The sequence below is a fragment of the Myxocyprinus asiaticus genome, chromosome 33, assembly GCF_019703515.2.
Source record: "Myxocyprinus asiaticus isolate MX2 ecotype Aquarium Trade chromosome 33, UBuf_Myxa_2, whole genome shotgun sequence".
NCBI classification, from domain to species: Eukaryota; Metazoa; Chordata; class Actinopteri; order Cypriniformes; family Catostomidae; genus Myxocyprinus; species Myxocyprinus asiaticus.
The window spans coordinates 3558284-3702462 of record NC_059376.1 but is presented as its reverse complement, the minus strand read 5'-3'; the positions used below and the strand labels follow the sequence as shown (position 1 = coordinate 3702462).

Sequence of the window (144179 nt, the reverse complement as noted above, 5' to 3'; positions counted from 1 at the left end):
CTTCGAAGGCTGCTCAGCAGAGCAAAGATGGCGACGCCGTTGATGATGGCCTCTCCACAATTACCTTTAACACTATACTCACAGCTATCAAAATGCAAGCTGAAGATTTGAAGCAGCTGATGGTGGATACAAAGCTCTCTATCAACAGTCCTCTGGATGCGATGGACACCATACTGGTGACTCTACCGTCCGAGCAGTCGGGTGTTAAAAAAAAGATAGAGCAGTTAGAACAAGCTGTGACTAGTTGTGATTCACGCTTGGAAGAAGTGGAGAGAGTGTGTGATGAGCTACGCTCTGCCAATATCTTTCTTCGTGCAAAAGTAAATGTCCTGGAAGGCTGCTCTCGTCGGCTTAACTTGAAATTCATGGGGATAAAAGGAGTGGAGCAGGGTCAACCCACTGCATTCATTATGGAACTGATCTCTGCACTGTTTGGCCAAGGCAAGTTGCCAAACCCATCAAAGTTGATCATGCTCATAGATCGCTCCAACTGAAGCCTACAAAAGAGGAGAGACCACAGGCTATTATTGCGAAGCTACATCATGACTGAGACAAGGAATTGATTCTCTGCCTGAGCCGTGAAAATGCTCCACTATACTAGAAGGGGAGGAAGGTGCATATCTTTCCAGATTACACGGCTGAGGCTGAGGTGTCTTCCATGGCATGCATTCGGTACAGTGCTTAAAACTTTAAGAGATGCTGGAGTTTCCTTCTCTCTGTTTTCCAGCAAAGTTGTGGGTCAAACACAAGGACTCCATCGTGATCTTCGACACACCTGAAGAAGCACAAATGTTTGCTGACTTTTTGTCTGATTCATTTTCATTGCATTCAGGTAATTTGAATCTTTGGACTGTCATTTTGGTCTGATTTTGGGAGGAACATAAGGACTCAGTTGATTTATTCTTTGATTGTTTTCTGATGTGAGAAGTATTTTTGTTTACATTCTGTGATGGGTGAGCATCTGGGGCATGTGATGGAGGCTAGGTTTGTATTTTCTTTGTGAAAAAGTCCTTGTGTTTTTTTTTTTTCTCCTTTTGCTCTACTATCTCCTTGGTGATGTGCATATTTTACCATTTCAGTTGGGGAGATGGTACAGGGTGGGGGGGTTTGCTCTATATGTTGTTGCCAGACTATTTTTTTTGAAGAGTTAATAGCCTATATTAACCCAAGATCGCTGTTATTTGATGTAGATGACAAGGGTTGATGTACGTATTTTTGATGGCGGAAAAAATGTCACATTCGTGAGCTGGAATGTAACGGGTATGGGCCTGGCACCAGATTAAGAGAGGCAAGGTATTTGCACATTTGAAGTCCCTCTCCACTGATATAATTTTCTTTCCAAATTTTGATGATCCCAATTTTTTCAGAAAGATTTTTTTTTTTTTTTTTTTTTATCTGCTTCCTTACCCCAGCTCTACTAACGTAATAATCAGAGGCGATTTTAATTGTTATTTTGATGCTTATCTGGATTGTTCCTCCTCTCATGAACCCCATATTCTACACTCGGTCAGTACTTCGTGGATGTTTGGAGATTACAGCACCCAGCTGGCAGAGACTATTCTTTCTTTTCGCATGTGCACTAGTCTTATACTAGAATTTATTATTTTCTTGTTGATGCCAAACTTATCCCAAATGTAATTCAGACTATGTATCACAATATAATTGTTTCGGATCATTGCTCTGTTACAATGGTGTTTAAGCTTTCCCTATATAAATTTCAATACAGCTGGTGTTTTAATCCCTATTTATTATCGAAGACTCTGTTTCATTCATATATTTCTTCTCATATTAAGCAGTTCATAGAAACTAATTATAGAGGTGATGTTTCGGATTCCATTCTTTGGGAGACTTTTAAGGTAGTGCAGCATGGAAACAGAATTGCCAATGAATAGAGTATGAGGAGGGAGAAGCACAAACGTTTAGCTGAAATTGAAGCTTTGCTTCCATCTTTGGAACAGGCCTACATAGTATCTAAATAGCAGGCTGAAATACAAATATAATAATATTTTGAGTGACAAGGTTAGGACTATGCTCCTCAAGGTAAAACGTAAGCATTTGGGTGATAAATCTGATAGGTTATTCTCTCATCAGCTGAGGGGCATGCAGGCCAACATGGCTATTCTCCAAAATTAAATCAAGTTCTGGTACACTGTTATCTAATCCAAAGTAAATTAATGGCAGGTTTATGGAATTTTATACTTATACTTTTTACTTCAAGATGTCACACACCTGATTCAGATATTACAAATTTTCTTGATGCGATTGATGTCCCAAAGCTTAGCGATGCTGCCAGAGAAGATCTGGATAAAGAGTTCACTTTAGACTAAATTTTAGAAGCGATGAAGTCCTTTCCAAATGGTAAGACATCTGGCCCTGATGGGTTTTGTATTGAATTTTACAAAACATTCCCAGATATAGTTGCCCCACTATTACTGAGAGCAATATAACCTTTCATTGAAAATAGATTATTCCCTCTCTCTTTTTATGAGATTAATATGAGTTTGTTATTGAAAAAGGATAGGGATGGTTCTGACCCATCTAGTTATAGACCATTGAGTTTGCTTAACTGCGACCAGAAGATTGTTGCCAAAGTGTTGGCCACTCGCCTGGGCAGACACATTACAACGTTGATTCATCCAGGTCAGACTGGCTTCGTATTTGGTAGATTTTCTTTTTCAAATATCTGACGCTTGATAAATGTTATTATAGTACACACACTAGGGGCTCTAAGGTGGGTATTATTTCACTGGATGCTGAAAAGGCCTTCAATTAGATCAAATGGCAATATTTGCACTTAGTCCTGGAAAAGGTTTGGTTCGGCAATCATTTTTGTCATTAAGATGCTTTATGCTAAACCAAACTCTGCAATCTTTACTAATCAGGATAAATTGGATTGTGTTCCATTTCAAGGGGGCACAAGGTATGGCAGTCCCCTAATATTTAATCTAGTGCTGGAGCCATTGGTTATAAGCATTCGGCATCATTCAGCCATTGGTGGCATTGCAATTGGGAATGTGGAAAACAGACGTTCATTATATGCAGATGATTTGCTTTTATTTTTAAAAGATCCTGTCAGTTCTGTGCCCCCACTGGTGGATTTAATCAAACATTTTGGTTCTCTCTCTAAGTATTCCATTAATTGGGATAAAAGTATCTTTTTTTCCCCATGGTAGTAATTTTTGCATCTGATTTTTTGGATTCTCTCCCTTTTAAAATCTCTTGTGATCATTTTACTTATTTAGGACTGGTTCTTCCAACAGATCCAAAAGACATATTTAAGCTTAGTTTTTTGGCTGCGATAAAGAGCCTTAAATCTACTATTGAAAAATGGAGGTCTTTATTTGGCCGTATTAATGCTATAGAAATTGTGTACCTTCCAAGATATTGATAATTGTTTCAGAATTTACCCATACATCTTCCTCAATCATTTTTTAAAACTCTAGATTCTGTTATCTTTCCTTTGATGTGACTTGGACACCCCACCTCTCCAGGCTAACTTGAAAGACCTACCTGAAAAATAAGACTTGAACCAGCCAGGCACAGTTCCTGTGATGCCAAGAGTAGAGAGGGTGGACAGGAGGATCTGATGGTTGCAGATAAGTCCAGCAGAATGAGGATGGATGATCTGGATCCAGTTCTCGCCTGTCTCAGGGATTTGGTGACAGACAGAAGGGCAGTCTCCGTGGAATGCCCACTTTTGAAGCCTGACTGATTGTCATCTAGCTGCTTGTTCTGTGAGAGAAAGGCAGAGATCTGACTGAAAACAACCCTTTAGCGTGTTTTCACCATGAATGGGAGATATACTGCAAATTCTTTATTCATAAGAACAAATTCCTTGATACTTTGCCAAAATTTGAAATATTCCAAATGATAAAATCTCTTAAACTCATAAATAATAACAAGAATCACACATTTCGTTTATTACCTTTTTCTTTCGGATTGAGTTTATTTTCATTTGAAATGTTATACTTTTATATTTATTTTCACTAATATACAGACAGCCATCGGCCATCACTCCATTATGTCTTTACTGCCAAACAAACTACATATTTAAGCAGAAATTACTTGTATTATTTTAATTGTTATCACTGTATATTTTCTTGTTTAATAAAGTATATTGCATTCCCATCATTATTTAATCCTCACTGTTTGTGTTTTTTACTTTACAACTTTATTGTAGCCAGCTATTTTACCAAAGATTTCTTGCATTGTCCAATGAGGCCAAAATTTTTTATATTTAAGGATCTTCCATTAAACTGATATCAGCCATATCATGTGTCTCACCTTTTAAATTTAGGCTATTTTATGGATACAACCTGCCTGGAGACTGCTTTTTATGTGGTGTATAAAACAAATTGGCATTCCAATGCCTGTAAAGTCCATTCTCAATTCATTACAAGATTCATAATATATGCTATTGGACCCCAAGCAGAATGGCTAGAACAAAATTAAGAGATAATACATTATGCTGATGGTGTTATAAAGATATATTCATGGACATGTTAAAAAACTGAAGAAAAAAACAAGCAAAAAAATAAATAAATAAATAAATAAATAAAGTAAATTAAAGGAATAGCTCACCCAAAAATGACAAATTTCTCATTTACTCACCTCATGCCATCCCAGATGTGTATGGCTTTCTTTCTTCTGCAAAACACGAATGAGGATTTTTGGAAGAATATTTCAGCTCTGTAGGTCCATAAAATGCAAGGGAATGGGTGGCAAATCTTTGAAGCACCAAAAAGCACATATAGCCATCATAAAAGTAATCCATACGACTCCAGTGGATTAATTAATGTCTTCTGAAGCGAAACGCTAGGTGTAAGAAATAGATCAATATTTTAAAAAAATGTTTTTACTAAAATGTTTGCTTCCGGCTAGCTGTGGTTTGCACGTTGACGAGGGTGGAGTTCAAACTGCCTCTTGCGTGAATATTTCAGCCCTGTTGGTCCTCAGTCACAATGCAAGTCAATTGTGGCCAGACATTTGAAGGTCCAAAAGGGACCGTTTAGTTGGTTTCAGGGGTAAGAATGCACAAAGTCTTGTAGTCCAGATCACTGATAAGTCATTTTTATTTGTATAGCGCCTTCCATAACACACATCGTTTCAAAGCAGCTTTACAGAAATTCATGAAAATGAAACTGTAATATCTATTATGGCTTAGAGTCATCATTGTGTAGTTTGATAAAATACGATTGTGAATTGTGTTTAAAAATAAGTAATTAAATAATAATTGTATTTAGAAACCCAGTGAGCAAGCCGAAGGCGACTGTGGCAAGGAACACAAAACTGCATAAGATGTTGGTTAATGGAGAAAAATAACCTTGGGAGAAACCAGGCTCACTGTGGGGCCAGTTCCCCTCTGGCTGACATCATGAATATAATGCCAATATTACTTAATTATGTATAGTGCAAGTCATGGTTTAAAATTATTAAACTAAGTAAATGTTAAGGGTCAGTATTTAAACAAAAATTTTGTAAGAACTGTAAAATTAATGACTAACGTCTTTGAAGTTCATCCTGGATTAACTGCAGAAGTTCACATTGATGATTGTCCTTTGTTAGCTGGCTGATGAAGGGTTTTGTTGGCAATTAATTGATAGTCTGTGTATTCCATTATAAGAGTGTAATCCATCATTAGACCAAGGTGATGTAGGCAGAGATCAATGAGGTGCATTGCAGTTCAACCGGCCGGTAATTTCGGTGAGGTCTATCCTAAAACCAAGGTTCAGGCAATGGCATATGATGTATCCCATGTCTTATGGTTGGAGTTCATCAGTTCATCCTCTGAAGTCCATTGTAATAGACTGAAGTGATGTTTGGCTGGCACCGGCTGCATTTAGTCATCATCACTCAGAGACACGTACCAGTGGAGTCCAACCCGAAGCAGGAATGGAGATGGATCCAGCCAGTTCTGGTGACCTCAGTATAGGAGTCCAGGGATACAAATAGAATAATATTAGCATAGATGCCATTCAATTTATTGCAGAGTTATAGATCATGATCAATGTTTCTGGTTTCTGGTTCCGGCAGACCTAACTAAAGCAGCCTAAATTAGGTGTATGCCTGGCGAAATAGATGAGTCTTTGTAGAATATTTTTATAAAGTTGAATATAAATTAATCAAGTATAATCAATGTAAATATAGCCATTTTATTCTACAATTATTTCTGATGGTCAAGCATGTATCTTATGTTGTGGAATGTTGAAGATTCTTTCCCTCTATGCAAGAAAATTCTCAGAGCCAGGGGTTCCAGATGTCAGAGTTTAAAGTTTATTGAGTAAACCAACAAACTTGAGAAGGCCAGCTGTCCGGTCTGTCTTTCCAGTTCCAAACTCTCATTCTTATACATTTCTGTTATCTCTTTTTGAGCCACTAATCATACATTCTTGTTATCTTAATGAATGGGCTTGCTTCCCCACCTGTCTCTGCTCACCACTATTATTTATCAGATCATCTGACTTCTTTTTAATTGTGGAATCTCAACACTTTATTTATTTTTAAATAACTTTTAAGCTCATTTATTATGAAAGTATACATTCTAAGTATATGGAATATAGCAAACTAAACATACTAGAATATCTTGGCTGTGTCTTCCAGTGTCTAAGGAATGTTTTTTATCTACAGTGTACCATTCTAAATATAATATTGCTGAGTGTACATTAACCTTGCTGAGTATGCTTTACCTAAGTCAAAAACAACATATGTGTATTTCCCATAGCATAGCCATGTAGTCACACAGTCACATGAACAGGTTTATGGCCTACACAATGCCCAAACTTTTTCTACATTAGTACCTTTGTTTCTATATTTGATATTAAAAATATACTATATATTCCCCCCTGTGAGACTTTTTACAGTCTCACCTCTATAGCCCTTACCCAGAGTGCAATCTCACAAGTCAGTCTTCTTCATTCCTGCCAAGTGACCAATATAAGTCACACATTCCTCTAACAATGACTGCTCTTATGGGACTGCACTCCAGAGGAGAAATAAGACCTAACATCTCCCTCCACATTTGGCTAGGAAGGAGTAAAAGATATCATCTCCCTAACTAAGTTCTTTCTTGGGGGTGACAATAATCAAAAACAAATCAACTTCTTGTATAAAGCATGAGCTTGCAATCTTAGCCTTGCGTTATGTAGAATACATCAGTGATTAGACTTATTTTAGTAGGTTAATATACTTCAGTGATTAAACAATATTAGTGGATTACTTAGAATAATGATATGTCCCACGGTGCCAGAGAAACTCACAGACATTTCCGGTAGCCTGGAGTACTATCTGGTGGAGTTGGTGCAGACAGCAGGTTTTTAACCCACCAGTAGAGTCTTGCTCTTGCAGCTTAGCACTGAGGTGCTTGTCGATCCTTTCTTCATGTCATATCCTCTGGTTCTTCAGTGGTACTTTTCAGTGTTTTTGCAAAGTTTATACATGCATATATTTCTTTTAAAAGTAATTTACTTGGTCACAGTACCTTCAGAGATGATTTAAACAGTAAAAAGAGTACCTGACTGGATTAAAACAAACATTATAAATTGAATTATTAAAAGAAAATGATATATGAACTCTGATATATGATATATTCAAACAGTAAAAGAGCAATAACTTCAGGAAGGGGCAAATTCCAAAATAATAAACATAACACCCTCTATCTTCCTGCCTACGCTATCCAATCTAAAATACTACTAAATTTTATGATAAAAGAAAATACAATGAGTATACTATATATATTCTAGAGTATACTCTCTCTCTCTCTCTCTCTCTCTCTCTCTCTTTCTATATATATATATATATATATTGCTATCCAAAAACAATAGAAAATGGAAAAGAAAGAGTCAAAAATAAAAGGCTCCCCTTCCCTATGTAGGGCTTTACTGGTTGTTTAGATCAGTGTTACTATCAGAAATAATTGGTAATTATTTCTTTAGTTATTAATTAAAATTTAAATTAATTAATTGAATCTAACTCATTAAAACCTCATATGGGGCTCCAGGAAATATAGTGTGCTACGTTTAGGAGTGGGTTTGGTTATTAGCAATAATTAATAATTATCAAAGACAATTATTAATGATTAAAATCAATAGAACATTGATGAAAATCAATGTTAGCTTTTTTTAATCCTTTAAATCAACAATTATCAAAGATAATCTCTAATCATTAACATTGATGAAACATAAATTAAAATTAACACTAGCTCATTGATCATTCAAATTCAACAATCATCAAAGATAATTATCAATTATCAAAAATCAATAGAATATTAATAAGGATTAATATTGATGGGGCACCACCCTGGAATCAGGGACTAATAACCAGATAGTATAACAGTCTCAATATTAGATTGTTTTCTTAGGAAAATCGACATCTGAAGAATATCGATTTTTGGGACAAAAACAATGAATGAAAGTTTGAATCTGAGCACTGACATCCCATCAGCATAACACAGGTGTATGCAAAACAAACCAAAACACTTCTCTTTATAATATAACAAAGTTTATTTATGCAGTAATATCAATTAATAATTAATACAATGCAGTCAATAAACTTCCGACTTACAACTAAAAACTAAACAGTGATATGATTAGATATGGAAATCAAAAGTTTCCTATAACACATGAGGGTGTGTGTGTGTGTGAGAGAGAGAGTGTGTGTGTGTGTGTTAGTACGAGAGAGAGAGAGAATTAAGTGATGGCCCCAAACTGATTTCATGATCGTGGGAGAGAAAGCATCTGTTAGTTAATCACTCAGAGGCTCGTAAACCATCCCGCGGTCTTTGATTCTTTAATGGATAAACTCAGTTTGCCGGTCTCACCCGCGATGGTGGAAATGCACAACAGTCCAATGTGGTTGGACTGCAATACAGCATATCAAATTCGTGATAATTAATACCCTGAGTATTAATAATGAGCGGACATGGCGGTCCGTAAACTGTAAAAGCAATAACCTTGATACACAAGAAAAACACACTATAATATTCTATCTCTGCCCAAACGTAAACCACTTACTTGAATCGCATGAGGATGCAGAATGTATGTTCATCCATCCTTTAACTCCGACTCAGTTCCTCGAGGCTCGGGTGATGACGGGCGGTACGGCTGCTGATTCTCGGCAGGCTGGCGGAGAAATCAGCGAAGTCGACTTGATTGAAGATGGAAGAGAAATCTTTTATCTCTTCACTTCTGCAGGCAAACGGATGAAGATGCGGATTGCTCGGCAGTCTCCTTCGGATCCGTTAGAGTGTTCGGTGGAACACAGAGTAATCTCAACTCGTCCAGCGAGATGGAGATTGTATGGCCACAGTTTCAAGTCGGATGTTACTTCCTTGTGCCACAAGGCTGCACCTGAGAGCAGCGATGAGCTGCGTCTATGCACGGTGAGCAAAGTTGCTGGAAGCAAATCCCGGAAGCATTTCAGAGGTATTTCTACTCCTGATGATGTCATGGTTGAGGTGCGTTCTGTCGTGTGCCTCATCCAATAGGAGTTGAGTGTTCGATCCTTTAGTGAGCAAGGCTTCATGGGATTTGTAGTCTGTTTTGGACTCCCTTTGTTTGATTTTGGCGTGGTTTTTATCAGTAAGATTTATGACTTGATATGGGGGCCTCAGTTAGGCCCAACATTCCCCCCTTTGGTCTGAAGAGTTGGTTGTTGTCCAGCATCTTTAGAGCAACTGAAGGGCCGAACAGTTCTTGTCGGTTCACAGTAACCTGTGGGTTACGCCATCCATGTATTCCTGATAGGAAAGAAAATGGTTGCACAGTCCATACAGTTCCTTAGAGTTCACAGAGGCTTTATTGTCTGGACAGAGATTGAGGCACATCTGGGCATAGAACTTCTAGCTAAATCTATAACTACATTCATCACACAAACATTTCAAGTTATTGGAAGGCACAGCATTAACCGTAACACAATCCTTTGTTGTTCTTTGGTCATAACACAAAATCAAAGTAGAACCTGACATTGGTTACTAGGAACAAAATGTTTGAGGAAAGGAGGGTTAAAGGTTAAAAAGGCTTATCCTTGGAAATGATTGGGGTTAACCTGTGGGATGGGCTCAGACTGGTGTGTAAAATGCTGCTGTACGAGGAGTGAGTCCAGTCTGGCCTGTAGTTGTTGAATGTACCTGTACATGGCATGTGCAATAATTGCAATGATGATCCAGCCACTAAGGAGGAGCCAGAGGGCAACCAAACTGATAGGGTGTTCTTGGTAAGATAACGATCTGCTTATGTGACTAGGAAATATAGTGGTCAAGCCAGTCGGTTTGAGACTGAACTTCACTAATTTCGTCCCTTCAGCCTGAAGCTGCTGTTGAAGGGTATCATCAACGGTGAGGCTGTGACCTCTAAATGCATCCATGATCTCAATTTCTGCATCATGTTTGTCGATGTTGAGATGATGGAGAACGATATCGTCAATGTGCACGGTGGCTCCATGGGGAACCGTTAAGAACACCGTTTGGTTTAGTAGTGTTAATTTAATGGCTGTATCATGGCGGTTGTATGATATTAGGACTTCGGTGGCTGGTGTGTTAACGAGCCATTGCCTGCTCACTCTACCCTTGTCTCTGTTCCTTCATCTTTGATGGACATGCTACCATGACACTTGTTCAGGGAATTTGGCTCTTAGACTGCAGAGGTAGTTAGTCACCTCTCTAACAAAGGGGTTGCGTTTGGACAAACCCAATGAATGTACTTTGTCTTGGTACACATGTTTAGGTTAGGGATAAGGTAGAGCGAGGGGTCCTCATCATGGTAGACAAGTGTTGGTGGTGTTTTGAGGTGAATGTGTGCATCACCTCTCTGAAAACCAACATTAAATACGGACTTTAGTCTAAATATATTCTGCCTTTCTATGATGGTAGATTGAGGATAAATCCTATTTTGAGGTTCTGAGGATTTACATGGATTGGAATTTCAATGCCAAAACTATATGCCAGGTGTATCTGTGAAGGTTGCACCATGGAGCTAGTAGTAGATCTAAGGATTTGTTCGACAAGGTCTAGGGAGACCAGGTAAGCTGGAATCCTTCCACCACTCAGACTGTTGATTGAGGTGCTAATTTCCCTGAGGTCCTGCATTAGATCTCTAACGATACACACATAAGTTGTCTTCTCTGACAAAGTCCCTAAAGCGTACAAAGTGTTATTGATAAGAACGGAGTGCAAATTTACAGTGACTATAGTACCCTGAAGGGTTTTATTCAGGCCCTGTAATTGTTCTTATTGGAGTCGTCGTCTCTGCTGGATTTTTGGACGATGGCAACTTGTCCATCTGAAGCTGGCAAACTGTTTTCTGGACCAAGTGGTCTCGGTATGTCAACCCGAGCCCACGTGTCCACGACGGCAGTCAATGAGCGGAGTCAATCGGTTCAGTAGGTCCTGGCCAACTAACAGTGGTTCTGTATTAATGGGACATATGTAAACAGGGTCTCTTAGCATCATCCCTTGAAAGTTAATGTCGATCCACACCCGTTTGTGATAGACGACTTATCTTGTGTGTAGCTTGTGATGCTTACGTTGCAGGTCTCTGTCTATAACGGTTTGCCAAGGGAGAGCTTTGCTCTAGCCACCTCTGCGAAGGTGTTGGAACCCATTAGACTTATTTCGGAACCGGTGTCGAGTAGTGCATGGGAGCTGAATGACCCATGTGTCAGGCATTGCCCTTACGGTATAGATAGCCCAAGAAGGTCAGAAAAGGAGGGTGTGGCATGTTAGGAGTGACTGTTTTGGGAAGGAACTTGGACCCTGTTCCCCTTTTCCCGACCTACAAAGTAAACTTTGGCATTAATAGGAGGGGGTACATCGTCTAGTCATACATTTCAGTGCCATGTTCCTTTGAGGAGGTCGGCGGACCTGGTGAACAATGGAAAACATCAAGCTTAGTTATTAACTCAGTCAAGCATCTCCTTATATCCTACATTTCATTTCTCAAATCTTGTTCTCTGAGGGGATTTGAAACCTTTTCTACCCACCCACCTTCTTGTTTGGGTTTTCGTTCGAAACACGCCTTTCCTTTCGGCCAGTGAACATTTTGTCGTTTAGGCCTGCCATGACCCTGGGGGTGTGTCTGGTTACCACCCACCTGGTTCTGTTGCCTACCCTGCAGGCGGGGTGATCGGCGCCTCTGGGGTCCTGTTCTAGCATTCACCTTAACGCAAGGCATTTCGTTGCCTTCAAGCGCTAGGTCTGCATATTCTGAGGCTTGGATCCCCAGGGCTCTGGCGTCGCCTTCATGCCCTCGGGCAGGGCGCACACGTGTCTCCCATGCCAGTTGCGTGTACCTTCTGATTTCCTGCATGGTGGGGTTGCCCGTTCTGCAGTGCATCGTGACGTCATATCGCATGCACTCGTGAAGGTTGTGAAGGAAAAGAGACTTGAAAGCTCGTTCCTCCTCCAGACCTGGTGCGTTACTTCCTTGGAAGTACGTGGGTCTCAGGCATCTGTAATACTCACGCGGAGGCTCGTGCCTCTTCTGGGTGATGGCGAGAGCAGCTATGGTAGTGGAGGCTTTGTTATATACAGCGAATACTCCTCGCGTAGGGCTTTACAAAGAGCTGAGTAGCGGTTTCGGGTACCAGTCAGTAGCGTTTCCATGAACGCATGGACACTCCTTATTGTGGTCTTCCATATGAGCTTGAGTTTTTCACGCGACGAAGCATAAGGTAAGTAAACCAGGCAGTGCTCAATTTCCCTAAGATAACTGTCAATGTTTGAATCTCGATTACTTGGGTCAAATGCGTTCTATGTCCCCTGCGAGGGACTCGAGTTGTCGGATGCGCAAGCGTTGGTAGCGGTATGACCACAGGTCGTCCGAGTCATCCGAAACACCCTAGTCACTCAGATCACTATAGCGATAAGGATGACTTCCTCCCCTTCGTGGTTGGGAAGGAGTCCAGTCCACATGTGGAGGTGGACCCCGGGTTGCGTACAGCTCCCTGGCTAATGGGATCTGGCTGCTGGAGGAGCTTGAAAGGTGCCTTGGAGGATGAAGTCAGAGACTGTACCACTAGGGGCAGCTCGGCTCCTAGCGTGTGTCCCTGGGTTTCTCAGGGGCACATTTCTATGCATTGTGCTAAAGAGGGGGCCCTCTTCTATGTTAGATGTTGTGCTGCGTGTTTCAGCTGCACTTACCTGATCTGACTCTACGCTTAGCTGAGCAGCTTGAAGCTGCCTGCGCAGGGTTTCGTTTTCCTCCTGCATCCAGGCATTATCTTCCTGTGCCTGGACTTTCTCAGCTTGGGTGCACCTAATTTCTTGGTGCAGGCTGAGATTTTCCTTCTGCACCACTTGGTAGCTGCTCTGCAGCTGGGCGAGCTGGGCCAGGTGCTCTGCGGTTTGCAGTAGGGTTCTGCAGTGATGAAGGAGGAACATTTGGCCCACTAGGTCCAGGATTGTGCTCTTTGGCTTCCCGACTGGGTTGTTGACATAATCAACTAGTTCCTGCAATGCTTCAACACAACGACTAATATTGTAGCCGTTAAGGTTATCTCTCTCCTCTACGGAGAGATGGAGGACAGCAACGACTATATCTTGCAGTGCTGGGTCGACTAACCTCTGTGGAGCTTCAGCTCCAGTCACGCAGGGCGATTGGTGACTCATTTTACTGGGGCAGTAAAAATTATTGTGACACAGTGGCTCTGATAGCTTGTTGTTTTACAGTTTCTATAATGCTGACACGAACGCACAGGTGAGAGGCTTCAACCTGTGGCTTACGGGCTACTGTTATGTAATGTGCAAATTTCACTGCATTCTCTCTTTGGTGGATGTCAATGAGGTGACTTGGCACCTCTCTGTAACATCTAGATGAAAGCGTTAGGAGTTAAATAACAACAACAGCAGGCTTTGAGCAGACTATCGTAAACTTATCAACCCCTAATTCACTCTAAAGAGCGCTTTCATACCACACTGGCTTATGTTTGGCAAGTTGTGAGAAGTCAAACAGAACCAAACTTTGAAGTAATGATTCAAGTTATTACTTTGGATTCTTATGCATACACACTGTGACAGAACTGGCACGTAGGATGCCTCACAAGGGGCACCAATTATTATGTAGGGCTTTACTGGTTGTTTAGATCAGTGATACTATCAGAAATAATTGGTAATTATTTCTTCAGTTATTCATTAATATTTACATTAATTAATTGAATCTAACTCATTAAAACCTCATATGGGGCTCCAGTAAATGTAGTGCGCTACGTTTAGGAGCGGGTTTGGTTATTAGCAATAATTAATAATTATCAAAGACAATTATTAATTATTAAAATCAATAGAACATTGATGAAAATCAATGTTAGCTTTTTTTAATCCTTTAAATCAACAATTATCAAAGATAATCACTAATCATTAACATCGATGAAACATTAGGTTAATGTTATTAAAATGAATTGTATTCCAAAATTCAACTACATGCTACAGTCTCTCCCTACAGATGTCCCCCTCTCTTATTTCAAGCAATATGATAGCATAGCGAAGTCCTTCATTTGGAATGGTAAACGTCCCAGATTACATTTCAGTAAGTTGCATAGGGCAATTGACAAAGGTGGGCTAGGCCTACCCAAGATTTTGTTTTATTATTATGCATTCGGTCTCAGACATTTGCCGCATTGGTCGCTTCCACCTGAGAGAGCCCCTCCCTGGTTTTGTATTGAACAGGAAGTTCTTGCCCCCATTTCACCACTGCAAAGCCTATCACACTAATCAGAGAAGTGAAGTTACACCCCATTATATGGAGTTAATTAATAGAGGTTTTTGGGAGGAGCATATTAATTTTAATCTGACAAATCACAGCCCACAAGCAGGAGTATATAAGCAGCTGCTTCCTGTGACAACTCTCCTGACATGAGAGTCTTTCCGGCATTCAGCCTCACCCATTTCCCCACGAATCTGTTCCCTGTTTTTAACAGTATTGACGGCTACCATGTTAAGTGTTTTATATATATATATATATATATATATATATATATATATATATATATATATAATATATTTTATCCTGTCTGTCTTTCTATACTCCATTCGATGAAGCAGTTTATAGCACGAAGTTGCTACCACAAACTGGCTGCTCCTGCACTTTAAAAAAAAAAGTGAAACAGCTCTCTGTGACTGCTCATATGTTCTCTTATCTAAACTTTCCACCCGGAAAGCAGTGCCAGCTGCCTCTGCAAACCGCGCTGTTCTGGCTTCATGCCATTGGAATTCAATTTTATTTGAAAGCAAAAGAAACAAAGATTAACTATTCAATCCAACCACCATTTCAACCCCCAGTATTTTTAATCAGTTTCTGCCGCTCAGGTGATTCAGCCTCATTACCATGCCACAGCTTTTTTAGGGGGCGTGTTTTTTTTTCAGCGATTGTTCCTCATCTTCTAACATGAATATCACGATTGTTTCTCCCTCCAAAATGCCCTTCGGAGCGTGATTTATTTAATTCTGAACACAGGGGCATCATACAACACAAAACTCCATTCAATTGACCGATAATCTAATGACAAATTATTTTCAAACCAACGCATTTTAACACAAGCTCGCTGCCATGCAGCACTGGCTCTGACCATTCCACAGCACACTGCAGTCATACACAACCTCTGTCCGAACAGACACGAGCCGAATTCGGCTCCGCAAGAGGCGGATCATGCGCCGAATTCCAACTCATTTTGCAATGTGACTCGCTTCCTCTCAGCATTTTTGACATATATAGACGTATATTGTACAGCAGGGGGCAGTCATACTCCTAAAGAGCGAATGACCACAACTGTATCCTTCAGTACTGATTGCAAGTCCATTTCTCCTGCATATCTGCATGCAGTACAGAGCAAAAGATCTTATTTCTCAGATAATTTTATGCTGTTTTTCACATTGTTTATTAAGATGTACTGTATTTCCCAGCACATATCTCCTGCATTTCTGTATGCAGTGCAACTCAATGCATTCCTAGATAACATACCTACTGCTATGCGATGCATTTCCTATGCAAGAAGTATATTGTACTACAGGTGATATTTATACTCCTAAAGAGCGAATGGCCTAAAGTGAATCATTCAATGATGATTGCAAGTCCATGCATATCTGTAAGCAGTACAGAGCCAAAGCTCTTATTTCTCAGATCATTTTATGCTATTTTTTCACATTGTTTATGAAGATGTACTGTATTTTTCACATTGAATACAGATGTACTGTATTCCCTAGCACATTTTTTCTAAAGTTTCACCTAAATATGTTTATTTTGTCTTTTTTACAGTAACGCCTGAAATTGTGCCTTCCGCAGGGTCTCACCAATATTACTTCCAGCAGGTCTCTACAAGAGCCCATTTAAATTCGTCACTGGATTGTATGCAGGTTTACCTCTCACTTTCTCTATCTAGGTGTCTTTCCAAGACTTCACCATTACCTACCGAGGAGCCAAAGTTGGCAACCATTTTAGTTAAGAAAGCACAACTGCGGTGCTTCTGCCTTCGGCTCAAAACATCTCTAAGCAGCACAAATGTGCTGTCTACATGCCACAACTGCAGCATCTTTTTGGTCATGCAACAAACCCCCACAACACCACAAAGCAACACAAACATGCTGTACAGGTGCCGCAACTGCGGTGTCCTTCAACCATGCAAAAAAACTCCCAACACACCACAAAGTAGCACAAACGGGAGGGTCACGTGACACCATGCAAGAGGCAGACGTGTGAGCAACGAGCTCTGCACACTTTGCTAAGTTTTTAATTATTTTCATGTTATAATCTGGTGAATTTTTATACACCCAGTTACACATTTGCTCTTTGATGCAAAACATGGCAAAGATGTCAAAATCCTCAGGCTCTGGAGACATTATAAGACACTTACGTGTTCAGGATGAAAGCCCCGACAGACCTAAAGACCGGGGACTCGATTTGGATGGCGCGGCGGGAGAAGGAATCCAGCGTCAGTTGTTCAACATGTTAGTGATGTTGATGAAGATTCTTGCTGACTTGGAGGATCTCGCTGTAATACGTCAATCGATTAAGGTGATGGAAACAAAATTCTCTGAGTTAGCTACAAGAGTGACTGATGTTGAAAAACAAATCGATTTTCTGGAAACTACGGAGAGGGAATTAACCGCTAATTCACCCACGACCAAAGTTGATTTGGAACATCTCCTTGAAAAGCTTGAAGATCTTGAGAATAGAAGCCGCAGGAATAACATTTGAATTGTTGGAATTCCTGAGCATGAGGAGGGCAGAGATATGGTGAAATTCCTAGATGAGCTTTTCCCGAGTCTGCTCGACATAACAGGCCACAAGCTGGAAATCGAGTCCCTGCTCACAGATCTGCTGAGGGAGACAGGCCTGACCAATTCTGGCCAGATTTCTGAGATCATCCGATAAAGATCTTGTGTTGCGCCAAGCGAGGAGCAAAGGGAAGCTTTCTTGGAAGAACCATAATGTTTTCTTGTTCGGTTCAAGGAATGTAAGAAACTCTTACATCAGAAAAATATCTCGTTTGCTCTGATGTTTCCGGCCAAACTGAGAATAGAAACGGAAAACGGTCGCAAAGTATTTACATGTCCAAATCAGGCAATGTCTTTACTGAATCAATGTCTGAGTAAACCATAGGATGTTTCTCATGTGAGTGGGTCGACTCGCTATACTTACTCTTGAGGAAGCTGGTCGTCATTTTGGTTTCTTTTTTCTTTTTGCGTTGGCTCCGCCTAGCGGCCGGAGCTTGTTTTGTGAATAAGGAAAAATGTTAAAGAAATTTTGCATGGAAGTTCCCGGCCAGTTTGAGAGTGGACACTACGGATGACCGCAAAATATCTACATGCTCACACAAAGGATGTCTTTTATGAAGTTGACGGATTGTGTAAGTCATGGTATATACTTTTATGTGGCCTCCGAGTGAATTGACTCGACCACCCGGGGAACCGGGATGCCGGTTTTGTTTCTTTTTGTATTGGTTCTGCCTAGCGGCTGGAGCTTGTTCTATTGAATAACACTCCTTTGGAACAGCTGTGGATTAATCTGTTCGTTCTTTGTGCTTATTCCTCCTACTGGCTGTAGTTTGTTTTGAGTTTTTTAACGGGACATTGGAATGATTACGACACCCATTTAACTTATAACAGCTGGCTCACTGAACATTCGTTAGTCTGTCCGAGGATTCTGAATGGTTTTATATCGGCTGGAATTTGTTTTGTGGAAGACCACACCTTTGAGACAGTTCTGTGAATGAATCTACACATTCTTTGTGTTCATTCTTCATATTTGCTGGGTTTATTTTACAAAGTATTTTCTGTTATGTAATTTTGCCTCACAAATTTGTGAGGCAAAATTGAGCAATCCGATGGCAAAGTTGTTGTGGGGACTCGTGGGCGTTCATGGACCTTTTGAGTTTAGAGGGATTGTCGCCGGTTGGCGCTGTCGTGCGTGGGGTTAATGCGCACATGTTTCTTTTTTCTGTTTGTTTTGTTCGGGGGGATGTTTGGGGGTTGATTGTTTCACTAATGGGGAATGTGGTCTTCATAATTTTGTTTTTGGAACACAATAAATTTTTTCTATTATATCAATATGTCAGTTGTTAATATAAGTGTACTATCTCTCTCCACATGGAATGTAAATTGGTTGGGGCACCCCATAAAAAGAAGGAAGGTTATTTCTCTTCTTAAACGTAAGAAATATGATATAGTGTTTCTTCAAGAAACACATCTCTCCCTGCAGGAAGCTGAAAAATTTGGGAAGATATGGGGTGGACATGTTTTCTTTAGTGCTGGCTCATGTAAGAGCAAGGGAGTCATTATATTGGTAAATAAACATCTACAATTCAAATGTCTCAAACAGATTAAAGATAAATTAGGAAGAGTAATTATTGTTTTAGCTGAAATTCAAGGGCAAAGGTTGATTTTGGCTAATATTTATGCACCTAACGCTGATGATCAGGGCTTTTTTATAGATCTTGAAGGGATGTTGCAAACAGCCGGCACCCCTCATGATATAATATTGGGAGGAGACTTTAATCTTTTGATGGATTCAGTCATTGATCATAGTGAAGCAAAAGTGTGTAAGCCCCCTAGAGCAACACTGATGCTTCACAGGATGTGTAAAAATCTTGGTCTTTCGGATATTTGGAGACTTTTGAACCCATCTGGTAGGGACTATAAATTTTTTTCATCAGTCCATAAGATTTATTCTAGAATAGATGTTTTTTTATATATATATATATATATATATATATATATATATATATATATATATATATATATCCAAATCCCCAATTTCATTTGTTGTTGATTGCTCAATTGGAAACATTTTAGTCTCAGATCACGCCCTGGTGAGTTTAGAAGTGATGCCACATATAGAGAAAAAGAAATCATAAAGTTGGAGCTTTAATGTATCCCTTCTGCAAAATCCTGATTTCCAACAAATGTTAAAGACTGAAATCAATGTTTATATGGAGACCAACTGGTCTTCAGTATCCTCTGTGGGCGTGGCTTGGGAGGCACTTAAAGCAGTTCTTAGGGGCCGGATCATACAGTATGCCTCATTCATCAAAAAATCCAAAGCACAAGAACTTATGGAGTTGGAAGGGAATATTAAAAGTGCAGAGGCCTCAGTCATATGTCAGCTGATGGCCTCAGAGAATTGACCCGATTGAAATATAGATATAATACTATTTTGTCGCGGAAAGTGGAGTTTTGGTTATTCAGGGCAAGACAGTCATACTTTGAGTTGGGTGACAAAGCAGGGAAGCTTTTGGCTAGATATATAAAGCAGAGAGAGTCTTTATCTACCATTCCCTCAGTGAAATCTGCTGGTGGTGATTTATCACTTTGCCATTGATATTAATAATGACTTCAAAGAGTTCTATATTGATATTTATAGTTCCACGTCTTCGTCTACTGATGAAGATATTAGAAACTTTGTGGAACCATTAGATCTTCCTAAACTGACGATTGAGCAAAAAAACTCTCTTGATTCTGAGATAACCTTGGAGGAACTTGACGAGGTAATTAAGTCCCTACTTACAGGCAAGGCTCCAGGGCCAGATGGTTTTTCCGCAGAATTTTTTTAGATCCTCTGCTACAGAACTGGCTCCACTTTTGTTAGAAGTTTATACTGAATCATTAAAGAATGGAAAGCTTCCTGCAACCATGACACAAGCCCGGATCAGTCTGATTCTTAAAAAGGACAAAGATCCAAGTGAGTGTAAAAGTAACGTCCAATTTCCCTGATCCAACTAGATGTAAAAATATTGTCAAAAATTTTGGCTAATCGATTAAGTAAAGTTATGACATCTCTTATACATATAGATCAGGTGGGGTTTATTCGGGGCCGCAGCTCTTTTGATAACATCAGGCGTCTCATCAATATCATGTGGTCAGTTGCGAATGATCAATCTCCAGTCGCTGCCATCTCACTTGATGCCGAAAAGGTGTTTGATATGGTAGAATGGGATTATCTTTTTAAGATTTTGGAAATGTACGGGTTCGGGAGTACATTTATTGGTTGGATTAAGTTACTTTATAGACACCCTGTAGCAGCGGTACAAACAAATGGATTAATCTCTAATTATTTTACTTTGAATAGGGGCACTCGGCAGGGTTGCCCTCTTTCCCCATTATTGTTCTGTCTTGCCCTGGAACCATTAGCAGCTGCGATCAGAAAGGAGGATGATTTTCCAGGGGTGGTGGGGGGAGGTGTGCCGCATAAGCTTCTGCTTTACGCAGATGATATTTTATTATTTGTCTCTGAACCTACTAGATCTTTGCCTTGCCTCCACAGAATTATTAATTCCTTTTCCAAGTTCTCAGGATACAACTGGGCTAAATCCGAAGCTTTGGCTTTGACAGCGTACTGCCCAGTAACGGCTTTTCAGTCGGGCGTCTGCCAGTGGCCCAAACAGGGCATTAAGTATTTGGGGATTTTATTCCCAGCGAATTTGTCTGATTTAGTTAGTGTTAATTTTGACCCTTTAATAAGAAGCTTTTCGAGTGATGTCAGCAGGTGGGCTTCATTACATTTATCAATGATTGGGAAGGTTAATGTTATTAAAATGAATTGTATTCCAAAATTTAACTACCTGCTGCAATCTCTCCCTCTAGATGTCCCCCTCTCTTATTTCAAGGAATTTGATAGCATAGCGAAGTCCTTCATTTGGAATGGTAAATGTCCCAGATTGCATTTTAATAAGTTACATAGGCTGATAGACAAAGGAGGGCTAGGCCTACCCAAGATTTTGTTTCATTACTATGCATTCAGTCTCGGACATTTGGCTCATTGGTCACTTCCACCTGAGAGAGCCCCTCCCTGGTTTGTTATTGAACAGGCAGTTCTTGCCCCTATTTCACCATTACAAAGCATCTCTATTAAACTAATCGGAAAAGTTAAGTTACACCCCGTTATTTCGCATTTATACTTGGTATGGTCTAAAGTGTCCAGATTGTTTAAATTGGACACTTATTTAAATGCTGCCTCGAGCATATGGCAGAACCCAAGACTACGTATTGGCAAGTCTCCTTTCTGCTGGCCGGAGTGGATTGTGAAGGGGGTTGCTACACTCTGTGACCTATATGAAGGTGGTGTGTTGAGATCATTTGAAAACTTGGTACAACATTTTTGGATCCCCAGACCTCAGTTTTATAGGTATTTACAACTGCGCCACCTGCTTTGCACTATTTTTGAGAGTAGCACACATCCCTCTAAGAAGGCAGATGCTTTGGGAGAGGTGATTGCGGCTTTTGGAAAAGGTCATGAGGCATCAGTGTACCACTCCCTGTTAATTCAGAGTATGGGGGACGGAGCCTTAAATTCTCTCAAGAGAGTATGGGAGAAAGATTTCAACTTGGCATTGGAGGAAGGAGTGTGGGCTAAGATTCTTAAAAACATTAAGTCTGCATCTAGTGATGCAAGGGTGCGTCTTATACAATTCAAAATTTTGCATAGATTTTATTGGACCCCCCTCTAGACTGTATAGGCTTGGTCTTAAAGACACACCCACCTGCTGGAGATGCCATTCGGAGGATGAAGACATGGCCCATGTTTTTTGGTGGTGTGTCGAGATCCAAAAATTCTGGTCAAAGGTTCAGAATTTTGTGTGCGACGTGGTGGGCACTCGGGTTTCATTTTGCCCCAGACTTTGTGTTCTGGGCGATGGGGCGGTCATCGATGTGGGGGATGGCCATATAGGGAACTGGGTTCTGACATGTGTGATGATCACCAGGCAGGTTATTTTGAGGGGTTGGAGGTCAGCTGGTGCGCCCCCATATCCGGAGTGGTGCACGGAGGTGGGAAGGGTGGCAGCTTATGAGGAGGTGTCATCTGGAAGACGGGGTGGCTTGGACAAGTTTGTTCGGAAATGGGGCAGGTATTTGGAGTTTTTGGAGGGCTCTCGGGTGGGGTGTGGAGAGAGTAGTGTATAATAGTTTGTATGGTTATTATGTGTGTGTATGTATGTATGTATGTGTATATATATATATATATATATATATATATATATATATATATATATATATATATGTATTTATGTTTGTATATGTAGGTATGTATATTGACCACAGGGTTGTTTCTTTTGGGGGGGGGGGGGTCGGGGAGAGGAGGTTGTGGGGTTTAAATGTTGATTTTTATATATATATATATATATATATATATATATATATATATATATATATATATATATGTGTGTGTGTATATATGTTTACAATTCATTGTAAAAAATTGTAAATAAAAAATAAATAAATAAATAAATGTTGCCTCGAGCATATGGCAGAACCCAAGACTGTGTATTGGCAAGTCTTCTTTCTGCTGGCCGGAATGGATTGTGAGGGGGGTTACTACACTCGGTGACCTATATGAAAGTGGTGTGTTGAGATCGTTTGAAAACTTGGTCCAACATTTTGGGATCCCCGGACCTCAATTTTAAAGGTATTTACAACTGCACCACCTGCTTTGTACTATTTTGAGAGTAGCACACATCCCCCTAAGGAGGCAGATGCTTTGGGAGAGGTGATTGCGACTTTTGGAAAAGGTCATGAGGCATCAGTGTACTACTCCCTGTTAATTCAGTATATGTATTTTATATATATATATATATATATATATATATATATATGTGTGTGTGTATATATATATATATATATATATATATATATATGTTTACATTTCATTGCACATGTATGATTTAATAAAAATTTTAATTACAAAGTAGTGCAAATGTGCTGTACAGGTGCCGCAACTGCGGTGTCCTTCGGATCGTGCGACAAACTCCCACCGCACTGCAAAGCAGCGCAAATGTGTTGTACAGATGCCGCAACTACAGTGTCCTTCGGACCATGCGACAAACTCTTACCACACCACAAAGCAGCGCAAATGTGCTGTACAGGTGCGGCAACTGCGGTGCCCTTCGGACCATGTGACAAACTTCCACCACATCACAAAGCAGCGCAAATGTGTTTTTCCAGGTGCCGCAACTGCAGAACCTTTCAGGCCCTGCCACTAAATCTCCCACAACACCGCAATCATGTTTCCTGTTTCCTCTTATGTTTCTTCTTAAGACTCGAGGGGCACAGCTCATAAATGTATACCCATCAAACCGCTATTCAGCAAGGTTCTTTACTCTGCGCCACCCACCATTCAAATGCTTTGTGGGCCCTCCCTTTGGAAAGCTATGCAGGCTTTCCCATCGAATTGCAGTGTGGGCTCTCCCGTCCGAAACGCAGTATAAGCTCTCCTGTTCGAGTGTAGTGGTGGTGCAGTAATCTTAAGAGCCTTTTAGCTTTTCCCATTAAACGTGGCATTGGCATTTCCTTTGCTCATGGTCTAAATGAGCCCGACACACAATAAGGTGTGCCTAAATGTGATAAACTATGAGTGCCCTATTTGATACTGCAGCCACAGTGCCCCACCAGATAATGTGCTGCAGCGCCCGCCCATGCTCGATACTGCCGCAGCATTGCCCTCATACTCTCAATTTATGCCACAGCATCACCCCTTTTTGCATTTTGATACTGCTGCAGCACCCTGCCATGACAAATGTAATAAAGTTGTATTCTTAACTAAACTTTCACTTCCCTCAAAGCTGCATATAAACGTAATTGACACGTTTTTCATAACTAACCTTCTGCTTCCCTTACAGACGAATATAAAGGTACATATTCCTAACTAATATTTGCTCCCCCCTACAGGTAAGTACAAACTAACTTTTGCTTACCTTACAGGTGTTGATGATTCTAATTAAGTCTTTTGTGCCCTATTTAATACTGCAGCAACGGTGCCCCGCCATGACAAGTGTAATAAAGTTGTATTCTTAACTAAATTTTTGCTTTCCTCAAAGCTGCATATGAACGTAATTTACATGTTTTCCATAACTAACCTTTGCTTCCATTACAGGTGTTAATAAATCTAATGAAGTCTTTTGTGCCCTACTCGATACCACAGTAACAGTGCCCCACCCATACCAATTGTGTGTACACAGTTGTTAATATTTTCTCCACAGGCACTTTCAATGTCTAAGTTCCATACTTTCATAGAAGTGCATCTACAGCAATGGAAACACAGCAGCGCTCCCACAGGAGCTCCTTCACTATGCCCCCAAATACTCAATCCACTGCCGCCGCAGTGCTTTAAACTCCGCTCCCACAGAAGGCCCACTTTACTCTACTGCTGCAGCAGCTTTTTTACCACGCTTCCGACGAAGCCTTTTTTTCTTCGCTTCTCAGCAGCTGCAGCTAGCATTACAGGAGATAGCGGTCACCACCTCCTCTTCTCAAAGCACCATATTTCCCTACCTTATGGGTAGTATTGAGTGAGGCTACCCCCGCAAACAAGCCCCGTTCCTCTCATTCTCATTTCCCCGTTCGATTGCTTGCTGGGCTTACCCGTTCTAATGCCGTGAGTGCTTTCTCTCTCTATGGAGCAGTCTCCCGTTCGAATCGCGGTGTGAGCCCTCCCTTTCGAACAGAGTGTGAGACAACTCTCATTCTCACCTTCCCCGTTTGACTGCTTGCTATGCTTACCCGTTCAAACGCCGTGAGCTAAACCTCTCTCTCTTAGAACAGTTTCCCATTTGAATCGCAGTGTGAGCCCTCCCTTTCGAACGCAGCACGAGCCAACTCTCATTTTCACCTTCCCTGTTCACATACCATGAGCCCACCCACTTCTACGATGAGTGGTGGTCTCATTCGAATCACAGTGTAGCCCTCTCGACCAGCAATTGTACAAGAACGCACCTTCAAACAAATGCTTAAAGCACTCCCTCTGTACAAATTTTTTGGGGTAAAACAATTCAGAAGCATCCGCCAAGCCAATTTACCAAATAGAATTGTTGCTGGCTTGCTGCCCTAAATACTTCCTGACATAGTCATGGTACTGTTCTTTCATCTTAACACCTTTTTTGGTGGTAATCAGGACTCGAATCTAGTCTCGAGCCCTCCAGTATACAGACAGCAAGCCAAATACGTTTACTGCTTCAACATAAGATTACATTAACATACGAACTACTGAAATGGAGTTAATTAACAGAGGTTCGGGAGGAGCATGTTAATTTTAATCTGACAAATCACAGCCCACTAGCAGGAGTGTATAAGCCGCTGCTTCCTATGACAACTCTCCTGACATCCCACCTCCACCTATTCTCTAGATTCATTATCTAAATAAGTAAAGTCCGGGGGGGTAATCAGGACTTGAGTTGAGTCTCGAGCTCCGAGCCCTCCAGTATACGGACAGCAAGTCAAATACATTTACTGCTTCAACATAAGATTACATTAACATACGAACTACTGAACTCGCATTTGCACTCAGTATGGACAGAGGGTTTAATTCGGACATTTATTTAAATGTTGCCTCGAGCATATGGCTGAACCCAAAATTATGTATTAATAAATCCCCTTTCTGTTGGTCAGAGTGGATTGTGAGGGAGGTTAATACACTCGGTGACCTATATGAGAGTGGAATGTTGAGATCCTTTGAAAATTTGGTTCAACATTTTGGGATTCCCAGATCTAAGTTCTTTATTTATTTACAGCTGCGCCACCTGCTCTGTACTATTTTTGGGAGTAGCATACACCCACCTAAAGTGGCAGATACTCTGGGAGTAGTGATTACTGCTTTTGGAAAAGGTCATGAGGCATCAGTGTATTACTTCCTGCTAATTTAGAGTCTGGGGAATGGAGATTTAACTTCTGTCAAGAGATTATGGGAGAAAGATTTAAACTTGGTATTGGAGGAGGGAGTGTGGGCTAGGATTCTAAAAAACGTCAAGTCTGCATCTAGAGATGCAATCGATTCTAATGGACTCCCTCTAGATTGTATAGGCTTGGTCTTAAAGGCATACCCACCTGCTGGCGATGCCAATCAGAATATTGAGACACAACTGTTTGTTTTTTGGTGGTGTGTTAAGATCCAAGAATTTTGGTTGAAGGTTCAGAGTTTTATGTGTGATATATTGGGCACTCAAATTTCATTGTGCTCCAGACTCTGTAGGTGATGCAACAGTCATCAATATAGGGAATAAACACATAAAAAATTGGGTCCTAACCAGTGTTATGATCGCCAGAAATATTGTTTAAATGGTGTGGAAGTCAGCTGGAGCTTCCCCATTTCAGGAGTGGTGCTCGGAGATGGGGAGGGTGGCGGCTTTCGAAGAAATGTCATCTAGAAGACTGGGGAATTTGGATTTGTTTGTTGGGAAATGGGGCAAATATTTGGCATTCTTGGAGGGCACTCTGGGCGGGGCAGTGGAGAGAGAGGTGTAGTTATTAATGTGTAAAATACTTTACAACCTTTTAAATTAACTAACACGTGACTATTTGAATTATCTCAACTGTTAGACTGCACACGTGACATCCATTAGGTAATAGTTTATAACCACCGACCACAATAGCGGCACGCAGCTATATATATATATATATATATATATATATATATATATATATATATCTGAGTAACAGGAGGGTCCCACCAACTATTAACTTAACGCTGCTAAAAAATATCTTATTAAATTTCCCAGTGTGTTGTCACAAACAATAAAGACAAGAATGAAATTTTATGAATCAAATGTTCTGAGTAAACCAGAAGAAATAAACAGAACAATGCATGTACATGAAAATGAGAATGAATTGAAACCAGTACGGTAAATCAAAGCAATATACCCAAAGATGGCCTGTAAAGTAATGTGAACCAATAGTAAAAGAATAAAAATAAAAAAGTCTTATCTGATCAGTTCAAGCTGTAGATGAGTGATTTTTGGGTAAGTATGGAATCACTACAATGAAAGTTGAAATAGTCAATGTTTAGGATGATGTCCAAGTCCCTTTGATGATGAAAAAATAGAAAATAGCCCTTCAAGTGCTCTTCAAATAATTCAACAAAAACAAGATAGTCCACAGAGTCAAATCCTTGTACTCGGGATATTTGATAATCCACAAGGCAATGCAGTGAGAACAATCCATTGGGGAGAAACCACTTGATATCCATATAAGTAGAGCCTTTGCAACTACTTATACAGTTTCAAGATGACAAAATATAAAGCAACATTTAAAGAGTCCATCTACAAAAAGAAAAGGAATCTAGCATTAGCTAGAGAGCCCACAGATAAATTATATACATCAAATGAAAACAAATACACAACATAAGGAGAAACAAATCTTACATGATTGAACTGGAAACAAAGTTTCTCAATCAGGACTCCAATGAGTTTTGCTGGAGGTGCCAGGATAATACCATGCATCCCTCTTCCAAACAAACTGACTTCTTCTATGATACTACCAGTTTAAATACCAGGGGTTTAACGCTCAAGCTAAAAAAAGTGGTGAGTATGATGAAAAATAAATAAATACAAGGGTAAGAGCTAAGACTGTTACAAGTTAATTGCTATTCACAAATATCTCATGTAATATGTAATATGTAATCATCAACAATCTTCTTAAAATATGGATAAGTCATGTTTACATTTGTAAAGACATGAAACCCACATGTAGAAATATGGTAAACAATCAAACAGTGCACTCTAATCTGTAAATTAAGACACGTGCTGGATTACAAAACTCAGTTTCTCATGCGTCATTACACTTAGCATAGTCTGAATGCTAATATTAATAAACTGTCAACATATGAAAATACAGAACTAATATCAACAGCAACATGATTACAGATTGCAGATGCATGTAAATAAAACATACTTTGTCATTTACGCACATACTTCTGCTTGAAAGAAAACAAATTCTTCACAGCATTTCAGAATAAACTGACCACCCACAATGAAGTTGGGGGTGGGACTAAGCTATAACTGTCAATCATTCATTTAACAACCAATCAAATGTTAGAAACATTACCAAGCCTTTTCAACAGCTGCCCCAATTTACAAAGTAAATTCTATTACAGAAAAGTATTATGAGTCCTTGTCATCTTCCGGTAAGGGCAGTAAGCAGATAAGCTTACTCCCTGGTCAGATGTATTTCTGACCTTGAACTTGCACTTCAGCAGTTTGAATCCTCCCATCAGCTCCTGGTATTGTGGTTGAGACCTTACCCACTAACCAGAGGGCTCGAGGCAATTTGTGATCGACAATCATTACAACTGTCTCAGTCTCCAGGTCTTTTCCACCCTCAGTCATCCACTTATAACGGGTCTGCAGCTCAGTCAAGTATCTTTTAATATAGTGGGCCCAGAAATGGTCAGCAAGGATTTGGTTATGTCTCCAACGTTTCCTGCTTAGCAATTCTGACTCAGGATATACAACCTATGGCAAATCAGAGTCTAGTCGCCCCATTAAAAGATTGTTTGGGTGACAGGATCCACATCTGCTATGTCTGATGACACATAGCCAAGGGGTTTGAAGTTTAAAATACCTTTGATCTCTGTAAGCACTATACTCAGTACTTCTTCAGTCACATGTTGGGCCCCCAGAGTAACATTAAGTGCAGATTTCAAAGAACTGATTTCCCTTTCCCATATTCCATCAAAGTGAGTTAAGAGTAAAGTAGAGCTGCAAATGCTTCTGATAGTTCTCTTTCTCCTCCCTTAAAGTTTATCCCTTGGTCAGAATAGAGCTTGTGGAGAGTTCCTCTGCATGCAGTGAATCTGTGCAGGGCCATGAGAAATTAATCTCTATCAATGTTAGTGAGTAAATCTATGTATACTCCCCTGGCGGTCATACATTTAAAGATTACTCCCCACCGTTTTTCATTGCGCTGGCCTACTTTGATTGTGAAAGGCCAAAAGCAGTCCACACCTGTTGAAAAGAAGGCTGGGTGATAGAGACAAAGGTGAGCAGGTGGTAGATCGGCCATTCTTGGCACTTCAGGCTTCCCTTGCCATTTCTTGCATTCACTGCACTGATGTTGGTGGAGGCGTACTGCTTCCCGGCCTCTAAGGATCCAGTATTTATGGCGCAGCTCAGCAAATACTATTTCTGGCCCAGGCCCTCTAGATCAAGCAGATCATTATGGCGTAAACGGCCTCCAACTCTTATCAACCCAGTAGACTGGTCAAAGTCTGGTGCAAGAGACAAGGCATGGATTAACCTGCTGTTAATGAGTCAACCTCAACCGGGAAACATGTTGCTTGAGCTTGCTTCAAGAGTGAGATCTCAGCTGCTGCATAGTCTTGGGCAGATAAATCTCCAGTCTGATTTGCTTGTCTCTGATGCTCTTTTGCTTTGTGTTCCACTCGTTGACTGAAGGTGTGATATGGAGAGAATTCATACATTTTATTAAAGAAGTCTGTTGTGAGGCTGCAGAAGTTTACCTTCTTTTCTTCATCTGTGTTGTCAGGGACCAGTTCCTCTGGGTCATAAGGCCACGTATCTGGATCTTGCCACAGAAAGTGTGGTCCTTGGTTCCATTGGCTTGGCTCTGAGAGTTGCCAGAAAGTTTTACCATGAGTAATGTCATCTGCAGGATTGTCTTGAGACTTTACATACACCATGCTTGAGGAGTGGTCAGTTCCTGAACTTCCGCAACTCTCGTCCCCACAAATACCTTGTAACTACATAAATCTGACTGGATCAAGGTCAGGATTGTTTTTGAATCACTCCATAAAGTCACCTGCCAAATGTTCACGGTGAGTTCCTTTTCCAAAAGCCTTGCCAGCTGGGCCCCAGTGAGTGCTGCACAAGAGTTCTAGCCTCGGTATAGACAACTGCCATTTTGGTGACACTCTTGATCTTGCTGCAAAAACTGCGACTTCAGTTTGACCTTCAGGACTTTGCTTTCTAAGGTATGCCATTGACACATATGCATGATTTGAAGCATCACAGAATATGTCAATGTTTCTTTTGCAGGCTTCAGAATCCAGTTTTGGGCTGCTATAGCACCGTGGTATGGCTATCCTGTTTATGTTATGCAATCCCTCTTCCCACGTGTGCAATGGATCATCCCAGTCACGTTTTTTCCCCCACAGCCTTTGTATCAGTACTTTGGCTCTTGTTGTGTATGGAATAATGTATCCCAGTGGGTCGTACTGACTAGCCAAGACCTGAAAAACATACCTCATTGTGGGCACTTGTGGTTCCAGCTGATGAACATTATAACTGATTGTGTCTGTTTGGCAAAGCCAACGTATACCCAGGGTGGACTCAGAGACATCCCACTGCTTTTCAGAGAGCCAAAGCTCATTTTTCTGAGACCTGGCTTCTACAGAAAGGTGGGCAACGACAGAAAGAATGTTACTAGCCCATTGTCTTAGCTCAAACCTACCAGCTGCTAGAAGAGCTTGCAGTTTGTTCACCACTTCAGTTGCTTTGACTGTGGAGGTTACACTCTGCAGATTGCTATCAACATTGTTGGGCCTCATGTATTCAGATAGAAGACAAAGGCAGGCCTAACACAGTCATAAAACCTAACTCAGGGCCCCACATAAGTCATAAATCTTACTGATAAAAACCGTGCCAAAATCAAACAAAGGGAGTCCAAAACAGACTACAAATCCCAGAAGTTTATTGACTGCATTGTATTAATTATTAATTGATATTACTGCATAAATAAACTTTGTTATGTTACAAAAAAAAGCAATGAATGTAGGCTTGAATCCGAGCACTGACATCCCGTCAGCATGACACAGGTGTATGCAAACCAAACCAAAACACTTCTCTTTGTAATATAACAAAGTTTATTTATGCAGTAATATCAATTAATAATTAATACAATGCAGTCAATAAACTTCCGACTTACAACTACAAACTAAACAGTGATATGATTAGATATGGAAATCAAAATAATCCTATAACACATGAGGGTGTGTGTGTGAGAGTGTGTGTGTGTGTGTGTGTAAGGAGGGATGCGCACAAAATGGCGGACATGACTCTCGTGGAGAGTATGTCACGCGAGACTTCCGGCCAGGGAATATGGCCGCAAATGTGGGCGGAGAGAAACCAGTCAATGGTAGCTTAGGGACAAAGCTGAGCTTTATCACGAAGCTATCTACTAGCCAAAAATGTGTGCCAGAATGTGTGTGAGGGGTCGCACGTGTGTGTGTGTGTGTGTGGTTAGTACGAGAGAGAGAGAGAGAATTAAATGACGGCCCCAAAGCCAATTTCGCGATCGTGGGAGAGAAAGCAGCTGTTAGTTTATCACTCAGAGACGCGGTGGACGGCTCGTAAACCGTCCCGCGGTCTTTGATTCTTTAATGGATAAACTCAGTTTGCCGGTCTCACCCGCGATGGTGGAAATGCACAACAGTCCAATGTGGTTGGACTACGACACAGCAAATCAAATTCGTGATAATTAATACCCTGAGTATTAATAATGAGCGGACATAGTGGTCTGTAAACTGTACAAGCCTTGATACACAAGAATAACACACAATAATATTCTATCTCTGCCCAGACGTAAACCTCTTACTTGAATTGCATGAGGACGCAGAATGTGTTTTCATCCATCCCTTAACTCCGACTCGGTTCCTTGAGGCTCGGGTGATGACGGGAGGCCATTTCCTCACTCTGTCGGCGGGTGGTACGGCTGCTGATTCTCGGCGGGCTGGTGGAGAAATCAGTAACGTCGACTTGATTGAAGATGGAAGAGAAATCTTTTCTCTCTTCACTTCTGCAGGCAAACGGATGAAGATGCGGATTGCTCGGCGGTCTCCTTCGGATCCGTTATAGTGTTCGGTGGAACACAGAGTTATCTCAACTCATCCAGCGAGATGGAGATTGTATGGCCACAGTTTCAAGTCGTACGTTACTTCCTTGTGCCACGAAGCTGCACCTCAGAGCAGCGATGAGCTGCGTCTGCGCACAGCAAGCAAAGTTGCTGGAAGCAAATCCCGGAAGCATTTCAGAGCTATTTCTACTCCTGATGATGTCATGGTTGAGGTGTGTTCTGTCGTGTGCCTCATCCAATAGGAGTTGAGAGTTCGATCCTTTTAGTGAGCAAGGCTTCATGGGATTTGTAGTCTGTTTTAGACTCCCTTTGTTTGATTTTGACGCGTTTATTATCAGTAAGATTTATAACTTATGTGGGGCTCTGAGTTAGGTTTTACGACTGTGTTAGGCCTGCCTTTGTCTTCTATTTGAATACATGAGGCCCAACATTCCCCCCTTTGGTCTGAAGAGTTGGTTGTTGTCCAGCATCTTTAGAGCAACTGAAGGGCCGAACAGTTCTTGTCGGTTCACAGTAACCTGTGGGTTACGCCATCCATGTATTCCTGATAGGAAAGAAAACGGTTGCACAGTCCATACAGTTCATTAGAGATCACAGAGGCTTTATCGTCTGGACAGAGATTGAGGCACATCTGGGCATAGAACTTCTAGCTAAATCTAAAACTACATTCATCACACATAAACATTTCAAGTTATTGGAAGGCACAGCATTAACCGTAACACAATCCTTTGTTGTTCTTTGGTCATAACACAAAATCAAAGTAGAACCTGTCATTGGTTACTAGGAACAAAATGTTAGAGGAAAGGAGGGTTAAAGGTTAAAAGGCTTATCCTTGGAAATGATTGGGGTTAACCTGTGGGATGGGCTCAGACTGGTGTGTAAAACGTGGCTGTACGAGGAGGGAGTCCAGTCTGGCCTGTAGGTGTTAAATGTACCTGTACATGGCATGTGCAATAATTGTGATGTGCCAACCACTAAGGAGGAGCCAGAGGCCAACCAAACTGATAGGGTGTTCTTGGTAAGATGACGATCTGCTTATGTGACTAGGAAATATAGTGGTCAAGCCAGTCGGTTTGAGACAGAACTTCACTAATTCCGTCCCTTCAGCCTGAAGCTGCTGTTGAAGGGTGTCATCAATGGTGAGGTTGTGACCTCTAAATGCGTCCATGATCTCAATTTCTGCGTCATGTTTGTCGACGTTGAGATGATGGAGGACAATATCGTCAATGTGCATGGTGGCTCATTTGGGGAACCATTAAGAACACCATTTGGTTTGTTAGCCTTAGTTTAGTGGCTGTATCATGGCGGCTGTATGACATTGGGACTTCGGTGGCTGGTGTGTTAACGAGCCAGCGATTGCCTGCTCGCTCTACCCTTGTCTCAGTTCCTTCATCTTTGATGGATATGATACCTTGACACTTGTTCAGGGAAGTAGTTAGTCACCTCTCTAACAAAGGGGTTGCGTTTGGACAAACCCAATGAATGTCCTTTGTCTTAGTATACATGTTTAGGTTAGAGATAAGGTAGAGCGAGGGGTTCTCATCATGGTAGGCGAGTGTTGGTGGTGTTTTGAGGTGAATGTGTGCATTACCTCTCTGAAAACCAACATTAAATACGGACTTTAGTCTATATATATTCTGCCATTCTATGATGGTAGATTGAGGATAAATCCTATTTTGAGGTTCTGATGATTTACATGAATTGGAATTTCAATGCCAAAACTATATGCTAGGTGTATCTGTGAAGGTTGCACCATGGAGATAGTAGCAGATCTAAGGATTTGTTCGACAAGGTCTAGGGAGACCAGGTAAGCTGGAATCCTTCCACCACTCAGACTCTTGACTGAGGAGCTCATTTCCCTGAGGTCCTGCATTAGATCTCTAACGATACATGCATAAGTTGTTTTCTCTGACTAAGTCCCAAAAGCGTGCAAAGTGTTATTGATAAGAACTGAGTGCAAATTTACAGTGACTATAGTACCCTGAAGGGTTTTACCTAGGTCCTGTAATTGTTCTTGTTGGAGACGTCGTCTCTGCTGGATTTTTGGACGATGGCGACTTGTCCATCTGAAGCTGGCAAACTGTTTTCTGGACCAAGTGATCTCGGTATGCCAACCTGAGCCCACATGTGTCCACGATGGCAGTCAATGAGCAGAGCCAATCGGTTCAGCTGGTCCTGGCTAATTAACAGTGGTTCCGTATTAATGGGACATATAAACAGGGTGTACTAGCGTCATCCCTTGAAAGGTGTCAATCCAGGCCCGTTTTGTGATAGACGACCTATCTTGTGTGTAGCTTGTGATGCTTACGTTGCAGGTCTCTGTCTATAACGGTTTGCCAAGGGAGAGCTTTGCTCTAGCCACCTCTGCGAAGGTGTTGGAACCCTTTAAACTTATTTCGGAACCAGTGTCGAGTAGTGCATTGGAGCTGAATGACCCATGTGTCAGGCGTTGCCCTTACAGTACAGATCGCCCAAGAAGGTCAGAAAAAGAGGGTGTGGCATGATAGGAGTGACTGTTTTGGGGAGCAACTTGGACCCTGTTCCCCTTTTCCTGACCTACAAAGTAAACTTTGGCATTAACGGGAAGGGGTACGTCATCTAGTCATACTGACGAGGTTTCAGCGCCGTATTCCTTTGAGGAGTTTGGCGGACCTGGTGAACAACAGAGCACGTCAAGCTTAGTTATTAACTCAGTCAAGCATCTCCTTATATCCTCCGTTTCTTTTCTCAAATCTTGTTCCCTGAGGGGATTTGAAACCTTTTCTACCCACCCACCTTCTTGTTTGGGTTTTCATTCGAAACGCGCCTTTCCTTTCGGCCGGCGAACGTTTTGTTGTTTAGGCCTGCTGTGACCCTGGGGGTGTGTCTGGTTACCACCCCCCCTGGTTCTGTTGCCTACCCTGCTGGTGGAGTGATCGGCACCTCTGCGGTCCTGTTCTAGCATTCACCTTAACACGAGGCATTTCTTTGCCTTCAAGCGCTAGGTCTGCATATTCTGAGGCTTGGATCCCCAGGGCTCTGGCGTCGCCTTCGTGCCCTCAGGCAGGGTGCACGCATGTCCCCCATGCCAGTTGCGCGTACCTTCTGATTTCCTGCATGGTGGGGTTGCCCATTCTGTAGTGCATCATGACATCATATCGCACGAACTCATGGAGGTTGTGAAGGAAAAGAGACTTGAAAGCTCGTTCCTCCTCCAGACCTGGTTTGTTACTTCCTTGGAAGTACGTGGGTCTCAGGCGTCTGTAATACTCATGCGGAGGCTCGTGCCTCTTCTGGGTGATGGCGAAAGCAGCTATGGTATCGGAGTCTTCATCGATATACAGCGAATACTCCTCGCATACGGCTTTACACAGAGCTGAGTAGCGGTTTTGTGTACCAGTCGGTAGCGTTTCCATGAACGTATGGACACTCCTTACCGTGGTCTTCCATATAAGCTTGAGTTTTTCACGCGACGAAGCGTAAGGCAAGTCAACCAGGCAGTGCTCAATTTCTCTGAGATAATTGTCAATGTTTGAATCTCGATTACTTGGGTCAAAGCATTCTATGTCCCCTGCGAGGGACTTGAGTTGTCGGATGCGCAAGCGTTGGTGGCGGTATGACCACGGGTCATCCGAGTCATCCGAAACACCATAGTCACTCGGATTGCTATAGTGATGAGGACGACTTCCTCCCCTTCGTGGTGGGAAAGGAGTCCAGTCGACGCGTGGGGGTGGACCCCGGGTTGCGTACAGCTCCCTGGCTAATGGGATCTTCGAGCTGCTTACACCACTCTGGGCTTGACAATAATTTTCCCCCCTCAGTGGTGTGGAATCAGTCAGTTTGAAATGCAAGGTGGCGTGACTGAAAACTGACTGGGGGGGGCATCTATAAGGAGGGGCACCTGCATCCAACCAGTGGGCCACTGGAGGAGTTTGAAAGGTGTCTTGGAGGACAAAGTCAGAGACTGTACCACTAGGGGCAGCTCGGCTCCTAGCATGTGTCCCTGGGTTTCTCAGGGGCACATTTCTACGTGTAGCGCTAAAGAGGGAGCCCTCTTCTATGTCAGATGTTGTGCTGTGCATTTCAGCTGCACTTACCTGATCTGACTCTACTCTTAGCTAGGCAGCTAAGCTGCCTGTGCAGAGTTTCGTTTTCCTCCTGCATCTGGGCATTATCTTCCTGTGCCTGAACTTTCTCAGCTTGGGTACACCTAACGTCTTGGTGATTTTCCCTGTGCACCGCTTGGTAGCTGCTCTGCAGCTGGGTGAGCTGGGCCTGGTGCTCTGTGGTTTGCAGTTGGGTTCTGCTGTGATGAAGGAGGAACATTTGGCCCACTAGGTCCGGGATTGTGCTCTTTGGCTTCCCGACCGGGTTGTTGACATAATCAACTAGTTCCTGCAATGCTTCATCACAATGACTAATATTGTAGCCGTTAAGGTTATCTCTCTCCTTTACGGAGAGACGGAGGACAGCAGCGACCACATCTTGCAGTGCTGGGTCAACTGACCTCTGTGGAACTCCAGCTCCAGTCACGCAGGGCGATTGGTGACTCATTTTACTGGGGCAGTAAAAATTCTTGCGACACAGTGGCTCTGATAGCTTGTTGTTTTACAGTTTCTATAATGCTGACACGAACGCACAGGTGAGAGGCTTCGACCTGTGGCTTACGGGCTACTGTTATGTAATGTGCAAATTTCACTGCGTTCTCTCTTTGGTGGACGTCAATGAAGTGACTTGGCACCTCTCTGTAACATCTAGGTGAAAGCGTTAGGAGATAAATATCAACAACAGCAGATTTTAAGCAGACTATAGTACATATAGTACATTTACCAACCCCTAATACACTCTTAAGAGCACTTTCACACCACACTGGCAAGTTGTGAGAAGTCAATTGTCAAACAGAACCAAACTTTGAAGTAATGATTCAAGTTATTACTTTGGATTCCTGTGCATACACACTGTGACAAAGTAGGATGCCTCACACAGGGCACCAATTATTATGTACTGGTTGTTTAGATCAGTGTTACTATCAGAAATAATTGGTAATTATTTATTTAGTTATTAATTAATATTTACATTAATTAATTGAATCTAACTCATTAAATATATATGGGTTCCAGTAAATGTAGTGTGCTACGTTTAGGAGCGGGTTTGGTTATTAGCAATAATTAATAATTATCAAAGATAATTATTAATTATTAAAATCAATAGAACATTGATGAAAATCAATGTTAGCTTTTTTTAATCCTTTAAATCAACAATTATCAAAGATAATCACTAATCATTAACATCGATGAAACATTAATTAAAATTAACACTAGCTTATTGATCATTCAAATTCAACAATCATCAAAGATAATTATCAATTATCAAAAATCAACAGAATATTAATAAGGATTAATATTGACGGGGCACCACCGTGGAATCAGGGACTAATAACCAGAGAGTATAACAGTCTCAATATTAGATTGTTTTCTTAGGAAAATCGACATCCGAAGAATATCGATTTTCTGGAAAAAAAGCAATGAATGAAGGCTTGAATCCGAGCACTGACATCCCGTCAGCATGACACAGGTGTATGCAAAACAAACCAAAACACTTCTTTTTGTAATATAACAAAGTTTATTTATGCAGTTGTATCAATTAATAATTAATACAATGCAGTCAATAAACTTCTGACTTACAACTACAAACTAAACAGTGATATGATTAGATATGGAAATCAAAATAATCCTATAACACATGAGGGTGTGTGTGTGAGAGTGTGTGTGTGTGTAAGGAGGGATGCACACAAAATGGTGGACGTGACTCTCCTGGAGAGTATGTCACGCGAGACGTCCGGCCAGGGAATATGGCCGCGAATGTGGGTGGAGAGAAACCAGTCAATGGTAGCTTAGGGACAAAGCTGAGCTTTATCACGAAGCTATCAACTAGCAAAAAATGTGTGCCAGAATGTTTGTGAGGGGTCGTGTCTGTGTGTGTGTGGTTAGTACGAGAGAGAGAGAGAATTAAGTGATGGCCCCAAAGCCGATTTCACGATCGTGGGAGAGAAAGCAGCTGTTAGTTTATCACTCAGAGACGCGGTGGACGGCTCGTAAACTGTCCCGCGTTCTTTGATTCCTTTAATGGATAAACTCAGTTTGCCGGTCTCACCCGCGATGGCGGAAATGCACAACAGTCCAATGTGGCTGGACTACAACACAGCAAATCAAATTCATGATAATTAATACCCTGAATATTAATAATGAGCGGACATGGCGGTCCGTAAACTGTACAAGCTATAACCTTGATACACAAGAATAACACACTATAATATTCTATCTCTGCCCAGACGTAAACCTCTTACTTGAATCGCATGAGGACGCAGAATGTGTGTTCATCCATCTTTTAACTCCGACTCGGTTCCGCGAGGCTCGGGTGATGACGGGAGGCCGTTTCCCTACTCTGTCGGCGGGCAGTATGGTTGCTGATTCTTGGCGGGCTGGCGGAGAAATCAGCAACGTCGACTTGATTGAAGATGGAAGAGAAATCTTTTCTCTCTTCACTTCTGCAGGCAAATGGATGAAGATGAGGATTGCTCGGCGGTCTCCTTCGAATCCGTTAGAGTGTTCGGTGGAACACAGAGTAATCTCAACTCATCCAGCGAGATGGAGATTGTATTGCCACAGTTTCAAGTCGGACGTTACTTCCTTGTGCCACGAAGCTGCATCTCAGAGCAGCGATGAGCTGCGTCTACGCACGGTGAGCAAAGTTGCTGGAAGCAAATCCTGGAAGCATTTCAGAGGTATTTCTACTCCTTATGATGTCATGGTTGAGGTGCATTCTGTTGTGTCCCTCATCCAATAGGAGTTGAGAGTTCGATCCTTTAGTGAGCAAGGCTTCGTGGGATTTGTAGTCTGTTTTGGACTCCCTTTGTTTGATTTTGGCATGGTTTTTATTAGTAAGATTTATGACTTATGTGGGGCACTGAGTTAGATTTTACGACTGTGTTAGGTATGCCTTTGTCTTCTATCTGAATACGTGAGGCCCAACAACAAAGACATGTTTCTCTGCTGCAACACATGTATCTTCTCTTGATCATGGACATGTTTCAGGACAGCAAATGTTGCACAGCATGGAATGCATGTGGTCCCAAATACAGTTGTGGCCAAAAATATTGGCACCCTTGGTAAATATGAGCAAAGAAGACTGAAAAAAAATCTGCATTGTTTATCCTTTTGATCTTTCATTCAAAACATTTACAAAAATCTAGCCTTTAATTGGAGTAAAACAATTGAAAGAGGGGAAATATCTCATTAAAGAAATATTTTTCTTCAAAACATGTTGGCCACAATTATTGGCACCCCTAGAAATTCTTATGAGTAAAATATATCTGAAGTATATTCCTATTCATATTTTACATTTTGTAGTGCACCTGGGTGACTAGGAACATGTAATTGTTCATCCATGACTTCCTGTTTCACAGGAGTATAAATAGGTATAAATATGAGGTAACACACAGGCCAAATTCCCTTAATCATCAATCACAGTGGGTTAGACTAATGAATATAGTTCTGATGTGTGGGAAAAGGTTGTTGAGCTTCATAAAATGGGAAGTGGCTATAAGAAAATAGCCAAAGCATTGAAAATGCCCATTTCCACCATCAGGGCAATAATTAACAAGTTCTAATCAACTGGAGATCTTAAGAATCGGCCTGGAAAGGGACTTGTGTCTATATTGTCTCCACGCACAGTGAGGAGGATGGTTCAAGTGGCCAAAGAATCTCCAAGGATTACAGCTGGAAATTGCAGAAATTTGTTGGGTCTTGGGGTCAGACATCACCTACATCACCACAAGTTGTTTGGGAGGGTTTCAAGAAAAAAAGCCTGTGCTCTCATCCAACAACAAACTCAAGCGTCTTCAGTTTGCCAGACACTACTGGGACTTCAAATGCGACCGGGTTCTGTGGTAAGATGAAACAAAAAATAGCTTTTTGCCAGCTAACACCAGAGATGGGTTTGGCGCACAGAGATGAAGAAGTACCCAGTGCCCACGGTTAAATGTGGTGCTGGATCTTTAATGTTGTGTGGCTGTTTTTCTACCAGAGGTCCTGTACATCTTGTTCCGATACATGGCATCATGGACTCTTTCAAAAAAATAAAAACCTGGCTGCCTCTGCCAGAAAGCTTACAACGGGCCCTGGTTGGATCTTCCAGCAGGACAATGATCCAAAACAAATATCAAAATCAACACAAAAATGGTTCACTGACCACAAAATCAAGGTTCTGCCATGGCCATCCCAGTCCCCTGACCTGAACCCCATAGAAAATTTGTGAGGTAAACTGAAGAGAGTCCACCAACATGGACCTCTGAATTTGAAGGATCTGTAAAGATTCTTTATGGAGGAATGGTCTCAGATCCCTTGCCAGGTGTTCTCCAACCTCATTAAGCATTATAAGAGAAGACTCAGGGCTGTTATCTTGGCAAAGGGAGACTGCAAAAAGTATTTAATAAAAAGGTGCCAATAACTATGGCCAATGCATTTTTGAGAGAAATATTTATTTAATAATGAGATATTTCCCCTGTTTCAATTGTTTTCAATGAAAGGTTAGATGTTCGTGTTTTTTTGAATGAAAGATCAAAAGGATAAACAATGCAGATTTTTTTTCACAGCCTTCTTTGCTTATATTTAAAAGGGTGCCAATATTTTTGGCCATAATTGTAGACATTGACTGGTGTTTCACGTTGCATGTTTCTCCACGGGAACCTGAGAAGTGGCCTATCCTCTCGAAGCAGATGAATCTGATGAAACATACCCTTAATATCAGTTGTAATGGCAACAGCATGCTCTTTAAAGTGAAGTAGTACTCCTAGCAAGGTGGAAGTGAGAGAAGACCCAGGTTAGAGGTACTCATTGAGGTTGAGGCCCTGGTACTGAAAGGATAAATTGTACACTACTCTGTGCTTTCCATTATGGTGTACCGTATGGTGCGGTAGGTACCAGGATTCAGGGGTCTGGTTAACTGCTTCTGTAACTAACTTGACAACATAACCAGATTGCTCCAACCTCTCAAAATTCATATTATATGTTTTGCCAGTTCTGGGCTTTTGCTGAGGCACCTTTCTAATCCTCTGAGGTGGGGGAGAACAGCCTCTTTAGGCACTAGCAACTTTTTTCAGCAAAAGGGGCATGGCATAGCGGAGAACTCCATTCACATTTACCCTTTCTGTCTTAGTCTCAAGCAGAGTTATGGCCTCCTGTTCAAACTGTGAACGTGTCACCACCTTCTCATTGCAGTACAATAATACTTCTAGATGCCATAGTCTTTCTAAGTGTTGTAACAGCTCTGATAAAGGGGATGATACCAATTAGGAAAGGCATTGTTACGCTTGGATTTGGTGCTGAACTACATTTGCCGTTCTTGAAGTGTCCAGACTAATCGGGTCCTTATAGCAGCTGGACTGCCTGGTTGTCCAAACCGCACTGGCTCCATGGGGGTGATCAAGTGGTGGTGATCAGAGCCTATGAGCAGCAATGGCTGAACTTGAGAAAAGGCATGAAGAGATAAGCCTTTAAGATGCTTGTATTTATTTTGCAGAAGGCAACTGGATGCGATTATTTAGCCAAATGTAAATAATCTGCAGTGAAAGCACCCCTTATCTTAAACCTTGTATTTGGCTGAAATGCAGGGGAGAGAGTGAAAGATACTCTGGCATCATGAATGACTTGTGTGTCATGTTTGACTGTGCGCAAGGAGAGGTTTTCAGCCTGCCCATTAAGCTCAAGCTGCTGTGCAGCATCATTAAGTAGGATGGTATGTTCCGAACCATTGTACAGAATAGCCTATGTCATCAAAGCATGTTTGCCATTGTGCAACAGTACTTTACTAATTTTTAGAAGGACTTGGCTGCCATCTATTGGGCGGTCCAGGTGTAGCGTTTGGCTCTCCTGTGGTGCTCCAGAGTCCTTCATCTGTGTTGACTTGCTATTAATGTTGTGCAAGACAGTCAAGTGTTTGCCCTTGCAAGTCTTACATGTGGCTTTCAATCTGCACTGGGCAGCCTGATGTTTTCATCCACACCTCCAACACCTCTTATTTGATTTAATCCAGTTAGTTTTTAGCTCACTGGTTAATAGTGCAAAATTAGTGCACTGGTTAAGATAGTGCTGGTTATTGTCACAATAATGACAGTACACAGTCTTTACAGGGGTTTGAATCGCTGAGGTTATGGCATCTGGAATGTTTGTAAACTGATCTACACCATGCACAATGGCTGCTGTCTGAGGTGTGTGCTTATGCTGATGTTGGGCCTCTATCTGCTGGCCAACACGTCCCATAATCTCACTTGTATTGACTTTACAGTCAGTAGGCTGTACCTGTAGCTCGAACTTGAGCTAGTGTGTGAAGTCTAGCAGGTGTGGAATGAGGTTTCTGAGGGGGTGAACATATCTTTTGAAGTTAGTCTTGAGATCATGAGTGAGTTTGGACATAAGTCTTGACACATGTGAGCCACACTGTAATTCAATAGCTCCATTCTCACCCAGCTGATCGAGCATAACCTGCAATTCCTGGACTCTGAGGGCAAACTTCCGAAAGGCCTGAGTGTCCCCACTGCAAATATTTGGCCCATCCATCAGTTCTGCGATTCTCTGTAATGCCAATTGATGGGGCTGCCCATAATGTCAACAATGTCAGTCAGTAATTGCATGGTTTGGATGTATGGATAACGGGAGTTGCTATATGAATCTGCAATTAAAAGGGCCTCCTCAAACTTCAGGTCCAATAGCAGAATTTGGTATTTAAAATGTGGCATCATGTGGCAGCAAACTGTGGGTTCTCCATAGTAAAAACTGGTATTGAAGGGGTAGGACCTCTGTAAGTTATTTCTCTGGTGGAGGGTGAAGGAGAGCAGGGAACAAAGTATCTGATAGTAAAGCCTTGAATAATATTCAGGTTGTTCTCTGAATCTAGAATCAAGTGCAGGGGAGCGTTGGCGTGTACATGGCTCTGATGGGATGTGCCTCTGGTCTTGGTGTGACATATACTGTGAGTGGCTTGGGCCATGTTCAGTGTGTACACTGGTCATTCCCTGAGGCTGGGGTGGACATGGAGAACTAGTATGATAATGCACATTAGTGATGGGTCGTTCATGAACGATTCGTTCATTGAACTAATCTTTTATTTGACTCAGAAGAAGTCTCAGAGAGTGTTGTGGAATAATGAAGTCTTTTCTCTCTTTGCAAGAAAACTCTCGAAGTCAAGGAGTTCCAGATGTCAAAGATTAGACTTTATTGAACAAAGCAGCAAAGCCAAGATGCCAGTTGATCATCTGACTATCCTGTTCCAAACTCTCAATTTTATAAATTTTTGTTCTCTTCTTTTAGCCAATAAGCATACATTTATGTTATCTTAGCCAATAGGCATGCATCCCCACCTTATCTGCTTGCCACAATTAGTTATCAGACCTTCTGGCTTCTTTTTAATAGTGGAATCCTGGCAACTAGTCTATTTAAAAAAAGAAATTAAAAAAAAAAAACATTTAATCCCATTTATCAAGAAAGTGTACATTTCATGTGAACAGAATAGAGTAGTTTGACTAATGATTGTACCAACCAGTGATTGAGGAATGCTTTCTCCACTGTGTGCCATTCTGTATAATATTGCTGAGGTAAGATAAGACAGCATATGTGCAACCTTCAGGGTTTCCATAGCATAGTCACATAGGCAATGCAGCCTTCAGAGTTTTCCTGGTTTACACAATGCCCAGGCTACTCTACAAATAAATTATATATGTTTAATAAAAATATACTAGATATTCCCCCCTTTGGAACTTTTCCAAGTCCCACCTCCATTACCCTTACCCAGAGTGCAACTCCACAAGTCAGTCTCCTTCATTCCTATCAAGTGACCAAAGTCACACATTCCTCTAACAATAACTTCTCTTATGGAGCCGCACTCCGAAGAGAAACAAGACCAAACGTCTCCCCCCACATTTGGCTATGGGGAAGTAAAAGATCTCGTCTCCCTAACTAAGTCTTTCTTGGGGGTAACACAAATCAGAAACAAATCACATTCTTGTATAAAAGCATGTGTGTGCAAGTTCAGCCTTGCCTATGGTTGTCATGGTTATGTAGAATATATCAGTGATTAAACGCTATCAGCAGATTATCCAGCATATTGATACATCCCACGGTGCCAGAAGAACTCACAGACATTTCTGGTAGCCTGGTGGTGTTGGAGCAGACAGCAGGTTTTTAAACCACCAGTAGAGTCTGCCCTTGCTGCTAAGCACTGAGGTGCTTGTTGATCCTTTCTTCATTTCAGCAGTTTTCCCTTCATTTTATGATATCTTAGTCTCTGGCCTTCCAGTGGTGCTTTCAGTGTTTTTCAGAGATTATAAATGCATACTATACTTAATTCAAAAGTGATTTACCTGGTTAATAGTAACTTCGAAAATGATTAAAACAATAAGTGATACTTTTAAAATATTCAAAAAGTACAGATAATTCTTATCGTTCCCTTTTAATTCTGGTCGCATTACCTCATGACACGGATAATGACCTGCTTCATACCTTTATTGTCCCCTTTCATTTACATGACTTGATTAAACAACAAACATCTTCTTTTTTAAGAGATAAATGACATCAGGAAGGGGCATATGCCAAAATAATAAACATAATACCCTCTGTCTTCCTGCCTACTCTACCCAAGATCTAAAGTACTACCTAGTTTTGTATCAAAGAAAATACAATGAGTATGCTGACTCCCTTGCTATTCAAAAACAATAGAAAATTGAAAAATAAAGAGTCAAAAATATAAAGGCTCCCCTTCCCTACCACTCTTTGTGTAGTGAGGTTTTACACTATTTTGTGCAGTTCATCCAGTCCAGGACCTATGGGGTACGCGCTGGTGCCCCCAGTGTCAATTCCAGATTGTTTCACAGACACATTGATCATCTGTTTGACTGCTATTGCCATTATTATTCCTACTTTAGTAAGCCATTCTCCCCAGGATCCAAATATCTTGTCAAACCAGCTCCCAATATGCTTGTCTCTTCCTGCATTTTCAGTGACCTCTTCCCTGAGACTTTTCAGCTTCTTCATGGCCTCAGTAAAGGATCCATCAGGAGCTGTATTATTTGGGATATAAGTGCAACAGTCAGCTCCAAACACTACACAAACTCCTCTTTCCGCCTATAATCAATTTAGTGCCTGTCTATTTGTCATGTGATTGTGCTTGTAGGTTCTAGCTGTTCTCCTAAGGCCTTCAATGCATCATCAGTGTAATTAATGAATCTCTGCTGATTATAGTAAATGTAATTAATCCATTCTGTATTCTTATTGAGTGTTATCCATATGAATATAGACTCAAAGCCTGATTTTATTTCATCTCTAGCTTTAAATTCATGTGGTATTCCTCTTCATTGACCAATCGCATCTAAGTATACATTAGGGTCTTTCTGAATGGCTCTATTTATGTTTTTTCTGTACAGTTTCTCTAGATTCATTCTGGTTTTCAGATTCCTTTAGGTCCCAGTCTAACATCATTATTTCTTGCACTAGTCTTACTCTGGCACATATTCCTTTCCACCCTTTGAGTAATGTAGCCTGCAATCGTTTTCCTTCACAAATCCAAAAGTAGTCTGCTATGGCTGCTGTTTGTTCCTCATATATTCTTATCACAGGAGGAACTAAAATTTGGTTTTCACAATCTAAAAGGCATCCTTCCCAAGTTTTATCCAAACATCTTGGGGCTTCTATTACTGTAAAATTTCCTTCATTGTGGCTGTTGCAAATATTACTCTGCTAAACTTAAAAACTCCTTCCTGATCATAAATTTTTTCATCCAGATACCAAATTACTGCACAGTTGCCTCAAAATGTTCCCATATCAACCTCTCCATTGGATTTATTAAAACACTCATATTCAAGCGTGCGGTTTATGACATATGTTAAAGAGTTTTCTCTTTTTTTCTCATCTATTCGAACATCTAAACATTTACATTCATCTCCCCAAACTCCCTGTCCAAATTTTGGATCTCCTAAAAATGCCAGACACTCCCTGGGTCCCCTGCTCTGTACCTGTGAATAAATGGCTTCATGTATAGTAGTAAATTGTCTCATGTAAGCCCTTAATTCCATCTGCAACTGTTCTAGAGGTGGTCCTTTGTAAGGACCTCTTAAGTATGGTACTGGCATGGGTCTGCCTGTTAGCATTTCATGCAGTGTTAAATTGGTAATTCTATTGGTTTGCATGCAGTAACTCATTAGTGCAAGAGGTAAAGCATCATCCCAACTGAGTTTAGTGTCAGCACAAATTTTACTAAGCTTAGCTTTGAGGGTTCCATTCACTCTTTCTACCATTCCCTGTGATTGTGGATGATAGACACACCCTAGTCTTTGTTTTATTCTCAGTTGCTGTAACACTGTTTTCACTGTTCTTTGAACGAATGTTGAGCCATTGTCAGAACTGATTTGAGATGGTATGCCAAATCTCCATTTGGCATGACCTCTCTGGTCAAGAATTTGATCACAGTTTGGGCTCTCTGATCTGCTGATGGTACTGCTTCTACCCATCTGCTGAATCTGTCTATTATCACCAACATGTATCTTTTCCCTCTTACTGATTTTATCATGTCCACATAGTCTATTACCAGGTGTTTAAATGGTCCTTCTGGAACTAGTATGTGACCTATTGGTGCAGATGTACCTTTTCTGACATTGTTTTGTTCGCAAATTTCACATTCAGCCAAACATTTATCTACCATTGCCTGTAGGTATGGCGAGCAATATCCCTGTTATTTTATTTTTCTAATCACTTCTCCCCTTGCGCAATGGTCAAAACCATGAGCATCTGAGATTAGAATAGTAAGAAGTGGTGTTGGGGCAATCATGTGGCCTTCATGTGAGCACTATATGCCATTTGCATCTCTGCTTGCGCCTCTTTGTTGCCATATACTAAGTTCATAAGGGCTAGCCTGATGCTGCATACGAGAAATATCATCCAAATTGGGGTTGAGGTTTAATCAAAATTGAAGGTGCCATTACTGCTAATTGGCATCCTGAGGTCCTTTTGGCATGTAAATCTGCAGCATTGTTGCCTTGAATGACAAAGTCATTGCATTTTTTGTGTGCTTGACATTTAATGGGTGCATCATACAGTTGCAATAGAAATTATTCAACCCCCCCCCCCCATACCCAGCATGATTTACAAAGGTAAGCTTTTCTGATGACCTAGAATTTTTAAACTTTACATCTACAGGTGCATCTCAATAAATTAGAATGTCGTGGAAAAGTTTATTTATTTCAGTAATTCAACTCAAATTGTGAAACTCGTGTATTAAATAAATTCAATGCACACAGACTGAAGTAGTTTAAGTCTTTGGTTCTTTTAATTGTGATGATTTTGGCTCACATTTAACAAAAACCCACCAATTCACTATCTCAAAAAATTAGAATACATCATAAGACCAATAAAAAAAATTTTTTGTGAATTGTTGGCCTTCTGGAAAGTATGTTCATTTACTGTATATGTACTCAATACTTGGTAGGGGCTCCTTTTGCTTTAATTACTGCCTCAATTCGGCGTGGCATGGAGATGATCAGTTTGTGGCACTGCTGAGGTGGTATGGAAGCCCAGGTTTCTTTGACAGTGGCCTTCAGCTCATCTGCATTTATTGGTCTCTTGTTTCTCATTTTCCGCTTGACAATACCCCATAGATTCTCTATGGGGTTCAGGTCTGGTGAGTTTGCTGGCCAGTCAAGCACACCAACACCATGGTCATTTAACCAACTTTTGGTGCTTTTGGCAGTGTGGGCAGGTGCCAAATGCTGCTGGAAAATGAAATCAGCATCTTTAAAAAGCTGGTCAGCAGAAGGAAGCCTGAAGTGCTCCAAAATTTCTTGGTAAATGGGTGCAGTGACTTTGGTTTTCAAAAAACACAATGGACCAACACCAGCAGATGACATTGCACCCCAAATCATCACAGACTGTGGAAACTTAACACTGGACTTCAAGCAACTTGGGCTATGAGCTTCTCCACCCTTCCTCCAGACTCTAGGACCTTGGTTTCCAAATGAAATTCAAAACTTGCTCTCATCTGAAAAGAGGACTTTGGAACACTGGGCAACAGTCCAGTTCTTCTTCTCCTTAGCCCAGGTAAGATGCCTCTGACATTGTCTGTGGTTCAGGAGTGGCTTGACAAGAGGAATACGACAACTGTAGCCAGATTCCTTGACATGTCTGTGTGTGGTGGCTCTTGATGCCTTGACCCCAGCCTTAGTCCATTCCTTGTGAAGTTCACCCAAATTCTTGAATCGATTTTGCTTGACAATCATAAGGCTGCGGTTCTCTCGGTTGGTTGTGCATCTTTTTCTTCCACACTTTTTCCTTCCACTCAACTTTCTGTTAACATGCTTGGATACAGCACTCTGTGAACAGCCAGCTTCTTTGGCAATGAATGTTTGTGGCTTACCCTCCTTGTGAAGGGTGTCAATGATTGTCTTCTGGACAACTGTCAGATCAGCAGTCTTCCCCATGATTGTGTAGCCTAGTGAACCAAACTGAGAGACCATTTTGAAGGCTCAGGAAACCTTTGCAGGTGTTTTGAGTTGATTAGCTGATTGGCATGTCACCATATTCTAATTTTTTGAGATAGGTGGGTTTTTGTTAAATGTGAGCCAAAATCATCACAATTAAAAGAACCAAAGACTTAAACTACTTCAGTCTGTGTGCACTGAATTTATTTAATACACGAGTTTCACAATTTGAGTTGAATTACTGAAATAAATGAACTTTTCCACGACATTCTAATTTATTGAGATGCACCTGTATATCAGTTGAGTGACACATTCAAAGTCATAGTGTGAATATATAACTTAATATTTCTAAATAGCAGGATTTTTTAAAAATACAGCCATGTCATAATTATACAACCCCTATTGCATGTAGCTGTTTCTTAAATACGTAAGGCTACACAAGTAATTGTTTTAAAACAAAATTAAGTAATCAATCTGCAATGGCACGTATTTAAGTTTTAAAATTTAAGTTTAGCGTTGTAAGCAAAAATGTATTTCTATGCAAAAAATGCAATTAGAAATAAGCTGTCTCAAAAGCTAATAGAGGAGATTATTTCATTACACAAGAAAGGTCATGGCTAAAAGTACATTTCCAAGGCACTTCAATTTCCAATAGACAAAGTTGGCAGCACCATTCATATTTTTTTTAAATATGGTACAACAGCAACCTTCTTGGGGTGTGGAAGAAAGCAAAACTTCACCAAGGGAAATGTTGACTTGAATATTCAAGAAGTAATTAGAAAAGACCTGTGGAGTCCTGGAAGAAGGTTTTATAGACATATGACACTAAACTGAAAATGAGATTTAGACCCATGTGTCAGCAGTATGTCTGGAGTAAGATGACAAGGTGATGACAAGAATGACACCATCCCCACAGTCAAGCATGGAGGTGGGTCAGTCCTGTTATGGGGGTGTTTTGTGGCTGCAGGATACAGCTATCCTGACTATGTGACTGACACCATGGATTCTTTCAGGTATCCGGCCATTTTGGCATGAAAAATGTGATGCCTTCAGTGTGTAAATTGAAGCTCGGTGATCACTGGACTTTCCAGCAAGACAATAACACCAAGGATACATCCAAGTTGTCCAAAATCTGGTTCAGGGATAGGTCTTGGAATGTCCTTCAATGGCCCTTTCAGTCCATCATTAAAATCCCATTGCAAACCTTTGTTGGGATTTCAAGGAAGCAGTGGCAGCACAGAAACCAAAGAATGTCAATGAGCTGGAAGCTTTTGCTCATGAGAAATGTGTAGAAATTCTAATAGAGAGGTATCCGAAGCCTGAGAACACTTACCTGAAATATGTATTTTATTAAGGATAAAGGATGCCCCACAAATGATTGACTTTGGTGGTTGAATATTTTTGACATGACATTTGTGGAGAGAATTAGTTATTTTTTATTTTAAAATTTGGGTAAACTGAACTCTTTGTTCTCAAAATCACTCAAATGTGTATTAAAAACTTACTTTGACTGTTTGCTGAGGTTTTAGTTGATGTGTTTTAATTCACATCACCAGAATGTATTGCTGGTCAGGGGGGTTGAATAATTTTGATTGCAACTTTAGCTGAAATCAGTTTAATTATTTGGTCACCATCTTGAATTGGTGTCCCGACCCCCTTTGTTTCCAAACCGCTCCAAATAGATGGCACACCCCATGAGCATGTGCAGAATCTATGTAAATATTAACAGTTTGATTTTTAGTTAATTGACAGGCTTCAGTGAGTGGTTTTAATACAGCCAATTGTGCTGAGCATGGTTACTTACAATGCTGCAGTACAATTGGGATAAAATTACTATCTTCTCTCTTGACAACAGCATACCCAGCATGATTTCCCATATGGTCTCTGAAGCATGATCCATCTACAAAATAATCTGCATCTGCGTCAGTGATCGGTGTTGATTCTAGATCTGGTCTTAAGCGAGTAAAGGCTACAGAGTCTATTACACATTCATGAGGTGTTCCTTCCCCTTCTAGAGGAATGAAATTGGCTGGGTTTACTGTTGTGTGTCGCTTTATGGTGATGTCGGGGTAAGTTAACAGTGTTGAGTATGTCAGACACCTGGCTTGGGTCAAGACAAATCTACCTTGTTCTAATAGTTCTGTGACTTTATGATGAGTGTAAATTATGACTGGGTAGCCCATTGTCACAGTGGAAGCTTTGTCATAAGCAAAATATACTGCTGCAATCCTTGCTGATAGCATGGCAGGTAGCCCTGCACTACATTGTCCAATTTGTTGCTGTAATAGGCAATTGGTTGCTTTTTTCTTCCACTACAAGTTTCCTGCATTAAGACTGCTGACGCCTATCCATCTGCCACATACAAATGGAATGGTCTGGCATAGTCTGGGGTTGCCAGAGCTGGAGCTGTTTGGAGCTCTTTTTCATTGATTCAAAGGCTATCAATGCATCAGTATTCCATGTTAATCATGCTCGGAGATTCTGATGACCTGTTTGTTTCATTAGTGCCCTTAAGGGGGCCGTTTTGGTAGCATAATCTTCTATCCAATCAGCACTAAAGCATGTTATGCCAAAAAAGGTCATAATTTGTCCCACTGTTTGTGGTTGAGGCATTTTACTTATGCCTTTCATTTGATTTGGTGATATAGCCTTAGTTTTATGTGCAATGATTCATCCTAAATATTCTACCTATGGTAGGCAATATTGCAATTTCTCTTTAGAGACCTTGTGGCCTCCTCCAGCCAATTTGATGAGCACTTTAATGGAATCTTGATGACATTGTTCTAATGTTGTTGAACAAATCAACAGATCATCCACATACTGTATCAATGTGCTATCCAGTCTAAGATCTTCCAAATCAGTTTTCAAAACTTGATTGAACACATGTGGTGAATGTTTGAATCCTTGGGGCATTCTGGTGTTCGTATACTGTTTACCTTGATAGATGAATGAATAAAGGTGGCTGCTTTCCTCTGCTAAAGGGATGCTGAAAAATGCAGAACACAGGTCAATCACAGTGAAATAGTTGGCAGCAGGAGGAACATTAGTCAACAGCATATGTGGATTTGATGCCGTATTGGGACAAAGGTCCAGAATAAGGGAACAATAAATATAAACAGGTTAGAAAACAGGGACATGTGAGGCAGCCACTGAAGCCACATCAACCATTGCCATCAGCGCAGTTCTTGTCATTAAAACCGCATGACTATCACAGTGCAATGGCTGCACAAGTGATTCCATCAGACAAAACTACCAAAAAACTCTACCCATCTTTACAAGAGACAGAAAAGACATTTGAAGTGACAGTTAAACAGCCACAATCGACGGAAACCACACAAAGTTTTCCTTTCGTTGCCATAAATGACGTATATAAAATAAAACCACTAAAAATGTCCGAAACGTTGACGATTTGAAAAGAACTACCAGACCCGACTAAATATCCACATAAATACATCGAGACACTCAGGCGAATGACAGGTTATAGGTAATTGACAGGAAAAGATTACAGATTAATTTTGATGAAATCTCTACCAAGTGAGGTGACTGAAAAATTATGAATTGATGAAGTACCGGAATTGGCTAGCATGTACGATCTACCAGAAGTAAAAATGGAAGTAGACGAAGACAAATCCATGCAATTAAGTTAAAAAGACAAAGGGGAAGATGGTGAGATGATGCTAAAATGAACAGTTGACTTTAAATGGGCTAACCCACTGATGACTGATCATATGTTCAGAAATCTAACAGAATTTCTGACCAAATTATCAGACTGCAAACAAGACCTATCGTATGCTGCAAACACAAAACAAGAGAAGAATGAGAATCCGGTACAATTTTTTGACCGCTTTAAGAAAGCATGGTCAGAAGAATCTGGTCTTCAATTGAATGATGGAAACAAACAATTGTTTGTTAATACATTCTTGAATAACATGGAGGGAAACAGCACAATTGCTTCAAATGACTACACCAAACATATTAACCATTCAACCGGATGAATTAGGTCGAAGGATAAGAGATCTATCCATCGCTGGAGCTTTCGAACCAAGCAAAAATCAGGCATTCATGCAGTACGACCAACGCAACCAGGGTAAGATGCGTCAAAGCCATCCACAAGGGCCGTGGCAGAGTAAGGGTCAGGGTGGTTAGTACAAAAAGGCAAACTGTTGATATTGTGGCAAATTGGGCCATTGGGCAGCTGCCTGTCGAAAGAAAAAGTACAACGAGGAACAGGGACAAGCCCAATGAATGGAGCAGCCCAGTGATAACAGACAACCCAGACAACAGAATAACCCACAATACCCGACTGAATGGACCCCACGCTAGGGGTGCCCACAGAGTACAGAGCCCTCAACATGTTCTATGATTTCGATCAAATTTCCAAATAATTCTAATGCTTTACCTTTCATTGAATTGAATGTTGATCATAAACCATATGTTTTTCTGGTTGATACGGGAGCTTCATGTTCCTCATTGACTGGCCAGTTCTATGAGGGCTCTATAACAGGGAGAACAATAAACTCTGTTGGGATAAATGGTATCCCTTTGAAATGTGAAATGACTCCGACTTTGCCAGTAACTTCCAAAGACAACCCAGATTTGTTCAAAATGCATGCTTTTGTAATCATACCAGACTCTCCATTCTGTTTACTGGGTCGAGATCTAATGCATAAAATTGGTGCACAAATTGTTTTTGACAATGCTTCTCTGCAACTCATGTTTCCTACTGTGTATTCAGTTACTGTGCCAACAGGGAGTGTGGGGGAGGAAGTGAGCCAAACGCAACTGGTGGAGGCTGAGCAAGCGATGATAAACCCAAGGTTATGGGCTCAGCACAAAGACGAAGCTGGCATAATTGATGTGAAACCATATACAGCTAGATTAGCTGTAACCACTCCAGTATACTGTAAGCAGTATCCTCTATCGATTGAAAAGGAACAAGGTATTAGGCCAATCATAGAGCAATTGATTGAACAAGGTATTTTAATACCAATGCTCTCTCCATACAACACTCCAACTAATCCTGTGAGAAAGGCTAACGGGACCTGGAGAATGACACAAGATTTGAGAAAAGTTAATGATTTAATTCAACCACTTTCTCCAGTAGTACCAGATGTACAAACAATTATTAATTCAATACCATCGATACATGGTCATTTTACTGTAATTGATTTATGTTCTGCCTTTTTCAGTGTACCTGTTTCGCCTGTGACCCAGCCATTGTTCGCATTCACCTATGGGGGCCAACAATATACTTGGACGAGACTGCCACAAGGGTATAGAGATTCGCTGGTCGTCTTCTCGGCTGTTGTGCACTGTACATTACAGGATGTGAAACTGCCACCTGTCAAATGCCTGTTGCAGTATGACGACGACATCCTGGTTACTGCTGGAACATCAGAGGCTTGCAGACAAGCATCAATTATTGTCTGTAACATTTTAGCTCAGGCTGGATTCAAGGCATCAAGCGAGAAGCTACAATGGGGACTGTACGGATGTCTGCAGATCGGATCAAGACAATTTCAAACTTCGGCCATCCACAAACAAAGAAACAAATGCAGAGTTTCCTGGGGTTGGTCAACTACTGCAGGTCATGGGTACCAAACTGTTTGATATATGACAAGACTCTGCGAGAAGCAACAATGAACAACAATGATGAAATCCAATGGAATACGGAAATGGACTTGGCATTTAAACACCTGAAATTCTGTCTTGGAAAGCCACCAGCTCTGGGTCTTCCAGAGCCTTTCCATTTGTACGTGCATGAGGCTGCAGGGAGCAGGGGGGGCTCTTATCGCCCAGTGGCATATTTATCTAAAACACTGGATTCCTTTGCAAAGGGACTCCCTGGTTGTCTGCGAGCAGTGGCTGTGACAGCGATGATGGTACAGGATGCAGAACGAGTTGTGCTTTAACATCCTCTGACGGTGCACACAACTCAACAGGTAGGTGCTATTATGCACAATATTTCAACACAACATATGACTGCACAAAGACGTTCTGGTTATGAAGCTATTTTAACATCTACTGCTAATTTGACTAAAAAAAACCAAGAAGTGTGGCCCATGGACCAGTGATTCATTTGCATGATTTGTTGGTTCAAGGCACTTTCGAGCCTGACTTGCATGATTGTATGGAGAGAATACAGGTCTCCACTGCATGCAGACCGGATGTTTCTGCATCTGCTCTGCAAGAGGGGAGACATTGGTATGTAGATGGCTCATGCTACAAACCAAATGACAATGTGTACTGGTGTGGTTATGCAATTACAGAGCTACCCAATCAAATTACAGAAGCATAATCGTTACCATACAAATCAGCGCAAGCCACCGAACTAGTAGAATTAACGAGAGCCTGTCAATTGGCAGAAGACCAATGCATAAATATATATACAGATTCAAAGTATGCATATGGGGTAGTGCACGATTTTGCAAAATTATGGGAAGAAATTATACAACTTCGGATGGAAAACCAATATCACATCACAATGCGAGTTGATTAAAGCAGCACAACTGCCTTCCAAATTAGCAGTAATCAAAGTGGCAGGCCATACCACTGGTGACTCAGAAGACGCAAAGGGCAACAGGCTTGCAGATGAAGTAGCAAAGTGAGCAGCAAAAGAGGTAATTCATAGCCCACACATAGGTATAAGGGATACCGATGTAGACATCATGCCAATGATGCATTCCACTTTGACTAGTGATCTAGACATCAAAATTTTGCAATCTAATCCAACAGCACACAACCTGGAGCATTGGGCAGCCAATGAGGTATCGGATGATGGGGGACTGCTAAAAGACAAACAAAAATGATTAGCACTACCAACATTAGCAATAGTGCTGCTGTGTAGACATTACCATGGCATATCACATATTTCTTAAGAAAAGGTGATACAGAAAATCAACTAATTGTATTGCATTGCAAAGGTGAGATTTCTTTAATTCTAGACGCGTGCCTAGTGTGTGCACAAAATAACAGACACAAACCAACAACACATGAATCATTACCTCATCTGGAGGCCCCATTCCAACATCTGCAAATTGATTTCACACACATGCCGGCATGTGGCAATGTTAAACTACCCCTGGTGATTATAGACCGATTTTCAAAATGGCCAGAAGCCTTCCCATGCAGCAAAGAAAATGCATTAACAGTGGTAAAAATTTTGACAAAAGAGACAATTCCACGTTTCGGAATTCCATCGGTCATTGAAAGTGACAATGGAACTCCGTTTGCTTCAAAAGTGACACATCACCTAGTTAAGTAGCTAAACATTAATTGGCATTTCAACATACCTTACCATCCACAATCCGCAGGGGTGGTTGAACGCACAAACAGAACAATAAAAAATAGGTTGACTAAGGCATGCCTGGAAACAGGCCAAAAATGGGTAGATTTACTACCAGCAGTATTAACAGAGATGAGAATGACTCCATCAGCAACAACAAGAATGTCTCCATTTGAAATACTAATGGTTAGGCCTTTCCTGACCCCTTGGGTCAAAGGCCGCGCATGCTCTTTGTCCACAGGTGATTTGGAGGTGGTAGTAGCTGATTACGTGGATTCCCTTGTTAAAACATTAAATGGCATAAATGGTGATGTTTCTCTTTCTCACCCTATGCCCACAGAAAAGCCGACTCACCCATTTGTTCCAAATCAGCAGGTCCTAGTGAAGTGTCTGAAACCAATGAAGCTCAGTGAGCCCAAGTATCTGGGTCCAACAACGGTTCTGGCGATAACCAGGACAGGGGTACTGATAGATCTGCAACCACAGTGGATACACACAAGCTGTGTGAAGCCTGCACCTGGGGAGAGCCTGACTATTTAGAAAGCGAACGGTGAAAGTACTGGAGGAGCTGAACACACAGCGCCAGTGCCTAACTTGAGAATTAGAAGGGACGAAGAATGAAGTTCTTTATTATGTCGCTGTCTTATGACAGTTGTCGAAGCCTGTATATCTAGTGGTAATGAGACATGGATAGATGATGGTGATGCACCATATACCTACGCTACCAATTTGTGGTGGAAACTAGCTAACTTCCTGGCCAAAATACGGGAAAGAAGGGTAGTTGTTATGTACAGGTGCATCTCAATAAATTAGAATGTCATGGAAAAGTTCATTTATTTCAGTAATTCAACTCAAATTGTGAAACTCGTGTATTAAATAAATACAATGCACACAGACTGAAGTAGTTTAAGTCTTTGGTTCTTTTAATTGTGATGATTTTGGCTCACATTTAACAAAAACCCACCAATTCACTATCTCAAAAAATTAGAATACATCATAAGACCAATAAAAAAAACATTTTTAGTGAATTGTTGGCCTTCTGGAAAGTATGTTCATTTACTGTATATGTACTCAATACTTGGTAGGGGCTCCTTTTGCTTTAATTACTGCCTCAATTCGGCGTGGCATGGAGGTGATCAGTTTGTGGCACTGCTGAGGTGGTATGGAAGCCCAGGTTTCTTTGACAGTGGCCTTCAGCTCATCTGCATTTATTGGTCTCTTGTTTCTCATTTTCCTCTTGACAATACCCCATAGATTCTCTATGGGGTTCAGGTCTGGTGAGTTTGCTGGCCAGTCAAGCACACCAACGCCATGGTCATTTAACCAACTTTTGGTGCTTTTGGCAGTGTGGGCAGGTGCCAAATCCTGCTGGAAAATGAAATCAGCATCTTTAAAAAGCTGGTCAGCAGAAGGAAGCATGAAGTGCTCCAAAATTTCTTGGTAAATGGGTGCAGTGACTTTGGTTTTCAAAAAACACAATGGACCAACACCAGCAGATGACATTGCACCCCAGATCATCACAGACTGTGGATACTTAACACTGGACTTCAAGCAACTTGGGCTATGAGCTTCTCCACCCTTCCTCCAGACTCTAGGACCTTGGTTCCCAAATGAAATACAAAACTTGCTCTCATCTGAAAAGAGGACTTTGGAACACTGGGCAACAGTCCAGTTCTTCTTCTCCTTAGCCCAGGTAAGACGCCTCTGACATTGTCTGTGGTTCAGGAGTGGCTTAACAAGAGGAATACGACAACTGTAGCCAAATTCCTTGACATGTCTGTGTGTGGTGGCTCTTGATGCCTTGACCCCAGCCTTAGTCCATTCCTTGTGAAGTTCACCCAAATTCTTGAATCGATTTTGCTTGACAATCATAAGGCTGCGGTTCTCTTGGTTGGTTGTGCATCTTTTTCTTCCACACTTTTTCCTTCCACTCAACTTTCTGTTAACATGCTTGGATACAGCATTCTGTGAACAGCCAGCTTCTTTGGCAATGAATGTCTGTGGCTTACCCTCCTTGTGAAGGGTGTCAGTGATTGTCTTCTGGACAACTGTCAGATCAGCAGTCTTCCCCATGATTGTGTAGCCTAGTGAACCAAACTGAGAGACCATTTTGAAGGCTCGGGAAAACTTTGCAGGTGTTTTGAGTTGATTAGCTGATTGGCATGTCACCATATTCTAATTTTTTGAGATAGTGAATTGGAGGGTTTTTGTTAAATGTGAGCCAAAATCATCACAATTAAAAGAACCAAAGACTTAAACTACTTCAGTCTGTGTGCATTGAATTTATTTAATACACGAGTTTCACAATTTGAGTTGAATTACTGAAATAAATGAACTTTTCCATGACATTCTAATTTATTGAGATGCACCTGTATGTACGCATAAGCCGCATAGTGCATCTACACCAGCGGTAAAGGTAACCCCGTTAAAACAACAGGGGCTGGTGTGCTTAATAGGAGTTGCAACACACCCGGGGATGAGTGTTGATCCAGAGAGAGCCAATCTTAGCTTGCCATTCAGGATGTCAGATCCAGTAGTAGGGGGTAATTGTGGCCCTTATGGCCCATACCTGGCCATTCCACAACAAGTAGTAAAACTGATAGAATGGCTGACGCTGTCTGAACAACCCATATTCCCAATTTGTATATCAGGAGGGTACGATAATAGGTCAATGGGATACACACCAAAAGTAAGGTGCAACCGAAAATTCTTTGGAGCACTGTTCCCACAAGTGGGTGTTGCAGTAATACAGCAAGAAGTTGAAATGACTAGATATCATTCATAAATTCATCAAAAACAACGACTGACGCAGTACGCCAAGAACTAAAAGGCCTAAGATTAACAGCGCTACAAAATAGACTGGTCCTTGACCAGTTAAAAGCTGCCAGTGGAGGAGTATGTGTTATCGTGAGAACGAGTTGCTGTACTTTCATTCCAGAAAATGATGAAGATGGACATGCCATTGAAATGGGCCTGAAAAACATGACAAAGATAGCAGCGGACTTGACAGTGAGAGCAACTGTAGATGATGTCAGTGACTTATTGACATGGTGAAATGGTTGGGAAAATTTTTTTTGAATGCTTTAATACCTATAGGAGTAATTTTACTTGTTATAGCATTACTGATTTGTTGTGTGATTCCATGTGCTAAAGCATTGGTCAATAGGACAATTGATGATGCTTTGAATGCTAATTACGCTCTGATAAACCTTGAAGATGCTGATAGAGATGGTTATGGGACACATTGGGAGGAATATGATGGTAATGAGTAAAAGATAGAATGTAAGGTAAACAAGATTAGATTTTTGAATAGCCATCTGAGGAACTTGTCTCTTCGAGACAAAAGTGGACAATGTGAGAAATAGGCCTCAGATGGAACAATGTGACCTTGATGCTTGCTTATCTGCTTTGTATGTTTTCAGCACTGCTTTGATCACAAAATGCACTTGGCAAGAATGTACTTTTGTAAGCGAGAGGAAACAACCCCATATATGGATGACTGAGAAAGTTCAAGGTAAAGGGTGTAACCAGCCTTGTGTGACAATAACCATATAACCCCATGCTTGCTTTTAATAAATCGAAGAACTGCTCGTGACATTCTGTGTCCGTGTATTTCTTCCCACCCGAGTGGATTTATTTCTTGATTGAAGAGTGACTGTGGGGGAGACATAAAAATGATATCAAAATCGTATTAAACTAACAGTATCATCTTTAGACCACATTTCAGTTGGTACTTGTTCTTCCATCTCTAACATTAATTCAACTGTTTTTGAATCCAACTTGTTTTCTTTTTCTTTAGTAATCACCATCACCCTTGGGATGCCTGTCAAAATGGTATTTCACAGAATTTTGAGGTATGTTTTGTCTGCTGATTGAAAAATTAAAGGATTATCTGTTGCTTCCCACTTTCTCCCTTCCGCTCTCTGCATCATTGGTCCTAAGTCTTCTGCCTGACTCCTTTAACTTACATATAAGGTAACATGTAAAATAGGAGCTGAATCTGGTTCTCGAAACCATTTTTCAATGAAACTACATTTCTCAATTTGCAGTGCTGCTCCCTCTGGTCCTATAATTATGTATTGCAAACTCAATGGAACTTCCTGTCCTTTTATGTCATTCAACCATTTATTTTCAAGCTTTGGGTCCCTGCCATAATCATATATTATGGTACAATTGGAATTCAGTTTTTTCCACATCTTTCCCTAAATCTCCTAACCAATATATATTAGCTTGTGGCTCTTGGGGTTCTTGGAATTTTGTGACAATCATCTGCTTAATTCCCCTGCTGTCTATGTATATTCCCTCTGGAGAGCACCATATCTGCAAGTTCACTTTACATATGGCATCCCTTCCTAGCAGATTAACAGGTGTTTGTTCTGATATTAAAATGGGAATTTTTATTTCTGTGTCTTTTGCTTTTATGCTAACTGGAGCCATCATTGGAATTAGCTGCGTAAGTCCTGAGAATCCTACTGTCTTTACGTATTTTCCAGACTTGGGGAGGTGAAAGGCATAATTCAGATTTATACACTTGAACGTCGCTACAGTGTCTAGCATTACTGGTGTTGTCTTGCCTTCTATTTTAACCTGCAGCATAGGTTCTTGATCAGCATCACATGATATCATTGGAAGTTGACCCCTCCACATAGGATCCTCTGGGCAGCCCTAGTAGCCCTGATTTGGTCCACACCATGGATTTACTGGACATGGAGCTTGAGTTTGGGGTTCTTGTTGCCATGGATTATTGACTGGACTTGGTGCTTTGTTCTTTTGCCATGGATTAGAAGGGCAGTCTTGTCTGTTGTGTCCGGGCTGGTTACATACCCAGCATACTCCTGGTGGGCCATTAGTTCTCTGCTGGCCATGGTTCCTCTTCCTTCTGCACGTCCTCAAGGAGTAGTCTGCCTGAGACATGTTTATGTTCTCCTCTCTTAGGGCTGTTCAAGTGGGCTCTGACCTTTGATTGTCTGCTTCTTTCTCTAAATTCCTTTTTCGCCAGTTCTTTTCTCAGGGCTTGCTTCTCTCTTGCTATTCGTTCCCCAGTCTTTATTATGTCTTGCTCCAGTTCATCCATTATTCCTGTTAGGTCTTTGTTAGGTGTTAATCTTTCCTCTGGCATTTCCTCATATTCTTCTTTTTGTCTCTTTATCATCTCTTCTCATGCTTGTGACACATTCTGATAGGAATTCAAACTTTATGTGTCTTCATATTCTTTTCTTTTTCCCCTTCTGTTTTCTGCTCTTGACTCTTCCCTGTAACTTGATGTCTCAATTTCCCTTTCTTCATCATCCCTTTTGTGTGCATCATACTCTATTTCTACCTGACCTCTTACCTCTACTGTTCCTGTTATGACAGGCATCTGCTTTACGGATGGGTCATAAGGTGGGGCATAGGGGCGCGGTCTCTCTGTTTTTAGTAAGTTTTTGAATAAATTCAGTACCTCTTGTTCCTTTTCCCTTTTTTCTTCCCTTTTCTTGCTCTAATCTTTGGCCTTATGATTTTTTATCAATGCCTCCATTTCTCTACACATAGCCACATCAAATGTTCCCTCTGCTGGCCACTTTGTGTTTAAGCATTTTGTTCTTTTCTCCCACTTTTTAGAAAATTCTCTTATGATGTCTCTACATATTGGGTGTTCTGACCCCAGCAGTTCTACAGGTTTTGATGCCTCTACAGGTGTTAATGCCATTGTTATTTGAAATTATCACAGTGTGTTTTATGTTTTTTTAACATACCTCTCTAACCATAGCTCGCTTCTATTAGGGCTAATTAATTATTTAATTAGGTTTGAATTTGGTGAAGCCTTTAGTGTTACCACCACCCAGGCCCAACTCACAGCAGACCACACAAAACACCATAAGCAAAATTGCTTACCTTAGAGTTCCAGGTCTGAGAAAGAATGTTATAAGTAATTGTTAACACTGTTCTACATTACAGAGAAATACTAAACTGTAATAATGAGCCTTTAAAATATAAATTTTACAAGCACACACACAAAGCGAGCCGCAGCGACATCGGCAAAAGCGGTAATGATTCTGAATGTGTTGTAAAAACCAACAAGGAGACTGTCTGAACATTTTGTGAATTTATATAAAGAAATGCACATTAGGGTTGTGCCAACAGATGATGAACTCGGGGATCGACGATGGTCAGAGTTATCACCAATAGCTGATGCCTTTGACGATGTCAAGAGGAATTTTGGCTCATTTTCCCACGTATTAAAGTATTATTATTATTAGGCTATTATTATTATCAAATTAATATTACAAATAATTTGCCCCTAGACACACAGACACGTACTTGAAGAAACACACTTCATAATAGTATTAAGAACAGATGACAGAAAGCCGTCTATGCACATATATGACGCGCTGATACGGAGGCCTACAGTCTCGTGGAACACGCGCATCTAAAAGGTTCTCACTCTTTCTTTGTTTCTGTCTTCTGAATTTAAAAAAATAAAATTTGCAAGAAAAGTAGTGTATATGAGTGCTGCAAATGACATCTCAGCTCAGAATGTGCCTTGAGTTCATTCGCTTTATTTCCACAGAGCAGTTCATTGTGAACGCAACTCTGCAGCCTGTAAAATAATACAAAATATATAAAATAATACAAAAACATGTCCACCTCGAACCATGATTTATATTTCAGTGATTATTATCATCATTATAATTATTATTTTTATATTTTTTTATGTCTTCATTTGTGTAAGTAATTTTCCGACTGCATGTTTAGATGGATACTTGCCTGAAGGTAAATGGAAAGGTGTGTGTATATATATATATAATTCTTTTATCACTTCATTATTTTATTTGCCTTTTCGTTTCGTTTGGAGTGCAATTTGAATTTAGAAATGTATTTGATTTAAGGTTTCATTTTTTAAATAAATAAATTACATTTACATTGCAAAATCACTAAAGCAAGAATATTCACCGATCCCTAAGCCCAGGGGTTGCCGATGTAATTGGATATTGGATATATATATATATATATATATATATATATATATATATATATATATATATATATATAACGTTTGGTCGACTATCAGGGGGCAGCCCTAGTGTCTATTCTTAACTAGTCTTCACCAGGCTGGTCAGACAAGGGCCACTATAAGAACCAGACCCCTGACTTCCTGACTGACCAGACCCCTTGGGCTTTTGCTGGGTTGAGGACTTGTCACAATTTTTAAGGTATTTTATTAGTCTTTCTCAGGTATTTCAAAACAGCATTTACTTGTATTCTGGTTAAAGGTTTTATAGGCAATTCCTTTATTCCTAACCAATTTGAGTTACTATGCATCCAGATAATGTTTCCTCTTAGGCTGATTATGTCAAAGCTCACCTTCAGCAAACCAGCGGCCTGTAGCAGCTATTCCTCCTGCCCAATGTAGATAAGTGAGAAATGGAATTAATTCTACATGACACGCTCCCCATAGAACCACAGAAATATTTAATTCACTTCTAGCACAGTACTCTAAATGTAAAGTTCAAGGAAGTCAATGAGGGCTTCTCTCTCTCTTGCGTTTAAAATTCTCCTTCCTCTCTTTCCTCTTTTTTTCTCTTCTGTTTCTCCAAAAATGACTAATTAGCTGCAATAGCTGATTGCTAAATATACTTTTTCCTTTTATTTTCTCTGATTCCTGTGTATTTCCACCCACATATGTCATATCTGTTCAGGGTCATTTCATAAAACAATTGTTACCACCAACCTTCTTATAGTCTCATTGATTGTGTGGACTGGTGTTATTTCTCCACTCTCCTCCTTACAGAATAACACCTTACTTTTCCACTGTACTGGTCGTGTGCATGGACTTACAACAGTGTAAATGTTTTTTTAAGATTGTTGCTCCTCCTACTTCCTCTGGCCAGCGGCTCCCCAAATTCCTTTTTAGATAAGGCACAAACACTGGGTCAGTGGATATTTCTGCTGACACTAATAATGACTCCAGTAGGGTGGATTTTGGAATGCAAAGTTTTTCCAAGTATTTTTCCAATGACCCAACAGTAAAATGTTTTTTTACTATTGCTCGCCAGCCCACAATTGGCCACTCCTGTTCTATTTCACTCAGATTTGCGATTTTAGTCAATTTTCTTAGAAACTCGTTTTTCTTTTGTTTTGTCAATTCCCTTACCTGCCCTGTAACATCTATATATTCAGAATCTTTCCAGAAGTGATTGCTAATCACTTTTGCTTCTATTAATGTTTTTTCAAATTCTCTCTTCTCTTATGACTCAACTAATATCCGGGCAAAACGTTCCCTCTCAAACTCTGATAGCCTCCACATCAGTTCTCAGTTAGGAGTAGTACAAAGTAAAAGCTCCAATTCACACACACCCACTCATTTGCAGCCCCTCCTTTCACTCTCTCTCTTCAGCCACACACTCTTGTGCCACACAGTCAATCCTGTATTATTTACTTTTGCTGTGGGAGAGAAACAAGTGTTTTTTCTTGATTTTAATTTTGTTTCTTTATTAATAATTGTGTCTCTTTATTTGGATCACAACGATGACAATTTGGAAGATGTCCAAACAATCGACAAAGCCAATTTCTTGGAACGTTCTTAGTATTTGGGGTAGCTTTTCTGACTTTTTTCACACTTTTTTTTATCATTTATTCCACAATTCTCAAATACAGGACTCATAAGCTTAATACATTTGTTTCTTCATGCCACAGGGCTCATAAACCAATGCAAGAAAACACTTACATGGGCATATAACAGCACACACAGCCGCACAACCACAGTTTAATCTCACACACATACAGCACAGCGCAGTCAACACAGCTAATATAAAATCAATGCAGTCAATTTTATAAACAACACAGCACAGCCAATATGTATATACTGTACAGCCGGTATCGACACTGTACAGCCCGAGCTCTATAAAATAATAATTTAACTATCTCAACACCCCTCTTGGGTGAACACGCCTCTTGCATGTACCTGCCAATTCAGCCCTCCCAGTGGTGCTATTTTGAGAAACAACGGCAACCATCAAAATTGTGGGCTTGTTGTTCTCAGCCGGCTCAAAGGCCATCATTCAGAACGGGCTCCCTCTCTTTACTGGTGTCACTACAAGGAGCGGTATCTGCAGGATTTTAGCTATTTCAACACACCCCTCTTGGGTGAACACGCCTCTTGCGTGTACCTGCCAATTCAGCCCTTTCCTTCCAAGGAAAGCAGTATCTGCAGGATTTTGCGTGCTTCAACACTCGTGTGTTTACTCAATACTCTTAATCGCTACTTTATTATTTACATTCGCATGCGCAGCTTTTGAGATCTGGAACCCACTTTTCTATTTGATCCAATTAATTATTTAATTAGGTTTGAATTTGGTGAAACCTTTAGTGTTACCACCATCCAGGCCCAACTCACAGCAGACCACACAAAACACTTACCTTATTTTTGGTGGCAGTTGTTTTGTGTAGCCTGCGTCAGCCCGCCTGCTGTGGTCCCCCTGTTTTCTGGCCTCTTTCTCCAATCCTGTTTGTGACCCCAATGTCATATATCATGGAATAATGAAGTCTTTTCTCTCTTTGCAAGAAAACTCTCGAAGTCAAAGAGTTCCAGATGTCAAAGATTAGACTTTATTGAACAAAGCAACAAAGCCGAGATGCCATCTGATCATCTGACAATCCCATTCTAAACTCTCATTTTTATACATTTCTGTTATCTTCTTTTAGCCAATAAGCATACATTTCTGTTATCTTAGCCAATAGGCGTGCATCCTCACCTTATCTGTTTGCCACAATTAGTTATCAGACCTTCTGACTTCTTTTTAATAGTGGAATCCTGGCAACTAGTCTATTTGTTTTTTTAAAAAGAACATTTAATCCCATTTATCAAGAAAGTATCAAGAAAGTGTACATTTCATGTAAACAGAATAAGAGTAGTTTGACTAATGATTGTACCATCCAGTGATTGAGGAATGCTTTCTCCACTGTGTACCATTCTGTATAATATTGCTGAGGTAAGATAAGACAGCATATGTGCGACCTTCAGGGTTTCCCATAGCATAGTCACGTAGAATATGCAGCCTTCAGAGTTTTCCTGGTTTACATAATGCCCACGCTACTCTACAAATATCTTATAAAAATATACTATAAGAGTGATTCGTTCATTTTGTGTTGGCCGCACATGCGCATTGCGCAACCTCCGTTCATTTGTTACGTGAAAACCGCATAGGTGCTGTACAGGAAACAGAAATAATTAGTTCACCTTTCAACTCTTTTGGTCCGAGTCGTTCGTTCTTTTATCACGTGACAAAAGAACGAACGACTCGGACAAGAAGATTCCAGAGGTGAACTAATCTTTCTGTTTCTCATAATTTGTCCTTGGCTGCATTATCATTTTTACTTATTGGGAATATAATCAAAGTTTGCATAAGTAGATGTGTTGGGGGGATTTGGCTATTGAAAATGTAACGTTTTAATTTAATTCTGCTCAAATGAATGAAATGACTTGAATAAAGGTTCGTTCATTTTGTTGAATGAGACTCAAAGATCAAAGTCAGTAAAATGATCCGACCTTCCCATCACTAATGCACAAGTCTGCACTCTGGTGTGGACTGCAATCTCATTCTAGAGAGATTATCATCTGTTGACTCTGGTGTTTCATCACCTGCCACTGATTTTTCAGCCTCTTTAAAAGTCTGCTTCCTCACTTGAGTCATTAATGACTCATTAGAAAGTGGAGCTGGAACAGGAGGAACTCTGGTCTGTTTCTTAAATGCCATGTGCAGTAAATGAGTTCAGGGCAGGGGCACGGCACACTGAGATGAGTCTGTTTCATCCTTTTCAGAGCTGTGTCTTATTTTTTCTGTGGCTTTGTGCAGTCGCCTGTTCTCCTCTTGAAGCTGCTGAATCACTGCTTGAGCATCTCTGTCTACATAATGCACTCTGATATCCTTGGCATCGTCTTTATCCTGATCTGTATTGTGCCACCTGGTGAGGGGTGTCATCTCGGCAGCTCCCTCCATCTGATAAATAGCACTTGGAATTTCTGGCTTTCTGTGGTGGTGCTCTGGCTGCACACTAGAAGCAGGTGTATATGTATGATGAAAGCCTCTGTATTCCACTTCTTTTGTCATTAACAAATTTTATTGATTCCACACTCAAATCAACACAAACAGCACATGAAAACACGGAATCAACTTTCAAAAAAATATACTCCCCTCCCTCCCCCCCCACCCAACACACATCCCAGTGGTCAGACATGAATAATAACAGACACACATACAAGCAGACAGTCCAAAGAATATACTCAGACATAAAAAAAAAATTGACCAAAAAAAAGAAAAAGAAAAAGGGTTCCACACATCAATTAATTACATACACACCATTTAAACTGTCCCTCTCCACTGTTCCTCCCTGGCAACCCTCCAAGAAGGCCAAATAAGTGCCCCAATTCTTCTCAGAGGCACCCAAGCTGCCCAGCCGTCTATGCAACATCTTTTCAAAGGCCGCCACTGTGCCCAATTCGGTGCACCACTCATGAACTGAGGGTGCACCAGCTGACTTCCATTCCCCAAGGTTCACTTTCCTGCCGATCATCACACTGGTAAGGACCCAGTTTTTAATATGTGTATTCCCTAATTTAACCCCCACACCATCACCCAAAATACAAAGTCTGGGCAGAACGAAATCTGAGTGCCCAGGATCTCACAGACATAACTCTGAACCCTCGACCAAAACTCTTGAATCTTAGTACAATACCAAAAAACGTGGGCTATGTCCCCATCCTCTGATTGGCATCGCCAACAGGTGGGTGTATCTTTAAGACCAAGCCTATGCAATCTACAGGGAGTCCAATAAAAACGATGCAGAATCTTATATTGAATGAGGCACATCCTTGCATCCCTAGACATAGACTTGACATTTTTTATCCTCCAGTACTAAATTCAAGTCTTTCTCCCATAACTTCTTGAGAGATGTCAAAACACCATCCCCTAGACTCTGAATTAGCCAGGAATAGTACGCTGAAACTTTGTGACCCTTTCCAAAAGCCGCTAGTACCATCTCAAGAGTGTCTGCAGCTTTAGGGGGCTGCGTACTACACCCAAAGATGGTACAAAGTAGATGGTGCAGCTGTAAGTTTTTTGGGGAAACCTAACCCACCTTTGTCAACTGGCCTGTGTAACTTTTTAGAATGCATTCGAGGGTGCTTACCATTCCAGATAAAAGATTTAGCAATACTATCAAATTGTTTAAAATAAAAGAGGGGAACTTCAACGGGGAGAGACTGTAATAGGTAGTTACATTTTGGAATACAATTCATTTTTATAACATTAACCTTCCCAATCATAGATAAATGTAATGAAGCCCATCTTTCCACGTCACTCGAAAAATGTTATTAAAGGGTCAAAATTAACTCTGACTAAATCACATAAATTTGCTGGGAATAAAACACCCAAATACTTAATGCCCTGTTTGGGCCACTGAAAGGCGCCTGGCTGAAAAGCCGTTACCGGGCAGAACGCTGTCAGAGCCAGAGCTCTGGATTTAGACCAATTAACTCTGTATCCCGAAAATTTAGAGAAGGAATTGATCATTCTGTGGAGGCAAGGCATAGATCTAGTGGCGTCGGAGACAAATAATAAAATATCATCTGCGTAAAGCAAAAGCTTATGCGCCACACCTCCCGCCATCACCCCTGGAAAATCATCCTCCTTTCTTATCACAGCTGCTAATGGTTCCAGAGCAAGACAGAACAATAATTGGGAAAGAGGGCAACCCTGCCAGGTGCCCCTATCCAGAGTAAAATAATCTGAAATTAATCCATTCATTTGTACCACCGCTACAGGGTGTCTATAAAGTAAGTTAATCCAACCAATAAATGTGCTTCCGAACCCATACATTTCCAAAATCTTCAAAAGATAATCCCATTATATGCCCCGTAATGCCCCATAGCCTTGCCTGTAGGTAAGGCCTTAATTACCTCGTCAAGTTCCTCCAAGGTTATCTCAGAATCAAGATCATTTTTTTCCTCAGTCGTCAATTTAGGGAGTAATTTTTCCACAAAATTTCTAATATATTAAACAGTAGACGAAGATGTGGAACTATAGAAATCAAGATAGAACTCTTTAAAAGCATTATTAATATCAATGGCTGAGGTAAAAATATCACCACCAGCAGATTTCACAGAGGGAATGGTAGAAAAAGACTCTCTCTGCTTTATATATCTAGCCAAAAACTTCCCTGCTTTGTCACCTGACTCAAAGTATGACTGTCTTGCCATGAATAACCAAAACTCCACCTTCCACGATAAAATAGTATTATATCTGTATTTCACTTCTTAATCTTCCAAGTGGTGTGGGGGGGCGTGACAGCCATTTACTGTGGACATCAGGCTCATACTCCATCTAAGAATGGGCTCTGGACATCTTATTCCATGGCAATCACCAGGATCCGGCTCAAAGGACCAATGTTTAGTAGGTTTCAGGGGTTTAAGGACTTCAATTTCAAGCATACAATGGAATTTACAATATGGATATGTCATGTTTCCGTTTGCAAAGACATGAAACCCACGTGTAGACATATGATAAACAATCAAACAGCGCACTATAATCTGTAAATGAAGACACGTGCTGGATTACAAAACTCAGTTTCTCATGCGTCATTACACTTAGCATAGTTTGAATGCTAATATTAATAAACATTTAAACGCTGTCAACATATGAAAATACAGAACTAATATCAACAGCAACATGATTAAAGATTGCATATGCATGTAAATAAAACTTACTTTGTCATTTACAAACACATACTTCTGCTTGAAAGATAACAGGGACATAAAGGCATCATAAAAGTAATCCATAAGACTTCAGTGGTTAAATCCATGTCTTCTGAAGCAATATGATAGGTGTGGGGAGAAACAGATCAATATTTAATTCATTTGCGTTCTGCAGAAGAAAATTCATACACATCTAACATGGCATGAGGGGGTGAGTAAATGATGAGAGAACTGTAATTTTTGGGTGAACTACTCTTTAAGATTATTGATTATTTAAGATTATTTATAAATCATAAAAAATAAAGTAAATAAATACAAATAAAATACTATTGAAGATTATATTACCACGTATTAACAATATTACATGTGCTTACATTACAGCTTACCTCTTTATATTATTTATTATGATTATTATTCTTTAAAAAGATAACTATTTAAATGTGTTGTCAAACAGGAGATTATAACATGCTTAAAACAACGTTGTGCTTTCATGGAATAAAATAAATTGTTCATTTAATTACTGATGTATTTAACTATTTATTTAAGTAATGATATCATTTTGATGACTTTTATCCTCTATATAATGAAAGCACATGGCTTTATGGTAGTAAAACGTCAAACGTGAAGAACACTGCGCAGTACCGGGAGTGAAGTTTAGTATCCGGTTTTAAAGCACAACAGTGACGATGGTGTATGTGTCGAATGGTGAGTGCTAAAAACTAATTTCGTAAATAGAATGTCTTTACTGTGTAGATATTTGTTTTATTTATGCGTACAGACATGTTGCCCGTGAAAATAGCGAATTGACTTGCTAAAATATGACATTTAGCGTCATTGCGTTTGTTTTACGCAAGCCAAGTATGTTTGTATGTCCTTTTGCATAGATTTAATATTTTACATAATTTCAAGTGACTCATTTTGTTTGTTTGAACTAACAAACATGCCAATATATGGCTCTTTAATGTTACAGCGATGATATCAGGGCAGAAGTATTACAGATTCCACTATAGTAAAAATGCACAGTTCACCAATAGTAGTAATGTGACGTTGCTTGGAATTTTCCTGTGTCGTCTCTAATTAATATTCATTTAGCCGTTTGTTCATTCGCCATTCTAATTTGCAGCCTCAACTTATCAGCAAATCACTTAAGCATACGTTGCGAACGTCACATAGAGTCATTAATATTTATGATTTTCTCCTCCGAGCGCCAAAGCAGAGGGTGCGTTGTATCCAGAAGTGATCGTCCCTAAGCTCTTTTCCTTTTGAAGATTTTACCATCCACTGTGAGAGCTTTGGAGTAGCTTTGGTTAACGTTCCCAGCAACGAATCCAGTAGCATTCGTTTAGTTCATTTGAGGAAGAATTATTTGGAAATTATATTCTTACTGTTTACTGCCCTCTGCAGTTTGTAGCCAAATGAGATCATTTCAGATTTCTACATAGCAGATATAACAAATCTGAAATAAATGTAATACAGTTCCTCTTAAAGGTGTGTTTTAGAGACATAAATGCAATCCAATAATTGATCCTAAGTACAAGCATATTTTAAATAAACATTCTAAACAAACTAAACATTGTCATATGAACAAACAGTCAGTAACTGTACTGCATGTTTGAATCTTACACGTCTGAAGTACAACATTAAAGGGTTAGTTCACCCAAAAGTGAAAATTCTCTTATCATTTACTCACCCTCAAGCCATCCCACATGTGTATGACTTTCTTTCTTCAGTAGAACACAAATGAAGATTTTTAGAAGAATATTTCAGCTCTGTAGGTCCATACAAAGCAAGTGAATGGTGGCCAGAACTCTGAAGGTCCAAATATCACATAAAGGCATTTATCCATGTCTTCTGAAGCTATCCAATTGGTTTTGTGTGAGAACAGATCAAAACTAATTTTTCACTATACATCTTGTCAGTGCAGTATCTTGGCACAATCGGGATTGCTGTCAAGATTTATAGTGAAAAGGGAATTACATTTTGGTCTGTTCTCACCCTGATTGGATCACTTCAGAAGACATTGATTAAAACACTGGAGTCTTATGGATTACTTTAATGCTGCCTTTGTGATATTTGGACCTTCAGATTTCTGGCCACCATTCACTTGCATTGTGTGGACCTACAGAGCTGAAATATTCTTCTAAAAATCTTCATTTGTGTTCTGCTGAAGAAAGTAAGTCATACACATCTGGGATGGCATGAGGGTAAGTAAATGATGAGAGAACTTTCATTTTGGGGTTAACTATTCCTTTAAATAGACAGTAACAGTTCCAGAGACAGTTTGGACTGTATTTTGTTACACATTTTACTTCTACCCAGTTTGATGGCAAAAGTCTAACAGACTAAAAGTTATATAATATTTTTTATGGCACCTTTCATGTGGGTTCAGGTCAGGTTCTAGACAGCAGGAGCCAGTCGCCATGGAGATTGTCTTTTCTTAGTGACCTCTTCTGGGGTGCAGTTGAGTTTATTGGCTTGTTGTAAGTTTATTTATACTCTTTAAAGATATATTCGTGATTTTCGTAATGTTTGCATAATGCTGAAAAAGATCTGTATTATGTGTCACCAGTTTCCAGACTCTTGTTCAGCCAGATCTGTCAAAAGATGGACACAAGAGTGCATCAAGTCGCTTCAGTGATGGCAGAGGGTACATCCTCCATTCTGACATATTTAACTGCCATGTACATGATCCCAAATATGGAGATTTTTATGCATCCCAGTGATCAGTGCTCGAAATGGGTTACCACTATATTACTACAGTAAAAACAAGATTAATTTTCTTAAAGTTTAACCAAATATGGTAACAGCATTAAACATAATTGTATTATTAAAATACACTAACAAACTAGAAGACACCCTTTTTTATATAACTGAGTTGAAATATAGTGATAAACAACAGCAATACACTAAATATTTCGCTTGAAAAAAGAAGGCAAAGTCACTTTAAGGCTGCACATTGCTGTGATCACAATGCAATGTGATAACTGTAGCGTTTTGTGATGCTACAGCACTACTCGTTTGAAAATGTAGCTTGATACTGTAAAAGCTGCACTAATGTATAAAAGCTGAGCTACTGTCATGCTACTAAAAAATTATAAATGAGTTGCATTGCTACTTTTAGTTAACTTCTCCATAACACCGATTTTGTTTAAAATAAAAAAATGGAATGCATTTAGTCTTGAAAAGAAATAATTCTGTTCAAAATTTTGAATTCACAACTGCAGAAACAAAATCTGTCAAAAAACAATATAAGATTATTAATCGCATAAATTAGCTTTGACAGTCCTTATAGATACCGATACATTTTACATCATTATTCAAGAGACTGTTTTTATTTATTTTGAGTGAGTGACTGAATCATTCACACAATTGATTCATTAAAAAACTGAGTAATTTACAACCGAAGTGTTATTATCCTTTATTCAAATTCGCATGTACACAAATCTACTTAGAAACTTTAGAAATGGTGTTTAAGTGTGCATAAGTATTTTTAGCACAAATCCAAAGCAGATCTTCAGCTGAATTGTATTAAGCTATAGATAAAATAACAACAGAATAAATAAATGTATAAAATAATTGAGTTTCAGTCCTGATGTAATTTTAAATGTGTATGTTCATCTTTTATACACATTCATAAATTGGGTTAATTTGTGTTTATTGTAATGTTGTTGCAGTCCTCCTGGTTTCCCTGGCCGCAGACGGATGGGCAGAATAAACCACAGCGCAGGTCCTACCCCTCCCCCTATGGGTGGAGGAGGATGAGGAAGGTGAGTACGATTGAATAACCAGTAGAACAATCTTAAAAATACATGCGTCGAGACAAGCATTGATTCTGATCCATCACATGCACAGGTAAACGCCTGCACACTAATGCAGGCCTAGAGGGGTGTGACGTGCTGCTTGCCAGCACACTCCTCTTTTCATGGCTGTCGCTGCCGTCACAGCAGGTTCATGACGCTGCGCTGGGAATTCCTTTTCCAAGGGGCCAGAGTGGCTGATTATGGCAGCCAAACCACAACCGCCATGACAGGACAGATGCACGCACACACACACACACTGAAACATACATATTTCACTTATAATTGACTAAATCACAATTCCAGTGGGTCAGAAGTTTAACTGTGTCTTTAAGCACCTTGGAAAATTACAGAAAATGATGTCAAGCCTTTAGGCAATTAGCCAATTAGCTTCTGATTGGCTAATTGGAGTCAATTGGAAGTGTACCTTTGGGTATATTTTAAGGCCTACCTTCAAACTCAGTGTCACTTTACTTGACATCATGGGAAAATCAAAAGAAATCAGCCAAGACCTCAGGAAAAAAAAAATGTGGACCTCCACAAGTCTGGTTCATCCTTGGGGGCAATTTCCAAATGCCTGAAGGTACCACATTCATCTGTAAAAACAGTAGTACGCAAGTATAAATACCATGGGACCAACGCAGCCATAATACCGCTCGGGAAGGAGACACATTCTGTCTCCTAGAGATTGAAGTAATTTGGTGTGAAAAGTGCAAATCAATCCCAGAACAACAGCAAAGGACCTTGTGAAGATGCTGGAGGAAACGGGTAGAAAAGTATCTATATCCACAGTAAAATGAGTCCTATATCGACATAACCTGAAAGGCTGCTCAGCAAGGAAGAAGCCAATGCTCCAAAACCACCATAAAAAAGCCAGACTGTAGTTTGCAAGTGCACATGGGGACAAAGATTGTACTTTTTGGAGAAATGTCCTCTTATCTGATGAAACAAAAATTGAACTCTTAGATTGTACTTTTTGGAGAAATGTCCTCTTATCTGATGAAACAAAAATTGAACTCTTTGGCCATAATGACCATCATCGTTATGTTTGGAAGAAAAAGGGTTAGGCTTGCAATCCGAAGAACACCATCCCAACCGTGAAGCATGGGGTTGGCAGGATCATGTTGTGGGGGTGCTTTGCTGCAGGAGGGACTGGTGCACTTCACAAAATAGATGGCATCATGAAGAAGGAAAATGATGTGGAGATATTATAGCAACATCAAGACATCAGTCAGGAAGTTAAAGCTCATCACAAAGGGGTCTTCCATATGGACAATGACCCCAAGCATACCTCCATAGTTGTTGCAAAATGGCTTAAGGACAACAAAGTCAAGGTATTGGAGTGGCCATCACAAAGCCCTGACCTCAGTCCGATAGAAAATTTGTGGGCAGAACTGAAAAAGTGTGTGTGAGCAAGGAGGCCTACAAACCTGACTCGGTTACACCAGTTCTGTCTGGAGGAATGGGCTAAAATTCCAGCAACTTATTGAGAGAAGTATGTGGAAGGTTACCCAAACTGTTTGACCCAAGTTAATCAGTTTAAAGGCAATGCTACCAAATACTAACAAAGTGTATGTAAACTTCTGACCCACTGGGAATGTGATGAAAGACATAAAAGCTGAAATAAGTCATTCTCTCTACTGTTATTCTGACATTTCACTTTCTTAAAATAAAATAGTGATCCTAACTGACCTAAGACAGGAAATTTTGTTCTAAATTAAATGTCAGGAATTGTGAAAAACTGAGTTTAAATGTATTTGGCTAAGGTGTATGTAAACTTCTGACTTCAACTGTATATATCTTATGAAAGTTATGTTTGTGTAGCAGACTCTGTGTGTATAATTTGCTTCAATAAAGTAATGTTGATCGTTTATATCATGTCAGTCATCATATATTTTATTTTGTCCAGTCATGCAGTGTTATTTTCATAGAAAAAAACAAAACTAAAGCATTTACGTTAATACTATTGACTCTCCAGTAGGTGGAGGAAGTGCACGTGGAGTGAAGATGGGAGAATTAAATAATGACAATAATTCAAATAGGTCACTCAGGACTGAATAGGAGTTATATAAAATCCAAAAGCGCCCTACTGGGTTATGTACACATTTCGGCTTTGAAACTTTTGTAAAATGAAACATGCTTTTATAAGTATTTTTATGTTTCTTATTAGAGGGACATGTTAAAACTGATGTTTGTAACTTTTTCTGTGTTAAAATACTTTCTGCTATCCAAGCTTAATATGAGAGACCACTATTAGTAAGCCATTCATAGGTTAATTTTATCGAAAAGTGTAAGCACTCTCTTTCTGTGGCACTTTGAAAATGTCTCTGTTTCGAGCAACCTGCTTAGGGGACTCTCTTTGTTTGCTCAACAGTAGACGGGGGGCGTATTCAGTAAGCTGTTTTGGCGCTAGTGTCGCAGGAGTTGCATTCTTCAACTTTAAAGATTTTATAAGTCATGCTGGTCAAGCTAAATGACTTGAAAATTCAGATGTCCATGCTGTTAAATGGGCAGGGTCAGGGTGGAAAATAACAGGGAAGACATTCAGTGGATGAATTAGCCACTATTTGGTCTTTGATATCTAACAAATATATTTGTAAATTTATGTTGATGATTTTATTTCTGTTCACATAAATGTAGTGACATTTTTAAGTTCCATTAATTTCCCCTTTATCTTCCCATAAAGTAGACATGTTATGCTTTACCAGAGATCTAAGTGATTTCTACTCAATTCACCGATGACATAGTGATTTTTGATCAAGTGTCACTTAAGGAGTGGTTATGAGTGTATCAGATGACCCCTCCCCCTTTGCAATACGGGGCACCAGTTAAGAATACTATCTTAATTTAAGAACACTCCCAAAATAGCTGTTCAATCATTTAGAATTAATGTAAACTAGAGGGAGTTGGTCAGCTGATTTATCTGAAGGATTTGTGAGAGTCTGGACAACTAGTGGAGTCTTTGATCGTCAACACAATAAAGACTGATAAAATTAATGAAATTTGTTAACAATAGATATGCAAGAGTAAATCTCACAAATGAATAATGCTAATAATGAATATGCACTGCTAAAGGATAATAAACTAATAACCAAAAAGGAAAGTACTGAATTAAACAATGAAACATAAATTATTTGAGAACAGTGTGGATAAATGCAATGCTGTTGAACAATGTAGCAATGGGAGAGAACTGTATGGGAATGCTCCTTATGGGAAACCACCTAATGGCTCTGGCAAAATGGTGATAAATACTGCTTATTTATCATTAAACAAATAATATACCTATTATTTGTAACAAGCTGACCCCAGGTAACTGTTATCTAAGCAAGTTAGAAAAACATATGCTGCAGGTATAAACTAGTGCCAAGGTCTCTAGAAAGAGGTTTGATAAGTTTATATTTACATTCCACACAGTCGGGTGATCAGTCCGGCAGTAGAGACGTCTTCCACTGGTGATGCGGGTAGCGTGCAGTGGGAAGGGCGCAGAGTTGCGATCCAGTAGTCGTTGCCACGCTGGGCGGGAGGATGCTGAACTTCAGTTGTGCCAAGAGGGTCCTTAAATAGTGGACTGGGCAGCTGGGTCAGTTTAATCTTCACAGGGTCCTTTGCAGGTTGGCTGCGTCACTGAGGAGCCGTGTGGGACAGGCAATGTCTGCCGCTGCAGAGGTCCTTTGTGGACTGAGCTGCGCTGCTGGAGGGGCCGTAAGGGTCAGATAAGGTCCCTCAATGCTGGGGCCCTTTTTCAGCTAGAGTGCAGCAATATAATAATAAAGCAATATAAAAGGTTTTGCTCGCAAAAGCTTAACATCAACTATCTGGTAGCCTCTTTCCTCGTCAGGTCAGAAACTCAGGACGTGGTGTGTCTGCTAATGTCTCCTTCCCCATTGAGTTGGAAATGCAGGACGTGGGTGTGTCTACCCGGGGGACATATTTATCCCTTTCTGATGAGGAGCAGATTGAAATCTGGTGCCTTTCCGATCCTGGAGTGTGACTGGCCACTGGTGTCTAAAGTTGCCACGGTGTTGCCCACCCTAGTGTGGAACTCATTTGCATAGCATAAAGTACAGTGTTAAAACAGTGTCTTTAACGTTTTACCCATGCATTATTTCTTTACCAAACATCTTTCAAATTATTAAAGGCATTGTATGGAACAGATAGAGACCAAACAAGATAAGAAACATTTAAGTCATCCTCCATGCATTCGTTTATCTGTTAATAGGTCTGTCCCATGAACTGTTGTGTTAACAGTCAATAACCATTAACATAAACTGTGCTTTGAGTGGATGTTTTGCAGTTTATTTTAATTTAAGGCCTCCAAACCTAGGTATGAATAGATCTCTGTGGCCCTCCACTGCTGCTGCACCCGGGAGGTCCTGAAGGAATTTATGGCAGTTCTTGCCTAACCTTAGGAATGAGTTTGGTGGGTGCAGAAGGTCCCCCTTCCTGCCCTGTAAGAGGTGTCTGGCAGTTGTCTGAACATCGTATCTGATGTTGCTGAACATTTGTTTGTTCATTCACCAAGGATCCAATCACAGTGAGGTACATCTTCCACACCGTCACTTACAGAGGGGCCCTGCCATAAACTGGTCCCTGGAATGCCATCTTAACTGATGTTCACCACATCTTATAGTACCAGGGTTCCCTTACAATTCAGTACACTTGACATTGCATCACTAAGGTGACGCTATGGGGCGTGTACTTCTACACGACCTAGTTGAAAGCTTTCTACAATAACGCAGGATTGGCTATGGTGTTTAAGCCCCACCCTTTTAGGTGTGAAGCTGTCCGGTATGACAATACACTTCACATATCTATCTATCTATCTATCTATCTATCTATAACTAAAAAAGCCACTTAAGCGTCTTTTTAAAGATGTTGTTCCGTAAGTGTTCCTTATGTGATCCCGCCATCAGATCAGCATGAGAGCTGCATTCACTGTCTGGGCCGCGCCCACACATAGACAGCTCTCATGGAGACAGACTGCCCTCACAGTGAGAGCATGAGTCTTAAGACACTTTGCTTGCGAATCGCCTTCATTCTGAGGGACGATTCAGCCTCCCGTGCCCTCCCACCCGACTCTTCTGTGGTTCCTAAGGGATCACGCGAGGTCGAGCAGGATGAATTTGTGGTGGACCTCGTGCTGGCACAAGCCATGCGAGCCCCTCAATCTCCATATATCGATACAGTATGTGCATGATGAGCTTCGGCCCTCTGCAAGAGCGCACAAGTTCGGCGGTTCTGACGCTGGGGATGATGATGTTATGTCTCTCGCTGCATCTGGCGAGTGGTCAATGGAGGACGTTGCCGCCCCTTCCCCCAGCGATCATGAGGGTGAGCCCCATACCACTAAAAGGTATAGTTCTTCTCATGACTCCAATCTACAGCGATTCACCCTGTTCATTCTCAGTCCTTGCTGCAATTTTACAATGACTAACAATGACAATCCATTTAGGCTTACCCATTAATTTAACTGCCGATGTAGTGACTAAAACGACCGTGAATGGACCTTCCTATCGAGGCTCTAAACCTGCATGTTGTAATTTCTTAACATACACTAATTGCCCTGGCACAATGCTGTGTCCCCCCTCTGGAGGAGGTCCCCATGCATTTAAAACTTGACACTGTGCTGTTGCCACTGCTTTTGTAAGTGACAAGCAGTATGTAAGCAGCGTGTCTGACATTAAGTGTACATCTGCAGTAGATAAATCAGGGGTTCCTGGTAAAGCCATTGTTCTTCTGGTGATTACTTCAAAAGGACTAAATCCAGTTACTTTGTTAGCAGAGGCTCACATACTTCATAAGACAAAAGGCAAAGCATCCACCCAGGGGGTGCCAGAGGAATGATATTTCGCCAGGCGAGTTTTCAAAGTAGAATTAGCACGTTCAACCATGCCTGAAGATTGCGGATGCCCTGGACAGTGAAAATGTCATTGCATGCCTAATAACCTGCATACTTCTTGACAGACCTCAATACTGTAATATTCAATAGTCAGTACTGTGTGGTATTCCCCATCGTGGAATTATATCTCTCACTAAAACCTTAGCAGTAAAGGCAGCAGTGCTTTTCTTTGTGGGGAACATCTAGAAAATGTTGCATTTTGTACATCCTGGTTGTTTTTTGGATCTAGTAAAGTAATGTTATCACATTGTAGCTCTTGAAATGGACCTGGAGGTGCAGGCGTGCAAAGCATCACAGAAGGAGCAGAATTGTGTTTTTGACAAATTACGCAATTCCTCACCACTGTATCTGCATGTTTCTTAAATCCTTTAACCCACCAGATACAATTAAATCGAGAATGCATCTGGCTTGTACCTATGTGTCCAGTGGTATGTATCTGTGTAGCGAGGTAAGGTAGTAAAACTTTTGGCACTACCAGACTGTTTTCTCCATATGTTATCATCTGATAGTTTACAACCATTTTCAAGCCACTCCCATTTCTCTTCTCTGGAGCTTTATTCTTGCATCTTAGATATCTCAGCAAGTTGAAAGGGATGAGTAATTGTAACTGGCACTGAGAAGAAATGTATGATGTGTAGTTGTAGATTTTGCTGCTGCATCTGCCAAAGCATTTCCCTCAGCCTCTAGAGTGTCAGTCTTATCATGGGCCTTTATTTTTAGAACAACGACATGCTGCGGAAGCTGCAAAGCTTTAAGAAGTTCTTCAACCTCATGGCCATTCTTTATTGCCGTTCCAGCTGCTGTTAGGAAACCTCTGTGTTGCCATGCCGCTTGGAAGTCATGTACAACATCGAAGGCATATCTAGAATCTGTATAAATGTTAACAGTTTTTCTTTCAGCCATTTTGCATGCTTCAGTCAGGGCTATTAATTCTGCTTGTTGGGCTGATGTTCCTGCAGGTCAGGGTAATTGAGGAGGCTGGCAGCGGGAAGTTGTTGGGCTGCTAGCTACACCTCCCCGGAGAGTAACGGCAACAAGCGGGCCGCCTACTGGTTGGGCGGCCACTTCTACACCTTGAACAAGTTGAGGTAGGCCTCCAGATCGTCATTTGGCCCCAGCTTCATGAGGGTCACAGGGAAGTGGCCCCCCTCTCTGTCGATAATGCTCTGGAACACCTGCCGGTTCTCCGCTTGGGTCTGGAGCAGGAGTTGGAAGCATTGTTCCTGCTCCAGGCTAACTCCATGAAGTCTGCTGGATGCTGGCGAGGGATTTGATAACTTCGCCCAGTGGTGAAGACTCCATAACGGCGTTGTCCTCCAAAATCCTGTGATTCGGCACCACTGTAATGGGGATAACTCTTTTGGGCAATGGAGGAGTCAGGAGACAATGAAGCAGTGCAGGCAAGTCTTTTATTTTCTGCCTTCAGGGTCTTGGATTTTCTTTAATGCACTCAATTCATGTAGCTTCACAACACAATAAGATAATTTTCAAAACACTCAGTAGCGTCGAGTTCGTGCTCTCAGGTCACTCTCTCCCAAACTAATGTGCTAGAGCGGCTTTTAAGTCTCCCTCCGCCATCACTATAACAAGAGACAGGTGTTAGGGATAATTACAACCCAGGTGACGAGCCTTACCGCTCTCTCTCTCCCGCAGACAGACACACGACCATGCCCCCATCACCGCAAAATGTCAAATGTGTCAAATTGAATTTGTCATGGGCCAAAACTATGTAATGTTTGTTTTTTAACTACACATTACACCAGTTTGACACCCCTGGTTCAAATTATGAGAAATGATGAAACATTTGACATTGTACAAAATTACTGAGTGTGGGATGACTTTACTCTAGCTGATTTGTCACTTAATTAATGTAGTGTAATTGTGATGTTTCTGGTAACATGGAGGGCACATCAAAGTTTAAAAGACAGAAGTCGTACCTGAGATGTTTCTGGACTCAAAATCCACCCCATCCCAGTAAAACGCCCAAGTTGTGACAAGGATGCCAGTGCACATTCCAGTTGAAATAACAGTATAAAATGGGTAATAAAATGAGTATTAGTAATTGAGATCATTTCAAGTGAGAATACTATCTCAACTTAACAGCCTTTTATTAGCACTATTCATTTCTAGCACACCTTTAAGCTAAGCTTTTAAAAATGCATGGTGTATACTACAGCCTCTTGGCTCAAGGTGTCTTGGACATCAATATTTTAACGCTTCAGAAAAGATGAATCACTGTCTGGCCAACTAAGATTTTGAGATAAAGCTTAGGATCACGATTTTTTGGTAGTACTACAGCACACTGTGAGTGTATGTTATCACTGTTTGATAAATACGGTTCAGCTTCACATAATACAATGGCTTTAAACCACATAATGTTAAGCAAATAATTCAAACCACACAACAACATCAGCATCAATTGCAAATAAATTACTAACCTCGTGTTGTGGATTTTTCTTCATCCAAATCAACAAGGCTGCCATATGATGGCACTTGTCTCTGCCGATTGGGCACTCGCAGGTGCTGTACCTCACTGACTGACCCTCAACATGCACCTATTTTGAAAACAATTTAACCCTCACCCTAACACTTCTAAAATACATTGACAGTGATGTGTTTATAGTAACCCAACGATACTTCTATAGCTAGCCAGGGGGAGGCAGATCATTATATGTCAACTAGCCTAACTTCACTAACCCTCCAAAACCTGGCTGGTACATATTTAGTTTTTCATCTTCGTTTACGTCCAAAGTTATAGCAGTCCTGTACGTTTTTGTTTTTTCTTAGAAATACTTAAGCCAGAACATTGCATATCATCTTTAGATGTCAACTAGCTTTCTAGCTTACTGCTCACTTCTAACTCACCTCCACCTCGTAAATCCTCTTTTACATGGATGCCTGGACTCTACCCTTGATTATACCACCTGGGAGAACAGCTACACTAAGCACTCTATTAGAGTTGAAAGAATTTAGACCCTTTTTAACCCTCAATGGTGCCTCACTAAAGAAGGAAGAAATTGTGAAAAAGTTCACAGGTTCCGACTTGTTTGCTTTTTGGATCTGAAGGAGCATTTCTTCTTCTTGTGTTGTGTAATGGCGGTTGACAAGCCAACATAAGGTGTATTACCGCCACCAACTGGACTGGAATGTGAAGCATTAATAAGAAAATAAAAAAAAAAAAAAAAAAAAAAAAAACAATATATAATATAATATGTTTATTAAATCCTATTTTCCATTCCTGTTTTCCTGAGCTAATTAATTCTCTTTGTATTTTTGACTGTCCTGAGGCACAATTCAATAGGTTTGGTAAGGTGAAATTGATTGAATCTATATTTCTCAATTTATTGGATAACTCCTCTCTTTCCCTTGTAAACATTACACAATATAATAATATATGATCAACTGTCTCTGCTTCACCACATGTCAAGCATAATCCTGTTTGATGTTTCCCTATTTTGAACAATGAATGATTTAAGCCAGAATGTCCTATTCGGAGCCGAGTGATAATTGTATCTTCTCTCCTATTATTGAGACCTATTCTCCCTTTTCCAACTTGTTTTTGGATATTGTATAGGTGTCTGCCCTTTTTTTCCTTGTCCCACATTTCTTGCCACTTTATATTCATAAGTTCTCTAATTCTTCCTTTTACCTCTTCTTTACTGAGTGGTATATGAACTTCAACATCCATATGATCCATTGCCTGTTTAGCCAGTTTGTCCACTATTTCATTTCCTTGTACTCCCACATGTGCTGGTACCCAAAGATCTCAGGACCATCCACAGTTTTTGAATTCTAAGTAGATGTGTAAGAATCTCATATACTAAATCTTGTCTTGATTCAGACTGCCCATTTAATAAGCTATTTAAAGCTGATTGAGAGTCTGAAGTTCAGACTCTCTCAAGTTCAGTGGACTCAAGATGGCGCCGAGTATGGCTGCTGCGTTGCGAGCTCCGACACAACATGGCAGTGTTTTGTTTGTTTTGTTCACAATTCTTATATTTTTTGTCATGGATGTTGTCTGCCTTATTGTCTACGACAGACAAACACTTTTGGACATTGGTTCAGCAATTTCACACCATAAACCGGACTTCAAATTCCTCAATGCCGACCCGCTGTTTACAAACACGCAAGTGGAGCCCTTTGTCTGGGCAGTCCGGAAGCGGAAAAACAGGAGGAAAAGTGGAAACAGAGCCGGCGTTCTCATCAGAGTAAGATGCCGTGCAAATCGACCCCCGCTACCCAGTATTCTACTGGCAAATGTTCAGTCTCTGGATAACAAGCTCTGCGAGCTGAAAGCGCGGATCTCTTTCCAACGAGAGACAAGGGACTGCTGCATTATCTGCCTAACAGAAACTTGGATGTCTGCGGAGATTCCAGACACAGCCATTGAACCCACGGGGTTCTCCGTGCACCGAGCGGACAGAGCGAAAGACCTCTCAGGTAAAAGCAGAGGTGGTGGTGTATGTTTTATGACCAACAAATCCTGGTGTGATCAGAGGAATGTACATTCTATCAAGTCTTTCTGCTCTCCTGATCTGGAATTTCTCATGCTTCTGTGCTGACCATTCTGGCTACCGAGGGAATTCACAGCGGTCATTATCACAGCTGTGTACATTCCCCTACAAGCCGACACAGACCGGGCACTCAAGGAACTGTATGGGAGTATAAGTGAGCAGGAAACCACGCACACTGAGGCCGCGTTCATTGTGACCGGGGACTTTAATAAAGCCAGTTTCAAATCAGTCGCACCAAAATACCACCAGCACATTAGTTTCAACACACGAGGGGACTGGGTTTTGGACCATTGCTACTCTCCCTTCCGGGATACAAATCCCTCCCCCGCCCACCATTTGGCAAATCGGACCACTCTTCCATTCTGCTTCTGCCCGCTTACAGGCAGAAACTGAAACAGGAAGCACCCACCCTCAGAACGATCCAGTGCTGGTCAGGCCAGTCAGACTCTATGCTACGAGACTGTTTTGATCACACGGATTGGGAGATGTTCCGGTCCGCCTCTGATGACGACATCGAGCTTTACGCTGATAGCATAATGTGTTTCATCAAAAAGTGCGTGGAGGACGTAGTTCCGACCAGAACAACACGGATCTATCCGAACCAGAAGCCATGGATAAATAGCGATGTTTGCGCGGCACTTAATGTGCGGACCTCCGCTTTCAATTCCGGGAACGCGGAGGAGCATGAACAAGCCAGTTATGCCCTCCGAAAAACTATCAGAACAGCAAAATGCCAGTACAGGAACAAGATTGAAGGACAGTTTAACGCCACCAACTCTAGAAGCATGTGGCAGGGAATTAACATCATCACAGACTTTAAAGGGAATAAAAACTCCGCCATGAACACCGCTGCCTCTCTCCCGGATGAGCTAAATACTTTTTATGCTCGTTTTGAGGGAAATAACACCGCCCTCACGGAGAGCACTCTCGCGGCCGAAGCTACAGAGGTTAGTTCACTCTCCGTCTCTGTAGCGGATGTAACGCGATCCTTCCGACGGGTGAATATCCGCAAAGCAGTGGGTCCAGACGGCATTCCAGGCTGCGTCATCAGAGCGTGTGCGAACCAGCTGGCTGGTGTTTTTACAGACATTTTCAACCTTTTCATCTCTTTGTCTGTAGTCCCCACATGCTTTAAAACATCCACCATTGTGCCTGTTCCAAAGCAATCAAAAATAACTTGCTTAAATGACTGGCATCCTGTTGCTCTGACCCCCATCATTAGCAAATGCTTTGAGAGACTAATCAGAGATTACATCTGCTCTGTGCTGCCTCTCTCTCTTGACCCATTGCAGTTTGCTTACCGCAACAACCGCTCCACTGATGATGCCATTGCATCTACAATACACACTGCTCTCTCCCACCTGGAAAAAAAGAACACTTATGTGAGAATGCTGTTTGTAGACTACAGCTCAGCATTCAACACCATAGTGCCCTCCAAGCTAGATGAGAAACTCTGGGCTCTGGGCATAAACAGCTCGCTGTGCAGCTGGATCCTGGACTTCCTGTCAAGCAGACGCCAGGTGGTTAGAATAGGCAGCAACATCTCCTCATCACTGACCCTCAACACTGGAGCCCCATAGGGCTGTGTTCTCAGCCCACTCTTGTATTCCTTGTACACACATGACTGTGTGGCAACACATAGCTCCAATGCCAACATTAAGTTTGCTGATGACACGACGGTGATAGGTCTGATCACTGACAATGATGAAACAGCCAACATAGAGGAGGTGCACACTCTGACACACTGGTGTCAGGAGCACAACCTCTCCCTCAACGTCAGTAAGACAAAGGAGCTTATGGTGGACTTCAGAAGAAAAGACAGAGAACACAGTCCCATCACCATCAATGGAGCACCAATGGAGAAAGTCAGCAGCTTCAAGTTCCTGGGTGTCCACATCACTGAGGAACTCACATGGTCCATCCACACTGAAGTCGTTGTGAAGAAGGCTCATCAGCGCCTCTTCTTCCTGAGACAGCTGAGGAAGTTTGAAATGAACCACCACATCCTGACACGGTGCTACACCTGCACTGTAGAGAGCATCGGCAATAGCACAGCCCACAACCACAAAGCACTGCAAAGGGTGGTGCGAACTGCCAGACACATCATCGTAGGTGAGCTTCCCTCCCTCCAGGAAATATATACAAGGCGGTGTGTAAAAAAAGCTCGGAGGATCATCAGAGACTCCAGCCACCTGAGCCATGGGCTGTTCTCACTGCTACCATCAGGCAGGCGGTATCGCAGCATCAGGACCCGCACCAGCTAACTCCATGATGGCTTCTTCCCCCAAGCAATCAGACTTTTGAACTCTTGATCTCCCACGATCAAAATACATCAGCACTGCACTTTATTACTCTACTCTTATATCTCACACCGGACTGTCATAAATTATATTATTATTATTATATATATATATTCTCTCTTAACAACTTACTATCAACCGACAGCCTGAATGTCAATACAGTACAATACAACCTACTGTACATTCTATATATACTACTATATATATTTTTTTATTTTTATTGAATAATGTGTATCTATATTGTGAGTATTGTATACTGTACAGTGTATGTTATTATTTGTATATTGTTGTGTGTAATTATGTGTATATTAGACTTTAAATTGTGCTGTGGTAATTTGATGTTATTGTTAATTGGTATATGTCTCATCACTGTCACGACTGCTATGTTGATCGGAACTGCACCCAAGAATTTCACAAACCATTACACTTGTGTATATGGCTGTGTGACAATAAAAGTGATTTGATTTGATTTGATTTGAACAAATAACAGCCCTCATTGGCTGAACTTCCTCCACTCATTGCATAGCTAATAAAATCGCTATTAATTCTATTGTAAAAACTGATACATAATTAGTTGTCCTTTTTTGAATGCTAACTTTGAACCTCTTAATATATAATGCTGCAGCTGTTTTTCCTGATGTAGGATCCTTTGAACCATTGGTGAATATGTGGTGCATTGAAGAGTAGTTCTGATATAAATGTTTCATTCTTAACTTTATATTGTAGATGGAAATCGACTTGAGCCATGGGGAACAACCAGGGAGGTATATTTGTGTAAAAGAGGAGGCGAGAAGCAGCTTTCCTTGTTAAGGTAAGGATTTATTTTTCCCTCTTCGCAGCACAAATTTTCAGTTTCACTTTAAGCACTAAGTTTAAGAACTATCACACACTGCTTCACAAATAAACTCTCATTACTAAAATCTTTGCTCTGGCTCGGCTCTGTCGTGTCTAGTCTCTCTCCCCGACTAAGTGCTGTGTGGCTCTATTTATGCCGCTCTCCCCGTGCTCACTGAAATTAGAGACAGGTGTTAGACATAATTTAGCTCAGGTGTAGCTCCCTTATTGCTTTCTCTCTCTCCGGAGAGATGCTTGACCACGCCCCCGCTGCCGCATATCCCCACCGCCCGACTCAGGCCGGGGCAACATCCGGCCTGCCTACCACTCCCCCCCATTCCTGGAAAGGAAGTCGATGACAGCCACCTGCGCCCCCAGTCTGTGGACCACCTTGAACTTAAACGGCTGAAGAGCCAGATACCAACGGGTGATCCGGGCGTTAGTATCTTTCATGCGGTGGAGCCACTGGAGTGGGGCATGATCCGAGCAGAGGATGAAGACCCACCCCAGCAGGTAGTATCGGAGAGTGAGGACCGCCCACTTGATGGCGAGACACTCCTTTTCCACGGTGCTATACTTAGTTTCCCTTAACGAGAGCTTATGGCTAATGTACAGCACCGGGCGCTCCTCCCCCTCCACCACCTGCGAGAGTACGGCTCCCAGCCCCCTGTCTGAAGCATCTGTCTGTAAAACAAAAGGGAGAGAGAAGTCAGGTGAATGTAAAAGCGGCCCCCCGCAAAGTGCAGCTTTAACCTGCGTGAATGCCCGCTGACACTGCTCCGTCCACTGGACCGGATCTGGAGCTCCCTTTTTAGTGAGATCAGTCAGCGGGCTGGTGACGTCCGAATAATTAGGTACGAACCTTCTATAATAGCCAGCCAGCCCCAGGAACTGTCTCACCCCCTTTTTGGTCTTGGGTCTCGGGCAGGTCGCAATCGCCGCTGTCTTGTCAATTTGGGGACGCACCTGCCCGTGGCCCAAGTGGAACCCCAGATACCGTACCTCCACCCGTCCAATCACGCACTTCTTCGGATTCGCTGTGAGTCCCGCTCGGCGCAGCGATCTCAGAACCGCCCTCAGATGTTGCATATGCCGCTGCCAATCATTGTTATAAATGATGATGTCATCTAAATAGGCAGCGGCATAAGCTGAATGCGGTCTGAGGATTTGGTCCATGAGACGCTGAAACGTAGCCGGGGCTCCAAACAAACCGAACGGAAGTGTCACAAATTGGTGTAATCCAAACGGTGTGGAGAAGGCGGTTTTCTCACGGGAAATTGGTGTCAAGGGGATCTGCCAATAACCCTTTGTCAAATCCAATGTCGAATAAAAACGAGCAGTGCCCAACCGATCGAGCAACTCATCAACACGAGGCATTGGATATACATCAAATTTAGACACCGCGTTGACTTTTCTATAATCCACACAGAATCGCACAGACCCGTCGCTCTTAGGCACTAGAACAACTGGGCTGGACCAATCACTGTGGGATTCTTCTATTACCCCCATTTCAAGCATCGTGTTTCTTTCGGAATCCCCACCCGGGAGATTATTTTGAAGAGTGCCTCCGCAACACTGCATGCTGAGATGTTGCGAAGAGGCACTGCTTCCGGATATCACGTTGCATAGTCCACTAGGACCAATACAAAGCAATGTCCGCGTGCTGACCGTTCTAATAGCCCGACGAGGTCCATTCCAATTCTCTCAAAGGGAACCTCGATCAGAGGGAGAGGGCACAATGGCGCTTTTGGGGTGGCTGGTGGGTTAACCAGCTGGCATTCGCGGCATGCCGCACACCACCTGCGGACATCGCCGCCAATGCCCGGCCAATAGAAATGGGCTATTAGACGGTTCAGTGTTTTCCTTTCTCCTAGGTGACCCGCCATGGGATTATAATGAGCCACCTGGAATACCATTTCCCGACGGCTCCTTGGAATCAAAAGTTGGGTTGTATCCTCTTTGGTCCGAGTGTCCTGTATCACTCGATACAACCGCTCATTTATAATTGCAAAATAGGGGTATGAAAGGGCGATGTCAGGCTGGAGTCGTTGACCATAGATGACTCTCACTTGGTCAAAGGCGTGTTTGAGGGTTTCGTCTCGCGACTGCTCCAAAGGGAAATCCCCATCAGGGAATTCCCTGAAAAGGGGAGGGGCGGCAGCCTCTCCCCCTCTCTCGTCATTATGACGTGGAGCTGTCGAGGACGGCCCCGGCTCCGCCTCCCCTGCCAGAGCATCGCACATCACACATCTCCCTATTTTCGTACAGGACCCATCCGCGCAAATTCCCTTTAAATAAAACTCTAAAATCAGGCCAATCAGTCCCCAAAATCAGCGGATGGGTGAGGCGGGAACTAACCGCAGCCTCCACTCTATGCTTTTTCCCCCGAAATTTAATTGTCAGGGTCACCACCAGATACTTGTGAATATCCCCGTGTACACATTTCAACTTCACCATTTTAGTTGTGACCAATTCCTCGGGTTGAACCAGGCGTTGGTGGGTAGTGGTTTGATTACAACCGGTGTCCACCAACGCTTGGTGAGTACCCTCCTTGACACTTACCGGTATCCGGTATGCTCCGGCCCGGTCGGGGGCAGCCTGTGGGAGGTCAGAGACCCGCACCACCGTCCCCAGCTCCATCAGAGGGCACTGATCTCGGAAGTGGCTCGGGTCTCCGCGCCTCCGGCAGGCCGGCCCAGGCGCTATGCCCGCACTTGTGTCGGCGGGCCCCCCCCCCTGAGGGGGAGAGCGGCAGGGCATTGGAGTAGGGGAAGGTGTCGCCTCCCACACCCGGGGAACTGGTCTCAGGGGCTGAGGTCCTCCTCGTCTGCGTGGGGCAGGAACGGGACCTGGAGAGAGAGCAGAATGAGAGGAGAGAGGGGAGGGGGAAGAAACAGAGGGAGGAGAGAAAATGTTGGAGGGCTCTTCCGCCCTCGGGATCGCCGCCATGTGGTCCTCCGCAAGTCGGATAGCTTCCTCCAACGATGCCGGGCGGTGGTACTGGACCCACTCCGCTGTCCCTTTTGGCAGTCGATCTGTGAACTGTTCCAGTACCACCTGGTCGATAATTCCCTGGATGTCGCGATCCCCCGCTAGCAGCCATCTTCGGCAGGCGTCACGGAGCCGCTGGGCAAAGGCAAACGGGCGGTCGGAGCTCTCCAACTTCAAGCTCTGGAAGAGTTGATGACTTTCCTCCGGAGTGCGACCAACCCGTTGCAAGATGGCTCTTTTTAAATCTCCGTAGGCCAGGAGGCTCGTCGCTGGCAGTTGTTGAGCCGCGAGCTGGGCTTCCCCGGACAAGAGTGGGATCAGTCGGGCTGCCCATTGGCCGAGCGGCCAGCCCCAGATCTCGGCGGTCAGCTCAAACAAATCCAGGAAGGCCTCAGGGTCGTCCGCCGCCCCCATTTTCTGTAATGTTGGCGAGGGTAACGGCGTGGGAGTGTCCGGGGTCGCGGCTGAGGATGCCTCCTGGCTGAGGAGGCTCCGGATCGCCTGCCGGTCCCCGGCTTGAGCATGCAGGAGCTCGACAAACCGGCGGTCTTGATCTTGTCGGAGTTCAAGCAGCGTCTGTTGGTGGCTCTGATGTAGGCTGGCGAGGGCTTGGAGGATCTCCGCCAACTGGGAGGACTCTACGGGACGACCTCCATCCATCTTCGACCCAAACTTCAATCCTGGGTTTCGGCACCAGTGTAAAAGAGGAGGCGAGAAGCAGCTTTCCTTGTTAAGGATTTATTTTTCCCTCTTCGCAGCACAAATTTTCAGTTTCACTTTAAGCACTAAGTTTAAGAACTATCACACAGTGCTTCACAAATAAACTCTCATTACTAAAATCTTTGCTCTGGCTCGGCTCTGTCTTGTCCAGTCTCTCTCCCCGACTAAGTGCTGTGTGGCTCTATTTATGCCACTCTACAATTGTTGGACTAACTGAAATTTCTGTAATTCCCAAATTCATAGCCTCTTTATTTGCTGTCCAACCAAAACTTCTTATATTATTATTCCCATACTCCAAGCACTCTTTTAATATTTCCTTAACTGGATGTGTCTCAAATGTCCTTTCATATTAATCCAATAATTCATTGTTAATTTTATCTTGCGTGTACACATGGGAATTTCTCCCACCTCCACTTGCAGCGCTGTTATTGGAGAGGATCTAAAAGCACCACAACATATTCTTAACGATTGTACCTGTACGCACACACCTCTTTAGTATTCCTCAGCCTTTCTCTTAAAAATAGTGTCAAAACTGAAAAAAAACAACAAAAAAACAATTATATATATAATTATAATTTATAATTATTAAAAAAAATTATATATATATATATATATATATATATATATATATATATATATATATATATAATTATATTTATTTATCACACATTATACATTTGCACATATACAGTGAAATTCTTTTTTTTTCACATATCCCAGCTAAGCTGGGGTCAGAGTGCAGGGTCAGCCATGATACGGCACCCCTGGAGCAGATAGGGTCAAGGGCCTTGCTCAAGGGCCCAACAGTGGCATCTTGGCAGTACTGGGGATTGAACCCCTGACCTTCTGATCAGTAACCCAGAGCCTTAACCGCTGAGCGGTTATTTGTTAAGTACCAATAGTGTATAGGGTCATTCGTTTAATTTTTTAGTTTATTACAAGACAAATGAGTACTACAGTATATTCATACAAATGGCTACAATATCACATTGATTTTCTGTGTGACAGTTGTGAATTATCAGTATCTCATAAGCATGTACATGTAAGTTTGTCTATTTAGACTCAATAAATGCCTGAGAAAATACATTTGTGTAGCTTACAGTATGTGTATCTTATGTGTTGTGTAGTTCAATATATGTTTGACAGCCAGTTGCATCTCATCAAATTTCAGTGTGAAAGTAATAAATCCTGGCTACATTTGTTCTGATTTGTTGCATCATCTCTTTGATATATAAAAAATGAAACGTTGAAAAATATCAGAATATATTCTATTCAATTATTTTCTAGTCGTCTTGAAAATGTTTTGAGAACTTGACACTATATGGGCATTTTTTTAGATAAATTTCTCAAATGTTTGGTGAAATACCCATGTGCTTAAGGATGAATAAAATATAATTTATCGTTGTTGTTCCACACTCCAGTTCAGTAGGTGGCGGTAATGCGTGAAAAGTTGGTTTTCCAACCGCCAATAGAAGAAAAAGAGAAGCGTGGTTTGGACAGTCTCATTCATGTGTGAACAGCACTCGCTGTACTGTTGACAAACATTCAGCAGACAAATAGAGTTCTTCATCATCATCTTAATCAGCATGACTCAGACAGACAGAGATGCAGAAAACGGCAGAGACAGAGAGAAAGAGCAGCGCGGTGTCAAGAGACCCATAATGCCGGCTGCTGTATCTGAACCACTTCAAGAGGTATTGAGACATTTTCACCACAATCATCTTAATAATACTAATGTCCGCTGCTCTACCTGAACTACAGCAGAAGCTTATCAACATCACAATTATAATAATAGTATTAAGAATACTAGTGACAGATGGAACTGGAGAGAAATATAACAGACCAGGAATGGAAGCAGAGTTTTAAAGAACTATTTCGCGCGGCCAAATCTCCATTCTGGCAGAATATGTTTGGAAAATAAATATGAAGTATTACAAGGTTAAGTCATGTTGCTTAGTTACTGTAATCACATTCTATTATTCACGGAAACACAATATAAGTTGACAATTTTGGATTGAAGTTATACAGAAAATAGAACAACTCTTTACATACCAAAACCACAACACACAGACAGTCTTGGGTATACAGTGTGTTCTGTAACTTTACAGAGGAATGAGCTATAATGGATAATGTACAGTCAGCTGGTCATTATCACAAAATAAACTGTGAAAAATATCAACATCTCATTTGATAAATGGTTCACTTGTAAATATGTTGATGCTAATTTTTTGTCCAGATCTTATGAAATTATTCAAAAATACATAAACGCAATTCACACACATAAAAAAATGCTTTCAATACATTACTGAGTTCCAAGTCATTTTGATGATTTTCTTCTTTTTTTTTTTTTTTTGTCTTTGTTAAAATCATCTCAGCTCAGTGGTAAAGACGCTGGCTACTACCTCTGGAGTTCGCTAGTTCGAATCCCAGGGCGTGCTGAGTGACTCCAGCCAGGTCTCCTAAGCAACCAAATTGGCCCGGTTGCTAGGGAGGGTAGAGTCACATGGGGTAACCTCCTCCTGGTCGCTATAATGTGGTTTGTTCTCGGTGGGGCGCATGGTGAGTTGTGCGTGGTACGTGATAAGATGCGGGTTGACGATCTCAGACGCGGAGGCGACTGGGATTCGTCCTCCGCCACCCTGATGAGGCCAATCACTACGTGACCACGAGGACTTAAAAGCACATTGGGAATTAGCCATTCCAAACTGGGAGAAAAAATGTCATGTGGTGAAACTGTCCTGAGACTGTAAAACAAAAAGTCATTCTTAGAAAAAGTATTATATTTTTGTTTTTGCACCGAATCTGTCATGTGACAAAAAATAAAATAAATCATAACACAAAGAGGATCCCTATTAGACCCTTAAGGCTAAGTGTGAAGTAAAAAAAAAAACCATTATTTTGTCATATTAAATATTAATAATATTTTAATGGAAAGGCACGTTTTGTTCTCGTCTTATGGAATAAAAAATAAAACCTAAATAGAACGTTCTCCTAACGTTAGCATATGGTTTCCGTTTGGTTATTTTTTTGGGAACCAATTCCTAACGTTCTGGGAATGTTCTGTTTAGGTTTTATTTTTTAAAACCATAAACTAACCTTCCCAGAATGTTGCAGGGAGATTTGTGTGACAACCTTAAAATAACTTATACAGAACATTCTCTAATGGCTATTTTTAGGTTTGATTTTTATAACCACAAACTAACCTAACCAGAACATTGCAGGGAGGCTTTTGTTTGATAACCTATAGAGAACTTATACAGAATATGTTCTAATGGTTATTTTTTTATTTGAGTTTATTTTAAACTAAATTAGTTATTTTTAGGTTGTATTTGTCCTTCACATTTTACATTATTTTTCATTATCATTCTGTATATTTGATTATTATTCAGGAACTTTGCAGAGAGGTTGATAAACAACAATGACTGACAGCAGTATAGCATTTAATTAAATGTATGTGAAAATCATATACCCCACCTTTTCCACCCAGTTTGGCATGCCCAATTCCCAATGCGCTCTAGGTCCTCGTGGTGGCGTAGTGACTCACCTCAATCCGGGTGGCGGAGGACGAATCTCAGTTGCCTCTGCGTCTGAGACATTCAATCCGCACATCTTATCACATGGCTTGTTGAGCGCGTTACCACAGAGACCTAGCACATGTGGAGGCTTCACGTTATTCTCTGTGGTATCCACGCACAACTCGCCACGTGCCACGAAGAGGTTAACCCAACGGGACTCTACCTACCCTAGCAACCAGGCCAGTTGGTTGCTTAGGAAGCCTGACTAGTCACTCAGCACGCCCTGGATTTGCCACCTTCCCACCTTAATATCTTATCTTAATATCTGAAAACTTCTTAATATTTTTGACTCAAAAATTAATCAAATTTGTATGAAATGTTTTTTTTTCACCTTGAAAAATATGTTTGAAAACTTTTTTGAAATTAATGATTAGGTTGCATATTCGTGGTGAAAAGAAAGTAACCTATTACTTAATGGTACACATACATTTTTAAAGCTATTAAATCATATTTTTTGTAGAAATTTTTATAAATGTCTTTATAAAAAGCCAACATGAACTCAAACATTACATTTCTATGAACTTGACAAATGTGTTTTATCACATTTATTTGTCAATGATCCAATCATAGGATGTCAAGTTTTGATACGGAGAGTATGTTGTTATAAACCAATCGGTCACTTTCAGCAAATTCAAGCCAACTTCATAGTGGTGATTCATCCTGGGTCAAGAACGTTGAGGATCGGTCGAGCGACAGACACACAACCCATCTCCATCCCTCACGTCATTGCCCGCAGACACAAACAGCCCGGACAGCCCCGATACGAGGACCAATGCTTCTTAAGAGTGGGACTCAACGTAAATGACTTCTACTGCTTCATGCTCTAATCATAAATATTATGATGTTAATTGTAGTAATGTAATCTAGATAATGCAATTAATCGCAGGTTGTCTGCTCAGATTCTTGTCATTTAGAATCAAGTTTATTATCTTCATGCTGTTGTTTGTGCAGTCAGCAGACAGTACTGATCAGAGACAGAATGGACTGAAGATGGTGGATCAGGCCATCTGGTCCAAGAAAATGTCCAACGGTGTGAGAAGAACACCAGTGTCTGCAGAGCAGGTGTGCTTATTGAAGCTCAGTCCACATCGCTAGATCTCCGTATGTGAATTAATGAGTGTGTGTGTGATTACTGAATGAGTGTGTGTTTCCAGGCAAGATTGTATAACAGACAAATACGACCCGCAGTTCTCGACCCAAACTCTAAAGTGAAATGGACAATTACAACTCATCAGCCTGAATACCTAATAGGAGAAGAGGTGAGAGGAGAATTCTGACATTATTTGTTATAATCACTACATGTTGATGGAACAAAGTAATAACATGAAAAACCAGATGCTGTCTCAAACATGACTATAAATAACTATCAAAACTCACAACGGTAACTTGTATTTGTCAAATAAAAGCTCAGAAACCCTAAAGTGCGTTAGGGTTGATGACAGAAATGCAGTTCATATAGACAGAGACTTGAATACAACTCTTCTATAGTCATGTTACCAACTAAGTTCCAAATGTATTTTGTGCGAAAAATCAGAATATAACAAATCCATTTGTTTAGAGAACAAAATCAACACTTTGGTGCAAAACAGAAATGAAAACGGAAGTTGAAGCCACTGTGGCTCTTTGATTCAATGTAATAAATGCAATTTTGAACAGATGCGACTTATATTCAGGTGCGACTTCATTTCAGGGAAATATGGAACAAAGTTAACAAAAACAAAGATTACATTTCTAACAACTAAAGGCACATTTTTTTAAACTACATTTTTAAAAGATTTATCCTTTTCATCATCATCTATCTTTATTACTGACCCATTTTAAGAGCTTAACTTTTAACACAAGGCCCATTAAAAGTTCATCCTTCTTTTTGTCTCCTGTGTGTGTGGTGATCAGGCATTATATGTAAACCCGACAGACTGCTACAGCATCCACTGGCCCATCTCCAGAGGTCATCTGAACATTCACAGTGGCCTGGGCGGATCTCTCACTGCGGTGCTGGTCCACCTGGAGAACATCTGGTCTCACGCTATTCACAGGCTTCTAGAAATCCCTCTGAAGGATCTGAAGGTACATGTGAATCATGCTGTTACTGTGCCTGCAGCTGGTTCATCTGTGTAGTTAAGTGGTGTCAAAACACACACTCTGCTGGCCAGATATGGCCAGTGAAGAAATCCAATCTGGCCTGCAGAATAATTGATGTTGAAGTCGAAATACCTGTCCCATTTCTTACCATACGTGTCCAATTTGCCAAGCTGTTTATATGACATCTTTTCAAATGCCGCCACCCTGCCCAATTCGGTGAACCATTCTGGAAATAAACTCTCTGTTTTATGTATCTGGCCAGAAATGTCCCTGCTTTGTCCCCCGACTCAAAGTATGTCTGTCTTGCCCTAAATAACCAAAACTCTATCTTCTGTGACAAAATAGTATTGTACCTATATTTTAGCTGAGTCAACTCTCTAAGACCATTGGATGACATTCAGCACTTCAGCTCTGTTTCAGCACTTTAAATACTCTTTTCCAATTCTGTGAATTCCTGTGCTTTTGAATGAGGCATATTGTATGATCCGCACCCTAAGAACTGCCTTAAGCGCCTCCCATGCCACGCCCACAGAGGACACTGAGGACCAATTGGTTTCTACATAAACATTAACTTCATTAACTGCGGCAACATCTCCAAACATCCAAAGTGTGATCTGAAACTAAAATATTCCCAATTGAGCAGTCAGTGGCAGATGGAATAAGTGACTAAGATATATATATATATATATATATATATATATATATATAAAATCTATTCTAGAGAAAGTCTTATGAACTGATGAAAAAAGGTGGTCCCTCCCAGATGGATTCAGAAGTCTCCAAATGTCTGTAAGACCAAGATTTTTACACATTCTGTAGTGTCAACGATACTCTAAAGGGTCTACACACCTTTGCATCACTATGATCAAGGACTGGATCCATTAAAAGATTAAAGTCTCCACCCAAAACCATATCATGGAGGATCCCAGCTGCTTGCTTTCCCTCAAGATCTATAAAAAAAAAGTTCTGATCATCAGCATTGGGTGCATATCCAAAATAAGCTTTTGCCCCTGTATTTCAGCCAAAGCAATAATGACTTTTCCTAAATTCTTGAAATGCTTACTTGTTAAAGTGATGACTCCCCTGCTCTTACTCACCATAACTACAAAACACATGCCCTGCCAAGTTTTTCAGCTTCTTGTGGAGAAATGTTAATTTCTTGAAGGAACACTGTATCACACTTTTGACTCTTAAGATATACCACCTTCCTTCTTTTATAGGGTGCCCCAGCCCATTAACATTCCACGTGGAGAGAAAAATTTGACCTATATTAAAGCACGACATATTGACATGCAAAGAAAAATTGTGTACCCAAGGCTAACTTATATAGACCACTATCCAACATTGATGCAACCACAAAATCCCCAACAACCCACAGAACAGAAAAAAAAAATGTGCTTCAACCTCGCGCATAACAGTCCCAACTGGTGTCCATCGCTCAGAAATCCGACAGTCCATGCACGCTCATGAGATTTTCTGCGACACTAGTGCTACCAGATTGCTCATGTCCGGTGATTTTTACATACACATACGTATACACGTATATATATTGTAGCGGGGTTGAGAATGAGGCACAGGCAACAGCTGATTTTTAGGGTGCCTGGAGGGGTGTTTATTACAAGCAAACAATGAATTTCACAAGTGAAGTGGTAGATGGTGAAACAAAGACGTGAGGTGCGCGTGGAGTTCCCGTGTTCCGCTGTGTTTGTGCTTGAGTCCTCGTGGGTGAGCGTGGGGAGTGGAAGAGTTCGTTGATCTGTGGCTCATGTGGCTTTTAGTCCATTTCTGAAATGAGAGACGGAGAGAAACATTAGTAGGAGCCTTCTCATTGTGGCTCACCATGTAAGTGTTCTGTGAGAGTTTATATGGTCCTCCATGATGTGGGAGATTGGCGTCAGCTGATGCTTCTCCCGTTGTTTCATCCGTTTCCAGGTGCGTGTGATTGTGGTTTCCAACATCATCCATTCTTGTGATCAGGGTTGAAAGTTTACCCTCCATATATGTGATCACTCGATGTATTTCTGCAAGACAGTCCATGTAGGTCGAGATTTTCGTTAGTGCTTCATAAATGTTCGAGATATCTTGACCTACGTTAGCTTGCTGCTGTCACTATCCCTGGACCTCTGCTATCTTGATCCTGCGAGGCGTCTGACGTGTGAGAACATAAGTGCTATTTAATGTCCCCACAGGCCGACAATTTATTTATTTTTCAAACAAAACTATTACAGTTCTCACCAGTTAATATTGTTTAAAAGGATAATTGTTGTAAAGTTTGAGCGGAGCTTGCCTCTAAGCAATCAACCGTCGCATAGCGTCACGTGACTCCTACAAACTAGTAAGTTTAATATTTTTTAGCTTTGGTGCTTTTAAAGTAATAAATTAAAAGATGCAACTTCTTGTAATGTGTAACCGTGCTGACAGTGTGTGGTGCATTTGCGTGTAGTTAATATCAGCATGTAAACTTTTAGAAGTTGCGTCTTAATGCTTGTGTACAAATTCACCACATTTAGTAATACATTTCAATTTAAGTCATTATCAGACTTTATATCACCTGCTGTACACAATGTTCCCGTTATTATGCACAGTCCAGTGGTTTATTTGTGAGGTGTTGTGGACAGATTAAAAAACAGTATTTTAATGGAGTCTGTTGCCCATTCTTTATAGGGGGGTGTCTGACAGACAACGGATTGCTTTAAAGGGATCATTTTCATTTGTGGGTGAACTATCTCATAATTTACTTACCCTCATGCCATCCCGGATGTATATGACTTTCTTTCTTCAGCAAAACACAAACTGATTTTTAGAAGAATATTTCGGCTCTGTAGGTGAAGTGAATGGTGATCAGACCTTTGTAGCGCCAAAAATGACATAAAGGAAACATAAAAGTAATCCATAAGACCCCAGTGGTTTAATCCATGTCTTCAGAAGCAATATGATTGGAATTGTTGAGAAACAGAACAATACTGAAATCCTTTTTTTACTCCAAATCTCCACTTTAACTTTCACTTTCAGATGTGAAAGTAAAACTAAACAGGCACCACATGTGACTTTCAGATAACAAATTTGCAAATAATAAGAACAAAACTGTTCTTATTTGTCAGCAAATTAAAAAACATGATTTAAGAATTGGTAGGATCAACTGTATGCATTGCAAATGCATAAATTAAATATATTAAAATGAATTCTTTTTTTTTTTTCCCCCACAGGGAGTTCCCCCCCACTGGCCTCTGTATTATCTCAATCAATTAAAATTGTTTTTTTTTGTTGTTTTTTTTAAATGTTCAAAAAAAGGAGTTCAAAACCTGTCATAATTACTAAAAAAAAAAGTTGATTAAAAAGATTGATTGCAATATATTGTGATAATATATGCAATATAAGAGATTTATAAACACTCTTAGTGGGCCGGTCATTTTTCTGACCTTTTTCTCCCCAATTTGGAATGCCCAATTCCCAATTCGCTCTATGTCCTCGTGGTGGCTTAGTGACTTGCCTCAATCCGGGGGGCAGAGGACGAATCTCAGTTGCCTCCGTGTCTGAGACCGTCAATCCGCACATCTTATCATGTGGCTTGTTGAGCACGTTACCGTGGAGACATAACACGTGTGGAGGCTTCACGCTATTCTCCTTGGCATCCACGCACAACTCACCACACGCCCCACCGAGAGCAAACCACATTATAGTGACCATGAGGAGGTTACCCCATGTGACCCTACCTTTCCTAGCAACCAGGCCAATTTGGTTGCTTAGGAGACCTGGCTCAGCATGCCCTGGATTCGAACTCGTGACTCCAGGGGTGGTAGTCAGCTTCTTTACTCGCTGAGCTACCCAGGCCCCCCGGGCCAGTCATTTTTGACCAGGAACACAAAATGCGTTGGCACAAAACGAACACAACACAAGGATTAAGGTGTACTGTATGAAGCTTACATACACCTTAAGAAGTATGACAATTAATCGTGAAGCCATAAAACAGACAGTTAATTGTCATAATCATAATCATTTGTTTGACAATTAATCCTCAACTAAATTTAATAATTGTGACAGCCCTACTCACGGCAGAAATGACAATATGGACAGGTTCAAAGATAAATATAAGAGGTAAAAACGTTTCTTTCAGTCACCACTGAGTAATTATTATTATTACGCAGGTTTGTTATTTATATTCAATTATCCAAACATTTTCTTTGCGTTAATTTTTGGTGTTAGATGATTTACTAAAGCTAATAGCATCCAGCCAGGAGCAGAGATTGTTTTCCTCTTTCTTGTCAATATTGTTGTTTAATTCCCTGTAACTAATTGTGTTTGTACTTGCAATATAAAGGCCTCCGGTGAATGAACTTACTTAGTAAATTTGCTTTACCCCAATATTAGTTATTAAAAGTTCATTCTTGACTTACTTGCACCGCTGATCACCATTGCTCTGCTGCTGAATCTCCACCAACACGGCTTAAGAAATTATATTTTACCCCAGTTTTGACCTTGCAGTCTGAATGAATGTGGCTACATAAGAATAGCTTGTACCATGATTTAATGCTAAAAACACACATTTCAGCAACAGATTTACATTTTCATTCACAAATAAATTACAGTACTCTTGTTAGCCACTTTTAATAAATCTTTCTGAATGACTCTCCAACTCATGAGTTACTGGTTTGAACCAGTTTGACAAATCCTTCACTGAATTAACTCAGTGAATCTGTCAGAACTGCTGAATAAACAGCTGATTCACTTACTGAACAGCAAGTCTTTGCTCTCAGCCATGTCGAAATGTAACAAGAACTGTTTTGTATACAAGGATCATGAAACTTAAATTAATTATTGCACTTGTTGTTCATATGATTAGTTAGTTATATACACATCATATACTGTATATATATATAGAGAGAGAGAGAGAGAGAGAGAGACCGACCCCTGGTATAGTTTATTGATGTGTAGAATAAGACCACAATTTTTTTTTTTTTTTTTTAGTATTACAGGTGCATTCTCTTGATTCCGGACATCTATAACCGACAGCACGTGAAGGAGGTTGTCAACATGCTGTTGGTTAAAATGGGCTTCTCAGGTATGAGATGTCACTTAGTCACATGATATTAAAATGTACACTTTTTAGTTTCATGGTCTGATTGTAAACAAAATGTAATAACTTGCTCCGCCTCTAAAATGATTTTTTTGGCTGATGTCATCAGGCCCTCTTTTTCAGCCACCTGACATATAGAAACCACTTTTCACTATCCAATCAATTTTCCATGGATAAAATCAAGTCCTGCTGTACATTTTGTCTATGAATATCCAGTTTCACTCCGAAATACATTACAGAAGTAAAACACTTTGTCATGTAGATCTTGACCACACTTGTATAAAGCCATACAGAGTTGACTAGATGTCTTCTAAGCTGACAGCATTCTCACTAAATGAAATGAGAAACAGCTTGTCAAATGAGCATGGTGATAATTTTTCAAATTGTCATTCAACACCAAACTACACACATTTGAATGTATGCCTTTATTTTGTGTAGCGGTTGTCGTGCATCAGGAGTCGGTGTGTGCGACGTTTGGCAGCGGTCTGAGCAGTGCATGTGTGGTAGATGTGGGTGACCAGAAAACGAGTGTGTGCTGTGTAGAAGATGGCGTGTCTCACCGCAACTCCAGGTGAAATAAACACAATAGCATTGACACTGCATACAATAGGGCTTACAACAGCGCTGCGAAACTAAATTAGAATTTTTCACTTTAATATTACCAAAGTTCTAATTATATTGACATTTTAAAGATATAATTTTAGTTAGGGGAAAATCACGTAAGACATTAGTGATCACCAGATTTTAAGTGATCCACAAGGGCACAATGAATATTAACCCAACAGCAATGTGTTATATTGTTTATTTTTGCAAAGAACATACCTGGTTGTATATAAAACATATGAAAAATTTGAATGCAGTTTTAATGTTCAAATGTGCATTTAGAATTTTAGTTCTTTTTATTTTAAGCCTTAGCAGAGAGTTTATTATACATTTAACCAGAGGCACAATGCACTTTTTTTTTTTTTTTTTTTTTCCAGTGGTAGTCCTGTCATAAGTGAGATAAGACATGACCAATGAAACAACAAACAAACATTGCATAAGAACTTAGTTATCCATAAGTGGTTTAATTCATGTCCTCTGGAGTGATATGCTTTTGGGTGCTTGACACGCATGTTCTCGCGAGAACTGAGAAGTACACAATACAATCAGAAGTTCTTACGAGAACATGAGAGTGCACATGTCAAGCGCGAGGATGCGTGAATAAGCTTCTCTCATGAACGTACATAGGAGAGCTGGGTGGATTTCCAGTTAATAAGGACTGAATTTTTGCTTTGTTTCTCACCCACTATGATCGTATTACTTCAGAGGACATAGATTAAAATCACTTCAGTCATATGGATTACTTTTATGCTGCCTTTATGTCCTTTTTAGAGCTTAAAAGTGGTGGACTTTATTGACTTGCATTGTATGGACAAAAACACATCATACATCCTTAACACTTATTTATGTTCTGCAGAAGAAAGTCAGATAAGTTTGAGACAGCAGAAGAGTGAGAGAATTATCCTTTTTAAGGGGACCCAGGTTAAAATTCAGACCAAATTCTTTTATTAATTTTTTTAATAAACCAAGCAAGCTTGCATCTGAAGTTGATAGCCCAGAGTCAATATACATTGTATGGAAAAGAACAGCTTTGACTTCTTGATAATAACTCCTTTTGTGCCAAAGTTAAAAGTGGAATTTGATGAACTCTTAACTAAAAAGACTTTCTAAACACAGGAAATATAAAATGCTTTAAAGTGAATAAGTGGTCATTGTGAGCAGTGTAATGGGGCTCATGGTCTCTTACAAATAGGGCTGAAACTAACTATTTTGATAATCGATGAATCTTAGTTTATTTCTTCGATAAATAAATTTTTTGGATAAAAAGGCAAAATTGTATTTCCTGTATTTGATTTAAATATGATTTAAAAAAAAACATATGTGATAAAGGATGTAAGGATTTTATTTGATTTACGGTACTGACTTCACGATTCGATACTCCCACAAAACTTCAAACAAAGCCTGAATCATGAAAAGTTAAACTAGAATTTATTTTTATTTTTTATAATTATTACTTTTAGGACATATGCAAAACAGTTCCTTTCCTTGCAAAACTTAACAAAAATTACTGTTCATTAAAGAGTAAAATGTTTAATCAGGGATGGTGTGGGACTTATATTAATAATTCTGCTCAACTGAAAATACATAATTATGTTAGATACATATGCTTGTACAAAGTCTCTGATTACATTTTAAGTATTTTAAATAAATGTATGTTTTAAAATAGTACTGTCACTGATTACATGTTTCTAAACTATTTTATTTATTTTTTTATGATAGTGTATGCTTATCAAGTAAAATAATGTTTCCCACAGTATAAATTTACTGGTGAAATCAGACATTATATTTGGCATTATCAGGACTATGAAATATCAAGACCCTTAGCATTATTATTAGTGCTGTCAGTAGATAATTATTTTTTTATCACGATTAATTGCATGATTTTTCATAGTTAATCGCGATTAATCTCAGATTTTAAAAGTGCTGAAATTTGACTCTACTTATTTCCTGTCAAAATGCATTTATTTCCTTCTTTGGAAGTACAACACAATAGAACAAAACAATATGTAACAACTAGATAGTAAAGTTTGAAGACAAACTTTATGTTGGCTTGACAAAGCCTTGTCTGAAAGTTTAAAACAGTTTAAAGAGTTGGAAGTTTGAAGGTCTTACAGTCAGACAGACAGAAGGAACATCATACAGATAGACAGCCAGCTGCAAGAAGTCCTATGCATCCCTACCCCTTGCTTGTTTTTCTGAATGGCAAATTGGTTGCTGGGGTAACCCTATTTGGTTGCTAGGCCGTTGCCAAGGTGATACTCAAAAGGCTCCTTGCTACCCTGAGTCAAATGAACAAAACCAGAAGTCTCTACAATGTTCTGATGCAGAGATATGTGATTTGTTACTTGGTTGCTAGGGTAACCCCATCTGGTTGCTAAGCAGTTACCAGGGTGATACTTATCAAGGCTCCTTGCTATCCTTAGTGAAATAAGTCAACCCAGAAGTCTGTACGATTTTCTGGGGCAGAGATATGTGATTTGTTACTTGATTGCTAGGGTAACCCCATCTGGTTGCTAATCAGTCACCAGGGTGATACTATTCAAGGCTCCTTGCCATCCTGAGTGAAACAAGTCAACCCGGAAGTCTCTACGATGTTCTGGTGCAGATATATGTGATTTGTTACTTGGTTGCTAGGGTAACCCCATCTGGTTGCTAGGCAGTCACCAGGGTGATACTTAACATGGCTCCTTGCCATCCTGAGTGAAATAAGTCAACCCAGAAGTCTCTACGATGTTCTGGTGCAGAGATATTTGATTTGTTACTTGGTTGCTAGGGTAAGCCTATGTGGTTGCTAGGTAGTTGCCACTGTGAAACCAAGAAGGCTGCTTGCTGTTCTGAGTCATACAAGCCAACAATGAAGTCTCTACGACATTTTGATCCTGCGATACCATCTAAGCGATTTTAAATGGAAGTCAGTGGGGTTTGGTTGCTAGGGTGCTATAAATGGTTGCTAGGGAGTGGCTAAGAAGTTTCCATGATGATACTTGAAGACTGATTGTTCACCCAATTCAAACAAGCCAACTCTCAGGTCTGTAGGACATTCTGATCTTTAATCCTCTAAAGGAGTTATTATAGGGAAAAGTTTTCACACCTTGAATGGGAGTCAATTTAAAATCAGTCCAGTTCGGAAGTCCGATACGGAAATACCGGCGGTCCGATCAGTTAGAAAAGAGATAACAACCTGAGTCAGAACAGTCTGAAGGTCTGACCCGAGTTTGGTGGTTGTAGCTTTAAAGCTCTAGGAGTTACAGTTTAAATTTTGGCTCAGAAGAAGAAGATAATGCTTTATTAACATTTTCCAAACTCCACAGTACAAAGACAGAAATTCACTAAAATAGCACCAAGTAACATTAAACATTTACCAAAGTCTAAGTAGGATGTTGACTGATTAAAAGAACTACTATTCATTGCGATGCACATTAAATCTCTTAAACCCTCAGCCCCCACAATATTTACCATCACCAGGCTGTCTTTTCACTTTGAATATGATTTGTTTCAGGTCAGCATTGTGTTGAACTCCATATGAAAAGCGCATCTTGTTCTGCTTTTAGTGCTGGAACTTCTCCGGCACGGACGCACTGTTGTATGTTTGTTTGTAGCGTATATATGGGTGTGATGTCTCCGCTGGACACATCACAAGGGTTCTGCTTTCCAACAAGTGTTCAGAACTCACACGGAGCTGAATAAAATGTCAGAATCTAATGTCAAATCGGTGCATGCTTTAATCGTGATTAAGAAAAATTTACGTGTTATACATATTAAATTAACTGCATGCATTAATGCGTTAACGCTGACAGCACTAATTATTATACATTATATTCAGCATTAAATGCAGTTTAATATAGTACAATCATCTGTAAACGCAGTGCAGATTCTCAAAAAGAAATTTGTTGTCAATGATTTTCATTATTGATTATTATCGATTTTCTCGCTTAATTGTTGCAGTTCTACTCACGAGTGTAATCTACTGTCATCTAGCACAATAAACGGCATCACCATGAAGAACACTGTGATCTATTGTACTGCGTGTGTTTTTGTCTTCTGCAGGTTGTGTCTTGCGTACGGAGGCTCTGATGTGACGCGATGTTTCTTCTGGCTCATGCAGAGAGCTGGATTTCCCTACAGAGAGTGTCAGCTCAACAACAGACTCGACTGTGTTCTGCTGCAACAGCTCAAAGAGTCATTTTGCCATTTGGATCAGGTGACCACACTAAAGCACAAATTCACGCCATCAGAACCCCTCTACCAAGGGGGAGCCTTCAAGATTAGCAAAACATATAATGGAGCAGTTCTTTTTGAATGGATGTTAATGGAGGTGATGCTTCAGTACGCTGCTTTTGTGGGGAAACCGCTCATTCCTTAATTTACCATTCATTAATGATTCAATAATGAACTGTGATCAAACTGCAAGTTACAGACAATTTTGTGACAAATGACAGAATTCCTGGCTGGTACCCCAGCATTTTAAAAAGTTACATTCCGCTTTGTGGACAGTGTGTGCATCACAGTGCATCAGAAATGGGTAATCTTCACATGCTCCTCAGGAGCTGCTCTGAGTACGGTCTGCGTTGCAAGTCTGAGACCATTTGAATGAGATACACAAACACGCCGTTCATGGCCTTTATAAACTGTATTTGCTTAAAATCCCAACTTTTGAATGATAAAATGTGATTGAATTTGAAGTGTATAATAATTTTCTCAAATAACCACTGTTAGATCAAAATACCGTAATTAGAAGATTTAATAATCACGAAAGGCCTTGCTGTTATGATATGCCATTTCCCATGTTCTGTTTATGTTCCATGAAGTAATAAGCAAAAATGGGTCAACTTTTTTTTTTTATGTAGGTCACTAAGGGGCAATCATTGGCACATTTTCATTTATTACTAAGTGAAACATATATTTGAACGAACCCACTCACATCAATTAAAATAAACAATCTCCCCAAGGTTATTTGCTAGAGAGGAAAGTGTGCTCCATACACTCGAGCGTCTGTGTGTTTGCGCCCTCTCACACAACAGCAGCTCTATGCAGTTGTGTGTTGCGTTGTATCCATTTTTAGTATTGGAGCATTTTAACAAGTATGAGTACATTAGCACGGTATTCCTAGATTTTAACTTAAGTGTTTCATAATGTGAATGTGTTTTTGCACTGATGCCATGCTCATCACTTCATGTTATGAATAATCTGATCTTGTGGTTTGTGTCAACTTCTAAATAAAAAGCATTTACTGTGTTATAGGGCTGCACAATTAATCGAATTTCAATCATGATCACGATTTCTGCCTCTCACGATTAATTAAACATAACCATCTGCGATATTAGTGAGCTAGCAAACAGAAATTATCAGCCAGTAAATTATAATCAACCTTTGCTCTATTGAAAGCTCTACAACTACACATTATATGATGTTTTACCCTGTAAATTTCATTTGTTTTTTAAATGTACATTAATTTTAAATCGGATGATTGCAACACGTTCCAAAAAAGTTGGGACAGTCGAGTGTTTACGGCTGTGAAACATTTCTTCTAATAACACATATTAAGCTATAGCTGTGTTCTTTTTAAGGAAGAAAATTACATTATAAAACATAGCCTAGTAACAGGCTTGAAACTGTTACAAAGCATTTGGGCACTGAAGACACAAGTTTAAGTTTAGAAAGTGGAATTTTCCCCATTCATCCATTTATGTAGGTCTTTAGTTGCACAATTGAATGGGGTTTTCATTGCCATCTAATGCGTTTAATAATGCGCCACACATTCTCAATTGGAGATGGTCAGGACTGCAGGCAGGCCAATCTAGCACCCGCACTCTCTGCTTATTCGGCCAGTATGTGCTTTGAAGTTGTCCTGCTGAAAATTCCGGGATGTCCCTGGAAAAGACGGTGCTGGATGGCAGTATATGCTGCTCCATAATTTTTACATATCTGTCTGCATTAATGGTGCCCTCACAGATGTGTGAGTTACCCTTGCCATGGGCACTGACACACCACTGGCCCACTGGTCCTTTTCCTCTTTGGCCCGGAGAACACAACAGCTGTGTTTTGCAAGTTCCTGGACATTTCTGGGGGGAATGGCCCTAGCCCTCACCCTCCGATCCAACAGGTCCCAGATGTGCTCAATGGGATTGAGATCCGGGCTCTTCGCTGGCAATGGCAGAACACTGACATTCCTGTCTTGCAGGAAATCGCGCACAGAATGAGCAGTATGGTTGGTGACATTGTCATGCTGGAGGGTCATATCAAGGTTGCACAATGGAGATGGTAGCAGATCTAAGGATTTGTTCGACAAGGTCTAGGGAGACCAAGTAAGCTGGAATCCTTCCACCACTCAGACTGTTGACTGAGGAGCTAATTTCCCTGATGAGATCCTGCATTAGATCTCTAACGATACGCACATAAGTTGTGTTCTCTGTCAAAGTCCCTAAAGCATGCAAAGTGTTATTGATAAGAGCAGAGTGCAAATTTACAGTGACTAAAGTACCCTGAAGGGTTTTACCCAGGCCCTGTAATTGTTCTTGGAGTCGTCGTCTCTGCTGGATTTTTGGACGATGTCAACTTGTCCATCTGAAGCTGGCGAACTGTTTTCTGGACCAAGTGGTCTCGGTATGTCAACCTGAGCCCACATGTGTCCACGACGGCAGTCAATGAGCGGGGCCAATCGGTTCAGTAAGTCCTGGCCAATTAACAGTGGTTCCGTATTAATGGGACACATGTAAACAGGGTGTACTAGCGTCATCCCTTGAAAGGTAATGTCGATCCACACCCGTTTTGTGATAGAAGACGATCTTGCTTGTAGGTTGTGATGCTTATGCTGCAGTTCTGTCTGTAACAGTTTGCCAAGGGAGAGCTTTGCTCTAGCCACCTCTGCGAAGGTGTTGGAACCCATTAGACTTATTTCGGAACCAGTGTCGAGTAGTGCATGGGAGCTGATGCACCCATGTGTCAGGCGTTGCCCTTCCGTAACAGATCGCCCAAGAAGGTCAGAAAAGGAGGGCGTGGCATGTTAGGAGTGACTATTTTGGGGAGCAACTTGGACCATTTTCCCCTTTCCCCAACCTACAGAGTAAACTTTGGCATTAACGGGAGGGGGTACATCGTCTAGTCATACTGACGGGGTTTCAGCGCCGTGTTCCTTTTGAGGAGTTTGGCGGACCTGGTGAACAACAGAGCACGTCAAGCTTCATTACTAACTCAGTCAAGCATCTCCTTATCCTCCATTTCCTTTCTCAAATCTCGTTCTCTCAGGGGGTTTTAAATCTTGTCTACCCACTCACCTTCTTGTTTGGGTTTTCGTTGGAACCGTGCTTTTCCTTTCAGCCAGCGAAACTTTTTTTGTTTTGGCCTGCCGTGACCCTGGGGGTGTGTCTGGTCACCACCCCCCTGGTTTTGTTGCCTACGCGTATCTCCCATGCTAGTTGCACATACCTTCTGATTTCCTGCATGGTGGGGTTGCCCGTTCTGCAGTGCATTGTGACGTCATATTGCACGCACTCGTGGAGGTTGTGAAGGAAGAGAGACTTGAAAGCCCGTTCCTCCTCCAGACCTGGTGTGTTACTTCCTTGGAAGTACGCGGTTCTCAGGCGTCTGTAATACTCACGCAGAGGCTCATGCCTCTTCTGGGTGATGGTGAAAGCAGCTATGGTAGCGGAGGCTTCGTCGATGTACAGCGAATACTCCTCGCGTAGGGCTTTACACAGAGCTGAGTAGCGGTTTCAGGTATCAGTCGGTAGCGTTTCCATGAACACATGGACACTCCTTACCGTGGTCTTCCATATGAGCTTGAGTTTTTCATGCGACGAAGCATAAGGCAAGTCAACCAGACAGTTTTCGATTTCTCTGAGATAATTGTCGATGTTTGAATCTTGATTACTCGGGTCAAAGCGTTCTATGTCCCCTGTGAGGGACTCGATTTGTCGGATGTGCAAGCCTTGGTGTCGGTATGACCACGGGTCGTCCGAGTCATCCGAAACACCATAGTCACTCGGATCGCTATAGCGATGAGGACGACTTTCTCCCCTTCGTGGTGGAGAATGAGTCCAGTCGATGCATGGGGGTGGACCCCGGTTGCATACAGCTCCCTGGCTAATGGGATCTTCGAGCCGCTTACACCACTTTGGGCTTGGAAGTAACTTCCCCCCTCCGTGGTGTGGAATCAGTTGGTTTGAAACGCAAGGTGGCGTGACTGAAAACTGACTGAGGGGGGCAACTGTAAGGAGGGGCACCTGCATCCAACCAGCGGGCCACTGGAGGAACTTGAAAGGTGTCTTGGAGGACGAAGTCAGGGACTGTACCACTAGGGGCAGCTCGGCTCCTAGCGTGTGTCCCTGGGTTTCTCAGGGGCACATTTCTACGCGTAGTGCTAAAGAGGGGGTTCTCTTTTATGTCAGATGTTGTGCTGTGCATTTCAACTGCACTTACCTGATCTGACTTTTAGCTGGGCAGCTTGAAGCTGCCTGCGCAGGGTTTCGTTTTCCTCCTTTATCCGGGCATTATCTTCCTGTGCCTGGACTTTCTCAGCTTGGGTGCACCTAACTTCTTGGTGCAGGCTGAGATTCTCCCTCTGCACCGCTTGGTAGCTGCTCTGCAGCTGGGCGAGCTGGGCCTGGTGCTCTGCGGTTTGCAGTTGGGTTCTGCGGTGATGAAGAAAGAACATTTGGCCCACTAGGTCCGGGATTGTGCTCTTTGGCTTCCCGACCGGATTGTTGACAAAATCAACTAGTTCCTGCAATGTTTCATCACAACGACTAATATTGTAGCCGTTAAAGTTATCTCTCTCCTCTACGGAGAGACGGAGGACAGCAGCGACCACATCTTGCAGTGCTGGGTCGACTGACCTCTGTGGAGATTCAGCTGCAGTCACGCGGGGCGATTGGCGACTCATTTTACTGGGGCAGTAAAAATTCTTAAGACACAGAGGCTCTGATAGCTTGTTGTGTTACAGTTGCAATAATGCTGACATGAACACACAGGTGAGAGGCTTCAAACTGTGGCTTACGGGCTACTGTTATGTATTGTGTAAATTTCACAGCATTTTCTCTTTGGTGGATGTCAATGAGGTGACATGGCACCTCTCTGTAACATCTAGATGAAAGTGTTAGAGTTAAATAACAACAACAGCAGGCTTTGAGCAGACTATCGTAAACTTGCCAACCCCTAATTCACTCTTAAGAGCACTTTCACACCACACTGGCTTATGCTTGGCAAGTCGTGAGAGAAGTCAATTGTCAAACAGAACCAAACTTTGAAGTAATGATTCAAGTTATTACTTTGGATTCTTATGCATACACACTGTGACAAACTGGCACGTAGGATGCCTCACACGGGGCACCAGTTATGATGTGGGTTCTAATGGTTGTTTAGATCAGTTACTATCAGAAATAATTAATAATTATTTCTTTAGTTATTAATATTTAAATTAAATAATAGAATCTAACTCATTAAAACCTCATACGGGGCTCCAGTAAATGTAGTGCGCTACGTTCAGGAGCGGGTTTGGTTATTAGCAATAATTAATAATTATCAAAGATAATTATCAATTATTAAAATCAATAGAACATTGATTTGAATCAATGTTAGCTCTTTTAGTCCTTCACATCAACAAAGATAACCATCAAATTCAATAGAATATCAATTATTATCAGACAATCATTAATTATTAAAATCAATGGAACATTGATTAGAATTAACACTAGCTTATTGATCCTTCAAATTCAACAATCATCAGAGATAATTATCAAAACCAATAGAATATTAATAAGGATTAATATCGCCGGGGCACCACCCTGGAATCAGGGACTAATAACCAGACAGTATAACAGTCTCAATATTTGTTCTCTTAAGAAAATCAACATTCAGAAGGAAACAATGAAGGCTTGAATCCGAGCACTGACATCCCCTGCGAGCATTTGACACAGGTGTATGCAAAACAAACCAAAACACTTCTCTTTGAAATATAACAAAGTTTATTTATGCAGTAATATCAATTAATAATCACTACAATGCAGTCAATAAACTTCCGACTTACAACTACAAACTAAACAGTGACATGATTAGATATGGTAACCAAAATAATCCTATAACACATGAGAGGAAGGTGTGTGTGTAAGGAGTGATGCGCACAAAATGGCAGACATGACTCTCATGGAGAGTACACAGAGAATATGGCCGCGAATGTGGGCGGAGAGAAGCCGGTTAATGGCGTCTGCCCATTTACCGCGTGTCTCCGCTTGTATGATAACTTAGGGACAAAGCTGAGCTTTATCACGAAGTTATCTACTACCCAAAAGTGTGTGCGAGAATATTTGTGAGGGGTCGCGTGTGTGTGTGTGGTTAGTACGAGAGAGAGAGAGAGAATAAAGTGGCGGCACCAAAGCCGGTTTCGCGATCGTGGGAGAGAAAGCAGCTGTTAGTTTATCACTCAGAGGCGTGGTGGACGGCTCGTAAAACATCTCGCGGTCTTTGATTCTTTAATGGATAAACTCTATGCCGGTCTCACCCGCGATGGCGGAAATACACAACAGTCCAATGTGGTTGGACTACAACACAGCAGATATCATTCGTGATAACAGTACATTACAGTAATACCTTGAGTATTATTAGCAGCAATGAGCGGACTCGGCGGTCAGTAAACTGTACAAACAATAACCTTGATACACAAGAACAAAACACTATAATATTCTATTTCTGCCCAGACGTAAACCTCTTACTTGAATCGCATGAGGACGCAGGTAGAATGTGTGTTCATCCGTCCTTTAACTCCGACTCGGTTCCTCAAGGCTCAGGTGATGACGGGAGGCCGTTTCCTCGCTCTGTCGGCGGGCGGTACGGCTGCTGATTTTCGGCGGGCTGGCAGAGAAATCAGCGACGTCGACTTGATTGAAGTGGGAAGAGAAATCTTTTCTCTCTTCACTTCTGCAGGCAAACGGATGAAGATGCGGTTCAGTGGAACACAGAGTAATCTCAACTCGTCCAGCGAGATGGAGATTGTATGGCCACAGTTTCAAGTCGGATGTTACTTCCTTGTGCCACAAGGCTACACCTGAGAGCAGCGATGAGCTGCGTCTACACACGGCGAACAAAGTTGCTGGAAGCAATGCCCGGAAGGATCTCAGAGGTATTTCTACTCCTGATGACGTCATGGTTGAGGGCCGTTCTGTTGTGTGCCTCATCCAATAGGAGTTGAGAGTTCGATCCTTTAGTGAGCAAGGCTTCATGGGATTTGTAGTCTGTTTTGGACTCCCTTTGTTTGATTTTGGCGTGGTTTTAAGATTTATGACTGTGTGTGGGCCTCAGTCAGGTTTTACGACTGTGTTAGGCCTGCCTTTGTCTTCTATCTGAATACATGAGACCCAACATCAGGATGAGCCTGCAGGAAGGGTACCACATGAGGGAGGAGGATGTCTTCCCTGTAATGCACAGCATTAAGATTGCCTGCAATGACAACAAGTTGTACGATGATGCTGTGATGCACCACCCCAGACCATGATGGACCCTCCACCTCCAAATCGATCCCGCTCCAGAGTACAGGCCTCGGTGTAATGCTCATCCCTTCAACGATAAACGCGAGTCCGACCATCACCCCTGGTGAGACAAAACTGCGACTCATCAGTGAAGAGCACTTTTTGCCAGTCCTGTCTGGTCCAGCGAAGCTGGGTTTGTGCCCATAGGCGACGTTGTTGCCGGTGATGTCTGGTAAGGACGTGCATTACAACAGGCCTACAAGCCCTCAGTCCAGCCTCTCTCAGCCTTTTGCAGACAGTCTGACCATCTTGTACCTGTCCCGCAGGTGTGACATTCGGACATACCGATCCTGTGCAGGTGTTGTTACATGTGGTCTGCCACTGCGAGGAAGATCAGCTGTCCTTTCTGTCTTCCTGTAGCGCTGTCTTAGGCGTCTCACAGTATGTACATTGCAATTTATTGCCCTGGCCACATCTGCAGTCCTCATGCCACCATGCAGCATGCCTAAGGCACGTTCAGGGGACCCTGGGCATCTTTCTTTTGGTGTTTTTCAGAGTCAGTAGAAAGGTCTCTTTAGTGTCCTAAGTTTTTATAACTGTGACGTTAATTGCCTACCGTCTGTAAGCTGTTAGTGTCTTAACGATCATTCCACAGGTGCATGTTCATTAATTGTTTATGATTTACTGAACAAGCATGGAAAACCTTGTTTAAACCCTTTACAATAAAGATCTGTAAAGTTATTTGGATTTTTACAAAATTATCTTTAAAATATAGTGTCCTGAAAAAGGGAAGTTTCTTTTTTTTGCAGAGTTTATATTGTGCACTGTAGAGGGTGAATTACCCAAAATTCTTCCAATTTGTCTTTGGGAAACATTGTTCTTAATGTGCTGGATTATTTGCTGAAGCATCTGTTGGAAAATTGACAAGTTTCGAATGATGCTTGCTCTTGAAGGACTAGGCTGTTTTTGAAGGCTCCTTATACAGTATACAGTACTATGACACAATTGCCTCACCTTTTTAACATCTCCTGTTTCACATCACCTTGTTATTTCAACTCGTCAAATTGTTATTAATCTTAAATTGTCCCTATCTCAACTTTTTTGGAGTGTGTTGAAATCATCTGATTTGAAATTACTGTACATTAGAAAAATAAATAAATTCACAAGGTAAAACAACATATAATTGTTGTGGTGCTTTCAATATAGCAAAGGGTGAATATAATTTACAAATCACTCCTTTTTGTTTTTATTAGCATTTTTCATACTGTCCCAACTTTTTCTGAATTGGGGTTATATAGAAAGCACTCCAAATTTACTTCAGTTGCACATTTGTATAATTCCAAATATGATTGGCCAATACAATTGTGTAAACAAATCTACAGTAACCCCATGGCACCGGGGTTGTGTGGAGCAAGGAGGAGATAGGAGCATTTCACCATGTATGGATAGAGGAGCACAATGTCATTGTCATCACTGCTGGTAACACACAAAAACAACACACACTCTCTTCCTTCAAAATAAACGCTTGAGACTGTAGCAATTTTTCAGTCCAATTATTACAGAAACGTATTACTATTATACTGTATATTACTATAGGGTATGGGAATGTAATGTTAATAATAATATTTTAAAGATTGGATCTTAAAAGATGATGCCAGGATAAACACCCTACAGAGTAACTGTTGCTATTAGCAGTAAAGAATGGGCAAACGTGACTTAATTTTAGTCAGAAGGAATCATTTGCTAGTTTGAAGTTCTAACAATTTGTTCAACATGCGAGCTACTGTTTTGTTCTTTTATAATCAATATCTAAGCAGTGGCAACAGTAAAAAATAAAAAAATAAAAAAAAATAAAAAAAATACTTTTTTTAAATTGTGCAGCCTTGTAATAAGTTTTCAAATGACAGAATAATCATGATTATCATTTTCACCATTATTTTGCAGCCCTACTGTGTTATGAAATGAATGATGTAATTGCTGTGATATTACTAGCATATTATTTTCTAATGTGCAGTGTAACCTAAAGCATTATTGATTTGTGCAGGATATTTCTGGGCTACAGGATCATGAGTTTCGCACACGTTTCCCTGATTGCCCTGTACTGCTGTATCAGTTACGGTTAGGAGATGAGAAACTGCAGGTACACATACATCAGATAGTTTTGTGTCATTAGTGCTTGTTTCACGCGTTTAATCATTACTCTAAAATTTGAAAGGCTCCCATGGCATTATTTTACCCTGCTGCGTTTGGAATTGTGGGGCAGAAGATGACATCACTACAGCACCGTTCTCAAGGAGACGCTGAAGATCCACATGATGAGCACTTCCTGTTGACCACCCAAAGCAAACAAGACCAGGCACTACACAATCTCTCCCTCTTATTTTATATATATATATATATTACACACTGGCAGCCAAAAGTTTGGAATAATGTACAGATTTAGCTGGCATTCAGCTGATCGCAAAGTATAGTCAGGACATTACTGATGTAAAAAACAGCACCATCACTATTTGAAAAAAAGTCATTTTTTATCAAATCTAGACCTGTCCCATTTCCACTGTTGAAAAAGAAAAGGTTAGAATGGGCAAAGAAACAGACATTTGTCAACAGATAATTGGAAAAGAGTGTGATGGATCTTAACCCATTGAGATTTTGTGGGATCAGCTAGACTGTAAGGTGCATGAGAAGTTCCCGAAAAGACAGCCACATCTATGGCAAGTGCTGCAGGAAGCATGGGGTGAAATGTCACTGAGTATCTGGACAAACTGACAGCTAGAATGCCAAGGATCTGCAAAACTGTCATTGCTGCACATGGAGGATTTTTTGCTGAGAACTCTTTGAAATAGTTTAACGTTATTAATGTCCTGACTTGTGATCAGTTGAATGCCACTTTGGTGAATAAAAGTACCAATTTCTTTACATAAGAGCAAAATCTATACATTATTCCAAACTTTTGGCTGCCAGTGTATGTGTGTGTGTATATATCAGAGGTGGGACCAAGTCATTGTTTTCCAAGTCACAAGTAAGTCTCAAGTCATTGCATTTAAGTCCCAAGTCAAGGCAGGCAAATCCAAGTCAATTTACAAGTCCTCAACTTTTAGCTTCAAGTCTTAAACAAGTCATTAGTGTCAGACTATTAATTACTATAGTAAATTTATAAAAAATTTTATCCAGAAAGCTTTTAAAATGTTCATCACTTCACAGTTTAACTTCATTTGAGATGCAGTATAGACTATTTTTCGCTAAGCGCACCCATCTATCTCAGTTCAATTTGTTTTCCTTAGGATGTGCTTGAAAGTTTCAAGTGTGACAAACTTAAGGAAAAGGAGTGAAAAAAACTTTTTTTTATTGGTTAGAGTTAAAAAAAAAAAAAAAGACAAAATATTTCTATAAAAATAGCACAACTGCTACACACTTTGCATGTGTGTGAGAGAGAATGTGTCAGTGGGTGTTTTTATATCTAACCCCTAGAACAATTATGTTATTGGTACCTCAAGAAAATGGATTAAGAAAAACATGCGAGAGGAAATATAGTTGCAGAACAAAACAACCGTTACCACACTTTACGAGTGTGTGTCTGTGTGTATGTGTTTACATATATGTTTGTGTGTGTGTGTGTGCAAGAGAAGGCAGAAACATGGATACAGAATAACCCAGATAGACAGTCATATAGAACTGCTGCTGCTACGTACCATACTTTAGATTTGAGAGAGGGAAAGAGAGTGTAAATGTGAGTCACTGAGTGAATGTTTGAGTTATTGTGGGTAACTGTTCTTCTCTTTGGGCCTTATGATGCATTGCACTTGCAAAAGATCAAATTGGCCAAAAGTCTGTCAGTCATTTGTGGCGTATGGGGCTCCAGTAAATGTAGTGCGCTACGTTTAGGAGCGGGTTTGGTTATTAGCAATAATTAATAATTATCAAAGATAATTATTTATTATTAAAATCAATAGAACATTGATGAGAATCAATGTTAGCTTTTTTTAATCCTTTAAATCAACAATTATCAAAGATAATCACTAATCATTAACATTGATGAAACATTAATTAAAATTAACACTAGCTTATTGATCCTTCAAATTCAACAATCATCAAAGATAATTATCAATTATCAAAAATCAATAGAATATTAATAAGGATTAATATTGCTGGGGCACCACCCTGGAATCAGGGACTAATAACCAGATAGTATAACAATCTCAATATTAGATTGTTTTCTTAGGAAAATCGGCATCCGAAGCATATCGATTTTCGAAAAAAAAAAAAAAAAAAAACAATGAATGAAGGCTTGAATCCGAGCACTGACATCCCATCAGCATGTGACACAGGTATATGCAAAACAAACCAAAACACTTTTCTTTGAAATATAACAAAGATTATTTATGCAGTAATATCAATTAATAATTAATACAATGCAGTCAGTAAACTTCCGACTTAAAACTACAAACTAAACAGTGACATGATTAGATATGGAAATCAAAATAATCCTATAACACATGAGGGTGTGTGTGTGAGAGCGTGTGTGTGTGTAAGGGGGGATGCGCACAAAATGGCGGACGTGACTCTCGTGGAGAGTATGTCACGTGAGACTTCTGGCCAGAGAATATGGCCGCGAATGTGGGCGGAGAGAAACAGTCAATTGCATCTACCGGTTTACTGCGTGTATCCACTTATACGATAGCTTAGGGACGAAGTTGAGCTTTATCACGAAGCTATCTACTAGCCAAAAATATGTGCGAGAATGTTTGTGAGGGGTCGCATGTGCGCATGTGTGTGTTTAGTACGAGAGAGAGAGAGAATAAAGTGACAGCCCCAAAGCCGATTCTGCGATCGTGGGAGAGAAAGCAGCTTTTAGTTTATCACTCAGAGACTCGTAAACCGTCCCGCGGTCTTTGATTCTTTAATGGATAAACTCAGTGTGCCTGTCTCACCCGCGATGGCGGAAATGCACAACAGTCCAATGTGGTTGGACTGCAACACAGCAAATCTCATACGTGATAATTAATACCTCGAGTATTAATCGCAATGAGTGGACACAGCGGTCCGTAAACTGTACAAGCAATAATGTTGATACACAAGAATAACACACTATAATATTCTATCTCTGCCCAGACGTAAACCTCTTACTTGAATTGCATGAGGACACAGGTAGAATGTGTGTTCATCCGTCCATTTACTCCGGCTCGGATCCTCGAGGCTCGGGTGATGACGGGAGGCCGTTTCCTCGCTCTGTCGGCGGGCGGTACGGCTGCTGATTCTCGGCGGGCTGGCGGAGAAATCAGCGATGTCAACTTGATTGAAGATGGAAGAGAAATCTTTTCTCTCTTCACTTCTGCAGGCAAACGGATGAAGATGCGGATTGCTCGGCGGTCTCCTTCGGATCCGTTAGAGTGTTCGGTTGAACACAGAGTAATCTCAACTCGTCCAGCGAGATGGAGATTGTATGGCCACAGTTTCAAGTCGGACGTTACTTCCTTGTGCCACGAGGCTACACCTGATAGCAGCGATGAGCTGCGTCTACACACGGCGAGCAAAGTTGCTGGAAGCAAATCCCGGAAGCATTTCAGAGGTATTTCTACTCCTGATGATGTCATGGTTGAGGTGCGTTCTGTCGTGTGCCTCATCCAATAGAAGTTGAGAGTTCTATCCTTTAGTGAGCAAGGCTTCATGGGATTTGTAGTCTGTTTTGGACTCCCTTTGTTTGATTTTGGCGCAGTTTTTATCAGTAAGATTTATGACTTGGTATGTGGGCCTGAGTTTTATGTTTTATGACTGTGTTAGTCCTGCCTCTGCCTTTGCCTTCTATCTGAATACATGAGGCCCAACAAAATGATGCCTCCATGGCTGCCAAGACCCTGATGGCCACTCGAAATAGTGCAGGAAGTGTTTTCATGTTTATAGCCCAAAACAAGAGAGCGTTCTGTCCTTCAGAAATGTCAAGGTAGTGACTTAGCTCTTGTGCTGGAGTGGTCCCAATGGACTTCCTTGGTCTCTTACAATATGCTACAAACAGTCCCTCCTCCTGTTCAGGCTGCTGACCCTCTTGCTCTTCATGCTCAATCCATGAAGCAGCCCTTACATCCTCAACAGCATCTTGCAAGATCAACTCTGGCAAAGGATGAACACCGCAACAGGCAACTATTACAGTGTTGCTAATGATGCAGTAAGTTAAACTAAAAATATATTATTGTTTCAATCATTTAATGTGTGCCATGGGAGAAAAAATAATTAATCATGATAATATTTATTTACCCTTCACTCCTTGTGTAACCACTTCCTTGACTTCTGGGTTGACAAGCACATGGTGCACCACCCACTACAAAGAAAAATTTGGATCCAAGACAGCTGCTTTGAGGTATACTGGGTCTGAAAAAGGCACAGTAGTCCCATCTTTTGTGCTTGCCATTTTCACACTGATGAAGATTCCATGAAATCTGTTGGTCAGGGATGCCTGCAGAATTCTGACCAGGTTGCTTAGGAAACAGACCTGATATAATTCAGTGATTCAGAGCAAGAACAGAGGGAACAACAGAGCTGATGGTAACCATCCTCTCCCCCGGGTCAAATCTGTTGCCTCTGCAAATGGCGTCAGGATGTCCACCAACTCCTTCAACTGATTCCACTCCCTTGTTGTGAACAACAGCTCCTTATGTTCAGACTTTTCCAGAACACAACTGACCTTTGGATGATCACACTCAATTACTGCCTGTACCTGTCTCAGTGTTAACAGCAGCTGGAATGCTCCTATCCCCAAATTCAGACTGAAAAACTTCTTTGAATGTTGTGCTTGTGTGAAGCAATGAGCTGATTTTTTATAATTTTGAGAGAGAACGCGACGACATATGATTCTTTCAAGCCATCCCCCACCACCAGTTGAAGAGTGTGGGCGAAACACTGAAGACGCCGTTTTCTTGCCACAGCAGCATCCAGGGATTGCTGCTCCTCTTGGCTTAGATCATTCCAGAGCTGTGGATCATCAAGTTGGTCCTCATCATGTGTGTCTTGTTCTTGTTCAGTGGGGAAGCACACAGTGAAGGCTTTCTTCATGTTGGTGGCATTATCACTAATAATATAGTCTAATTTATCTTTAATGTTAAAATCATCACAGATGGCCTCAAATTGCTCACTGATTCTTTCACCAGTGTGTGGGCCTTTGAAACGGATGCAGACCAGTAAATTAGAATTAAGCTTAATACTCTCATCAGTTGCCTCGAAGTGTACAGTTACTCCAAGTTACCCCCTCATTTTTCTGTTGGACCAAATATCCACTGTGACATATGTTTTTTTGTGTTGCTTAATGCAGTTTTTAGCTTGTTGCATCGCTCCACAGCAAGGTTTTCTACTTTTGAGGCCACTGTTTTGTGACACACTGGGGTGTACCACTGAGAGAAAGTGACGAAAACTCTTGTTTTCCACAATAGACAGAGGTAGGTTGCAATCAATAACTAAGTCAGACACGATTGAATTGGTTCTAGCTTTCTGAGGTGGATGACTGGCACTGTACTGCCCAACATGGGTTTCTATGAACTGTGAGACTGAAGGTTGCTGTGGATCATTTGGGATGCTTTTGTTAATCTGGTATTCTTCAAACCTGTGCATGATAAAGATAATACAAAGCAGAGATTAATTCAATTTCTATGAATGACAATATTCAGAATAAATACATATCAAATCAATTTGGACTAGTTTAAAATAAGTATTTTAAAAAGTAGGATAATAAACATTATTACATGGCTCTATTTTAAACTCTAATCTACATATCATGTCCATATATTTATTTATTTGGCAAGTAGATCGTAATAATGAAGCCGTGCAGACTACTCGCATGACCAGCACGGTTCTGTATCTTTAAAAAAGATGCACATCTTTTCTGTGCAACATTTAGAACCAAGTCAAAATACATTTACAATCATTCTAAAATCATTACTAGAACGTAAAATTGAATTACGTGGTATCACGATACATATGTCATAATTCCACATGCACACAGATAGATACATACACACACACTGCATGTATATGTGTATAAATATATATATATATATATATATATATATATATATATATATATATATATATAAAGATGACACATGGATCTTATCTTTGGACACACATTAATGCAAACCAAACTTTTACTCTAAACACGCAGTGAAAGGACGCTGAACTGGTGAGTGAAATCTGAAATATTACCAGGCAGTGGCTAATTACAGACATTTAAGTTGCATACACGAGTGATATACTGTAAAGGGCTGCGAACAGAGTAAAGGATCGGTTTTGTGATTTTTAGAACCATAACCAATATAATCAAATAAATATAGCCAAACGCGTGACAGAGGACCAGCGTGTCCGCAAAAGAATGAGTGTGTTTACATGCACGTTCTAACCAATTATGCTCAAAAAGTCAGCAACGTGTGTGTGGTCACAATAAATGGTGTTCATTTATCGAGGTCATACAACGGCATAATAATAAACCGGTCGACATGGGTAGATTTTGCCAATTACACCAATTGCTATAGCACGTTAAATGCTACTGACCGCAGTAAAAATAGTTTGCGGTTCGATATGCAGACTTTGTTAGCCTGTAAATCCGCCATGCGCTGCCATAGACATGTATGTTACTAACAGCTGACGTATATCAGTTAACAACTTACCTCTGTCTGTGGGTTTTCAGATGCCTCACAAAATTGGACGTTGTCGATGAGGTGTCTGTAATTTTGGAGCCACAGGTTCTACATGTTGCAATCCTTTTGTTGCCTTTGACGCTGTATTTTTTATATCCAAATGATATCACCTTTGGTATCATTTTTGCTGTGTCCTTGTCCTTAAATGCACGCCGTGGTCTTCAAACTTGGTCCAGCTTTTGTGGAAGCTGATTGGTTGGCTGTCTGATTGGCTGAATATGGACCGTTGAAATGCAGATTTGAAAATCAAATGAATCTTTTATTTGGGAAATGAATAGTTGATTTACTGAAGATTTTTTAAATGTACAACTCTTATCTTTGGTTTTAGAAAGTATAAGTCTTTCCAAGTCAGAGGGCTCAAGTCCAAGTCAAGTTGCAAGTCATTGCTGTCTAAGTCGAGTCTCAAGTCTTTTTTGATTCTATCGAGTCGAGTGGCGAGTCATCAAATTTGTGACTCGAGTCCGAGTCAAGTCCAAGTCACGCGACCGAGTCCACACCTCAGAGAGAGATACACTATATTGCCAAAAGTATTCACTCACCCATCCAAATAATTGAATTCAGGTGTTCCAATCACTTCCATGGCCACAGGTGTATAAAATGAAGCATCTAGGCATGCAGACTGCTTCTACAAACATTTGTGAAAGAATGGGCCGCTCTCAGGAGCTCAGTGAATTCCAGCGTGGTACTGTGATAGGATGCCACCTGTGCAACAAGTCCAGTCGTGAAATTTCCTCGCTACTAAATATTCCACAGTCAACTGTCAGTGGTATTATAACAAAGTGGAAGCGATTGGAAATGACAGCAACTCAGCCACGAAGTGGTAGGCCACGTAAAATGACAGAGCGGGGTCAGTGGATGCTGAGGCGCATAGTGCGCAGAGGTCGCCAACTTTCTGCAGAGTCAATCGCTAAAGACCTCCAAAGTTCATGTGGCCTTCAGATTAGCTCAAGAACAGTGCGTAGAGAGCTTCATGGAATGGGTTTCCATGGCCGAGCAGCTGCATCCAAGCCATACATCACCAAGTGCAATGCAAAGCGTCGGATGCAGTGGTGTAAAGCACGCCGTCACTGGACTCTAGAGCAGTGGAGATGCGTTCTCTGGAGTGACAAATCACGCTTCTCCATCTGGCAATCTGATGGATGAGTCTGGGTTTGGCGGTTGCCAGGAGAACGGTACTTGTCTGACTGCATTGTGCCAACTGTGAAGTTTGGTGGAGGGGGGATTATGGTGTGGGGTTGTTTTTCAGGAGCTGGGCTTGGCCCCTTAGTTCCAGTGAAAGGAACACTGAATGCTTCAGCATACCAAGAGATTTTGGACAATTCCATGCTCCCAACTTTGTGGGAACAGTTTGGGGATGGCCCCTTCCTGTTCCAACATGACTGCGCACCAGTGCACAAAGCAAGGTCCATAAAGACATGGATGAGCGAGTTTGGTGTGGAAGAACTTGACTGGCCTGCACAGAGTCCTGACCTCAACCCGATAGAGCACCTTTGGGATGAATTAGAGCGAAGACTGCGAGCCAGGCCTTCTCATCCAACATCAGTGTCTGACTTCACAAATGCGCTTCTGGAAGAATGGTCAAAAATTCCCATAAACACACTCCTAAACCTTGTGGAAAGCCTTCCCAGAAGAGTTGAAGCTGTTATAGCTGCAAAGGGTGGGCCGACGTCATATTAAACCCTATGGATTAAGAATGGGATGTCACTTAAGTTCATATGCGTCTAAAGGCAGATGAGGGAATACTTTTGGCAATATAGTGTATATATACACACATACATACATACATACATACATACATACATACATACAGTACTGTGCAAAAGTTTTAGGCACTTGTGAAAAATGTTGCATAGTGAGGATGTTTTCAAAAATGATGCCATAAATAGTTTTCATTAATCAGTTAACATCATACAAAGTCCAGTAAACATAAAAAAGCTAAATCAATATTTGGTGTGGCCACCTTTGCCTTTAAAACAGCCCCAATTCTCCTAGGTACACCTGGACACAGTTTTTCTTGGTTGTTGGCAGATAGGATGTACCAAACTTCTTGGAGAATTCACCACCATTCTTCTATTTAGGCTGTCTCAATTGCTTCTGTCTCTTCATGTAATCCCAGACTGACTCGATGATCAGTGGGGGGCTCTGTGGGGGCAAAGCCATCTCTTACAGGGCACCCTGTTCTTCTATTCTAATCTTTTCTATTTGCAAAAGTAATGTTTGGGAGTCTAAAATGTATTTTTTCTATTGACACACTAAAGCTGAAGATATAAATAACCTATAAGATATAAAGTGCCTAAAACTTTTGCACAATACTGTGTGTATGTATGTGTGTGTGTGTATATATACAGGTGCATCTCAATAAATTAGAATGTCGTGGAAAAGTTCATTTATTTCAGTAATTCAACTCAAATTGTGAAACTCGTGTATTAAATAAATTCAGTGCACACAGACTGAAGTAGTTTAAGTCTTTGGTTCTTTTAATTGTGATGATTTTGGCTCACATTTAACAAAAACCCACCTATCTCAAAAAATTAGAATATGGTGACATGCCAATCAGCTAATCAACTCAAAACACCTGCAAAGGTTTCCTGAGCCTTCAAAATGGTCTCTCAGTTTGGTTCACTAGGCTACACAATCATGGGGAAGACTGCTGATCTGACAGTTGTCCAGAAGACAATCATTGACACCCTTCACAAGGAGGGTAAGCCACAAACATTCATTGCCAAAGAAGCTGGCTGTTCACAGAGTGCTGTATCCAAGCATGTTAACAGAAAGTTGAGTGGAAGGAAAAAGTGTGGAAGAAAAAGATGCACAACCAACCGAGAGAACCGCAGCCTTATGAGGATTGTCAAGCAAAATCGATTCAAGAATTTGGGTGAACTTCACAAGGAATGGACTGAGGCTGGGGTCAAGGCATCAAGAGCCACCACACACAGACGTGTCAAGGAATTTGGCTACAGTTTTCGTATTCCTCTTGTTAAGCCACTCCTGAACCACAGACATTGTCAGAGGTGTCTTACCTGGGCTAAAGAGAAGAAGAACTGGACTGTTGCCCAGTGGTCCAAAGTCCTCTTTTCAGATGAGAGCAAGTTTTGTATTTCATTTGGAAACCAAGGTCCTAGAGTCTGGAGGAAGGGTGGAGAAGCTCATAGCCCAAGTTCCTTGAAGTCCAGTGTTAAGTTTCCACAGTCTGTGATGATTTGGGGTGCAATGTCATCTGCTGGTGTTGGTCCATTGTGTTTTTTGAAAACCAAAGTCACTGCACCCGTTTACCAAGAAATTTTGGAGCATTTCATGCTTCCTTCTGCTGACCAGCTTTTTAAAGATGCTGATTTCATTTTCCAGCAGGATTTGGCACCTGCCCACACTGCCAAAAGCACCAAAAGTTGGTTAAATGACCATGGTGTTGGTGTGCTTGACTGGCCAGCAAACTCACCAGACCTGAACCCCATAGAGAATCTATGGGGTATTGTCAAGAGGAAAATGAGAAACAAGAGACCAAAAAATGCAGATGAGCTGAAGGCCACTGTCAAAGAAACCTGGGCTTCCATACCACCTCAGCAGTGCCACAAACTGATCACCTCCATGCCACGCCGAATTGAGGCAGTAATTAAGGCAAAAGGAGCCCCTACCAAGTATTGAGTACATATACAGTCAATGAACATACTTTCCAGAAGGCCAACAATTCACTAAAAATTTTTTTTTTATTGGTCTTATGATGTATTCTAATTTTTTGAGATAGTGAATTGGTGGGTTTTTGTTAAATGTGAGCCAAAATCATCACAATTAAAAGAACCAAAGACTTAAACTACTTCAGTCTGTGTGCATTGAATTTATTTAATACACGGGTTTCACAATTTGAGTTGAATTACTGAAATAAATGAACTTTTCCACGATATTCTAATTTATTGAGATGCACCTGTGTATATATATATATATATATATATATATATATATATATATATATATATATATATATATATATATACACACACACACACACACACACACACACACACATATACAGAGATAGATAGATATGAATCCATTAATGTGTTAATGTTTCTTTTATAAAAACAGATTTACACTAGAACACTCTAGAATATTTCCTCTTCTGTTTTTGCACAGTTAATATCTTGTGGTATCATTTTTTTTTCTCATCATATTTTCGTCAATAGTATGTTTTAATTAAAATCATCGTATTAGTTATCATTAGCAAAATAAAATAAAAAATTTTTTTGCCAGTAATTGCGTTGAGATGAACACTGATCATTAGCAATATTTCTTAAAATAATGATCAAATGATGGAAAAGAGTGTTATATCCTGCCATATAGGTCTGTCACGATTATGAAATTTGGCTGACCATTAATTGTCAAACAAATAATTGCGATTATGATGATTAGTTGTCTGTTTTAGGGCTTTCAAGATTAATTATCTTACAAATTTTCATATTTCTTAAGGTGCATGAAAGCTTCATATACCTTAAGTCATTTTTAAACACTGTATTTGATTAAAAATATAAATAAAATAGGGATATATGATTTCCTTTTAAGGCTTTAAAAACTCAATGACATGCAAAATAATGTTTCAAATATCAAAAAATTTCTTAATTAAAATGTCTCTCTTTTTGATCAACTTTAGTTTTGGTAAATTTTACATTTTCACTGTTGTTTTTGGAACTCGTATATTTTTTAAATAAAAATAAAAAAACATGATATATTACTAACACTGCGTGTATGAGCCCACTATGACCAGGAACATTTTCCATCACACAATCGTTAAATTAAAGTGAAACCGGAGCACTTTGCATTCACTATCAAAGTTTATATTTGTTTGTTTATATTTTCATGGGAGTTTGGCACGAGCCTATGTAAAGGGATTTTCAGGTTTCTGGGTCACAGTAATGGAGTGATGCTGTACAGTCCCAGCAGAGTTTTTCAGATTGCATGGGTCTGCTGTCCTCTGCTATATCAGACCGCGAGATTAGAACTGCACGCGCAAATTGCGTTTAGCACAGATTTTGCCTCCGTGTTGTTTGTGCTGTTGCCTGATCTGCATAATTCCTTTAGTCATGTCCAACTTGAAATGAAGCAAGACCTGTTACTGTGTTATGTGTACTTCATTATAGATAAATAATATATTTGTTTGACTTTAGTATTTTTGTTTAGTATAGTTATAGCTAGGACTTGTAATTGGGGGCATGCAGTTATATATTTAATAAAATGTTTGTATATGCAGTTGTCAATTTGTGTAGTTTTTTTTATATTGTCTGCATGTTCAAACAATGTGAGGAATGGTGTATATGTCTTTTCACAGTCTTCTAAAGGCATAGCAGACAGAAAGTCATTCCCTAAGGCTGCTGGTTTTGAGGGTGAATCTACCAGTGACCCATCTGAAAAGGGAACTCTCGTTCAGGATGTGGAGTTGGGTCACACTGCAGGCGAGTGCCTGATCACTGGAGCAGATACAGATGAAACACCCTCAGCTCTGATGTCCAGGAAAACGGCCATGAGTCATTTTGAGGGGAAAGCACTTGGCATGGATAAAGCCATCTTGCACAGCATCGACTGCTGCTGTAAATACTGAACTTACATTTACTGACACACGGCTGAATCTAACCAAACCTGTAAAGAACCGGACCAGTAAATATTTCACCCCTAAAATCAAAAGAAAAAATACATTATATTTAAGATAATGTAGTATATTTTATGACCATTAAGATGGCATTACAGGTTTCATTACTGTAATGCAACAAGGATTTTAAATGATTGTATTAGAGTAATGAGAATATTTTTTTCATCTATGGAGTTTTCATAATAGTCATCATTTTCTTAATGCAAAATATCTATATTTTTTCTTTCTTTTGATTTTGTGGTGAAATAAGACCTGCATACATATTTGTGAGACTCACCTACTTGCATCTGATTATCAACGTTCCTTGTTTTATTATTTGTTTACTTATTTGTATCATGGTGTCAAATTGGGTGTGTGTTTTGACAGCGTCCGATGAAAGCAAGCGTAAGATGTACAGCTGTATTCTGGTGGTGGGTGGCGGGCTGTTGTTTCACGGAGCTCAGGAGTTTCTGCAGCATCGCATCCTCAATAAGATGCCTCCGTCCTTCCGCTGTCTGGTGGAGAATGTTGATGTCATCACACGACCAAAGGTAAGGATAAATGATGAAACAGAGCAGACACATCAGAGTCCATAACATTAGCTGGGTTTCCATCCATGTAGCTTTGTGAATTTTGGGATATTGTATAAAAAATGCTGGTTGGAAAAACCAAGATGCTAATAAATGTGCATAAACTGTGATGGAAACACATTTATTGAATATATTCCTATAGAATTTATAGGAATATACAATAGATGCACATCAAAAAAGTTATGAGAATACATAATTCACTCAGAATCTCATCAGTTGGGACTGGGTAAAAATATAGATTTTCTGATGCATCACGATTTTGTTTGAACAATCTCGTTATCGATTCTTAAATCCCAGGATCAATCGATTATATCTCTTGCATGTGTTACCAAATTTCACACAATGTGACTAAAATGTCTGTGATGAGCCACTGCCTGGTAAACTTTCAGATTTCACTCACTAGTGATTGAGTAGTATAGTGGTGAATACGTGTAGCACAGAGATCCTTTCACTGCATGTTGAGAATAAGTTTGCTTTGACCCGCTCCGCGTAATGTGTGTCCAAAGACGAGATCCATGCAGTCCATTTGTCATTGAATAACGTTTCTTTTAATGCCCTTTGTTCTTTACAGTCAGTTTTTGATTAAAAACAACATAAACATTTACTTCTAATCACACATAGTACGGATGTGCTAAAGAAACTGTGCGACTCCACTCGCATTAATATGCGCTCACTGGCTGATGACAGTAGTCTTAAAGAGACAGTAGGATTTATCACTTGTTCTACATATCCATGTAAATGCATGTAAACAATAAACATGCTAAAAAAATGACATGTAATTTCAAGATATTTATTGATGTAATACACTGAATTAACAGTTTTCAAAAGTTACGTGACCAATATGATAAAAACTAATTAAAATATAATTTGTAAATTTAAAATTTTGAAAATGTACCTAGAAGTGTTACCTAGAAGAGTAGAAATTCTGTTTATAATTCACAGCATTAGTTGAAAGAGAATTTCTTTCATATGCAAGCAAACTGGACATTGTAACCGATAGATATCAAGTCATGTGGGTATATAAAGCTTGTGAATCAGAATTGAATCGATCGGGAAATCCGTTTCAATACCCAGTCCTGTCATCAGTATCATCACATAAGATCTCAAATGTTGCTTTTGTTATTCTGATATGCCAAAGCCTGTCATCAAAACGATTGGCTACTATTACCTCCCAGAACTGCATGACACGCTTTCAAGTTGTCTATGCATTCTAATCCGCAAGTCATTTATTACAAGAGCCACAGTGGCTTCAACGTCCATTTTTTTTTTTCTATTTTGTGGCAGTTTCCCCAGAAGTGATGATTTTGTTTTCTTGAACACATGGGATAGAAACACTGCTTAATTCGCAAATTGTTTTTGCGATTATTCAGATTTTTTGCACAAATTAAATTTGTAACATGGATGGAAACATAGTTTTTGAAGGATGATGCTGTGAACAAATAATTGAAAATCGTTCAGTTAAACTCAGTTAAAGTAAATAAGTACGATGTTCCTCACAGGACATGGATGCTCGTGTCATCGCATGGAAGGGTGGAGCAGTGCTGGCATGTTTAGACACCACACAGGAGCTGTGGATTCACCAGCAAGAGTGGCAGCGCTTCGGCGTGCGCATGCTCCGTGAGCGTGCAGCATTCGTCTGGTGACACCACAGGATGTCAGTCATGTCATAACATGTTTCAGTATTTAGGGCAGTTCATTCTGGTTTATGTCCATCTGGCAATATGTAATTTTTGTCATAATGTACTTGATTTTTATTAAAATAATAGCAAATGTTTGGCATATACACAGTGATTGTTGAATACTAAGGTAATACATGTCCAGCTAATGAAACAATGTTTTCTAATTATTATTTTTCTTGCCAGTTTATCATAATGACAGATTTTAATTTCATAATTCTTTTTTTTTCTCCCCAATTTGGAATGCCCAATTCCCAATGCACTCTAAGTCCTCATGGTGGCGTAGTGACTCGCCTCAATCCGGAGGACAAATCTCAGTTGCCTCCACATCTGAGACCGTCAATCCGCGCATCTTATCACGTGGCTTGTTGAGCGCGTTACCGCAGAGGCATTGTGTGTGTGGAGGCTTCACGCTATTCTCCGCGGCATCCACGCACAACTCACCACGCACCCCAGCAAGAGCGAGAACCACACATTATAGCAACCACGAGGTGGTTAACCCAACGTGACTCTACCCACCCTAGCAACCGGGCCAGAAGCCTGACTGGAGTCACTCAGCACACCTCGGATTCAAACTTGTGACTCCAGGTGTGGTAGTAGTCAGCATCTTCACTTGCTGAGCTACCCAGGCCCCCAATTTCATAATTCTAATATTTAAGCAATATCACACAAGGAAGAGTGCTGTTGTTTTGAATATTAGTGTGCCTCTGTACAACCAATGTTATATAAAAAAGTAATTTTTATCTTGTTGTTGTATTGAATATGAGGCCTCCCTACAGTTAAATCAAAGACAATATAATAGTTTTGTAAAAAGGAAGTAGTCGAAGTTTAGAGTACATAAGACTGATTTATACCCACACTGTTTTTGTGCCCATAATTTAAAAAAAATCTGGGATGAAGTGATCAGACCGATAAACTACAAAAAAATAAATATTTTTAATAACACGTTTGAAGTGCACCCTGAAAACCTTATTCTTGGTAAACTTCCTCCACTTAAGAAATAAAACAGAAAAATACTGTATACTTTGAGTAATCAGGATAGCAGCTTTAAAGTAGATAATAAGGACTTAAATCAATGTCTGTTTCTCACCCAAAGTTCACCCACTTCAGAAGACATGGATTAAACCACTCGAGTCGTATTGTCATCTCGTAGGACACTACATGATAGACCACATTTGATAAATGCCCTAAAAAAGTGTATTAAAGGGAAAAGAAATGAAAAGATGTAAAAAGGAGGGATGGTAGTGGGTGGGGAGGGGGTCAAGCACAACAGCTCACTGTCATTCACGATAGAGCTGGCTGAACATCAAAATGTGAGAGGAAACAAAAACAAAACAGTTTGATTTCAAAGAGGATGGTGTGTTGGAAGGATAGAGAGAGAAAACACAAGGGTTTCTGAAGTTCCATCATGCGACCAAAAGTTGAAAACATTTCAGCTTTTGCTGCAATGCACTTTGGCATAGGTATGTCTGTAGGCAGGACTAGTTGCACTGTGAAATAAAAAAGGCGGCGGACAAACTCAAGCATGTGGTGTATTATTTCCCTGTCAGGCTAAAAAGATAGCAATTGTGGAGAGAGATCCTGGAGTAGAGTTTTAATGTTTACTAGTACATTGTCAAAAATAAATATTTTAAATAGTCATCCCTATCCATGACCGCCTCTTCCCTGTGTGGGACACACCTTCCAAACGGACATTACGTACTCCCATGCATCAAACGCTCCATCTGAGCTTTCCTTAGTGTGTAAGTGACGCGCTGCAACGGACACTTCCAGTATAGACTGCAGCATGGATTATAATGGTTATATTGCTTTTGAGACGCCACTTGCATCCAGTGTAGACAGGGTAGTAGCGTACTCTACTACCAATAATTATTTTTGTTTTTTACACACATACCTCATTTTATTATGTTGCTTCAAAATTAGTTTTGAAACTGGAACGAAATGGCTGGAAAAAAAAAACTTTACCCTTAACAATTAGCATAATGTGTGCTATAATTTTTTTTAATTGTGGAAACTGTATATATTTGTTAACATCTAAAAAAAACATCTGTTTGGGTTTCATGACCCTTTAAAACCAAAATGGTCCAATCAACCCTCCATATAGTCCCAACCTGTTCGCCATGCTAGCTCCACCCTTCAACCACCACAGGCCCTGTTACAGCAAATTAAGAAAATAAGGGGGGAAAAAACAGGGCAGACAGGAGAAAATCAGTAAGGGGTTGACCAATGAAAAAAATACAGGGCGAACAGTCCTGCGTTACAGAAGAAATGACACACTCTGTTCCCAGCTCTCAACGGTAGGGTAAATGAGAAGCGTGTTTAATAAGCACAGCAAAGCGACAGCTCCAGAGACTTGAACTCTCAATGAATAGGGAGAACATCAAGTCATTATAAGCTGCTTGTGCAGCTTTGGAAGAACGGCATCGGTGGCAAACACTTTTTTTATTTTTATACAAGAAATCTTCAGGCATTGCCGCTTCATACCATTTCTGTAAATAACGGTAAACGTCTCACCTGAGTGCGTACATGTCCACTAATATAGCCCAGTGACAAAATATCACTGACATAAACCACCATGAACAATTGCAGCATGCCAGAGCGAGCCATTAATTGCCACGGAACAGGCATGGCCGCTGGATATGTAGAAGAGGAGGGACTCTGGCTCAAGCCAGTGAAAATCACCCTCAAATTCTCCACGCTTTGTGATCCGTCCTCGCTAGATATAGGGAGGATACAGGGACGGCGTCAGCTTCCTCAGAAGCTGGTCGAGAGCACGGCATTTGAGTATTACGTGCTCGCAATAATACGATTAATCTCAATGAGCGCTGCATGCCAGGCAGGGATAATGTTTGTGACATAGCACCCCTCTAATCATAAACTATGATAATGCGCCACGCATCATGGCCGTACTGGTCTTTACATAGAAAAGAGAAATGCTTGGCGCAAGCCGGGGACAAAACATCCTTAAGTTCTCCATGCTCTATATCCCATCCTCACACACCTCCCTCATGCGGTCCCTCAGGAGCATGGCGGGAGGAGAGGGGACCGGTTTCGGCTTTTAGAACTAACGCAAACGGAGAGTAAATTGTTTTGAGTTATGCGCCCTCCAAAAATGCAAACTCGGCGAGTGCTGTCAACATGGGCTCTGCCCAGACAATCACAGCACTTGTGTTAAACGGGCGAAGACACCCGATGTAGAGGAAAGGAGAAACACAAGGCATGAGCTAGCGATAAGTCCTCCTCAAATCTCCATGCTCTATTCCCCGTCCTCACATACCTCCCTTGTGCGGTTCCTCGGAAGCCGCAGGAGGAGTATAGCGGGAGGAGAGGGGGATGGCTTCAGCTTTTAGAATGAAAAACAAGCCGAGAGCAAGCGTCTTTTAAGATTCATGCAATCATAGTGAACACAGTCAGCCTCAATGAGCGCCGCTGTATGCAAAATAAAATAGCTTGTGCCCGCCAGACAGAGGGTTTTCATGTGCTTGTGGAAACATTTGCAAAATGGCATCTTTATAAAGAAGTCATTAAGCAAACGGCTCTTTTACGATTGTGCACAGTATACAAATACACAAACACAATCAGGCTGTAGCACTTATGTTACACACTTATGTTACAAATCCAACAATCCAGTAATTCAAAGGATACTTTCCATTGAGGCCCACAGGCAGCAGAATAATCCGTTCACTGTGAAGTGATGAAAACGACGATGTCTCGCCCACCCGCTCTTGACAGCAATTCTTGTAGAGAGAAATTACATTTTCGTGCAGAGTACGAGAGAGAGATTATAGACATCCTGAAGAAGAAAATTCTTTAGAGATAGCATTCTGCACCGTCTTAATATACACGCCCGCGATGGAGGCGCAGCACAAATCTGGCAATTAAAATTGCTGAGATTTTAAAGAGTTTCGCTACCGGCCGCAAGATCCGGAGGAACCGCGGCCGTCTGCCAGGAATGGGGGGGGGGGCGGTTACGTCCGCCAGGGGCCGGAGGACACGCTGTCGTCTGTCGGGGGAGGAGCGAGCTGGCGTCCGCCAGAGGGCGGAGGAACGGTTGAGGACAGGGCGACAGCGCGTCCAGGAGCCAGTGAGCAAGTTCTTCTCTCTCTCTCCTCTCTCTGTGTCGCCACTCACCCTTTCCCTCTCCCCACACCTCCCCTCGTCTCTCCCCCAGGTTCACAGGAGGCGGGGTGGACCACCGGCTGACAGAACGGCCGGAATGGTAGCGTCTCCCCCCTCCCCAGGGATGTGGTGGCGCCCCGGTCTGCCCGAGATAAGGGGCAGCCAGAGACGCCGTTTCGAGAGACGCACGCAGCCGCGCTGCATGTGTGTCTGTGTTTATGTTGAGTTTTATCATTAAACGTTATGTTTACTGTTCAGCCGGTTCCCGCCTCCTCCTTGCCCATCCTTATACCGTTACAGCATACTATGGTCAAAGCCTTCGCTAAAGACTTTGCCATAATATTACGGAGAGGATAAACTGCAGGGTACCATGTTTAGGCACACATAACAGTAAGCAAATAAGTACTGCCAGAATTTGAATGTGACAGTGGACCAACACAATCAAAAATCAAGTGTTCAAATGGCTGACCTATCTCAAAAATAGGAGACAAATAAATCAGTTTCCCAGTCAATTGTTTCCAGTTATTGGCAGCATATCACCCTGCAGCTTTCATCACGGGGCGTTGTGACACTCATCAAAAATCCATTGGCAAGGCTGCATAAATAAAGTGGGGGAAACAATCCAAGCTCATTCAAAATGTACAGTATTTACAATAAAGAAATCAATGATATACAACGATAAACTCTTCATCAGATTATATATATATATATAGAGAGAGAGAGAGAGAGAGAGAGAGAGATATACACACACACAGTTGAAGTCAGAAGTTTACATACACTTAGGTTGAAGTCATTAAAATAATTTAACCACTCCACAGATTTCATACTAGCAAACTATAGTTTTGGCAAATCGTTTATTTACTTTGTGCATGACACAAGTAATTTTTCCAACAATTGTTTACTAACAGATTGTTTCACTGTTAACAGACTATATAACAATTCCAGTGGGTCAGAAGTTAACTGTGCCTTTAAGCAGCTTGGTAAATTCCAGAAAATGATGTCAAGCCTTTAGACAATTAGCTTCTTATAGGAGGTGTACTGAATTGGAGGTGTACCTGTGGATGTATGTTAATGCCTACCTTCAAACTCAGTGCCTCTTTGCTTGACATCATGGGAAAATCAAAAGAAATAAGCCAAGACCTCAGAAAAAATTTGTGGACCTCCACAAGTCAGGTTCATCCTTGGGAGAGATTTCTAAATGCCTTAAGGTACCACGTTCATCTGTACAAACAATAGTACACAAGTATAATCACCATGGCTTAAGGCTTCTGAATTCAAGGAAACCTTTAGTACCAGTGAGAGTTTAAACCACAGACAAAAAGATATATCAGTCAATCTCTGACCCAGAGTAATTGATATTTTGGTGGAAACTAAACCAGTTGGGTTGAGGTTTTCAGTGATGATCCAAGTATAAATTGTTAATCCATATAATTAGTATTATTCCATATCGTGAGATAATGTACCAAGCAGTGATGAAATACACACGAAGAAAAAAAAAAACTCTAAATCCAAACAAACACTAATGAAGCATGCTGACAGGCAAACATAGCTTTTAAGCAGCTAATTACACAGCACACAATGACAAAACAGAACAGCTTTAAAGTAACACATTGAGTCTTTTGAACAAAGTTGTTCCTCAAAATAGGGTTATAGCAGACATTAGCAAATGTGAGCATACTCTCATTGCATCTGCAAACACACATACCCTTCCTCTCTTCCTTATAAAGAAATTTCTTCATAGAGTAACTCCTATGGCCCCCTAGATGCAGGGGTGACAATTACACTCAAAACAATAGAAAACGTAGGAACAATGAAGGACTGTAACAGCGGTTTACAGAAAAATTCTAACTTTACAATCTTATTTTATCTGCTTTGTAACCATGGCAGTTTCAGTTAGGATCTAATTTAGGACAAAAGTTATTACAGAATAACTTTTCCTAAATGCATTATCTTTTTTTTAAGTACAAATAAGGAAAGAGGATTACAGAAGCATATGCCAAACTTCTAAAGTGTGTTGAGTGGTGGTGGCGTAGTGGGATAAAGCACATAACTGGTCATCAGAAGGTTGCTGGTTCAATCCCCATAGCCATCACCATTGTGTCCTTGAGCAAGGCAGGTTGCTCCAGGGGGATTGTCCCTGTAATAAGTGCACTGTAAGTTGCTTTAGATAAAAGCATCTGTAAAATGTCCATACTTTAGATAACCCCACTGTTATTCTAACTTTAAATTTATTTTAAAGCCAAAGGTTACAGTCACATTACAATAGTATGTATCATAACTAGCACTGTCCAAGAATGCTGCACCTGTAATGCAAATCTGATAATCAGAATAATAATGATAATTCAGCATTATATTATAATAATCAATTTGATGTGCCCCACTGTAATAATTTAGTATTATGCAATGTTCAACTGGGTTTCAAAAATAAGTTAGTGAAGTAGCTTTGCACAACTTTATTTATTATTCACATAAATGTATTTGTAAAAACATACGAAGGTAAACAATGCTTTTTATAAAGCTACTATGAATCATTGTATATGAAATATAAACATAAATGTGCATATCAATGAAAATTATTGAATTTCATTCTCCCTGTTTGTTTATTTAGAGAAAAACAAATTATTTTTGAATAGATTTTCATTTAATGTATTTAAAATATTGAATCTGCGTGGCTACAATAACTTTTTGGATGAAATGATGGTTCCTGTGATAAAAACAAAACAAACAAAAAAAAAAAAACCCCACCATTATCAAGATTTATATCGAAAATTGTCAATAGGCTGAAAAATATAGAGATATAATTTTTAATCACCAAGCTCTAGTGTCTATGTCAGATTATTGTACAAATTGCCTTGCAAGACATACCCCTCTCTTCAGATGCAAAGACTGCAAGTAACTTCATGTAAAAGTCATTTAAATGGTGACAAAATGAAAATTCTCACATTGCGAATTGTTAATTTACTAAACTAGAAATTTGTAGTAAACAAAAAATTCACAATGACTAAACAAAGCAAAGTTAGGGGGTATTCACTAAATCCTGCTGACACAGTCAAAGTAACCAGAAAGCTGGTGACCCTCCTGTACCACATATGTGCTCTAGAGACAACTGCTTTACCCATGGTCACTGCACAAAAATAATAATAAAAAAAAAAAAAAAAAATAGTTCAACTTATCCTAAAAGGGGACAAATTGCTAAAGCCTATCCAGTGGACATGAATGGCAAGTGCAGCAGCAATATTACTGCTACAAAATTTCCCGCTGTTAGAACCAAAAAGATCACTCACCTTTTAAAACAAGTGCGGAGAACAAACAACTTCAGCAAAAGCTAAAGCTAAAAACAGAGCCCCTGCAATCCACTTTCCAGAACAGACAAACGGTAAAATAAAAATTCTCAAACAAAAACTCCTTGCAAAAAGTTTACAAATTAGGTTAAAAAAAAAAAAAAATTATCCTCTAACACAAATCATTTTAGCAAACAAACAAATCCAATGCTTATCTCCCAAAACCATGGTAAATACACATATTTAAAGACAAATAGTGTGTTGAAGTTTGTAATCAATTGGCTAAAAAGTAATTGTGGGCAAACAACACCCACTAAGATGATTATTTAAAAAAATTCTACAAAGATCCTGGAGCCCTCAATTGTCACTGCGGTTTGTAAGCCGCAACAAGAGACAAGTTTTATAAATTTTAAAAACCAATCTACTAAAGGGAAAAAAAATATTACATAAATAGATTTATGACAAAAGAAACAGTAACATAAACAACACAGGTTTGAATTGGGGAGAGGTGCCTAGAAGAATGGGAGGAAGACAGTTTTAAAGACACAAGCATAGCCCCCAGGACAGGTGAATCTTGGCAGGACTAATGAGCAGTGCTAATCAATTTTGGCCACTACCAATCTACAAAACAGAAGAAAAAAAAAAAATACAACAACTACCCAAAAGGGGCTGTAACAGTAAAGATGACCTTTATGTTGCTTTTGTCAGGATCCTGTCACTTGGGTCAGTCATGTTTATTGTGTGGTTGCAGGATCCTGACACCGATGTTCTGTGTTTGTGTTGAGCACATAGCTCAGTGTTTATTTCCTGGCCATGTGCTCTGTCTGTCTTTGTTCATGTCTCTGTGTGAGCACATGGCTTCGGGTTTGACTTCCTTGCCATGCGCTCTTCTGACTAGTTTGTGTTTTCATGTCATAGCTGCTTGGTGTCTGGGTCCTGACTCATCGGTCTAGTTCGGTCTCGGTCTGGTGTCGGGATCCAGACACTCATGCTCCATGTCTCGTCTTTATAAGCGCATGGCTTCGGGTTCGGTTCTATTTCCATGCGCTCTTCTGTCAGTTTTATGTGCTGTGTTATTTGAGCACATGGCTTATGACTGTTACTTCGGCATGTGCTCTTCATTGTGTTTGGTGTGAGCACATGGCTTCTGTCAGGTTTTGTTTGCCATGTGCTCTCCTGTCTCACATCTAGGCCCCACCCCCTTGTTACCTTGTTATCAGTTAATTTGCCTCACCTTCCTTCCATTGTTACCCTCATCATTTCCTTCCCTATTTAACCTCACTGTGTTCTCTGTCCTGTGCTAGTTCGTTGTGGAATGTACTGTGGATGTTTTCCCTGTTTGGTGGCCGGCCGGCCGGCCTGTCTGTCTGTACTACAGATTCCTGGAGGCTTCCTGTTCTGAACCTGGACCATGAAACTTCCCATCTTCAGCCCTACTACCAAGTTCATGTCTGTTTTTGGAAATTTGTTTCTACCCTACGGGGTGGTTTTGTTTGTTTTTGTTTATTTTTATATTTAAATCAACCCCATTCTAATTCTGCGCTTGAGTCCTTGCCTCTCTACAGCGCACCTGACAGAATGAACTAGCCATCAGAGGACTCTGAGAAAATGGGCATCTTCTTCCCATCTCCCTCCCACCAGAGTTCCTGTAGCCAGCGGTTGGTCCAGCTAAACCATCTCTACTCCCTCCATCATATAGAGGGCGACGTGAGTGATTTCGCCTGCAAATTCCTTATTGCAGCGGATGGGCTGGATTTCAACGAAGCTGAGCTGAAAGACATCTTTAACAACTGCCTTAAGGAGATTGGAAGGCTGGGGATTCTCTCCTTTTGGGGATTTGTGGGCTAGGTGTTTCATCGGGAGGAGTGTTGACCATTCCACCACCCTACCCTCAACTAGCCAAGTCCTCAGCCCTACGATGATCCATAAATGGAGGAGGAGGAACGGTCTTGCTGCAGCCCTTCCCGACCGAGCCCGCAGCTGACCACCAGGAGGCAGCCGCAGCTGACCACCAGGAGGCAGCCGCAGCTGACCACTGGGAGGTGGCCGAGTCTGCAGCTAACTGTGGGAGGCGGCCACCACATCTGACCCTTTTCTGCCCTGGTGACCGCCGCCCATTCCGATCTCGTCACTGTCGCTGCCTGACCTCATCCCCGCTCCGTTCCTGAAGCCTCCTCCCAGGCCACCGGACCCAGCACCCTTCCTCCAGACTAATCCATGGCCAGCCCTACTACCAAGTTCCTGTCTGTTTTTGGAACTTTGTTTCTCCCCTATGGAGTGGTTTTTGTTTGTGTTTTGTTTATCTTTATATTTAAATAAAGCCCATTATAATTCTGCGCTTAAGTCCTCCCCTCTCTACACCCGCACCTGACATCTTTATATCATTATTGTAGCTTGAAAGTTTTGGACCATATTTACTTTCATTCTATGGACAAAACAAGTCATACATTCCTCATAATATCATTGTTTGTGTTTTTCAGAAGAAATAAAGTCATACGAGTATGAGACAGCATGACAGTGAGTAAATGATGAAGGACTTTAACAGCAGGCATGGCACTCTGTAGCTCTCGCCTGGTTACCCACTGAAGCTAAGCAGGGTTGAGCCTGGTCAGTACCTGAATGGGAGACCTCCTGGGGAAAAATGAAGTTGCTTCTGGAAGAGGTGTTAGTGAGGCCAGCAGTCTGTGTGGGTCCTAACACCCCATTATAGTGACGGGGACACTGTACTGTAAAAAGGCACCATCCTTTGGATGAGATGTTAAACTGAGGTCCTGACTCTCTGTGGCCATTAAAAACCACAGGGCACTTTTTGTGAAGAGTGGGGGTGTATCCCCAGAGTCCTGGCCAAATTCCCCCCATTTGCCCTTATGGCCTCATAATATTCCCCCTCTGTATCACACTACTCTCTCCTCTCCACCAACAGCTGGTGTGTGATGAGCGTACTGGTGCACCATGGCTGCTGTCGCATCATCTAGGTGGATGCTGCACACTGGTGTTGGTTGAGGAGAGTCCCCTGTTCACTATGTAAAGCGCTTTGAGTGTAGTGTCAGAAATGCACTGTATAAATGTAACATTCATTCATTCAGAATTAATTTTTTTTGCTATTGCTGTTGCTTTAATGATGTGATGAAAAGAAACCAGGGTGCACAATTTTAGAAATGAGATTCATGCTGTAGTGCTTAAGTGAAAACTCTGTCAAGAGGAGATCCGCTGCACTAGGTGGCTTGCCTGCTGAATGGAAAGAATGCAGTAGACCTCCACAGTGGCATTCTACATTAGGGGCAGGTATGTAGAACAACAGATGTGGCGCGTCTGTGCAAAATGCGTGGCATAATCATTTATTTTAAGAAATAATATAATTTCTGCATCTTAAACTTGTTTTACATTCATAATACAAGACAACAGTAGATATTATTTTGAGAAATTCTATCATTATTAAGGTCTGCTTAATTTGCTATGCATGGGGCTATTCTGTCGTCCTTCATATTAATCAACAGAGATCTGGAGAACGTCATGGGCATGTGCAACGAGTGTTCAATGATAGCCTGAGGGGCATGTTTGTCTGTGCCCCATAGCCAATCAAAAGCTTTGATCAAGTATGTCAAGCTGACATAGTCCTTGGAAATTACCACTCTTGGGTGCAGACCTGCATAGAGAACTTAATTTGTTTAAAAAGTTTTAAAAGCTAACGTTTTAAGCTAAGATGAAATTATTAGGGATGTTTGTGCATGGCATCATGTTCAGAGGTTGTGCTAAAATATCTTTGTGTCAGTTTGACTACTGAGTTGACTACTAAAACTTCCGTCATGATCATTTTGATCCCTCATACTTGTTTTAATTTTAGAAGTATTAGGTCTGCATTCTGGGGCATAGCATCCATTATAATGGCAAATACATTACAGTGGATAGGCTTATGACATATGTTTGACTCCCCATGCTTGAGTGTGGTGAAACCAAGGAGTTGTAGGGTAAAAGTTCTGCCTGTCAATCAACTATTATGCTAAAACAAGATTTTTAAAAACTTTGCTGGTTACTGTCGGGGAAATTATCCTAATAAAGAAAGACTCATGAGAAGTCGTTGTGTTTTTTCCCAAGAGAAGAAATTTATTTCGGTACCGGGTGAAGTTCTCATACACAAGTGCAAGAGGCTTGAGCGGAGAAGTCATCACAGCAAAATCAACCAAACAAAATGTATATCTTTGAGTCAAGGATTCATGCACATCTAGAAGTTCTAAGGATTAACTGTGATTGGTTACATTTCTTTAAACAAAAAACACACCTAGATGAAAACAGGGAATATTGACCCTTATGATTCTGATAACATGTGTGAATGTACCAAGTCTTTATGTTATGTTTAGCCACTTGGTGCCTTAGAGACAGCTCCTTTTGTCAAGTTCCTCTTAGGTCTACACACACACACATCAGCAGAATCATTCTCAACACTCTCATTCTAAAATGTCATTCTAATACCTAAATAAGGGATTAATATTCAACTTAAAATCTAAACATTCATTTCATAAATTCAATGTAGTCAGAATGGGTCTGGATTTCTCACACATTCCCTCATTTTTGATTAATTAATCAGCACAATCATGGTATATGAATATTCATTTAATAGAGTTCTTAAGCTGAAGTTCGGGAGGGTAAGTGGCCCTGCCCACTTACCCAGGTCAGATGCATATGACAGATGACCTACAATGCACTTTTCGCAACAGATCTATGCAGCGAGAGACCTGGGTCTTCATGTCTAAAACTTTGCGTAGATTTCATCCTTAAAGTGTGCGTAAGCACAAAAGGCAGATTTTGCGTACGCACAAAAAAATTCGGATTTATAAAACCGTACATACGCCAGAACCTGCGCATTGTTCTCTTAATAAATCCCAGCTAGAGGAAGACTGCGCTTACATGAACGTGATTCATTCCCCACCCCGTCTCCTCCCAAAAATAACCAACACCTGTTTTTACTATGCATATCCTATCTGCATACAATTACCATATGCATTTCACCATCCAGACACGTGATTACTGCGTTTAACGGTACGAAAATCTGTATTATAAGAGATAAGACTGTAAATATCACATGTGCCCAAAGGTTAGATGCTGCACCATGGAGAAACATTATTTATTAAGATATTAACTTGTTTCAAAGAATATATCTTGAATATCCCTTGGTAAAATCTTTGCAGACATAAATCTAACCTAAGCAATTTTGCTTCTCAGAAAACCTTTTAAATCGTTTTAAGTGTGTTCTTATTGAGGAGTTAAATACACTATATTGCCAAAAGTATTCGCTCATCTGCCTTTAGACGCATATGAACTTAAGTGACATCCCATTCTTAATCCATAGGGTTTAATATGACGTCGGCCCACCCTTAGCAGCTATAACAGCTTCAACTCTTCTGGGAAGGCTTTCCACAAGGTTTAGGAGTGTGTTTATGGGAATTTCTGACCATTCTTCCAGAAGCGCATTTGTGAGGTCAGACACTGATGTTGGACGAGAAGGCCTGGCTCGCAGTCTTTGCTCTAATTCATCCCAAAGGTGCTCTATCAGGTTGAGGTCAGGACTCTGTGCAGGCCAGTCAAGTTCTTCCACACCAAACTCGCTCATCCATGTCTTTATGGACCTTGCTTTGTGCACTGGTGCGCAGTCATGTTGGAACAGGAAGGGGCCATCCCCAAACTGTTCCCACAAAGTTGGGAGCATGGAATTGTCCAAAATCTCTTGGTATGCTGAAGCATTCAGAGTTCCTTTCACTGGAACTAAGGGGCCAAGCCCAGCTCCTGAAAAACAACCCCACACCATAATCCCCCCTCCACCAAACTTCACAGTTGGCACAATGCAGTCAGACAAGTACCGTTCTCCTGGCAACTGCCAAACCCAGACTCGTCCATCAGATTGCCAGATGGAGAAGCATGATTCGTCACTCCAGAGAACGGGTCTCCACTGCTCTAGAGTCCAGTGGCGGCGTGCTTTACACCACTGCATCCGGCGCTTTGCATTGCACTTGGTGATGTATGGCTTGGATGCAGCTGCTCGGCCATGGAAACCCATTCCATGAAGCTCTCTGTGCACTGTTCTTGAGTTAATCTGAAGGCCACATGAACTTTGGAGGTCTGTAGCGATTGACTCTGCAGAAAGTTGGCGACCTCTGCGCACTATGCGCCTCAGCATCCGCTGACCCCGCTCTGTCATTTTACGTGGCCTACCACTTCGTGGCTGAGTTGCTGTCATTCCCAATCGCTTCCACTTTGTTATAATACCACTGACAGTTGACTGTGGAATATTTAGTAGTGAGGAAATTTCATGACTGGACTTGTTGCACAGGTGGCATCCTATCACAGTACCATGCTGGAATTCACTGAGCTCCTGAGAGCGGCCCATTCTTTCACAAATGTTTGTAGAAGCAGTCTGCATGCCTAGGTGCTTCATTTTATACACCTGTGGCCATGGAAGTGATTGGAACACCTGAATTCAATTATTTGGATGGGTGAGCGAATACTTTTGGCAATATAGTGTATTTAGTACTGGAAATAAAATGAAAATTATTAAAATTCTTTGTGCAGCATTGTCTGATATCAACGGACTACTAAGATTTTATATTTGACTGGTATTATATATATATATATAAATGAACAATGTTTTTATTAGACTAGAACGGGGGTTTCATTGCGATGAGGGTCAGGATGAAGTGGAGCAGGCAGCATTTTCTATGCATTGCTGTACCTGTTTACAGCTGTACAATACTGTTTCTGATGAGACATGTCTCTCCAATGATCTGTTCGACTACTGAATGTGGCCAGCAGT

The 144179-nt window shown here is 40.8% G+C and overlaps 2 protein-coding genes and 1 long non-coding RNA gene across 5 annotated transcripts; 2 read left to right on the top strand and 1 right to left on the bottom strand.

The window, feature by feature from the left end:
• Positions 1 to 70169: 70169 nt before the first annotated feature.
• selenok (selenoprotein K) lies at positions 70170 to 73336 on the top strand. Of its 2 annotated transcripts, none has more exons than XM_051670198.1 (4): positions 70170 to 70270; positions 71955 to 72045; positions 72135 to 72212; positions 73240 to 73336. In XM_051670198.1, the coding sequence occupies exons 1-4, from the start codon at positions 70252 to 70254 to the stop codon at positions 73334 to 73336; spliced, it is 285 nt and encodes a 94-aa protein (XP_051526158.1). In that variant the 5' UTR covers positions 70170 to 70251. The 2 variants fall into 2 exon arrangements, with proteins under 2 accessions (XP_051526158.1, XP_051526159.1); XM_051670199.1 differs by having other exon boundaries at positions 73240 to 73327.
• A 942-nt stretch (positions 73337 to 74278) lies between these two features.
• Positions 74279 to 82307, bottom strand: LOC127424768 (uncharacterized). Its single transcript, XR_007894516.1, has 2 exons — positions 81199 to 82307; positions 74279 to 80841 (listed from the first exon to the last, which is right to left on the bottom strand). It is a non-coding gene; the product is annotated as an uncharacterized LOC127424768 (long non-coding RNA).
• A 9768-nt stretch (positions 82308 to 92075) lies between these two features.
• On the top strand, positions 92076 to 136679 carry actr8 (actin related protein 8). Of its 2 annotated transcripts, XM_051670161.1 has the most exons (14): positions 92076 to 92314; positions 94822 to 94992; positions 95147 to 95257; positions 95350 to 95454; positions 96089 to 96262; positions 101243 to 101336; positions 101790 to 101922; positions 106002 to 106155; positions 115458 to 115553; positions 115629 to 115769; positions 127412 to 127670; positions 128096 to 128259; positions 129798 to 129952; positions 130244 to 136679. In XM_051670161.1, the coding sequence occupies exons 1-13, from the start codon at positions 92207 to 92209 to the stop codon at positions 129939 to 129941; spliced, it is 1854 nt and encodes a 617-aa protein (XP_051526121.1). In that variant the 5' UTR covers positions 92076 to 92206; the 3' UTR covers positions 129942 to 129952; positions 130244 to 136679. The 2 variants fall into 2 exon arrangements, with proteins under 2 accessions (XP_051526121.1, XP_051526120.1); XM_051670160.1 differs by having other exon boundaries at positions 129798 to 130919.
• Positions 136680 to 144179: the final 7500 nt, after the last annotated feature.

Excerpts from the sequence above, each read along its gene's own strand:
- selenok (XM_051670199.1), top strand. Across the intron at positions 72,046-72,134 it reads GTTGAGTTTATTGGCTTGTT|TTTCCAGACTCTTGTTCAGC; the intron begins GTAAGTTTATTT and ends ATGTGTCACCAG. Across the intron at positions 72,213-73,239 it reads CGCTTCAGTGATGGCAGAGG|TCCTCCTGGTTTCCCTGGCC; the intron begins GTACATCCTCCA and ends ATGTTGTTGCAG.
- actr8 (XM_051670161.1), top strand. The coding sequence starts at position 92,207 with ATGACTCAGACAGACAGAGATGCAGAAAACGGCAGAGACAGAGAGAAA. Across the intron at positions 94,993-95,146 it reads TCTTAAGAGTGGGACTCAAC|TCAGCAGACAGTACTGATCA; the intron begins GTAAATGACTTC and ends TTGTTTGTGCAG. Across the intron at positions 115,770-127,411 it reads CCCAAAGCAAACAAGACCAG|TCTTCTAAAGGCATAGCAGA; the intron begins GCACTACACAAT and ends GTCTTTTCACAG.